The sequence below is a fragment of the Pelophylax lessonae genome, assembly GCF_965119305.1.
Source record: "Pelophylax lessonae genome assembly, chromosome: 13".
In the NCBI taxonomy this organism is placed as follows: domain Eukaryota; kingdom Metazoa; phylum Chordata; class Amphibia; order Anura; family Ranidae; genus Pelophylax; species Pelophylax lessonae.
In genome coordinates, this window is record NC_138780.1 from 166,872,022 (window position 1) to 167,016,200 (window position 144,179).

The 144,179-nt window shown below is 42.9% G+C and overlaps 1 protein-coding gene across 1 annotated transcript; it reads left to right on the forward strand.

Moving 5' to 3' along the window:
* Positions 1 to 63,103: 63,103 nt before the first annotated feature.
* Positions 63,104 to 120,848, forward strand: VRK1 (VRK serine/threonine kinase 1; the record flags this gene model as incomplete). The annotated part of the gene is made up of 12 exons (XM_082242828.1): positions 63,104 to 63,272; positions 72,784 to 72,836; positions 73,982 to 74,051; positions 75,828 to 75,915; positions 76,144 to 76,252; positions 76,828 to 76,920; positions 83,266 to 83,398; positions 88,561 to 88,681; positions 88,972 to 89,030; positions 91,226 to 91,407; positions 117,181 to 117,277; positions 120,720 to 120,848. 12 exons carry the CDS (start codon positions 63,104 to 63,106, stop codon positions 120,797 to 120,799), a joined length of 1,254 nt encoding a protein of 417 aa, XP_082098954.1. The 3' UTR covers positions 120,800 to 120,848.
* Between the last annotated feature and the right edge of the window lie 23,331 nt (positions 120,849 to 144,179).

The following is a 144,179-nucleotide window of genomic DNA, read 5'->3' on the forward strand; positions in this document are numbered from 1 at the left end:
AAAAGTCTAAGGAATTTGGACCCAGTGATTGTTTGGCTATACAAGCGTGATTGACTGCTGCTAACCCCAGCAGTCACTTGGATCTGGTAAGAGTCAGTGTGTACTTTTATCTTGGTGCTTCTCCGGAGGACTCTGGACTGTTGTCTGAGCGCTGCTTCATTTATGATTGACTTGTTCACCATCTGATACCAATAGGATTTTTGACTAGCTGCTTGGTACTGTAAATTCATATAATACATTATATTGTGTTTAATTTTTTCTAGATAGGCCATAGTCTTGAAAGCCCATCTGGCACTATACAATTTAGCGCAATTTTTTGATTGTTATTTTTTTTTTATTGTTTCAACAGTTGTTAAGCAGGCAGTGAGACAAACACAGAGCTCCCTCTAGCGGTTAATCTAAAAATCTCTATATTTAATACAACAAAAATATGGTAAAGCAAGCATTAAAAATATAAATTTTCACATAAAAAAAAAATCTTTAAGGAAAAAATGGCAAAATTAGCTCAGCTATCTACCCACTAAAAATATATTATAAGTGATCCAGGCACTGGGTCAATAAACACAAAAATACCAAAAATTACATTTTCAACAAATCATTTTAATAAATCATTCACTCAGTCAAGTAAGTAAGTTAGTAAGGTATGTAAAACCAACTTTGACTTTGAATAGTAAATTGTAATCTCAAAATACTAAAAATGTAAACATATTGCATGTATAATATTTTTTTTTTTTTTACCGTTGTCAGTTATTTTTTCCTGTCTCACAATTAATCAGTGACTGTATGATTTTGGATTTCTATCACTTTCTGTCTTTGTAATAATGGTTACCAGCACAGTGACTTCTCTCTCTTATGATTAAAGCAATATTAAACGCAAAACCAAAAATTAATATATTGCAGATTACCAATACATTGGATGTGGCTGCATTCATTTTCTTCTCTTTGGCCTTTTCCTTCTGTTTTAAACTGGTGATCTGGCCAGTAACACACCCCCTGTATTAGAGCGCCCTCGCTCTGGATGAAGGAACTCTGGATGAAGTAGCACAGGGGGCACCTTTGGACAGCAGCATTGTCAGTCTGGGGGAAGGTGAGTGTTAAATGTATTAGCAGATTTAGATACACTAACAAATTGTACCCAAACTCCAGCTCATACTTTAAAATCAATTGATGCAAACTGTTTTTTTTCTTTTGTGATAAAGGCTTTACTTAAATAAGTAAAAGCTGATCTTCATAAGCACCTCTGTCAGTGGTAAATGGTTTGCCTCAACCTTCTAACTGCAGGAGAGCTTGTTCTGTTGAAAAACAACACATACTGGCTGGATCACTAGGTGAAAATAGAAGAAATAAAGTCTAAAAAAGAAAACGAATGCAACCATCACATCTAAGAATTGGTAAGCTGCAATATAATAAATGTTTGCTTTTTGGTCTAATACTGCTTAAACCACTTTACGACTGCCCGCCGCAATTATACTGTGGCAGGCAGCCGCTCCTGTGCGAACCGCCCCCGCTCGTCAACGGGGAAGCCGATGCACGGGGCAGGCGGCTCGATTGCTGCCTGACACCCACGATCGTTCATCGCTGAGAGAGAAGAACGGTCAGCTGTTGTAAACACAGCTGACCGTTCTTCTCCCTGGAATGATCACAGAGCCCCTGTGATCCTTCTATATAGGAACACAGGTCTCTGTGATCTTTTCACAAGCCACGCCCCCCACAGTTAGAAACACGCCCCTAGGCTCACATTTAACCCCTTTATCACCCACAGTGTTAACCTCTTCCCTGACAGTGTCATTATTACAGTAACAGTGCCTATTTTTAGCACTAATTGCTGTAGTAATGTCACTGGTACCCCCAAAAGTGTCAAAAATGTCAGTCAGGGGTTCGATCTGTCCGCCCCAATGTCGCAGTCCCGCAAAAAATCGCAGATCACCGCCATTACTAGTAAAGAAAAAAAAAAACAATAAAAAATGACATAAATCTTTCCTGTAGTTAGTAGACGCAATAACTTTTGTAAAAACCAACCAAAATACGCTTATTGCGATTTTTTTTTACCAAAAATATGTAGCAGAAAACAAATTGGCCTAAAATGTTAAAACATTTTGAAATTTAAATTTTTTTTTTTGGGAATGTTATATAGCAGGATGTGAAAAATATTGTTTTTTTTTTTTTTTTCCTGAATTGTCGCTCTCTTTTTGTTTAAAGCACAAAAAATAAAAATCGCAGAGGTGATCAAATACCACCAAAAGAAAGCTCTATTTGTGGGAAAAAAAGGACATCGACTTTATTTAGGTACAGTGCGGCACGACTGCGCAATTGTCCGTTAAAATAACGCAGCGCCGAATCGCAAAATATGGCCTGGTCATTAAGGGGGCAAATCCTTCCGGTCCAGAAGTGGTTAGAAAGATATTTTTTATTTTTCTGAAAAATCACATACTTGCATACCCTAAAGATAAATAATTAACTGCCCACTTCCAAGGTATATTCAATATTAAATGATAAAATATAGTATGAAATTAAATAAAAACCTTGAAATGGTATTAAATAAGCATAACACTCCTTTCTCTATAAAGCAAACATTAATGTGCATAGGGGAAATAACCTATTTAAAAAATCATCTTTAACTGATCAGGCTGCAGAAAACAATCTAATTAGTTGGTGTGGGTAATTGCTCTTTGAACACTTTCATTAATGTTTCCTGCTTTATTAAATGAGTCTGGATACATACCTGAACATGGCTGTCCTTTTTCTATATATTCCTTTAATCTCCATTTTCTGCATCCTCCATGTTTTTTCTTTGGCTGTAATTGGCCAGATTTAATAGTAGAGCCTAGAGTTATTCACTAATGGACACCAATGGGCACAGCGATATCCTTTGCAATAAATCCAATATAGCTGGCTACATACCTCAAATAAAGCCCAGCATTTAAACTCCCACAATGCACGGACAAGGGGTCTACTTCCTCAGTGAATGTCCAATAAGAAACAAAGGTGCAGACTTGTATGAATCCTGTGAAATCTCCCTTAGTTATAGCTGACAAGTGACACATAAAAACAAGCATCACTTACGCATTTCAGTCTGAAAGGGCCCTAATCACAGTTCGATATTCTTTGCAAGCCCTTACTTGATAGAGTCCAGATCAGGAAAATCATTCAAACAACATCCGAGTTGGATATGTCCATCTCCACATGGTTACTAGATTATAAGAAATCGGACTGATGGGACATTTAATGTAGCTTCTAAGGATACTGAAAATATAATTGTATAAATAAAAGGCAAATTCAACACTCACCTGAGATCCAGACTGGATCTTCATGTTAAGTGGTTAGTCTTCAAACAGTGCGTACCTGCATGTGCACCTGTTTATTTCAACAGAATATATCACCATTGGAAAGTTTACTTAAGCAAAACTCCAACTACTCAATATTCCGTATTTTAAAAAAAATAATAAAAAAGTCTCGCTCTCACTTTCTCTCTCTGGAAACAGCTGTGATCCTAAAGTGTAGTGCCAGTTGGCAAAGACAAAGCTGACTGCCAATTGTAGCATATTGAACTCAAACTTCTCTTGAGCAGCAAGAGTTTCAAGAAGAATTAAGTGAAACTTCACAGAATGTTATCAGATTGTAACTTTAAAATAGAATGAGCCAAATGGTTATTAAAATTCATATAAGGGTTTGTGTATGAATTAAATAAAATGTTCAGTTATTTGTAATTAGATTGCAAGCTTTTCTGAAGCCTTTTTTTTTTTCAGCGTTTTAGAAAGAAATTAGATGAAAACCCAATTGCTTAAATCAAAGTTCTAATATGTTAATATAATTTCAACGTTTCTTTTTCACAGTTAGTATCATTTAAAAAGACCATTTTAATCTGTTTAAAGAGGTTATAAAGTCTTAAAAAAAAAAACAGATAAATGGCATAATGTGCTAACATGCACCACATACTAGCACATTATAGCAGATTACCTTTTAACCACTTTCAGAACGGAGGATTTTCCCCCTTAATGACCAGGCCTTATTTTGCGATTCGGCACTGCGTTATTTTAACGGACAATTGCAAGGCTGTACCCAAATAAAATTGATGTCCTTTTTCCCCCACAAATAGAGCTTTCTTTTGGTGGTATTTGATCACCTCTGCGATTTTTATTTTTTACGCTATAAACAAAGAAAGCGACAATTTTGAAATAAAAAAAAAACACAATTTTTCAGATTCTGCTATATAACATTCTCAAAAAAATGTAAAAAATCTAAATTTTTTAACGTTTTAGGCCAATTTGTTTTCTGCTACATATTTTTGGTAAAAAAAATCACAATAAGCGTATTTTGATAGGTTTGCGCAAAAGTTATCGCGTTTACTACCTACGGGAAAGATTTATGTCATTTTTATTGTTTTTTTTTAATAGTAATGGCGGCGATCTGCGATTTTTGCGCAAACCAAAACATTGCAACATTGCGGCGGACAGATTGGACCCCTAACTGACATTTTTTACACTTTTGGGGGGTACCAGTGACATTACTACAGTAATCAGTGCTAAAAATATGCACTGTTACTGTCACTGGCAGGGAAGGGGTTAACCCTGTTGGTGATCAAGGGGTTATATGTAAGCCTAGGGGAGTGATTCTAACTGGGGGGGGGCGTGGCTTGTGAAATGATCAAAGAGACATGCGATCCTATATAGCAGGTTCGCATGGCCTCTGTGATCATTGCAGGCAGAAGGATGGACGGCTGTCTTTACATCAGCCGTCCGTCCTTCTCTGTCAGCGGGGAGATATCAAAAGTGTCAGGCGGCAATCGGAGCCGCCTGACGCACGCGCCAGCTTCCCCGGCTGATGAGCGCGCTTGCCCCCCAGCTCCTCCCAGACAAGTGATGTACTGATACTTAGACTCTGCCTGGGAGAGCCACTCTGCCGACGTATATATTAAGTATACGGTCGGCAGGTGGTTAAACAAAGCCCTCCAGCAGCATGCTATCACTGCTGCCAGGGCCATCTTCACCCGGTCTTCGTTCCGGGTCCAGGCGCTCAGGCCGTTTGAATGGCAGCATAGACAAAAGAGGATTGTGCACTACCGTGGGGGTGGTACCACGAGTGTGTATGACATGATAATCTGTGCCACGTCCCATCATTAAAGTTAGATAGAAACTAGAGTAACATGGACTTTCTAGGCACCAATAGTAAAGAATCACATTTTAATAATTATACAGAGAACAAAAAAAAGCACATAGCATCACAAATAAAAAAAACATATAAGATCAAAAACCAACAAAAACCACCATGTAACCCAACCGCATGTGTCTATCCCAGGAAAACCTAGAAGAATTAGGGTCCCCCAGTGGTTAGCACTGCGGATAAGGCTGAACAGGGAATAGGATGTAGGTTCTAGCCCAACATGTTTCGCGATGTGTCACTTCCTCAGGAGATCGTTTGAATGGCAGAGCTGTGATGAAGTCACTCCCTTGAATGTGCATAGGAGTCCCAATCGCAGCACTCGCTCTGAACTGACTGCATGCTCAGTGTGCCCTGAATACAGAGTACAGTGTAAATGTGCTGGTGACGTCACTGGCTGCTCAAATTGTGAATTTCTCCTAAATGCTGCAAGTTTAATAGATATTCACTGTACCTATGGGTAAACTTTACTATAAGCTTGCCTGTAGGTACAAGTTAAAAAGCATACCTTACTACTTTACTACCATTGTAATTCTGCAGCTTTCATCACATTAATACTTGGTGATCCTTCCATGAAGTTGTGCTCCTGCATTGTCACCCTGTCACATGGGCTGTCAATGGAGACTAGAAGTGGTTGTTTAAACACATATTTCACAGACATGGACCACTGTTGCCAACATCAGAAAACCCATTTTAGAGGATAAGTTCACCCTTCATAACGTTACATCCATATTCAGGGTGTAACATGTTACAAACAGACCAGCCCCCCGCTATTACAAATTAAGAAATAAACTTGGCCATGCAGGGATCCGCCCACGTCACTAATTCGCAGGGCTCTGATAATGGAAAACTACAAGGTCCGGCCTTCATGGCTGTCGGCTTGTAGTTTTCAATGAACTACCATGGCGCTGTGAGTGTTGTGGTAGTTCATTGAGTCTTCCTCTCAGAATGTATTTATTTTCTGATGTAGCACCCTCCTAGGTAGGTGCTAGGCAGATGAAAATATAGTTGCTCTGTCAGGGGAGCCCGATTAATAGTTAAGCCTGTTGCATGTGTCCAGGGTGTGATTCATCAAGGCTGAGGGAGTGTCCATACTGTATCCAATAGGGGAGCCTGTTGGACAGTGGAGAAAAGCCAGCCAGTGACACAAAGGCTTTTTAACTATTTCAGTGGGTTGGCACAAACAGTGGTGCATCCTGGGATATGTTATAAAAGACAAGGGCACATGTGACAGGGGGGTCTTTGGGCAGGAAGCCAGGACCCAGAAGGAGGGTGACGGCTGTCTACTCTTCTGCAGCTGTGAGGGTGGTCATAGGCAGACGGCCTAGAGAACCAGTGGTGTGGCTGAACCCAGAGGTCCAGTGGAAGCTGACTGTGCAGGTGAAGGCAGAGAAACTCTGGAAAAACAGTGTCCCTGAGTAGAGGGGAGCTTGCCAAAGGGTCTGCCCAGGAAGGGGACCACTCCAGTGGCTAGAGTCAGCGGACGGTTGTCAGCACACAGGCAGTGAGAGTAAAGGGGGTGCCAAGTTCTTTATCCTGAAGAGAATATTCAAGCGGGAACAGGTAACCTTCTCTTCACATCAGTGGCAGGGTGAAGCAGCGGCCTTGCCGCATTCTGCAGTCAGTGTCCTCAGAATTGTGTATAGTTACCATTTGGAGTATCCTACTCATTCCTTCTCCTATCCAAGTTCTAAATAAAACACAAAAACCCATTATCCCCTGGACTGATTATTGACTGAGCCAAGAACTTTTAATGCCATTTATTTACTGTCAGTTGCTAATGGTAACCCAGGGGAACCCAGAAAGTGTATTACTCAGCAGGTCTCAAGGGGGCAGTGCTACATCAATATGAGGTACGAGCAAGACGTTAAAGTGACAGATCTGCAGGAGACCTGCATGGCATTAGAGATCTGCTGATTGCTGGTGCAATGCTCTACTGCTTCCCAAAACAAAAAATAATAAATGCACATTTATATTACCTGCAACAATATATGCATTTATTTTATTTTTTTTTGTCAAAAGGTGAACTTATCCTTTAAGAACTGGCATGCAGCCATCAATGCAGTGCATATAAACAGGGAGCAGCTGCAAACAAGCTGTAGGAAATCAGCAGTACTGGGATGCAACAAAGAATACAAAAACAAACAAACAAACAAACAAGCATATCTCGTAATAGTTAGGGTCCTTTCACACGGCCGGGACTTTTTTTTTTTTTTTTTTCCACGGAGCGGATTACATTTCTGTCATCCGCTCCGTGTGTCCGCATATCATCCCATCCGTTTGCGGATGATATGCGGACATAATGTAAGTATAAGGCACTGCGGATGTCAGCGGATGACACCGCTGACATCCGATTTTCCTTCCTTTCCGTTTTTTTACACGGATGAAAAAATAGGGTTCTGTTCCATTCGAAAAAACGGAACAGAACTGAAAGGAAGAAAATCGGATGTCAGCAGATGGTATTCCGCTGACATCCGCAGTGCCATTCACTTACATTATGTCCGCAAATCATCCGCAAACAGATGGGATGATTTGCGGACACACGGAGCGGCCGTGTGAAAGGACCCTTAGTCACATTCGACTTTTTCAGTAAATGTGAAGATGTTTTGTAGCTTATCCAAGCCAAGCCCAGCATTTATATCCACACAAGTACCACTGACACCTTGATTCAATCAACATTGAAAGGCAGATGTTATTGTCCAAGCACGTGATGGGAGGTAGGAACTCAGGAACACCTTCCACCCTGTTTGTGGACAGTGACACACATCTACCTTTCCATGGTGGTTGGATTAGTGTGTGCTACCTGTGTGGCTGTAAATGGGGTATGTTCCTGACACTCACTGGACATGAAGAAGTGGTTTAGAGAAATTATGAAATGTCTTAAAATTACAGAACAAGTCCAGTTAAATGTAATTAACTACTGCTATCTATACCTGGAATCCTCCAGAGGTTCCTCAGGGTTCCTTAACCACTTACCACTAAGTGACGTAGATCTACGTCGGCAGACTTTGCGGGGGTATACCGGGATGATGCCTCTAGCTAGAGGCACCATCCCGGTACCGTGGTTAATAGCCGACGGTCAGCTTTCCATCGGTAATGACCGATGCGGCTCGGGAGCCGCTCGATCGTTACCCGGGTGAGCGGGAGGTCACCCGGGTAACGATCGAGTGGGAGGACAGCGGACTTTAGCCCACTGTCAGCTGAAAACGGGTCACAGGAGTGCAGAACGGACTGTACTCTTGTGATCCATAGGAGAAGTATAGCCAAAAAAGCTTTGGCCATACTTCTTCCTTAGGCCTCTTGCACACTGCAGCTTAAAAAAACTGAGTACAGCTTTTTTTTTTTTTTTTTTTACTGAGCTAAAATACAACCCATAATTGTAATATGCCAATACACACAGGTGTATAAAGACGCGCTGTGCATTCTTCAGTAAAAAAAAAAAAAACAAATAGAAAAATCAGCTTTTTTGGTCAATAATCTAAGTCTCATGCGTGCAAATGTGCGCAAATTCCTATTTACATATTATCCCAAACAAGAATGCGAGAATACGTTTTTGCGCATTTGCGCGAAATTGGGAGAGTGCCCGACCAACGTTTGCCAAGAATGGACAAAAGAACCTCCTTGGGACACCAACACAACAGTTAGACGCTAGCAGATCAAACCAGTGCATACTTGCCAACTGTCCCATTTTTGCCAGGACAGTCCCGGCAAATAGGAGCTTGTCCCAGGTTATTTACATTGTCCCAGCAAGCGCCCGTTAATCGGGCTGCCCGTAAATGCCCATTACGGGCAGCCAGTGCCCGTAAAAAAAAACTGGTTGTGGCCCAACATCGTAACTGCGCATGCACCCTTCCGATGTCTGCCATGCTCGGGAAAGCTCGTACAAGCTCAGCCGGGTGGGCGCATGCGCAGTTACGTAATGGCGCCACCTGGCGCCATTTTTAAATCAAAGGCACTTGTTCTCTGCAGCGCCTCGTCAGCACCGGCTGCCACAGCAGTGCAGAGAAGGACCGCTAGAGAGTGAGAGAGTGAAGAGATACATTCACAGACATGAAGGTAGGTAGGATGAAAGCAATAATCTTAAGTGCAAAAATATCTGGTAACATGACATGTGAATAAAGTGTCAAATGAGTTCAGGTGTGACCATACAAAAAATGTAACATGTAAATATGCAAGGTGTAAATAAGTACGATAAAACCTAATTATACCAGATAGTATATGGGAAAATTATTCCAATCCTGCATACTTTGGCCTTAAGTTTGAAATTCCCTTGAATAGACCCTATAATCTGTTGATAAGTAGGCGGAGATTAATTATATGGAGTGGGCGGAGCTTCGGGGAAGTGGGTGTGGTAAGTAAATTGATAGCTGTGCTTCAAAGTGTCCCTGGAAATTTTTTTCAAATGTTGGCAACTGTGCCAGTGTTGCCAACCTCCCGCAGCATTTTTTACTGGCAAGACATAGAAAATGTACTGGCGGAGCACATTTTTTTTACTGACAACCTGAAAAATATTAGAACTCCTATTAAAAACTAAGACAATTGATATGTAAACACAACATGGAATACCCATATCAAGCAATTTGCCTGATTTACATGTAAAAAGTCAGCACAGCATGACAAATTTTCAGCCCTCATATTTACAGACAATTGTAAAAATCACTGATTTTACAAACTGGCAGTAAATTTACTGACGGTTAGCAACTCTGGATCAAACCCTGTCCTGCTCTGCTCACTGTACTCAGATCACTAACAGTACACATAAGCTTTGTTTTCTCAGCCGCGGGTGATGTGACCGCGCAATTCACAATGTTTACCTCTAAGGATGCTTTTAGTATTCAGAAACACACTTATTTTTTTTTTTTTTTCAACTTTATGAAGTTAATATGTTTTTCTTGCAGGTAAATTGCTACACAATAGTTGGGCTAATAGAAGGAAATTTCCTGGTTAATCACAAAGCACTAGATTAAGTTAATACAGCCGTCGAATGGAACAGGTGGCAAAACAATGCTGCATTTTAATTTCATTTATTAGGGAGAACAGTGGCGAGTCGTGTACTTTCATCGGTCCATACACTGAAAACATTCCAACCTGACAGCCGCTTCTTTCCCATGAATACATTTTCAGGTTAACCCACTGACTGCCATTAAAGGAGCAAAGAAGGCAAAATACAAATGTATGTAATAATTATGCAAAGAGGTGAGCTATTCACCGGTGTCTGTCTGTTTGCAAGTAAAAAATACTGGTTTTGGCCCGCAACAGAAACCTTTCTGTGCCTTGACGCTCTTCCCATGGTCAATGCTTCATCTAGCCATTGCACGTGATGAAGTATGATTTCGCAGTGAAAACTTTCGGTCAACACACTGCTATAAACAGGAACAAGTGCTTTTTACAATCAAAAACAAACAATTCTATATGACCTTATTTGATAATGATAATTATCCTGACTGTATTGCAGGTGAAAGTAAACTGGTCATATTAAAGGATTCTGAAATTGTTTTTCCTTTAAAACTGGATCCTGACTTTGATTTGGCTGAATTCAATTTAGGCTGCATTCACACCTGAGCGTCGCATTTGTGAGTGGTTTTTCAAGCGTTAGTATGCACGTTTTTAAAGTATTTTTAATTTTTAGGCTGCATTCACATGTCAGCGTATTGATCGAGGGCAGAATCATCGCGATTCCACCCGCAATCCAGAAATCATTGCAAATCGCGGGACGCATGTGCGTTGCCCGTGATTTGCAATAGCACCCCAAACGCTGTGCGATGTTGCCGCGATTTCCGCCTGCGGAATCGCGGTAACATCGCGCAAAAAAATCGCGGGACGCATTACGCTCCAAAGAAGCGCGATGTTACCACGATTTGGCAGGCGGAAATCGCGACAACATCGCACAGCTTGTGAATGCGGCCTTAATTAGCCAATAGAGAAACATATTATCTGTTTCATTATTTGTTGTTATGCTTTCCAGCTTTTCCATCCACTTTTATTTATTATTTATTTATTAATTAATTTTTGTACTTTTTTGTAAGGGGTTCATTTATTTATTTTGTTAGGTTAGGATTAGAGATAATGGTTAGGGTTAGGAATTAGGGGTTAATATTAGTGTTAGGGGTTATTAGGGTTAGAGGTTAATATTAGGGTTAGGATAAGGCCCTGTTCACACCTGAGCGTATTTCAGCTCGTAAAACGCTTATCTCTGAAGTCTCAAAACGCCCAACAAGCAAAATCCCATTCATTTCAATGGACCCTCTTCACATATGAGTGTTTTGTCTCCAGAAGAAAAACGCCTGATGCTCAAAAAAGTACATGAGCTTTTTTTTGGCTGATTACAAGCGTTTTTGTTAGATGACAATGCCTTCCTCCAAACACCTGCAAAAAACGCCCGAAAAACGCATAAAAAAAGCCTCAAAAAACGTCTGTAAAAAGCCCCAAAAAAACGCCTGTAAAAAGCCCCAAAAAAATGCCTGAAAACAATACGCTCAGGTGTGAATGGAACCTTAGTGGTTAATATTAGGGTTAGAGGATAATATTAGGGTTAGGATTAGTGTTTAATACTAGGGTCAGGTGTTGCGGTTATTTTATTTATTTTTATTATTATTTATTTTATTATTATTATTTTTAGTATTTATTTATAAATATTATTTATCTATGTATTTTAGTATTTATTTATTATTATTTATTTATTAATTCATTTTTGTACTTTTTTGTAAGGGGTTCATTTATTTCTTTTGTTAGGTTAGGATTAGAGATAATGGTAAGGGTTAGGAATTAGGGGTTAATATTAGTGTTAGGGGTAATTAGGGTTAGAGGTTAATATTAGGGTTAGGATAAGGCCTTGTTCACACCTGAGCGTATTTCAGCTCGTAAAACGCTCATCTCTGAAGTCTCAAAACGCCCAACAAGCAAAATCCCATTAATTTCAATGACCGTTGTTCACATCTAAGCGTTTTGTCCCCCGAAGAAAAACGAAGCTCAAAAAAGTACATGAGCTTTTTTTTTGGCTGATTACAAGCGTTTTTGTTAGATGAAAATGCCTTCCTTCAAACACCTGCAAAAAACGCCTGAAAAAAGCAAGAAAAAAAACGCTTTAAAAAAACCAGAAAAAAAAACGCCCGTAAAAACCAGAAAAAAAAAACGCCTGTAAAAAGCCCCAAAAAAATGCCTGAAAACAATACGCTCAGGTGTGAATGGAACCTTAGTGGTTAATATTAGGGTTAGAGGATAATATTAGGGTTAGGATTAGTGTTTAATACTAGCGGCAGGTGTTGCGGTTATTTTATTTATTTTTATTATTATTTATTTTATTATTATTATTTTTAGTATTTATTTATAAATATTATTTATCTATGTATTTTAGTATCTATTTATTATTATTTATTTATTAATTAATTTTTGTACTTTTTTGTAAGGGGTTAATTTATTTATTTTGTTAGGTTAGGATTAGAGATAATGGTTAGGGTTAGGAATTAGGGGTTAATATTAGTGTTAGGGGTAATTAGGGTCAGAGGTTAATATTAGGGTTAAGATAAGGCCCTGTTCACACCTGATCGTATTTCAGCTCGTAAAACGTTCATCTCTGAAGTCTCAAAACGCCCAACAAGCAAAACCCTATTCATTTCAATGGCCGCTGTTCACATCTAAGCGTTTTGTCCCCCGAAGAAAAACGCTTGAAGCTCAAAAAAGTACATGAGCTTTTTTTTGGCTGATTACAAGCGTTTTTGTTAGCTGACAATGCCTGCCTCCAACGCCTGCAAAAAACGCCTGAAAAAAGCCAGAAAAAAACGCCTGTAAAAAGCCAAAAAAAATGCCTGAAAACGATACGCTCAGGTGTGAATGGAGCCTTAGTGGTTAATATAAGTGTCCTTTCACACTACTGCGACTTGTCAGGCGACTTGTCAGCCTGACAAGTCACGGTCCGTCACGGTCCATGCAGTGCTACAGGACCGGTTCTAATAGGAGCGACATAAGTCGCTCCGACTTAGAAAAAGGGTCCTGTACTACTTCGGGGTGACCTCGGAGCGACTTGCATAGGCATTCATTATATGAAGTCCGTGCAAGTCGCGCCGAAGTTGCGGTGCCCGCGACTTCACAGGTCGCCCCCGAAGCCGGAGCAACCTAGTGTGAACCGGCACTTAGGGTTAGAGGATAATATTAGGGTTAGGATTAGTGTTTAATACTAGCGTCAGGGGTTGCTGTTATTTTATTTATTTTTATTATGATTTATTTTATTATTATTAGTAGTAGTATTTATTTATAAATATTATTTATCTATGTATTTTAGTATTTATTTATTATTATTTAATCATTGCATTTGAGCAGAAAAAACTCTTAGGCTCCGTTCACATCTAGGCGTTTTGGGGCGTTTTTGGGGCGTTTTTCTGCTCTAGGATCAGCTCTCAAAACGCCCAACAAGACAAATCCTATTCATTTCAATGGCCCCTGTTCACATCTGAGCGTTTTGAGGCTGTATACAAAACGCCCAACGCTCAAAAAAGTACATGAGCTTCTTTTTGGGCAGATTACAGGCGTTTTCCATTGATCTCTATTCAATCTAAAAACGCCTGCACAAAAATCGCGGTAAAAATCGCGGTAAAATCGCGGTAAAAAACGCCGCAAAAATCGCGGTAAAATCGCGGTAAAAAACGCGCGAAAAACGCTACGCTCAGGTGTGAATGTAGCCTTAGGCCCCGTTCACATAGGGGCGATCCGACTTCGGGTGGCGACCTCCGAGGTCGCGGTGCGAGCAGCACGCCGCGACCTCGGAGCGGCCGCCACGGACTTCATAACATTGAAGTCTATGGCGGTCACCTCCAGGTCGCCCCAAAGAAGCTCCCGACCCTTTTTCTAAGTCGGAGCGACTTGTGTCTCTCCTATTAGAACGGGTCCGCAGCTTCCCTATGGAAGGCGACCTACGGCGACCTGTGAGGCGACCAGGTCGCCTCACAGGTCGCCTTAGTGTGAATGGGGGCTAAGACTCGGTTCACACTTGTGCGATGCGGGAAGGCTGCGAATTCGCAGCTTGTTCCCGCATCGCATTCGCACATCTGGCAGTTCACACTGCCATATGCGATACGCAGGGGTTGTCAATTAAATGTTAATTACACCCCCAGTTTGATCGCATATCGCAGTGCGATCTGACAGTTCGCACAGAATCGGATCGCACAAGTGTGAACCACTGTGCGATCCGATTCTGATGCGGCTGAAAAAAAGGGTCCTGTGCGTGTTTGGTGCGGATACAGTGGGAATTCAGCCATACAAAGTGTATGGCTGAATTCGCATCCGCACATGAGATCGCATGTAATGAAGGAGCACTGCGCTCCGAATTACATGCGATCTCCGCAGCCGCAATAATGTTAACCGGCACTCAAAAACACAAGAAAAAAACACACTAAAAAGCTTAAAAATGCTTGAATCAAGAGTTTCCATGTATTTCTATGCAACAAAAATAACGCTTTAAAAACACACCAATCTGCCCGAATCGAGCTACATATCTAAAGCTCCAGAAGGTTTTTGAGTTTCAGGCGACTTGTAGTGGAGATATGAACCAACATCATTGAGAATAATTGTTTTTTTTTTCTCTTCCAGCGTTTTGGAGCTTCAAGCTACAAAACGCTGAGGTGTGAATAGGGCTCGTTCACACTGTGTGCAGCCACTTGCATTTTTCCACACTGGATAAACAACAGTCACTGCAAGGGCACATAGAAAACAATTGTTGTTTCACAAATACTACATTGCTTTCTATTGCAGCAGCGATATGTTGTGTGGATAATAGATTGAGGAAAAGGACCTCCAAGGTGGTTTTCTCTGAAATACTGCCTGTACCTCGAGCCACACAGGAGAGGCAGAAGGAGATTAGGGAAGTTAACAAGTGGCTGAGGAATTGGTGTAGGAAGGAGGGGTTTGGGTTCCTGGAGAACTGGGCTGACTTCTCAGTCGGCTACCGGCTCTTTAGTAAGGATGGGCTGCACCTTAATGGGGACGGTACAGCTCTTTTGGGGAGAAAGATGGCCACCGAGTTGGAGGGGCTTTTAAACTAGGAGACGGGGGGGAGGGCTCAGAAGTAGAATCAGTCAGGAGGGAGCAGAGGACTGAAGGCAGTTGTAGGGTCAGCAGCGACATTAGGTCAACAACATCAATTGGCGGGTCTGTGCGGGAAAACAGCAGACCAAACAAAAATAAACATAACCGCCAATCACGTTTAACTTCCGTAAAACTAAGAGGGGTATATGCTAATGCCAGGAGCCTAGCTAATAAGATGGATGAGTTGGACATGTTAGTACATGAGGAGGACATAGACCTTGTGGGAATAACAGAAACTTGGTTCGACCCCTCACATGACTGGCTGGCAAATATCCAAGGGTATTCTGTGTACCGGAAGGACAGGGTAGGAAAAAGAGGGGGAGGGGTATGTCTCTATGTCAAGAACAATATAAAGGTGCTAGAAAGGAGTGACATTACGGATGGGATGAGCATGGATTTAGAATCTGTGTGGGTTGAACTCGATAGGGAAGAAGATAAGGGAAAAGTAGTTGTGGGGGTTTGCTATAGGCCACCTAACCAAGGGGAGGAGGTAGAGCTGGAATTTTTAGCACTAATAGGTAAAGCGGCAAAACTGGGATCAGTCATCATATTGGGGGACTTCAATTATCCCGACATTGACTGGGAAGAGGGGACTGCACACTCGCATAAGGCCCGTCTATTCACGGAAACCTTACAGGATAACTACATGTCACAGTTGGTGGATTCCCCTACTAGAGAGAATGCAATCCTGGATCTATTGATCACTAATGACCCAGACATAATCTCGGAGGTAGGAGTCCAGGACAATCTGGGCTCTAGCGATCACAGGATGATCACATTTAGTATAAATAACAATATAAAAAGGCAAGAGGGGAACATAAGAACCCTAAACTTCAGAAGGGCAGACTTTCCAAAATTGTACTCAATGATGGAAAGGGTAAACTGGGACCAAACCCTGGGATCCCTGACCACTGAGGAAAAATGGGAATGCTTTAGGAACATATTAAGCAAAGGCATCTTGCAGTGCATTCCTATGGGGAATAAATTTAGAAGAGACAAAGCCAAACCTGGCTGGCTAAACCGTAGCGTTAAAAAACTTATTAGGGGAAAAAAATTGGCCTTCAAGAAATATAAATCAGAGGGCACAGTATCGGCCTTCCAGCAATACAAGGAGGAAAATAAGAAGTGTAAACACGAAATCAAGATGGCTAAAATCAACTTTGAGAGACAAATAGCGGAGGATAGTAAAAAAAACCCAAAGAAATTCTTTAAATATATCAACAGCAAAAAAACTAGGGCAGAGCATATTGCACACATAATTAACGATGATGGGAGGATGGTTACAGAGGACACTGAAAAAGCAACCGTGCTGAATTCTTTTTTCTCGTCAGTCTTTACGCAGGAAAAGGAGGGGTACACTGACCATGACTGTTTGGTTAGTAGTAATACACAGGACTTGCCACTATGGCTAACAGAGGGGGAAATCAGGGAAAGACTGGATAAACTTAACACAAACAAATCACCAGGCCCGGATGGCGTACATCCGAGAGTGCTCAAGGAACTCAGTATGGTTATATCTAGACCACTGTTCCTAATCTTTGCTGACAGTATTAGGACAGGAGATGTACCAGGGGATTGGAGGAAGGCTAACGTGATTCCGATATTCAAAAAGGGCCAGAGACATATCCCGGGAAATTATAGGCCTGTCAGTTTGACATCAATAGTATGTAAACTTCTGGAGGGGATGATAAGGGACTATATCGTAGAGTATGCTAAAGACAACAACATCATCAGTAGTAACCAACACGGGTTTACAAATGGGCGTTCTTGTCAAACCAATCTCTTAGCATTCTACGAGGAAGTGAGCTGTGAGCTAGATAGGGGCAGACCAGTGGATGTGGTGTACTTGGATTTCGCTAAGGCGTTTGATACAGTTTCCCACAAGCGCTTAATTTATAAAATAAGGTCTGCAGGTATCGACAGCAGGGTTTGCTCTTGGATACGGAACTGGCTAAAAGGCCGTGTCCAAAGGGTGGTAATAAACAGCGCATACTCAGACTGGGCTGAGGTAGTAAGCGGGGTGCCCCAGGGCTCAGTCCTGGGACCAACCTTGTTCACTTTATTCATAAACAGCATTGAGGACGGGATCAGTAGTTCGTTATCAATTTTTGCAGATGACACAAAATTGGCCAGGGCAATAACTGCACAGCATGAAGCAGATATCCTACAGAATGACCTGGACAAAATTACGGAGTGGGCAACGACATGGCAAATGAGGTTTAATGTGGAGAAGTGTAAGGTTTTGCACTTGGGGACCAAAAACATAAAAACACAATACATGTTAGGAGGGGAACCCTTGGGGGACTCAAAAATGGAGAAAGATCTGGGAGTCTTGGTTGATGATAGATTAGGCAACAGCATGCAATGCCAAGCGGCAGCTTCCAAAGCCAACAGAATATTAGCATGCATAAAGAAAGGGATGTATTCCAGAGATAAGACTATAATCCTTCCACTTTATAAAACTCTGGTCCGACCGCATCTGGAGTATTCTGTCCAGTTCTGGTCGCCAGTCCTCAGGAGGGATGTGTTGGAGCTGGAGAGAGTCCAGAGAAGGGCAACTAAACTAATTAGGGGATTGGAGGACCTTACCTATGAAGAGCGGCTGCAATCGCTCGATTTATTTTCCCTGGAGAAGAGACGTCTGAGAGGGGACATGATAGCAATTTATAAATATCTTAATGGGGATCTCAGCTTAGAAAAAAAGCTGTTCATTCGAAGGAATTGCATGAGGACTCGAGGACATACAATGCGATTAGAGGAGAAGCGTTTTAACCTCAGGCAACGTGGGGGGTTCTTTACTGTTAGGGCTACAAGATTGTGGAATTGTCTACCACAAGAGGTGGTTTCTGCGGGTAGTATGGTGACTTTCAAAAGACTCTTAGACTTACATCTCAAGGATCAGGAGATAAAGGGTTATGTTAGATGATTACAGTCACACACACCTACACAGGTTGAACTGGATGGACTATTGTCTTTATTCAACCTCACCTACTATGTAACTATGGATTCTTATATGTAAGCCTGTAGTCTCACTTGTGTTGCACGTATCGTGAACATGCGATTTTGTGTGAGTTCATGAAACATGCAAAAAAAGTGTGTCGCACTTGCAGCTTCATTCAATTTTAATAATACCCCAAACATGGCAAGCAAGATGCCAAAAAAGTGCAGCAAACGCAGCAAAACACGCAGCTATAAAAACATGCAAAGACACTTGGGCTTTTTTGCAGCGTCTTGTGTAGGGCAGCCCAATGAATGGGACAGGCTACCCTCTGCGTTGTTTTTCAATAGTGTGAGAAGGGGGCTAAAGGTTCCAAGGTATGTTTTATAGGTTAACTTTATACTCCAAATGTTTTATTTCTGTCAGGTGCTTGGCTAATTCCTATTTATTCAATGCTGTGAAAGCCATCTGCTCCCTCTAGTGTTCTTTGACTAAAATTACAAGTGTTGTATAAGGTCTTTCATGTCAAAAGGCCATTTCCTTATTATTCCAGAGCCACTACCAGGACATTCAATGCAAATCCCAATCATGTGCAGCATGGAAATTAAAAAAAAAAAAAGAATAATATATGAATATTTTTCTTCATTATTTTCTTTGCTGCACTTCCCGTGATGATGTAGAATTTGGTTGATCCAGAACTTCACACTTGGATTTACTTATTGAAAAGCCTTGGGGTCTTCAAACTACGGCCCTCCAGATATTCAGGAACTACAATTCCCATCATGCCTAGTCATGTCTGTGAATGGCAGAATTGTACAATGACTCATGGGATGTGTAGTTCCGCAACAGCTGGAGGGCCGTAGTTTGAGGATCCTTGCGGGGATCATAGGTGTGCGCAGCCTATTGCATTAGGGTGTGCACCCCAAAGCTCAAATACACATGCATGTGTGTGCCTACATGTATATGTCCCCCGTACATTATTTTGCCTGCTATGGCAGAGCAGGTAAGAGGGAGAGTTTTCCCATCTCCTCACTGGCTAGCAGAGCCATAATGCTAATGTGCACTAGGTGATTAGGGTGTGCCCAGGCACATCCAGCACAACCTGTGCGCACGCCTATGGCGGGGATGATTGTTCCACACTGTCTGTATTTTACCACAGCAACCAAGCACATCCAAAAAGTGCAGGGAGATGTCAAACAGGCTGAGATAAAAGAAGGAAGTTCACTCAAGAACTTAGGGAATAGGTAAGTCCCAGAAACTAGGATCTTGTGATCCTGCATACACAATGCTAAAAGTACACTCCAGCCACAACTAACCACAGCTCTGGCAGCTACAAGCTTCCGATTGTTAGGACTTGTTATCCCATCCCATGTAATCCCATTCAAGGGCCATGTTTGCACAGGTGTTCCATGTATCCCTGTGCACAGTCCCATTCATGTAAATTGGGACACACAGACACAGCCGTTGCTTCTGATCTGACATCCGTGTGGGTGCAGTTGCACAGCCCTGACACTGTCTGCATTCAGGGCCATTGAGCCACAGGGATGTCCAAGTGGGAGCAGTGGCTGTGTCCATACAGCTGCTGCATCCCAACTGACATGAATGGAACTCTGTTGTTCCTTGGATGGTTCCATTGGACGAAACATGCAGGGTGGAGCTTAGCAGTAAGGTCATCATATCCACTCGGAGAGCTTGCCGGCTTCGGCTTTCTATTTGTTTGTGAGTACATACTGTTACTTTTTTAAATAAACAAATTTAGAAAGTAATTCACTATCAGCATGTTCTTGCTCTTTTCATGTGGTTTGAATGATATTACCCAGGGTATGAGGATGTAAGTTTAGAAAGGATCCAAGTATACTCTCTGAAAACTGAGGTGGCTGAGCCTTTCTCAGATTGTCGGTTATCATCCATCCATTCTGGGATTTGTGCCAAAAAAGTGCTGTCAGGCCTCCCCACAGTTGGGGGTCTATGAATATGGTAAGCCGCTGCATGTGCTTTCAGGCCCTGTTCACACCTGAGCGTTTTTCATCTGTGAAGTATCAAAATGCCCAACAAGCAAAATCCCCTTCATTCCAATGGCCCCTGTTCACATAGGAGAGTTTTGTCGCCTGAAGCAAAACACCCGAAGCTCAAAAAAGTACATGAGCTTCTTTTTTGACAGATAACAAGCATTTTTGTTAAGTGCCAATGCCTGCCTCCAAACACCTGCGAAAAACGAATGAAAAAACGCCCAAATGCCTGAAAATGATAAGCTCAGGTGTAAATGGAGCCTCATGGTGGCTGGGGCACTATATTGGTGTGAAGAATACAATTTCACTTCACAGTGGATTTCATGGTTTAGGGACTATTTCTAATATTTATGCACATAATTTGTTGAATGATATGATAAAAGGGGCAAGTAAATGAATTTTTGTTTGTTTGTATCTGTATATACAGTATTTTGTTGTGTTTAACCAGTTGCCGACTACAGTATATTTACTGCGGCAGTTTGGCTCCTACAGGCAAAGCGCCTGAAGGCAGCTAGGGGGCGCGCACGCCGCCAGCGGCGCGCTCCCATCCCCGATCGTCAGCAGGGGAACAGATGCCTGTGTCAGGCGGTTCCGATTGCCGCTTGACACCGGCGATCGTTCCTCGTGAACACAGCCGACTGTCCTTCTCCCTGCAATGATCACAGAGCTCATATGTATCCTTCTATATAGGATAACATGTCTCTGTGGTCATCTCAGAAGCCCAACCCCCATACAGTTAGAATCACTCCCCTAGGGTCACATTTAACCCCTTGATCACCCACACTGTTAACCCATTCCCTGCCAGTGTCATTATTACAGTAACAGTGCATATTTTTAGCACTGATTACTGTAGTAATGTCACTGGTACCCCCAAAAGCGTCAAAAATGTCACTTAGAGGTCCGATCTGTCCGCCGCAATGTCGCAGTCCCGCAAAAAATCGCAGATCGCTGCCATTACTAGTAAAAAAAAAAAAAACCATTAAAAATTACATAAATTTTTTCCGTAGTTAGTAAACGCGATAACTTTTGCGCAAACCAATCAAAATACATTTATTGCGATTTATTTTACCAAAAATATGTAGCAGAAAACAAACTGGCCTAAAATGGTAAAACATTTTGATTTTTAATTTTTTTTTTAAAATGTCATATAGCAGAATGTGGAAAATATTGGGTTTTTTTTTTTCAAAATTGTCGCTATTTTTTTGTTTATAGCGCAAAAAATAAAAATCGCACAGGTGATCAAATACCACCATAAGAAAGCTCTATTTGTGGGAAAAAAAGGACATACATTTTGTTTGGGTACAGCGTCGCACGATCGCGCAATTGTCCGTTAAAATAACGCAGTGCCGAATCGCAAAATAGGGCCTGGTCATTAAGGGGGCAAATCCTTCCAGTCCAGAAGTGGTTAATATCAGAGTGCTGTTGTTGCTGTTTTTATATTTTATAACTATTTGGATTTATGTGAGCACTTCTACTGCAGGATTTCTCATCCATTTACATCAGGGGTCTTCAAACTATGGCCCTCCAGTTGTTCAGGAACTACAATTCCCATCATGCCTAGTAATGTCTGTGAATGTCAGATTTTTACAACGCCTCAAGGGACGTGTAGTTCCGCAACAGCTGGGGGGCCGTAGTTTGAGGATCCCTGATTTACATGAATGGGACTGTCTGCAAGGGGATGCACAGAAGAACTGTGCATCCCAGTGCGGGTAAACACCTCGCTTGCATGGGTGTATGCTGCAGAATGCTCATGTGAACGAGGCCTTATTCTGACATAAATACAGTCTAATCTGAGACTGAATACCATTTCTTCTCTCATTTAGTTCCCAGTCTGCACTTTCATTTAATAAAAAAAAACACTCATATTGCACATCAATCTGGAAAGGCATACAGAAATTGCATGTTTGACAAAAATCACTACTATGCAGAGTGAAATAATCCATAAGGCAGCCTGGAGACTAGAGCTCAGTGGATCTTTAGAGTTAGAGGGCCCAACTACAATTTTCAAGGTCCTACAGTAAACAAGGGGGGTAGTGCAGGTACCTGTCTGACATTTTACATAGGAGGACGTACCTGTAGGCAGTTGGTGTTTGGCAGGTCCCTGCCAATAAAGACAATGCAAATGGTGAAGTTCTCTGTGTCTTCTGCAATCCTTATCAGTGTCAATCAAGAGATGGGGGTGGCAAATCTGCCACCTTCCCTAGGGCCCTATTTGGCATTACTCCATATTTGCTCTTCATTTGTTAAAACACACCGAACTTCATGCACAAATGCATGGAAATTAATTGTATGCACAATTCAATTTGTTTTTCTTTCTATAGAGCAGGGAAGGATTAGTATTCATTGCAGGTTTCTATTGGTGTCTGTTTCCCAGCTAGGTAGAATCACTGTCACTATTTGTCTTTACATCCATTATAGAGACAGAGGGGGGGAGATTTACTAAGGGCCAGTTCATACCACATGCAGTCCAGTGCTTTTTTTTTTTTTGGAAAGTAGGTTATATGGTTTCCAATGGCATAGTTCACACCAATGTGGTCAGTTCTACAAAAAAAAATAGAACATGCTGCATTTTTCCTGCACTGGGACGTGGTAAAACTCTTTAAAAATGCACTGAAACGCAACAAAACACACTAGACCACAGTAGAGGAAAAAAAAGAAAAAAAAGCATCCAGAAACAAATCAAAAACGCACCAGAGTGCATGTAGAAATGCATCCGGAATGGATAAAGAGTGCGTTTTTGTGGTGTGAATCAGCCCTAAAACTGGAGAACTCAGAATCTGGTGCAGCCGTGCATACTAGCCAATCAGCTTCAGCTTGTTCAATTAGGCTTTGACAATAAGCCCCCGTTCACACCAGGCCAATTTGACATGTCAAATCACATGTCAAATTGGAGCCTATTGCCCGCAACGGCACCGCCTGAATTGGTGCGACGCCGCAACGATTCCCAAAAGTAGTTTCTGTACTACTTTTGGTGACTTCGGAGGCGATTTCAATAGACATCTGTGCAGGAACGCACATAGATGTCTGTCCAATCGCCCCCCGAACTCACAATGATGCGTGGGTTTGAAATTGTGCGAGTTCAGCTGAACTTGCACGATTTCAAACCCACCCTCAGTGTGAATGAGGGCTAAAACATGGAAGCTGATTGGTTTCTATGTAGAGCTGCACCAGATTTTGCTCGTTCCAGTTTTTTAAATCTTCCTCAAAAAGTAATAGCATACCCAAAATTTTAGAGGTGTCACCAGAACAAGAAGTGAGAGTAAATCTTCCAGGGTGGACAACTGGTTCAGTACATTTTAATGCTTAGAGGCTCCTTTGAGAGATCTTATATACTTAGACAGAAGTGACTGCTGCCCTATCTCTAATTCTTGGCTGGATCCCAATTTTTCCCCTCTGATCCTTGGAGGGGACCGGTCTGGTTTCTGTGGCATACCATTTTTGGGACTCCACTTTTTGCAGTCACTCTGTGTAAGTGCACTGACATTTGTTAACCTCTAAGGCCCCTTTCACACGAACGATCCAATCAGATCCGCCTGTCAGTTTTTTAGGCGGACCTGATCGGATCCTCCATGCATCCCTATGGGGCAGCGGATGTCAGCGGTGACATGTCCGCTGACACCCGCTGCCCTCCGCATTTGATCCTGTCCGTGAAATCCGGACGGATGGAAACCCTATTTTCCATCTGTCCAGGGGATCGGATCGGATGGGATCGGATGAGAACGGACAGGCGGTCTGTTCTCATCCGATTCCCCCATAGAGAGTAGCGGGGCTCTGACACCTCCGTCTCCACACACAGAGTGGAGATGGAGCTGTCATCCGCCTGCTCAGCGGGGATCGGCGGATCGATGCCCGCTGAGCAGAGAACGGTCCGCACCGGACTGTGTGAAAGGAGCCTTAATCTGACTTCAGTTACACATACAGTATTTGATTTCTTTTGTACTATTATTTTTGTCTATCTGTCTTCTATAGGTAGTCTGAACTTTGCACCTCTTCTCTTGAAGGAACAATATATGCGAAACATGTCGAGCTTCATGTGAATGGATGGTGACAGCCCCCTGGTGATTATTTGTATATTACACAGTATATCACTAATTTTGTATAGTGTGTACCGTTATCATAGTAAGGGGTCACCACCGTAACCAACATAAGGGTGCAGGATGCTGGCATATTTTTAATGTGATTTTAATGAGCTTTTGACTGTGCATTAATAAAGTTTGTTTTACATTTCAATAAATTGGTATTGTGCCTATGAAGTCCGGGGACCGCGGTCCAATGTTTGTTTTCCTTAATTGATCTGATTCTAGAAGGAGGCAGCTTGATATCTTTTAGGTTCACCAGCTTGGGGTTGTTTTTGTCTCCACCCTCCCCTGTCTCATGTTCATTACTTTTAATTATAATCAACTTTTAATACTTGCTTATGTTCCAATTTAAGCTGGTGCCATGACCACCGCTCCAGTTTTCCCATTCCAGGGTGGCTTCTTTCTCTTGCAGTGTCCTATGGAGTCACACGTGCATGCAGGTACTAGAGCTGTGTCTCCCTACACTGTGTGCCTAGGATGACAAGGCACTACCCCCCCCCCCCTCCTTTTTTTAAGCTAACAGACTGGCTTGAGACTGCACAGTCCACTGTTAAATATGTTCTGTGAAGAAGAAGAAGATCAGGGAAGCAGAACTAAGAGAGCAGGAGCCAGCATGACTGAAAGTTGTAAACTGCAATTGTTTGGGTATGAATTTTAACAAATATTTTACTAAATGTTTATTTTACTGTGCTTAGTGAGTTAAGCTAAGAGATCACTGAGGCGTCGATTTACTAAAAATGGACAATACAAAATCTGGTGCAGCTCTGTACAGATACCAATTTAGCTTCCATTGTATTTCAAAGCTTAATTTAACAAAGTGAAGTTAGAAGCTGATTGGCTACCATGCACAGGTGCACCAAATTTTGCACTCTCCGGTTTTAGTAAATCGGAAGTAAAATTTAGTCCGTCGAACGATCTGCTGATTTTTGGATTGTTAGTATAGTGCTTTCGACAGCCGATTACGCATTTTCGGACGACAAAATCTGGATGTGCAGGCTATACATTTTTTATCATATGTCAACACAACATCTAATTTTCATTTAACCAGTACAGTTTTCGTCCGAAAAAAATTGTAAGAGCAAGACTAGGCATGCTCAGAAGCAAAAGAACACATACAAAACAATTCAACACATGACATCACTTCTGAAGTAGATTTCTGTCGTACGGGAAAATTCGTATGAAAGTAACCTCTTCACTTTCCATATGAGACTAGCATGCAACAAAAAACGGAAGACAGATCGTCTGATAATCTGATCGTGTGTACGAGGCGTAATTCTACTTTAGGGTCCTTTCACATGGGCTGTCCGATCAGGTCCACTTGTCAGGTTTTCAGGCGGACCTGATCGGACCCTGCATTGTCCTCTATGACAGTGGTTCTCAAATCCGGTCCTCGGGACCCACTAACAGGCCAGATTTTAAGTATTACCTTGGGGGATGCAGACTAGAATACTGCAATCACTGAGAAGCAAATGAGATCACCTGTGATGTAATTTAGTTATCTTGCAAACCTGGCCTGTTGGTGGGTCCCGAGGACCGGATTTGAGAACCACTGCTCTATGAAGCGGTGGATGTTAGTGGACAGATGTCCGCTGACACCCTCGCCATCCAATCCTGCCCGTAAAAAAACAGACGGATGGTGGTCTTATTTTCCATCCGTTTGGCGGTTCGGATGGAAACAGAAAGGGAGCTTCATTTCCATCCGATTTCCCCGTATAAGAGAGCAGGACTGTGTTAATGTCCACTCTGCACAGTGGAGCAGACACAGACCTGTCATCCGCCTGCCCAGAGGAGATCAGCCAAGTGATCTCCCACTGAGAAAGCGGAATCCGCTACACGGAGACGCCTCAAGAAGAACATTTTGGCTCTCTATAAACTTTAAAGTGTAAATAACAATGCCTGGTTTCTTAAAGTAATACTATAGGCTCATTTTTCTTTTTTTGTTTAAAAATATCAAACATCTTATACTTACCTGCTCTGTGCAATGGTTTTGCACAGAGCAGCCCCAATCCTCCTCTTCTGGTGACCCCCCCAACCGAGTGCCCCTCATAGCAAGCTGCTTGCTCTGGAGGCACTGATACATGCTTGTTCCTGAGCCCCTCTCTGTATATCTGAAAGCCAATGGCTCCTGCTGCTGTATCTGAGCCATTGAGGAGCGAGAAACACTCGGCTCCCATACAAACCACTGGATCGAGATCGGGCTCAGGTCTGTATTTACGTGGGGCTGCAGGGGAGGCTGCACACAGAAGATTTTTTACCTAATTGCATAGAATGCAGTAGGGTAAAAAAACCTTCTGTCTTTACAACCACTTTAAGTGTAAATAGTAGTACACAACTCTTGTTTTTTCTTAACACATTTACAATGTACAGTTATAGTTCATCTATTTATATACTACTATACTTTAACATTTATGTGTCACCGCATTTACTTACTCATTTATTCTATATGCTGTGCAGACCCAGGAAATATTTTGAAAGCAGAAGGGTGAAAATGTATAAAATGCCCCTACTGCTGGCAGCGAGCTTACTCAGTACCGTCTAACAGCCATATAACAGTTCATACGGGACTTAAGTGCAGAATAAAACCACCATAATTGCTGCAACGCGAGAAGAACATACTCATTTAAAAGGAGAGAAGTTTGCAGCTTCAAATGGGGGAAAAGTGGTTTTGTGAAAAGAAATACACTTGGTAGGTGAAGTAATTCAATCTTTATAGCAGTGACTGCTTCCTCAGCTTTCCAAAGTTATCAAACACATCGCTCTACTGGCGCTAATTTGGGGGTTTGCTGATAAATTATACATTAGAAAATAATACTGGCTCTGTAATGATCATTCTTATAAGAGTCTGAAAATGGAAGTAGAAGTAAAGTTTATAGCGGTCAGGCGTATGGTGGGGTGTGATTATTGCTATGGATTTAGAGTATAGGAGTATATAAAACAGAAAATGTGTAATCCCAAATTTCCAGCATTTTACAGTCATAATCTCTTAAAGGAACCTCAAGGAGCCGTGCTGATAGACTTAAACTGTAGGCAAAATGCAGTATCTTTATATGTTTACGCTTATTTAGTCCATGTACTCGGTGAAGATTATTTATCCTGTTTTAGTGTTCTTTGTGTAATCACCAATATTTATTTTTATATGTAATCCTCATCGTGCCATATATACCAGCTGAAATGTTAAATCAGGCTGGCAGAAGCAATGCCTACCTTATCTGCAGAAGTGGGATGATAAAGAGAGTAAGGTTAGAGCCCCAGTGAACTTTTAACTTAAAGCAGTATTAAATCCAAAAACAAATATGTATTTGTAACGGAACTCCGTCCCACACTGTACTTGTGGACTTCCATCCGTATACGACTTCCTCCCAGTCGTGAACATAGATATCAAATCCTAGCCGCCCCCACACAAAGCTAGCTGACAACTTAGCTTGTACAGGTTAAGTAACCTTCTCGGATAAGAACTGTTTATTCAAACACAGGCACAAAGAGATATACACTCTGGGACAATCCCCACTCACCCTTAGCAGCCAATCCACATACACATATACATCCCATAATAGGTTGATCTTAAGGCAGACAGAAATAATAGAACAATGGAATACAGGTACTTAACAATAATAAACTCCACCCCACTTCACTATCTAGCAAGGGTCTATGAAACACTTCAACAATATTCAAGCAACCTGAAAAGTCAAATTGTTTATCTTTATATATTTCTTGAGGTATATTGTTCAGAAATATTATTGTCCCAAGTGAAAGAGGCCCTTCATTCTTTCCACACAAACCACACATATAGAACCCAGAATAATCGGGGTAACACGAAATGCTGAGTCCGGTGTGGTTTTACAGGGAGTCTGATTAGTGCAGACCCTAGTGGGATTCTCGGTCACCCTGTGCCCCTAATAGACACAGGGTGACTTACACATAAGAGGGGCCGGGGAAGCTGGACAAGGAGTTTCCCAACCTCTCTAAAGTAGTCTGGGTCCCACGAGCCCCCCACCCAAAGTGACTCCTGTCGCAGTATTATATTACAGCTTACCAAATCTTACTTGTGGTGGCTGCATTCGTTTTCACTTTTTAAGTTCTCTTTTTCCTTTTATATTCACCTGAAGATTTGGCCTGTAAGTCTGTTATCCTTTCCTTTAACAGACCAAGCTGTCCAGCAAAAGTTGCAGCTAGAGGGTTGGGACCAACCATTTACCAATGACAGGTATGCTTATAATGATCAGCTTTTAACTGCTTGCCATCTGTATCACTTAGATATACAGTGGCAAGGTGGCCCTGCTGTGCCAGATCACGTACTAGGTACGTGATCTGGCACTTTGGGGTAGACCACCCGGCTGTGCTGTGGTTATACACAGCAGATGCCGATCAGCGGATGCCAGCAAATGGATCTCCATCAGCATCTGCCAATCATCCAGAAGACACACAGGACAGAGCTCTGTCTATGCAAACAAGGCAAAGCTCTGTCCTGTCAGCGGGGAAGTAATGGATTTTCTTTTCCCGCAAAGCAGGGAATAAAATCCATTACTTCCCTTAGTAAAAGCACCTAAGACAGTAGACGAAAACAATGGCTAGGCACACATTTAACCCTTTGATTGCCATAGATGTTTAACCCCTTCACAGCCAGTGTCATTAGTACATTGACAGTGCATATTTTTGGCACTGATCACTGTATTAGTGTCACCGGTTCACAAAAAGTGTCAATTAGTGTCAGATTGATCACCGCAATATTGCAGTCCCGCTATAAGTCGCTGTTTTCTGCTATTACTAGTAAAAAAAAATAAAAATCAATAAATAAAATTTCCAGTATATTTACAAGTAATGGCGAACCTTGGTACCCCAGATGTTTTGGAACTACATTTCCCATGATGCTCAAGCACTCTGCAGTGTAGTTGAGCACCATGGGAAATGTAGTTCCAAAAAATCTGGGGTGCCAAGGTTCGCCATCACTGATATATACCATAGTTTGTAGACGCTATAACTTTTTGCGCAAACCAATCAATATATTGGGATTTTGTTTACTAAAAATATGTAGCAGAATACATATTGGCCTAAATTTATGAAGAAATTCGATTTTTCCAATTTTTTTATTGGATATGTTTTATAGCAGTAAGTAAAAAAATGTTTTTTTGTGTGTATGTGTGTTATGAGAATCCCATGGGACAGAGTAACAAAGCAGGATCACAACTAATGGACAGGGATGGAGCGTTGTTCCCAAACTTTCATGAAAGGTTCAGCAGGTATTATTTTAATAAAAGCTGCAGACATAAAAATATTCAGAATTGCTTTTACAATTGCATTAAAGTAGTAAAAAACCTTACCTTTGTTAAAAAAAATGAAAAAAAAAAAAAACTATTTGAATGGCTTTGCTATAACCAATAACTCCAAAAATTTCAACTTGTCCTAATGTAAAAAATTTTTTTATTCATCTATTTTAGTGATTTATCAAAAAGAGAATACAGAGACCAAGCGGCTTATTCCACACAGGGGCATGTCACCTGGTTTACAAGAAACACTAACCAAAAAATAACAGTACAAACAATAAATTACAACAAAGTGCGTGTGACTTGTGAAAGGACAATATCAGGAGTGAGAGAAAAATTACCCCAATCAAAGTCAGGTTCTCAGGGAACCGCAAAGAACAAAAAAGAAAAAAACAAGAGAAGGAAAAAAAGACACCCCATCTTGCTATCCCAGGTAAATGTTGAATTTACCTGATTTTATCTGATATTTGTAACACTCTGTCTTTAGGGCAGAGCTTTCACTCATTTCCGTTCTGGGAGTAAGCTCACAACCCCTCCTCTATGTCTGATGGTGTCCCATAATACATTGTGATTGCATTTCCTTTCATCTCCAGCCTCTCTGTGACCACCTGTGTATGTTGGTGCACAAAGTGGCTGCAAACATCCCTGTAGTCCCAGGAAAGGATGAAGTCACTTAATATGTACAGCCTGGAGGAAAGGTAGACATGAAACCTTTAACCACTTGCCGACTGCTCACTGAGCTGGTACTGCGGCAAAGTGGCTCGTTATCGTCCAGCGACGTAGACCTACTTCACTGGACAACGCCCCCTCTCGGCGGCGTGCGCGTGCCGCCGGAGGCTCGCTCCCGCTGTATTCAGACACAGCGGGAGTCGGGCCAGGGGAGGAGAGGCGGTGATCACCGCCGCTCTTCCCCAATCCTCTGGGATCGAGTATGGAAATCCGCCCGCTTGTGTAAACAAAGCAGGCGCATCTCCTAAGTGACAGACAGTGACAGATTACAGGGTTCAGCATAGCTTAACCTGCGATCTGTGTCTGTGTCACACAGTCCCCTCCCCCCACACACGTCAGTAAGCATGAGACATACATTTAACCCCTTGATCACCAATAAAGTTAAACCCTTCCCTGCCAGTGTCATTATTACAGTAACAGTGCATATGTATAGCACTGATTACTGCAGTAATGTCACTGGTACCCCCAAAAGTGTAAAAAATGTCAGTTAGGGGTCCGATCTGTCCGCCGCAATGTCACAGTCCCGCAGATCGCCGCCATTACTAGTAAAAAAAAATATACAATAAAAATGACAAATCTTTCCCGTAGTTAGTAAACGCGATAACTTTTGCCCAAACCAATCAAAATATGCTTATTATGATTTTCTTTACCAGAAATATGTAGCAGAAAACGAATTGGTCTAAAATTTTAAAACATTTTGATTTTTACATTTTTTTTTGGGAATGTTATGTATCAGAATGTAAAAAATATTGTTTTTTTTTTTTTTCAAAATTGTCGCTCTTTTTTTCAAAAATTAAAAATCACACAGGTGATCAAATACCACCAAAATAATGCTCTATTTGTGGGGAAAAAAAGGATATAAATTTAATTTGGGTATATCGTCGCACGACCGCGCAATTGTCCGTTAAAGTAACGCAGTGCCGAATCGCAAAATATAGCCTGGTCAGGAATGGGGTAAAATCTTCCGGTCTTAAAGCGGTCACACAGCAAAAACTGCAAATGTACAATTGGCCATTTTGGTGAATGGTTTACCAATTTATGCCTGTATACAGTGCATCTGGAAAGTATTTGCAGCGCTTCATTTTTTCCACATTTTGTTATGTTACAGCCTTATTCCAAAATGGATTAAATTCATTGTTTTCCTCAAAATTCTACAAACAATACCCCATAATGACAACGTTGTTTGGAATCTTTGCAAATGTATTAAAAAAAAAAAATGAAAAAAATCCACATGTACATAAGCAGTCACAGCCTTTGCCATGACACTCAAAATTGAGCTCAGGTGCATCCTCTTTCCACTGATCATCCTTGAGATGTTTCTACAACTTGATTGGAGTCCACCTGTGGTAAATTCAGTTGATTGGACATGATGTGGAAAGGCACACACCTGTCTATATAAGGTCCCACAGTTAACAGTATTTGTCAGAGCACAAACCAAGCCATGAAGTCCAAGGAATTTTCTGTAGATCTCCGAGACAGGATTGTATTGAGGCACAGATCTGGGGAAGGGTACAGAAACATTTCTGGGACATTGAAGGCCCCAATGAGCACAGTGGCTTCTATCTGTAAATGGAAGAAGTTTGGAACCACCAGGACTCTTCCTAAAGCGGGCCGTCTGGCCAAAGTGAGCAACCGGGAGAGTGACCAAGAACCTGAAGGTCACTCTGACAGAGCTCCAGTGTTTCTCTGTGGAGAGAGGAGAACCTTCCAGAAGAACAACCATCTCTGCAGCACTCCACCAATCAGGCCTGTATGGTAGAGTGGCCAGATGGAAGCCACTCCTCAGTAAAGGCACATAATAGCCCTTCTGGAGTTTGCCAGACCATGAGAAACAAAATTCTCTGGTCTGATGAAACAAAGATTGAACTTATTGGCCTGAATGTCAAGTGTCATGTCTGGATGAAAGCAGGCACTGCTCATCACCTGGCCAATACCATCCCTACAGTGAAGCATGGTGGTGGCAGCATCATGCTGTGGGGATGTTTTTTAGCGGCAGCAACTGGCAGACTAGTCAGGATCCAGGGAAAGATGAATGCAGCAATGTACAGAGACATCCTTGATTAAAACCTGCTCCAGAGCGCTCTGCACCGCAGATTGGGACGAAGGTTTCTCTTCCAACAGGACAACGACCCTAAGCACACAGCCAAGGTAACAAAGAAGTGGCTACAGGAAAGCTCTGTGAATGTCATTGAGTTGCCCAGCCAGAGACCAGACTTGAACCTGATTGAACATTTCTGAAGAGATCTGAAAATGGTTGTGCACCAACGCTCCCCATCCAACCTGATGGAGCTTGAGAGGTCCTGCAAAGAAGAATGGGAGAAACTTCCCATAAATAGGTGTGCCAAGCTTGTAGCAATATACTCAAAAATAATTGAAGCTGTAATTGGTGCCAAAGGTGCTTGAACACAGTATTGAGCAAAGGCTGGGAATAGTTATGTACATGTGATTTTTTTTTTGTTTTCATCTTTTATTTTTATTAAAAAAATACGATTTCAAACAAACTTCTATCACGTCATTATGGGGTATTGTTTGTAGAATTTTGATGAAAATAATAATGAATTTAATCCATTTTAGAATAAGGCTGTAACATAACAAAATGTGGAAAAAGTGAAGCGCTGTGAATACTTTCCGGATGCACTGAAGTGTGTGCACCAGGTATGTTCATAATAAATGTTGAGTATATACGTTTTTAAATAAAAAATATTGTATTGTATTCAGAGAGCACTATGTTTCTCTCTTTATTTTGAGTGTTTTACTAACATTCACCATAGGATAATGGAAGATGGAGACGAGAAGCATCAGTCAGCTGGACTTTGCAACTGTGGCATAGGGGACCCCACTTAAAGGGGCAAGCACATGAGACCTACTTGTAAGGTGTTGGTAATGGGATATATGCTCGAGGAGGATTATAAACACAGAGGAAGAAAAATGGTTGACACATTTGGAAGTATATATAGTATCACAAATATGCATGTTTGCAAGAATGTATGGATATTTAGGACTTTTGTTTTAAGGCTTAAATTATTTTTTTCACATTGAGTTGTTTTAATTATGAGATTTATTATGGTATCATCTTATTATATGGTATAATATATTATAAGGTATAAGTATAATATGTGTACTGGACAGCACCTATACATAGATATTTTTGCACACACTGTGATAATTTCCTTGAGAGTTTGCAAGCAAACTATAGAGAAAAGCCACTAAAGAAGCATCTCAGGGTGAAAAAATAAAAAAGGATCAATTGCTGGAGAAAGTGATGCGACCGCCCCACCATAGGTGTGCGCACAGGGTGTGCCAGGTGTGCCTGGGCACACTCTAATCACCTAGTGCACATTAGCATTATTGATCTGTGTAGCAGCAGAGAGATGGGAAAGATCTCCCTTTTACCAAGTCTGCCATTAACCTCCCTGGCGGTATGATTATGTCAGGAATTATATACCAAAAGCGGTACAATTTTTTTCATGGAAATTTGGCGTTATGTATTATAGGCCTACAATTCTTAGTAATTACTGACTTAAACCTGACCAAAATAAGACTCCAGTAGACATCCCAGATGTGATAAATTTGAAACACAAACGCATGAATTATAATCTAATCAATAATATAATTTTCATTATTTCATTATTATAAAATAAAATTATATTATTGATTAGATTATAATTCATGCGTTATATATATATATATATATGTGTGTATATATATATATATGTATATAAATATATATATATGTGTGTATATATATATATATACATATATATATATATGTGTGTATATATATATATATAGACATATATATATATATATATATATATATATATATATATATACATACACATATACATATATATATATATATATATATATATATATATATATATATATATATATATAATATAAATGTGTTATGTGTTTGTGTTTTGTGCAATGTTTGAATTTCCCTCCCAGTTCCGCTCCCATGCAGCATTGCTGCTGCAGGGAACGGAACTAGGAAGTCATCACACCGACGGACGAGCGGCAGGGATCTCGGCTGGCGGTCACAGCAATGAGAGATCATCGCTGGATCGCCAGGAGAAGGTAAGAGACAGCGCTGCGCACTCTGCACATCTACCCCGAGCGTGACTCGGGGATACCGATCCTAATCTAAAAAATCCACCCCGAGTCACGCTCGGGGATACCGCCAGGGAGGTTAAATAAATGCTTACACAATTCTCATTCACTGTGCTTTCAGGGATATCAATATGCTAGGGCCATATATATATATATATATATATATATATATACACACACAAACACACGCATGTGTGTTTGAGCTATGGGTTGCACACCCTAATGCAATAGGCTGCGCACACCTTTGCGCCCCACCTCCTCTAATCAGAGAACATCTTGCGTTCCTTGAAAAAATAGAAGCTTTCTGTGAATGGTGGCGGTGCTGAGCAACCAACCCCTTGTGGTAGTATGCAGTGGGGCAGCTGCACAGCACAGGACCCAGAGGATCACTGTTGTAGCGCTGAATACTTCAGTGACTGTCAGCTTCCACAGCGGCCAAGCAGGACCAATAATAGCCAGGCACTGGGGTTCTGAAGATGCTGGCTAGCCCAGTACAAGAAGAAAAGAAAAAGGCTGCAACCTATAGGCACTGTTAATGAAAGAAATGCTCAATGAAGTTACAAGGGATAATGGGAAAATTCAACTCAAATTATGGCAAACCAAATCTGCAACACAGTGGCAAAATATCTTGGAATGCATTAGCAGTTCACTAAATGATTCTTCTTTGAGCAAACAAAGACGCCGACGCTTGAAAAAAGTGGATGGGTAATTACAGCTTTATGCAACCAGCACACGTAGAAAAAGTTAAAACATAAAGGCCTGTTTTCTACAAAATATCTACGGAAAACCAGTCCTGCTAATGAATTCACCTCTGTCTACAGTGATCCATTACTTAGTAATGTAAATAAACAGGTGTAACTTTGTGATCTCTCTATGTAAATGTTTCCTATTAGGGAAAAAGAACCTCGGCCGCATTTATCACAGCGCCGTTTTAGGGCTATGCTAATGGGCGCAAGAACATTTGAAACTTCCATCATGTGGCTTAATCACCAGCTGGAGATCAAAAGCCACCATGCGATTTTATATGCTATGGGCTGCTTCCAAAATACCCCGACATGGAATGAGATCAATGTCAAAATTGGTACATACAGCAAAGCGCTTGCAATAAAAAGCTTTTTATGTGTCTTGTTCAAAGCATTTAAGTGCCTTTTAGATCACTGATTGAACCGTACTCACTATAAAGTGGAACCTTATAATACCAAAATACATTTCCAAAACAGAATTCCATTAGAGGAGAAAGGGGTTTTTTGCTGCAACAGGGGAGATAATAATTCTTTCACCGTGTAATGGGATAAATGAAATGTTTGGTGATAAACAGAAAATGTTTGTATTGTTGGAGAGGAACACTCCATATAGTTTATGAGATTCTGTGTGTGTTTACAAATTATACACAGAATAATATGTGGACAAGAGCTCATTAGAAAGCGATAAGTCTATTGAAGACACTAAGATGACACACAATCAAGTGTGCACGGCTTTAAAATGTAGCCGATCTTGCTGTTCTGTACTTATTTATTTTCTCCTCAATCTGTATACTGTAATGACAGACTGTATTTATGGCTGGAGAATGCACTGAGATTGAGTTCCAGCCTTGGCTGAGGTTTGCCTTTTATGAATTTCCATTATAATACAATACTAAAGAGAAGATTTAGCTAGCCAGGAACTTTTTGCAGTAGTGTTGCTATAGAAAATGTGCAATTAAAACTCTTTTAATTGCTTTGTATATCAAACATGGCCATGTTGCATTCTGTATTATAACTGTATGAAAACTACAAACCTTTCTGTGAAAAAAAAAACAAAAAAAAAAACGTACTTCTTGGGTTTCCCCAACTCTCTAGCATTGTGGGCCACATCAGCATTATGGTTGCCATCAGGGGGTCGGTTGCATCTGTAAGACTAGATGTCCAGAGAACCCCCCCGTACATCAAATGTCAAGAGCAGCCCCACCATCAGAAGTCAATTGTCCCTCAACCTCCCTTAAACCACAATGCAACCCCTTACCTTGTGCTGCTGCTGGGAAGAAATTGGGAAGTATAAAGTGCAAGAGTCTGGAGGAGGGCTGGAGTCTGTTAAATGCTGAGACCAGGGGAGGTGGAGAGGAAGGGGTTCTGCAGCTGCACAGAGAGGCGCTTGATATGTAGGAGGAGTTCTGTGACTGCTGAGATGGGGAAGAGTGGTAGATACGAGCCTCTCCGTAGCTGCATGGAGAAGTGCAGGATCTGGTGGAGAAGTGCGGTCCTCCTCTCGGCTGCTGACTGCTAAAACAAGGTGAGGGCAACAATGAAAGGGTTGCCACAGCTGCAGGACAGGTGGGAGGGCCACATTAAATGGTCTAGAGGGCTGAATTCGGCCCCCGAGCCTTGTATTTGACACATGTGCTCTAGCAGCTGACTATGCATGAAACGTTAAGGCTCTGCCTGTCAGAAGGGTATGGTATGTCTCTGCCTGTCAGAAGGGTATGGTATGTCTCTGCCTGTCAGAAGGGTATGGTAGGTCTCTGCCTGTCAGAAGGGTATGGTAGGTCTCTGCCTGTCAGAAGGGTATTGTATGTCTCTGCCTCTCAGAAGGGTATGGTAGGTCTCTGCCTGTCAGATGGGTATTGTATGTCTCTGCCTGTCAGAAGGGTATGGTATGTCTCTGCCTGTCAGAAGGGTATGGTATGTCTCTGCCTGTCAGAAGGGTATTGTATGTCTCTGCCTGTCAGAATGGTATGGTATGTCTCTGCCTGTCAGAAGGGTATTGTATGTCTCTGCCTCTCAGAAGGGTATGGTAGGTGTCTGCCTGTCAGAAGGGTATTGTATGTCTCTGCCTCTCAGAAGGGTATGATAGGTCTCTGCCTGTCAGAAGGGTATTGTATGTCTCTGCCTCTCAGAAGGGTATGGTATGTCTCTGCCTGTCAGAAGGGTATTGTATGTCTCTGCCTGTCAGAAGAATATTGTATGTCTCTGCCTGTCAGAAGGGTATGGTATGTCTCTGCCTGTCAGAAGGGTATGGTATGTCTCTGCCTGTCAGAAGGTTATGGTATGTCTCTGCCTGTCAGAAGAGTATTGTATGTCTCTGCCTGTCAGAAGGGTATGGTATGTCTCTGCCTCTCAGAAGGGTATGGTAGGTGTCTGCCTGTCAGAAGGGTATTGTATGTCTCTGCCTCTCAGAAGGGTATGATAGGTCTCTGCCTGTCAGAAGGGTATTGTATGTCTCTGCCTCTCAGAAGGGTATGGTATGTCTCTGCCTGTCAGAAGGGTATTGTATGTCTCTGCCTGTCAGAAGAATATTGTATGTCTCTGCCTGTCAGAAGGGTAAGGTATGTCTCTGCCTGTCAGAAGGGTATGGTAGGTCTCTGCCTGTCAGAAGGGTATTGTATGTCTCTGCCTCGCAGAAGGGTATGGTATGTCTCTGCCTGTCAGAAGGGTATTGTATGTCTCTGCCTCTCAGAAGGGTATGGTAGGTCTCTGCCTGTCAGAAGGGTATTGTATGTCTCTGCCTCTCAGAAGGGTATGGTAGGTCTCTGCCTGTCAGAAGGGTATGGTAGGTCTCTGCCTGTCAGAAGGGTATTGTATGTCTCTGCCTCTCAGAAGGGTATGGTAGGTCTCTGCCTGTCAGAAGGGTATGGTATGTCTCTGCCTGTCAGAAGGGTATTGTATGTCTCTGCCTGTCAGAAGGGTATGGTATGTCTCTGCCTGTCAGAAGGGTATGGTATGTCTCTGCCTCTCAGAAGGGTATGGTAGGTCTCTGCCTGTCAGAAGGGTATTGTATGTCTCTGCCTGTCAGAAGGGTATTGTATGTCTCTGCCTGTCAGAAGGGTATGGTAGGTCTCTGCCTGTCAGAAGGGTATGGTATGTAGCTGTAACTGGGACTGCTGCAGGTATGGGCAGTATATTTTTCCTATGACAGCCTCTACAATAAAGGTGGAATGGGGGCTGCCACAACATATTAAACCACTTGCCTAGTGGGCACTTTCACCCCCTCCCTGCCCAGGCCAATTTTCAGCTTTCAGCGCTGTCACACTTTGAATGACAATTGCGCGGTCATGCAATGCTGTACCTATATTACATTTTTATTATTTTTTTCGCACAAATAGAGCTTTCATTTGGTGATCTTTAATCACCGCTGTTTTTTTTTTTTTCCCATTGGGGTTTTTTATTTTCGGTTATACATTTTTGCAACCAGGTAATTTTTCTTCTTCACTGATGTGCACTAATAAGCAGCACTGATGAGAAGGCACCAATGGGCACTAATAACTTTAGGCAGCACTGATTGGCAGCTCTAATGGACACTGTTGGTGATGATCAGTGCTCTGATTATCTGTGTAGATGTCACTTTCCACACTTGCAGGTTACTGGCTCTCTCTTCTCCTAACGCTGTGACAGCGCAAGGAAAGGAATGCTGATAACTGGCAAGGGTGTTTACATCATGATCAGCTGTGATTGGACACAGCTGATCACGTGGTTAAGAGCTGTTGTGACTTGCTCTTTACCCAAATCTGTGACCAGTTGTGTCTGAAGGACACAAGGATCACAGCTTGCGCGGTTCTGGGAGGTCATCAATAGAAGCCCTCCCAGAACTGGAAGAACACGCTGTAGCCGTGATTCAGCTATACCGCAGTCGGCAAGTGGTTAAAGTAGAAATTCCATCTTTTATATCATTTCAAAAAGTTTGTTTGGGCCAAACTGCCGCAAACAAACTATTTCTATTACATAATGATGCAGCCGCTGTGGGCTCTGTAACATACTGTTGCAACATTAGCTACATACAGTAAGCGGTGCTGAAAGAAGTACGGGCGACTTCCTGTCTGATGCAGGAATTAGAGAGTTGCTGCTTCTCCACCATTCAGGAGAAGCCTTTATTAATGAATACAAGGCTTCTTCTCATTGGCCAAGGTGGAAATGGTGACATCATCCATTCACCTCAGCCAATGAGAATAAGCCTTGTATTGATTGATAAAAATACCATGCTCCTCCTGAGTGGCAGAGAAGCGCTGACTCTCTTTACTTCAATCAGTAGACAGGAAGTCACCCGTTCTACTACCGTAACGGTATATTACAGAGCACACAGCGGCTTCTTCATTATGTAACAGAAATAGTTTATTTGGACCAGTTTTGGAAAGTTTGACTTTTATTTTAAAGTGGTTGTAAACCCACTCTTCTAACTTTTACCTATAGGTAAGCCTATAATACGGCTTACTTGTAGGTACTGTAAATATCTCCTAAACCTGCACCGTTTAGGAGATATTTACATTTCATGCAGCAGATGATGCCGCCCGTGCCGTTTCTTCAGAGCCCTGTGCTGTGACTGGCGTCTCCCGCACACATGCACGGGAGAGATGTCACGCGGCTCCCGGTCAGTAGCATAGCCAGAGTCCGCAGACAAAGAAGGAAGATGGCTGAAGATGGATGCGACCTCCAGCGGGGACGACGAGGACTTCGTTTGGAGGTAAAGCCCCGTACACACGTACCGATCGTCGGCGAACGATCGGCCGTCTTTTGTCCCCGGGCTGTCGGTGTCTGTTGAAAAGTGCAAAGACAGCACAAGAATTTTGTCTGCCGACTACAGCCGACTGCAGAAGTGATGTCATGTAATGGTTAACTTTCCCTGTGTTTTTTCTTTTCTGAGCATGCCCAGTCTTGCAAATCTGCAGTCTGTCGGCCGAATTCTGTACTGACTGGCGAACAATCGGCCGCTCTGGTGTCGGCATACAAAAATTTTAATGCTTGCATGACAGATTCTTGTCGGCAGAATGTGCGCTGACGGCTGTCGGAGGCATCATACTAACAAGCGTACAATCGGCAGATCGGTCGTCGGCCGACGCTTGTCTGCCGACGATCGGTACGTGTGTACGGGCCTTAAGTGTTCCATAATGTGCTAGCACATTATGCACTTACTTTGCAGGGAAGAAAAAAAAAAAGGAAGGGTTTACTTCCTATTTAAAGTGTAATTCAACTTTTCTTGTCCGCTGCTGGCTGACACACGGGAGCCGTATCACCTGACTGGACCAGAGTAGACTGGAAATAGGCAAGTATATACAGTACATATTTTTTTTTTTTACACAGGTTAGCCAGCATAGGTGTTAGGAGGTGAGAGGAAAAGTTTTTTTTTTTACCAAAACGATGTACTATGATGGCCTTCCCAAAAAATCTAATCAGTTTGTGAAAAACCTTAGAATACATACTTGTTGGTAGATCTAAGGGAGATTGTACAGAGAATGTGTGTGGTGAGTTTTAGCCCCAGTTCACACTGGTGCAACTTGTTATGTGATTTGACAGTTCCAATTTGCATGACAATTCGCACCCTTTTACCGGCAATGGAAGTGTTCAACTCGGTGCGACTCCAATTTTGCGGTGCCGCCCAGATTTAAAAAAAAAGATTCCTGCACTATTTTTTGCGATTTCAGGAGTGACTTGCATAGACATCTGTGTATGAATTCGCAAAGATGCACACGAACAGATGTCTATGCAAGTCGCACCTGAAATTACACTGACATATGGCTTTGAAATCGAGCTACTTCAAGTGAAGTAGCACGATTTAAAAGTTGCATTCAGTGTGAACGGGGGTTTAGATTAATAACCTGACACAGGTATGAATTTATAAAGCAGAATTAAATTCATCTCTCCTAGCTGGTGCTGACATCTTCGCTTGTTTTTTCCTCAGTTGTTCTGACTGGCTAGGCTGGAATGATGTAACTCCCATGCATGCATGCAGTAGTTCTTTCATACTGGCATGAAGGTGTGCCAAGAATGCAGCTCAGTGTTCATTCTAAAGAAGACTGTTAACAGGCAGGTAAGTTTGTTTTACTGCAGAAGAGATATAGCATGTCTGTAAAGAGCCTGCCTGGTCACATTTTTAAAATTGTTCTGTTTCCTGTCTCTTTAACCACTTGCCTACCAGCCGCCGTAGTTATACAGGTCAGCTCTGTTATGCGAACTGTTGTACATCGCTTAGTGTAGCAGTTAGTGTGGGCGCGCACACGCCGATCAGCTAGAAGGGGAGCCAAGCAGCGGGCCCGGCAGCCGTGATGTCTGCCTGGAACCCTTGATCGCTCCCCATTGAGACAGAACGGCGGTCTGCCAATGTAAACACAGCAGACCGCTGTTCTGACAGCCCCAGCTCTGTTCCTGTGTGCTGTGTGAAGGGGGGCGTGTCTCTTAGCTCCAATTAGTTCTCAGAGCTCTCGTCACTAAGCTCTGTAGACTTTAATTTCAGCTCTTCCCTCCCTTTGTCTTCTGAACTCTCAGACAAGCCTTTAAATTCAGCACTTTGAACAGATTTTATAGAAGAGAAAACTGCAGATAACCTGGTATGACCTATGTAGGAGGACTTGTTTAATCTCTGTGTATCACCTGAGGCCGGTCACTGCGCTGAGCATAAGTTAGTGTTTAAAACCACTTTAGTCCCCATTCGCATCATCGCGATTTGATAGGTCAAAATGCCTGTCAAATTGCAGCCTATCCCTGGCAATGGGAGAGTCCCAATTAGTGCGAAGCTAACTTTGCGGCGTCGCACCGATTTCCAAAAGTAGTTCCTGCACTACTTTTGGTGACTTCGGGAGTGATTTCAATAGACATCTGTGCGTGAAGCTGCACAGATGTCTTTGAAGTCACCCCCCGAAGTTGGAATAAAATGCGGCTTTAAAATCGTGCGAGATGAACGTGCGCGATTTCAAAGCCGCGTTCAGTGTGAACGAGGGCTTAAAGCATTGGCTCAATCAAAAACTGGCTGTGCAAATAAGTTGAAAATGCAGACAGCATGTGCATCTCAGTTTACCTTTTCAGAAAATTGCTAACAGACAGGTAAGAATCCTTTACTGTAGCAGAAATATGGCTCAATACACAAAGCTAACACACCAAGACATCCTTGTATATTAAAAAAAAAAAAGTTACTTATAATTGAGTCCACTGAATTTGAAAATAATACACTTTAGGTTGGTTTTACAGCTTTGTGAACTGAGCCTACTGCATGTCTCTTCTGCAATAAAAACCCCACTGTACTTGTTTGCAAATTTTACATTTCTAGATAAAGTTCCACTTTAAGCCCTAGTTCACACCAGTGTGATCTGTCACATGATTTGACAGATCAAAATCACATGACAAGTAGCACCCCATTTCCGCCAATGGAACCGTTCACATTGTTGCGACTCTAGTTGCAGAGACTTTGAAAAAGATTCCTGCACTACGTTTTGCGATTTCACTGCCACTTGCATTGACTTCTGTTAAATTAAGTCGCAAGCCGCAAATAAATGGCAGATCAGAATTGCACTGATTGGTGGCTTTGAAATCACGCTGAAAAGGCTAACCAGGGCTAAGGACCCATAGATACGAATTGTGGTACTTTTGTAATGTTTCAGTAGTGTTATGTGTGGCTGATGTTGTCTGTAGGCTTTTAGGTAATGATGCACACAAATCACAGGTCACCACACAACCCATCCCATTGCAGGTCTGTGGGCTCTTCTGCATAATAGGATGCACTGTACTGGAACTTACATCCCATTTCCATTAATTAAAGTGGAATTCACGTCTAGAACTACGTATGCTTAAAACTGCTCCATCCCCCCTGCTAACACCTATACTAACTACCCTGTAGAAGGAAGATGCATACAGTTACCTATCCTCAGGGCGTCCATGTCCAGTCACACAATCTCCCCCAGCAATAGACTTCAGCGGAGAGGAGAGAGCGCCAACAATGGATGGAATACCTGGGTGGTGATGTCTCCCATAGGCTTACTATGGGGCATCTGTTGTGGATTGTCCCTCCCCTCTCCTGAAGCTGCTGGTAATGGAGAGAGAAGAGCCATAATGTGCCCGGACCGGAGTGCCCTGAGAATAGATAAATATAAGCATCTTCCTTTTACCGGGTAGTTAGTATAAGTGTTAGAGGGGATGGGGGATGGGAGCAGCTTTAAGCTTTATTAGTTTTAGCCTTGAATTTCCCTTTAAGAATGCATTTACCATTGAAGTAAATGAAGGCTGTAGAAAACCTGCAACTATGTGGAACTCATTGGAGGATGACTCTGTAAAAGATCCTTCTATTAATTATGTGTGAGGGTCCTAATGGGTAACATTCTAATCAGACCCTTGATCACCCCAGGCTCGATTACACACATTGTAATCAAATTTAGAATGTAAATTTGGAATTAGGCTTACCCTAACTGGCTGGAAACGTGGGCTCCCAATGTAAAATAAAATCCACACTACGTGGCAAAGACTTCTGGCTTTGCTGCCTTAATGAAGTTACATAAATAAAATAGCTTTTAATTAGCATCACGCTTATGTGAAATGTACAACACAGCAGGTGTTCAAACATATAGAGCAGACCTGCTAAAAGCCCACCACTTGATCAACCACAAATGCTTCCCAAGACACTGGTTAAAGAACACTGCTCTACACATTTTTTACTATTTAAAACATAGCAGCGACTTATTTTCAATGTCACTGAAATAAAGACCATGAGATTTTCCATCCATCATGGCCAACTTCGGTTTCTTCACCTAGGAAACATGTCAAACACAAGGCCCACGGGCCGAATCCGGTCCTTCAGGCTATTTCATGTGGCTCTCGCACCTCTCCTGCATCTGCGGCACCCCCTCATCTACACCCTCACCTTATCTCTGCAGTCAGCAGAAGAGAGGAGGACAGAATTCCTTAGCTAGATCCTGCACTTCTCGATGCAGCTGCGGAGAGGCTCGTCTCTGCTAATCCCCATCTCAGCAGTTGGCAGTAGAGAGAACAGAAATCCTCCTACAGATCTTGTGGCTCTCTATTGCAGCTGCAGCATCCCTCTTGTCCTTGCCTCCCCTGGTCTCACCATTCAGCAGCCTCCAGGTAGCTGACTCCAGCCCTGCTCCAGACCCTGCACTTTCCATTTCCCAGAGCTGCCTCCAGCTTCTTCCAGTAGCAGCACAAGGTAAGGGGGAGCATTGTGATGTAAGGGAGGGGGACTTCTGATGGTGGGGTGGAGGGGCTCTTGACATCTAGTGTTGCGGATACAACTGGCCCTTTCATAATGCTGATGCAGCCTGCAATGAAATTGAGCTTAATACTCATGACCTAGGAGTTTTAGGTGTTCCCACGACTCCTTTTAAAGTCTTAAAAATATAAAATGCAAAGGAATCCATCAGGAAAAGTGGGAATCAGTCTTAATGGTCACAGCAAGGCTGGGAACTCAAAGGTGACCTGCAGAGAATCAGTTTTTATCCACTAAGGGTCAAAGTGACAAGTTTCCTTGACAAACCCCCTGCTGATTCTCACTCTGTGGTCCCCCATTCATCTGTCGGAGCTTTCAGAAACACCCAGTACTTCCATAGTATGGAAGAGTGTGTAACCTTCTGACCTTGCTCCAAAATTCAAGTGCTTGGGCCTGATCTGGCAACCTCCAGGCCTGGACTTTATCATGTGAGGAGGGAAGGTAGTTTAGTCTGTGTAAGCTCTAGAACAGACTGATTTCGAGCTAACATAGAAAGTGGAAAAATAGTACTGGACCTGAAAGGTTGTTTAAAGTGGGGTACACACAATAAGAAAATTGTGCGAATGATCGTCCGATTCTCCTCGTTGTTTCACAGCAAATCGGAACCGATGAACGAAAATTCGTACGCACATTCTCGTAGGACAAAGGCTTTTTTTTTTTGTTGCTTATTGTTTCTGATCATGCGCAGTCTTTCTTTTCTGATTTTTCTTGTACAAAAATCATACAAAAAACGGTACAGATTAAACGAAAATCGTTTGTTTTTTTCCCGTACAAGAAAAATTTTGTTGAAAATGTTCGCCCGATTTTCTTATAGTGTGTACGAGCCTTTATTGGTATTGCTATCTCAACCACTTGAGCTCCAGAAGAATTGACCTCCTTCATGACCTGGCCATTTTTTTGCTATTCGGGACTGTGCTACTTTATTGGCAATTGCGTGGTTTTGCAACGCTGTTCCCAAACAAAAATTATAAAAAAAAATTCACACACATATGGCTTTCTTTTGGTTGTATTTGATCACCATTGCGTTTTTTATATTTTTTTGTGCGATATAAGACCCCGTTCACACTGGGGCGACCTGTCAGGCAACCTGGTCGCCTGACAGGTCGCCGTAGGTCACCTGCCATAGAGAAGCTGTGGACCCGTTCTAATAGGAGCGACACAAGTCGCTCCAACTTAGAAAAAGGGTCCGGAGCTTCTTTGAGGCGACCTGGAGCGACCTGCATTGACTTCAATGTTTATGAAGTCCGTGCCGGCCGCTCCGAGGTCACGGTGCGAGCTGCGCACCGTGACCTGTGAGGTCGCCCCGGCAAGTCGGATCGCCCCAGTGTGAACGGGGTCTAAATGAAAAAGACCAACAATCTTAAGAAAAACAAACAAACAACATTTTCTACTTTCTGTTATAAAACATATCCAATACAAAAAATATGGTGATCAGTGCTTGTGCTTATACTATACAGCAGCCTTTCTCAACCTTTTCAACACAGAGGAACCCTTGAAATACATTTCTGGTCTTGGGGAACCCCTGCTAAAAATTAAATATCTACAATTCATAATAAATTAGTGTGACAGTCAGTGGGAAGAATGCTCCTTATTCTTGTCATCATTGGGAAGAATTACCTTCTTACAGATAGCTAAAAGGAACAATGGTGTCATTGGAATCTTATTTGAGAGGCAGAAATTTCCCATTGCTCAAGGAACCCCGAGCAACCTCAGGAGGAACCCTGGTTGAGAAACTCTGCTATACACTGTCACTGTACTAATGAGACTGGCTGGGAAGGGGTTAACATCTAAGGCAATGAAGGGGTTACGTGTGTACCTAACAATGTGTAAGGCAGTGTTGCCAACCGCCCGTAGATTTACGGACAGCCCGTAAAAACAGGGCACTTTTCTCCTGCCCGTAAATGCCCGTAGCAGGAGAAAAGTGGCAGTAAATCTACGGCGGCGGCGGCAAGGTCAGAATGCGCAGCGCACAGTTCCGGAGATCCCCGAGTTCTTCTCTCTCTCAGATCGTCGGACGAGTGCCACGGACCGCCTGCGCCCACCCCTGCCGTCATTTGAGTTTTCCCGCCGCCGCCGGCCGCCAGGCACCACCGCCCCACGGGAGTGACAGTGACACAGTGTGGACTCGACGTGGAGACAGTGGACTACTAGAAGATGCAGCTGGACGGATCGGATGGTGGAGTGGACAGAGCAGCAGAGGCAGCCGCAGAGCACACAGAGAGAAGAGCACAGGACTAGTGAGTGGGGCTCCGAGCCTCCGACACTCAGCTAGCAGGCAGCACAGACTGGAATTAGGGGGCAGAGGAAATCAGTGTCCTGCTCCTGTGCCCCCTTCACCTCTCCACAGCACAGCCAGTGTCACAGCTTCACTCTGCAGTAATGTCACTGATATGGCTATGGAGAGGTGAAAGGGACTTAGGAGGAGGATACTGATGTGGGGAGCTAATATGAAGGGGGACAGAGGAAGAAACTACTGTGAGGGGGTGAGGAGGGCACTTCCATGTACACGCAGGCTCTGACCATCTCCTGTATTATGTCCACAGTCTCTGACCACCCCCCTGTACCATGTGCACAGTCTCTGACCACCTCCTGTACCATGTCTGCCGCAGTCTCTGACCACCTCCTGTACCATGTCCGCCGCAGTCTCTGACCACCTCCTGTACCATGTTCGCCACAGTCTGACCACCTCCTGTACCATGTCCGCCACAGTCTGACCACCTCCTGTACCATGTCCACCGCAGTCTGACCACCTCCTGTACCATGTCCGCTGCAGTCTGACCACCTCCTGTACCATGTCCGCCACAGTCTCTGACCACCTCCTGTACCATGTCCGCCGCAGTCTGACCACCTCCTGTACCATGTCCGCCACAGTCTGACCACCTCCTGTACCATGTCCGCCGCAGTCTGACCACCTCCTGTACCATGTCCGCCGCAGTCGGACCACCTCCTGTACCATGTCCGCCGCAGTCTGACCACCTCCTGTACCATGTCCGCCCCAGTCTGACCACCTCCTGTACCATGTCCGCCGCAGTCTGACCACCTCCTGTACCATGTCTGCCGCAGTCTGACCACCTCCTGTACCATGTCCGCCACAGTCTGACCACCTCCTGTACCATGTCCGCCACAGTCTCTGACCACCTCCTGTACCATGTCCGCCGCAGTCTGACCACCTCCTGTACCATGTCCGCCACAGTCTGACCACCTCTTGTACCATGTCTGCCACAGTCTGACCACCTCCTGTACCATGTCCACCGCAGTCTGACCACCTCCTGTACCATGTCCGCCGCAGTCTGACCACCTCCTGTACCATGTCAGCCGCAGTCTGACCACCTCCTGTACCATTTCCGCCACAGTCTCTGACCACCTCCTGTACCATGTCCCCTGCAGTCTCTGACTACCTCCTGTACCATGTCCGCCGCAGTCTCTGAACACCTTATGTACCATGTCCGCCGTAGTCTCTGACCACTTCCTGTAACATTGTCCGCCGCAGTCTCTGACCACCTCCTGTACCATGTCCGCCGCAGTCTCTGACCACCTCCTGTACCATGTCCGCCGCAGTCTCTGACCACCTCCTGTACCATGTCCGCCGCAGTCTCTGACCACCTCCTGTACCATGTCCGCAGTCTCTGACCACCTCCTGTACCAGTGGAAGGGGGAACTCTGTGGACCCTGATGTAAAAGGGAGCTCTGATGTAAAGGGCAATGCTGCAGACCCTGATGTAAGTGGGAACTCTGATGTAAAGGAGAATGCAGTGGACTCTGATATAAGGTGGTTTCTGGTCACCAGAGTTCCCCCTTAAATCAAGATCTTCAGCATTCCTCTTTACGTCAGTTACACTGTAAGGCAAATCCTGCGCACACTGATATATGGGGGAACTCTGTGCTGGCTGGGTTATATTAATCTGACCTTTATGTAAATGGAGAAATATGGTTTATGACTTTTGTTTAACTTAAACACATTGCTAATAGCACTATCTACATGTTTATAGTTTAATTAGGCATATTTGCACGGTTTAGCACTGAAAACGGCTATTTTATGTACATTTTTGCAGTGCCAGTAAAAAATTGGTGCCGTCCGTAAATTTTGGCGTTCTTCCAGTAAATTTCAATCCGGGGGTTGGCAGCACTGGTGTAAGGTTTGCTGCTTCTTACCAAATATCTTACTTTCTTATCCCTGCTTTGCAGGTATGAGAAACAGAGAGATTGTTCCCTCTGTTCAGAGCCCTGTGTTGTTAGGCTGGGATCTGCTGACAGACGGGCAGGGAAGCGCGCGCATAAAACCCAGAAACACACAGCAACACACGGGTACGTCCTAGTGCCTGCATGAGCCATCCTGTGGCAGTATATGTACTGCGGCGGGTCGGCAAGTGGTTAAAGTATTGATGTTGATGTAAATAATTTGGTTCCCGGGCAGGTGCCTTCTATACCCCAGAGGATCTCCACGGTCTCCTTAGCAGTGGTGAGGTGCTTATTTATATTTTTTTTACATTACACTACAAGCTAAGAAGTCCAGATACAACTTTATTTTAAAAAAGGTCAGGGGGCAATCTTAAGAGTATCCAATGCATTTTGGGGGTCTTTTGATCCAGTGTTGGGCCTGTCTGCAGCAGTGCTGCTCTCTCTTCCTGTATTCACAGGACACAAAGGCATCAGCGGGAGTCATTGGCTTCTGCTGCTGTCAATCTAATCCTGTGGGGGGGGGGGGGCTGGGGACAAAGCCAGGATGTGCTGTGGTAAGGAGGGGGACCACTCTGTGCAATAGAGGAGGTAAGGGGTACTCTGTGCAATACCCTTGCACACGGCAGGTAATTATAATGTTTATTATTTTAATTAAAAAACAAACAGCATTTACAACCGCTTTTTCTGTGAGGCCCCGTTCACATAGGGGCGATCCGACTTAGAGGGGCGACCTCCGAGGTCGCGGTGCGAGCAGCGCGCCGCGACCTCGGAGCGGCCGCCACGGACTTCATAACATTGAAGTCTATGGCGGTCGCCTCCGGGTCGCCCCAAAGAAGCTCCGGACCCTTTTTCTAAGTCGGAGCGACTTGTGTCGCTCCTATTAGAACGGGTCCGCAGCTTCCCTATGGAAGGCGACCTGCGGCGACCTGTGAGGCGACCAGGTCCCTCACAGGTCGCCTTAGTGTGAACGGGGGCTAAATGTAATGTTTTTATTGCAATGCAGTTTAAGTAGCTGGACTTGACAGCCTTTTTGCAGTTCCTGTATAGTACAGCTCAGACTTAGAAAGGAAATGCAAGAGCGGGTGCCAGTCAGTTGTGTTGAAATAGGATGCTTATAGAAGGAGAGACATGAGTAATAGCGAGATGAGCTAATCAGTCTGCTGCTTCTTGTTTTACTGTCCAATCACAGGCATAGATGGAGGTATCTGTTAGATTTTTTTTCATTCAGCCGACAGACTGATGGGGTGTGTAGGGTAAGGTGACCAGATTTTCAAAATTAAATCCGGAGACGTATTTTTTGTTTTGCTTGGCAAATGGCACAGGACTGCATAATACACAGAGCACTGGGCACAGGACTGCATAATACACAGAGCACTGGGCACAGGACTGCATGATAAACAGAGCACTGGACACAGGACTACATAATACACAGAGTACTGCGCACAGGACTGCATAATACACAGAGCACTGGGCACAGGACTACATATTATACAGGGTGCTGGGCACATGACTACATAATACACAGAGCACTGGGCACAGGGCTGCATGATAAACAGAGTGCTGGACACAGGCCTACATAATACACAGAGCTCTGGGCACAGGACTACATATTATACAGAGTGCTGGGCACATGACTACATAATACACAGAGCACTGGGCACAGGGCTGCATGATAAACAGAGCGCTGGACACAGGACTACATAATACAAAGAGCGCTGGACACAGGACTACATAATACACAGAGCTCTGGGCACAGGACTACATATTATACAGAGTGCTGGGCACATGACTACATAATACACAGAGCGCTGGGCACAGGACTACATAAGGTACAGAGTGCTGGGCACAGGACTACATAAGATACAGAGTGCTGGGCACATGACTACATAATACACAGAGCGCTGGGCACAGGACTACATAAGATACAGAGTGATGGGCACATGACTACATAATACACAGAGCGCTGGGCACAGGACTACATAATACACAGAGCACTGGGCACAGGACTGCATAATACACAGAGCTCTGGGCACAGGTTTGCATAATACACAGAGCACTCAGCACAGGACTACATAATACACAAAGTGCCGAGCACAGGACTACATAATACGCAGAGCGCTGGGCACCGGACTACATATTACACAGAGCGCTGGGCACAGGACTACACAATACACAGAGTGCTGAGCACAGGACTACATAATATACAGAGCGCTGGGCAGGCTTCAGAGGTTTGCTATGCACAGATATGAACATTGCCTTTTTTTATCCAGAAATCTTTTTTTTTTTTTGGATCTCAGGCTTTCCATCATAGAGGAGAGATATGGGGACTTATAGACCCCAGATCTCTCCATAAAGAGGACCTGTCCTACCCTATTCCTAGTACAAAAGATATTTACATTCCATGTAATAGGAATAAAAGTGATCTAATTTATTTTTAATTTTTAAAGGGAAAGTGTAAAAATAAAATAAACAATTAAAAAAAACAGGTCCCTCGTCTGTGATCCTGGCTCTTCCCTCCTGTTAAGTGCCCACCTAGCAAGCAGCTTGCTATGGGGGCACCCAAGTCGAGTCACAGCTTCCTGTGTACAATCAGACACGGGGCCCCAACCCGATCCCCCTCTCTCCCCTGATTGTCTAGCTGACTTTAATTGACAAAAGCAGCAGTCAATGGCGCCCCTACTGTGTCTTAGCCAATCAGGAGGGAGAATCGCAGACACTTGTGGACATCGCTTGACAGAGAGGGACCTCAGGTAAGTGTTAGGGGGGCTGAGAGGGGCTGCTGCACACAGAATTCTTTGTATCTTAATAGAATGCATTACGATAAAAAAACCTTCCGCCTTTACAACTCCTTTAAGTTTTTAATATAAATGCTTTGTTTATGGCTCGTGTTAAACGTGGTTGTTTTTTTTTACAGCTTGAGGGCTCATTCACACTATGAATCACACAGGAACGCGCTGTGTGTTCTTGTGCGATTCACATGTGATCTGAGTGCAGTACGATTTCAGCCCATTAATTTCCAATGGGCTGAAATCACACCACACCAAAAGTAGGGCATGCACTACTTTTGGAAATGCACTACAACTGGATTGCATGGTGCTTCTGTACCATGCGATCTGTTTGGTGAAAACCCACTGCAGTTGCAACCTGCATTTGGGGTGTGTAAAACTTGTATTGACGCCCGCTGCAGATTGCAAGGGCAGTGCGTTTGGAATGCAGTGTGGGAAAAATGCAGGGAAAGCGGGTTTCCCGCACCAGGTACCAATATGAACAGGCCTTGAGAGAGTTCCCTGTTCCACTATCCCAGGCTGCATAGAAATGCATCACAGTTTTAGGCTCCATTCACACTTGTGTGACTTGTCTAGCAACTTTGATGTCCATTCCCTATTTTTTCCAACGGTAACCATTCATACGGTATCTTGCAAAAGTGAGTACACCCCTCACAATTTTGTAAATATGTTATTATATCTTTTCAGGTGACAACACTGAAGAAATGACACTTTGCTACAATGTGAAGTAGTGAGTGTACAGCTTGTATAACAGTGTAAATTTGCTGTCCCCTCAAAATAACTCAACACACAGCCATTAATGTCTAAACTGCTGGCAACAAAAGTGAGTACACCCCTAAGTGAATATGTCCAAATTGGGCCCAATTAGCCATTTTCCCTCCCCGGTGTCATGTGACTTGTTAGTGTTACAAGGTGTCAGGTGTGAATGGGGAGCAGGTTTGTTAAATTTGGTGTTATCGCTCTCACTCTCTCATACTGGTCACTGGAAATTCAACATGGCACCTCATGGCAAAGAACTCTCTGAGGATCTGAAAAAAAGAATTGTTGCTCTACATAAAGATGGCCTAGGCTATAAGAAGATTGCCAACACCCTGAAACTGAGCTGCAGCACAGTGGCCAAGACCATACAGAGGTTTAACAGGACAGGTTCTACTCAGAACAGGCTTCGCCATGGGGGTCAGCCTGTCAGTACTCAGACCATACGCCGCACACTGCATCAAATTGGTCTGCATGGCTGTCATCCCAGAAGGAAGTCTCTTCTAAAGATGATGCACAACAAATCCCACAAACAGTTTGCTGAAGACAAGTGGACTAAGGACATGGATTACTGGAGCCATGTCCCGTGGTCTGATGAGACCAAGATAAACCTATTTGGTTCAGATGGTGTTAAGTGTGTGTGGCAGCAACCAGGTGAGGAGTACAAAGACACGTGTGTCTTGCCTACAGTCAAGCATAGTGGTGGGAGTGTCATGGTCTGGGGCTGCATGAGTGCTGCCAGCACTGGGGAGCTACAGTTGAGGGGACATGAATGGCAACATGTACTTTGACATACTGAAGCAGAGTATGATCCCCTTCCTTCGGAGACTGGGCTGCAGGGCAGTATTCCAACATGATAATGACCCCAAACACACCTTCTAACATCCACCAGCTCCGTGATTTCATCATGGAGGAGTGGAAGAGAACTCCAGTGGCAACCTGTGAAGCTCTGGTGAACTCCATGCCCAAGAGGGTTAAGGCAGTGCTGGCAAAAAATGGTGGCCACACAAAATATGGACATCTTGGGCCCAATTTGGACATTTTCACTTAGGGGTGTACTCACTTTTGTTGCCAGCGGTTTAGACATTAATGGCTGTGTGTTGAGTTATTTGGAGGGGACAGCAAATTTACACTGTTATACAAGCTGTACACTCACTACTTTACATTGTAGCAAAGTGTCATTTCTTCAGTGTTGTCACATGAAAAGATATAATAAAACATTTACAAAAATGTGAGGGGTGTACTCACTTTTGTGTATATGAGTGACTTAACGTTGCAGCAACTTCAAAGTAGTTCATGCACTTTTTTGTTTGGACTTTCATGCAACTTGAGAACCATAAACTTTAATGTTAACCCTCAGAAGTTGCATAAAATTCGTAACTGAATGTTATACAATGCAACTTGTGTGCAACAGTTGTCAATTATAACTGGTTAAAGCCAAAGTCGTATCCAAGTTGCACCCATCCAAAGTTGCACTCCAAAGTCAGGTGCAACTTTGGAGTCATACAAGTGTGAATGCAGCCTTAGGGTCTTTCACACTAGAATGCGGAGTGGGAAAGCCACTTTTGTGTGCGGCTTCTTGATCCAAATTCCAGTTGCACTGCCCTTGCAATCTGCTGTGGGTGTCAGTGCAAAGTTAAAAAAACACCCCAAACGCAGATTGCAAAATGTATTGGGGGGGGGGGGTGACGTCATGTTTACTGCACCAGGTGACATTAACCAGGGCCAGGACACGGGGTGGGCAGGAGGGACGGCTGCCCTGGGCACTGTGATATCATGTGAGGTGGGGGGAGGGACCGCAAGGAGATTGAGGGGGAGGGGATTTGTGTTTGGAGGAGGAATTCGGAAGGCAGCAGGTGAAAATAATTGTTCTAGTCGGGGAAATTTGAAGGGATGCACTAAGAGTGGTAATTCGGGGTTGTGTTGCAAGGGTGGTTGGAAAAGAGGATTTGTGCTAGGAGGGGGATTCTAGAGGGTTTGTGCTAGAAGAGGTGATATGATAGAGGGGGAGAGGGGATTTGTGCTAGGTTTTTTTCTCCAGGGGCGTATGTGCTAGTAGGAATGATTAGGGGAGTTTGTGCTAAGGGGGGGGGGGGGGATTTTATGCTACGAGGGAAATTTGGAGTGGGGAGGGAGAATATGTACTCGGAGAGAAAATTTGAGGGGTGGATGATTTGTGCTAGGAGGGGGGATTTTTTTTTTAGGGGGGGCATTTGTCCTGGGGGGGGGGGGGTTTGGGGAATGGAGGGGGCAAAGATACTGGAAGGGAGGTCGATTTTTACTGGGAGAGGGAATTTATGTTTAGGGGGTAATCATGCAGATTAGTGCCCATATTTTTGGTGTGAGATTTTTCCTGACACATTCACCCATACATTTTGGGGGGAGAGAGCAGTTTGGAATGTTTGCTAGACATGTGCACTGCCAAAAAATATGTTTTGTTTCATTCGTTTTTTTTTTTTTTTTCATTTATCGGATCATTCGTTATGATCAGTTTCATTACTTCGGATAATTCGTACCTTCGGGTGCATTCATATTCGTTTAGATGCGCCATTCGTTACTTCGGATAATTCATAACTTTGGATGCATTCATATTTGTTCAGATGCGGCATTAGTTACTTTGGATAAATCTAAACTTCGAATGCATTCATATTCATTCTATTCGTTTAGATGCGGCATTAGTTACTTTGGATAATTCGAAACTTTGGATGCATCCGTTCTATTCGTTTAGATGCGGCATTCGTTATTTCAGATAATTCGTAACTTTGGGTGCGTTTGTATTCGTTCTGTTCCATTCATTTAGATGCGGCATTCATTACTTTGGATTATTCGTAACTTTGGATGCATTCGTATCTGTTACATTCGTATAGGTGCAACATTTGTTACTTCGGATAATTCATAACTTGGGATGCATTCGTATTTGTTCCATTCCATTTGTTTAGATGCACCATTCGTTACTTTGGATAATTCGGAATTTTGGATGCATTCATATTCATTCTGTTCCATTCATTTAGATGCGGCATTCGTAACTTTGGATAATTCATAACTTCGGATGCATTTGTATTCGTTTAGATGCAGCATTCATTACTTCGACTCATTCATAACTTCAGATGCATTGGTATTCGTTTAAATGCGGCATTCATTACTTCGGATGCATTCGGATTTGTTCTGTTACATTGGATAATTCGTAACTTTGGATGCATTCATATTTGTTTTGTTACATTCGTTTAGACACGGCATTCATTGCTTTGGATAATTTGTAACTTCTGATGCATTCTTATTTGTTCCGTTCCATTTGTTTAGATGCAGCATTTCTTACTTAGGATCATTCCTAACCTCGAAAGCATTTGTATTTGTTCTGTTACATTCGTTACTTTGGATAATTCGTAACTTTGGATGCATTCGTATTTGATCTGCTACATTAGTTTAGATGTGGCATTCATTGCTTCGGATCATTTGTAACTTCTGATGCATTCGTATTTGTTCCGTTCTGTTTGTTTAGATGCGGCATTTGTTACTTTGGATTATTCGTATTTGTTCGGTTACATTCGTTTAGATTTGGCATTCATTGCTTCGAATAATTTGTAACTTCTGATGCATTCGTATTTGTTCCATTCTGTTTGTTTAGATGCAGCATTTGTTACTTTGGATCATTCTTAACTTCGGATGCATTCTTATTTGTTCTGTTACATTTGTTTAGATGTGGCATTCATTGCTTCGGATAATTTGTAACTTCTGATGCATTTGTTCCGTTCCATTTGTTTAGATGCGGCATTCATTACTTCGGATAATTTGTAACTTCGGATGCATTTGTAATTATCTCTCACTCTCTGTGTCACAAGAAAATCACAAATCCAACAAAACGGTGCCACCAGCCCACCACACCACGTATGGACACCCTGTCTATGCAGTCTGACACATAAAAACACACAAGGGCATAAAGCCCCGTACACACGATAAGAAATTCGGAAGGGAAAATTCATCCGACGACCGATCTGCCGATTTTCGGATTGTTAGTATGATGCTTTCAACAGCCGACTCTGACTTTTTGGCTGACAAAATCCTGATGTGCAGGCTATAAAATGTTTGTCCTCCGTCAACACACGTCTGATTTTCGTCTCATTAGTACAGATTTCGACGGGGAAAAATCTTATGAGCAAGTCTGGGCATGCTCAGAGATGAAAGAACACAAAGAAAGCAATCCAACAAATGACATCACTTCTGAAGTAGAATTCTGTCGTACGGGAAAATTCGTATGAAAATAACCTCCTCACTTTCCACATTAGACTAGCATGCCACGAAAAACGGACGACAGATCGTTCGATAATCTGATCGTGTGTACGGGGCTTTAGGCTCATTGGCCAGAGATAACCGTTTTGTTGGATTTGTGATTTTCTTGTGACACAGAGAGTGAGAGATAATTACAAATGCACCGAAAATCGAATGAATCCAAATATATCCAAAAGAAATACAAATCTGGATGCATTCATCAATCATTTCTTTATATTCAGCGATAACAAATAGTCAGAAAGAATAAAAATACGAACGTAATTGATTCGTCAAACTTGCAGATTGAATCGTTTTTCTTTCTGACAATTTTCGTACGCATTCGTCAAAAGAGTCTTTTGATTATTCGGATGCTCACAAGCGAACAAATTTTGTCCGAAAACGAATCTGTAACTAAAGGAATTGCACTTGTCCAATGTTCGCCCTGGGCTCTAGGTGACCTCGTCCTGTCACTGACACCAACCCTAGTGATGTCACAGGACAGAATACATTACATGACATCATTTCCCAACCTGTATTCTGTCATATGAGAATTTTTGTAAGTTGGGTAACCTCTACATTTTTGATGTGCGAATAACATGCAAAAAAAATAATAATAGACGATTCTCTCATGGTGTGTGCCAGGCTTTAGGAAACAGTGAAGCTGAATCATGCCAAGACCCAGCCTGTCATAAAGTCTATTATAGGTCTGTGTGTCCTCCTGTGGTGATAATAATAATGTCTCTCTCAGTATTCTTCTCCCTCTCTGTCCCTCTCTCACCGAATGACTAATATTCTCCTCATCCACCCAGCGCTGGGTGTGCCCCGTCCTCTCCTCCTCTGTCACTCATTCCGCCCGTCACACACAGGCGGGAAAACTCTACTCAGACTCTGCCGCCCGTCACGTGACGTCCAGCAACGTCCGCACGCCGGGCTGCGTCACGGGGGCGCGCGCTGTGTCAGAATCTGCGCTGTCTCTGAATTGAGTTTCCCGCGTCTGGCCGGGAAGGAGGAGGAGAGCCGCTGTGAGGTACGGGGGAGCCCGGATGGAGGATGGAGCTGGGGGGAGGGTGTGCCCGGAGGAGGCTGGCAGTGGTGATGTGAAGATGGTGTGACCGGCAGCATCCGGGGACCGGTCCGGTGCTGGACAGCTGCTGAGGATGTGGGATGACTGTTGGGGGTGGGGGATCAGCATCCCTGTGTAATTTATCATGGAGGAATCCTTTATAATAAGATGTGTGCGACTCCGAGAACTCCCCTCTGACTATATCTGAGGCTGAGGGCAGTACGTTGTAGATGTCAGTGTATGGGGTTTATTGACATCACATATCCCCTTCATTACTGGGGGCACACCCCCTTCATTACTGGGGGCACACCCCCTTCATTACTGGGGGCACACCCCCTTCATTACTGGGGGCACACCCCCTTCATTACTGGGGGTACCACCTTCATTACTGGGGGCACACCCCCTTCATTACTGGGGGCACACCCCCTTCATTACTGGGGGCACACCCCCTTCATTACTGGGGGCACCCCCTTCATTACTGGGGGCACACCCCCTTCATTACTGGGGGCACACCCCCTTCATTACTGGTCACCCCCCTTCATTACTGGGGGTACCACCTTCATTACTGGGGGCACACCCCCTTCATTACTGGTCACCCCCCTTCATTACTGGGGGCACCACCTTCATTACTGGGGGCACACCCCCTTCATTACTGGTCACCCCCCTTCATTACTGGGGGCACCCCCTTCATTACTGGTCACCCCCCTTCATTACTGGTCACCCCCCTTCATTACTGGGGGCACCACCTTCATTACTGGGCTGCCAATATTTATCTTTCAGCGATGTCATAATTTGACAACTGCGTGGCTACAATGTACCCATATGGCATCTTTATCATTTATTATTCCTTCACACAAATAGAGCTTTTCCTTGGTGGTATTTAACCACCGCTGGGTTATTTTTTGCTAAAAAAAACAAAAAGACCAAAAATTTTGAAGAGAAGTTTTTCTTAGTTTTTGTCAGAACATTTTGTAAATAATTTGTTCTGCTGCTGGGGCTGCACTGATGGGCGCTGCTGGGGCTGCACTGATGGGCGCTGCTGGGGCTGCACTGCTGGGGCTGCACTGATGAGGCTGAACTGATGGGGGCTGCGCAGATGAGGCTGCACTTCTGGGGCTGCACTGATGGGCACTAATGAGGCTGCTCTGACAGGGCTGCATGCTGCTGGGGCTTCACTGCTGGGGCTGCACTGCTGGGGCTGCGCTGATGAGGCTGCACTGCTGGGGCTGCGCTGATGAGGCTGCACTGCTGGGGCTGCGCTGATGAGGCTGCACTGCTGGGGCTGCGCTGATGGGAGCTGGCGGGGCTGCACTGCTGGGGCTGCGCTGATGGGAGCTGCTGGGGCTGCGCTGATGGGCACAGAGTGGCATCACTGATGGGCACCGTTGGGGCTGCATTGTAATCAGGGCACTGATTACCTTTAGGTGTATTCCTTGTGAAGCATTGTCGCTTATTGGCTCTCCTCACCTCACACTCAGTGTGTGAAAGGAAAAGCCGATAAATGGCACTTCCTTGTTTACATGTGATCAGCTATGATTTAGATTAGGGATGCACCGAAATGAAAATTCTAGGCCGAAACCGTAATGCAGGATGCCCTTGGCCGAAAACCGAAAATGACTTTTTCCCCCCAAATATTTTAAAATAGAAGAGGGGCATACACCAAAAACAGGCAGCGACGTACACCTGTCGCTGCCACCCTGTCGCAGTATATGTACTGTGACGGGTTGGCAAGAGGTTAAAGCGGTAGTATCCCGCTTTTTTCACTTTTACCTACAGGTAAGCCTATAATAAGGCTTACCTGTAGGTACAAATAATATCTCCTAAACCGGCACGGTTTAGGAGATATTTACAGTGCATGCAGCCGCTCGCGCACTCTGAAGGTTCGGGGGGACCTTCAATTAAGTTGCCGGGAGCTTGCCGGAAAAATCACTCCCACGCGCATGCGCGGGAGTGACGTCATCGCGGCTCCGGCCAATCAGCGCGCCGGAGCCGCCGAACCCGGAAGAGACGACGAGGGATCATGGCAGCGCCCGCATCGATGTCCGGGGGTCCGTGTCGGGGCTTCGTTTTAAGGTAAGTTACACATAATGGGCTAGTATGCGATGCATACTAGCTCATTATGCCTTTGTCTTGCAGGTTTTTATTTTTTTTTTTTTATAGGGTTTACAACCGCTTTAATGTAATTACCAATGGTATTAGTATTATGCAGCATGAGGGGGTTAATGTATTGCCACTGCTGGTCACTGATGCATTAGTGACCGACCAGTGGCAGTTAATTAACCCCTTTGTGCTGCATTAGTGCAACCAGTATAAGGCCCCTTTCACACACGCTGTCAGTTTGTCAGTTTTTCATCCATCCGTTGACGGATGAAAAACGGACATCAATGCATCTCTATGTAAAAACGGATGAAAGACGGATAACAACTGACGAAAAATGGATGACAACTGACGTAGTGTGAAAGGGGCCTCAGTGTTAATTACCACTGGTTGCACTGATACTGGTTGCACTAATGCAGCACAAAGGGGTTAATTAACTGCCACTGGTCGGTCACTAATGCATCAGTGACCAGCAGTGGCAATATATTAACCCCCTCATGCTGCATAATACTAATACTATTGGTAAGCTCGCCTCAGCTCCCCCCCCCCCACTGCCTCAGCCTCCCCCCTCAGCAGAACACATTCTCTCCCCCCCCCCCCCCCCCCTCAGCATCCCTCCCCATCCCAAGGATGCAGATGCAATCTCCTTACTCTCACTCTGCTCCTCCGGTGTCTTTCCAGTTTCAAAAGAAGCGCCTCTGGCCGGCGGCCCGCCTCCCTGTGATGTCACTACTACTAAGATCTGTGCAGAGGCGTAACTAGAACCTTCAGGGCCCTGGTGCAAGAAACCTTGGAGGGCCCCCCTAATCCCTCCTTTCACTTTGTTGGTCCCGGGGCCCTTTTCTCTGCTCTCATGGCCCTCCCTAATGATTCTGAGGCCCCTTACTGCTGTTGAATGGTCCTTTATTATGGTCCTGCAGCAGGACCCTTTCATGTGTTCTGCAGTGGTCCTCCTTCCTACCATCTTGGGCCCACCCCACAGTAGTAGATATGTCACCAGCACACCAGGGACCAACACACCATATAAGGATCCAACGCAGTGTAAGAACTACCAGGATTTCAAAGGTCACACTTGTAACTGGGCCCTGGCGTTCTGCAACTGTGAGAGTCCCCAGTCTCCTCTTGATGTCATGCCCCTCCTATTGACAGTACTGGTCTGGCATCTCTGTCCCCATGGCAGCGGTGGCAGTCTATTAGCACCCAGTGCTGGTTACAGTATATGTCTGATGGGTGCTTGTGGGCTAGGATTGGCACTATTGGTTTTAGACAGCTGAGCCCTCTGCCAGTCACCTAGCAGCGGTAATGCTGCATAGCTTTCTGCAGCCTTCGCTGCATGCTGATCATAGTGTGATCCAGGTGATGCTCCCAGTAAGATCTAATAAACACAGAATTTATAAGAATCAAGAGTGCAATCACATATATATCAACAATATGTTCAGCAGCCAGGTGGGCACCATGCCAGTAAAGTGGAGGCTCTGGTCAATAAAACCACTATCAAATTTAATATTAGATCTGCCTGAGACCATCACCTGGATTGCATCCCAATCAGCATGTCAGAGAAGGCTATGCAGTTCTACCACTAGTCAGCGACCTGCAGGAGGCTCAGCGGTCTACAACTTATTGTACTGGCCCTCCTGCGCATTTGCCCATTAGCCCCATAATAGAACCAACACTGGGTCCTAATGTGCTGCTGCTGCTATGAAGACCGAGATCAGCGCTGTCCGGAGCTGGCTGGACAGCAACCCTGGTTGTTAGGCCACTGTTGTCCAGTGTCCACACAGTAGGAGGAATCCCCCATCCACCTGGAATGTTTTTTTTTTTTTTTTCCTTCAGCGTAAAGATCAAACAAATAAAAAAAGCAGTCAATGTATGGGTTGCATAAGTGCTCAATGGAACTTGGAAGAACAGAGGGGGGGGGGGGGGGCAGATAGGGGAGACAAGGGAGGGAGATAGGGACAGTAAAGTTATGCGTAATGAAAAGTGTAAATGCAGTGCTCACTCATTCAAGGGCCGAGGGCGAGGCGGAGGCTGGATGGCTCAGGTATCATTCATGAGGCTTGGAATGTGTAGCTGCTTGCTGTTCTTCATATTTCCCACCCACATCCCTCTCTCTGTCCTGCACAGACATTCGCCGAGATAGGAGAGTGGGCGGCCCCGGGCAGACACAGAAAAACTGGGGTGGGAGGGGGAGGAGGAGGAGCTGTATGCCTTTCTCCTCTCCTCTCCTGTCCGTGTCTGGGAGGGGTGAGTACTGCTCGCTGCTGGGCTGTGTGAGAGACGAGGTGTCAAAGATGCTCCGCTCGGCTGCAGCCACCGGCCCCCTAATTGAACAGACTGATTCTCCTATCCTACAGACGGGAGAATCGGTCTGTTTTCTCGAACTGTCACTGACATAATGGGAGCCTGGCAACACTGCAACCTCTGCACCCCTGGAAGTTCCTGTGTATGAATGAACTGACACACCGGGAGTGCGGGCGAGCGGCCGCTAATAGCTACAACTATGTGAGCTCTTCACTTCCTTGTCAGAGGAGATACCCGCATGACAGGGAAGTGAAGCGCTCACATAGTTATAGCTATTAGCGGCCGCTTGCCCGCCCTCCCGCCCGGTGTGTCAGTTCATTCATACACAGATCGTGGTAGGGACATCATTGAGAGGCGGGCGGACGGCCAGAGGCGGGACTTTTTAAACCTGCGCTGTGCCCTCCTCCTTCCTCACGGCGGCCATTCATTTCGGCATTTTTAACCCATTTTTGGACGAAAATTTCGGTGCATCCCTAGTGGTTAATTTAATTACCAATGGTATTTGTATTATGCAGCATGAGGGGGTTAATGTATTGCCACTGCTGGTCACTGATGAATTAGTGACCGACCAGTGGCAGTTAATTAACCCCTTTGTGCTGCATTAGTGCAACCAGTATCAGTGTTAATTAACACTGTTTTTTTTTTTTGGTTATTTAACACAAAATCACATAATACTATGTGACTGAGCACAGCCGAGCCGCCCAGCCGCAGTATTATTACAAAGGACGGTCGGCAAGTGGTTAAAAAAACTAAACAGTAAAGTTAGCCCTTTTTTTTTGTTTTTGTATAATGTAAAAAGATGTTACACCGAGAATCGTGATCTTTATTTTAAGCAAAAAAAAAACGTATCCTCATTTTATCCAGAATCGTGCAGCTTTATCTACGATGTAATTTTCTGTGTATTGATTGCTATACAGTATGTAGTCAGTGCAGGTAGTCCCAAACTTTTTATGTGTGTGATAATGACTTTGTGTGTGTTTTTATGCTATTCATGAAACAATGTTGCCTGTGTGTAGCTTCTGAGTGTTTACACACCTGTTCTGAAATGAAAAAAATAGATTTGCGGCATTGAATTTCAGATACTTTTCTCTGCACTGATTGCAATATTTGATGCACCTATAACATGCAGTATACAGTATACTCTGTGCAGTATACAGTATATTAGAGCAACTCTGTATCAAAAGTTGCAGTGATTTTATTGTGATATAAATCCACTGTGTTTTTTATATAAATATCACAGGGAAACAATCATAGATGTATGGGGATAGAAAACACTGACATTGTGTTAAAGGGTAAGAAAATATTTAATCCCCTTTTCTTTCTTGCTAGACCTAGAAAATGCCTCCAAAGAAAACAGCAGGATCAGGGTCAGGCGCCAAAAAAGCTCCAGCTAAACGGAAATTGGCAGAAGAGTTCCCAGCTGGGGAGGTACTCACCGATTCAGCAAAAAAGCAGTGGAAATTGGGACTACCCATTGGACAGGGTGGTTTTGGACGCCTTTATCTTGGTAATTTATTATTTCTTTATTTTTTCATTTGTCCAATTTTTTTTAGAGGTTTCTAAACCTAGAACTGGAAGCACACAAGATGATTTGGCAATGTTAATGAAGTTAGGTTTTGACATTTCTATGTTGGGGGGATTTTTCCATTGCTTATTATGCTGGTGACTACAAAGTCAGTGAGGGAAATACCCCCAATAGGGACATAGCGAACAAACAACTGACTGTTGTAACCCAGCCTTTTTCAACCAGGGTGTGTTCAGGTTTCTCCAGGGATGCTTTGGCAAAATGCCAAGAAATTGCCCAAAAATTGTATACAAGCCAACAGCTTGTCAAGCCTGCCTGGACAAGGCCCCAGGTTTTCATTATACATTATTACAACTTTCCAGCTACCATTGTCCTAACAACCAATCACCTCATTTGGTTCATAAGGAGTTGGAGCCAGTTCACACCATAAAAATGTAGTCCGGATGCATTCCGGATGCTTTTCTGCATGCACTTTTTTGACGCGTTCCAGTGCATTTTCCCCCTTCTTTTCATCACCTTAAATGTGTGTTGCAGTGCTTTTTTGGTGCATTTTTACCACGTTCCAGCACAGTTCAGTGAAGACAAAAAAGAAACACTTTAGAAATACTTTTTTTTTTTTTCTAGAACACACTGGAACTGACCGCACTGGTGTGAACTATGCCATTTGAAAACCTTATAACCTGGTATGATGGAGTACGCCGTGGTGTGCGGCCTCTTCCCTTTCCCCCACTTTTCTGGCCCCTCCCCTTTCCCTTTTTTTTCTTTTAATTTTACATTAAGCACCCTCCAATATCATCCTGATTACATGAAGGTTTTCAATAACGAGTGTTCGCTTTGTATCCCTGTTTGGACTCCTCTATAATACTTGACCGTTCTACAGCCCCTGCGTGGGCGATTTATATGCTTTTATGTTGTGTTATAAAACCAATAAATACATTGAAACAGAAAACCATATAACCTAATATCCATATGTTTTTGATGCAGAATAAAAAATCTTGACTGCATGTGGTGTTAACTGGCCCTAAGACTGGCGCCCACACAGCATCCTTGTTTGCCTTCCTCCCCTGCCCCTCTCCATCACAGCATCCTTGTTTGCCCCCCTCCCCTGCCCCTCTCCATCACAGCATCCTTGTTTGCCCCCCCCTCCCCTGCCCCTCTCCATCACAGCATCCTTGTTTGCCCCCCTCCCCTGCCCCTCTCCATCACAGCATCCTTGTTTGCCCCCCTCCCCTGCCCCTCTCCATCACAGCATCCTTGTTTGCCCCCCTCCCCTGCCCCTCTCCATCACAGCATCCTTGTTTGCCCCCCTCCCCTGCCCCTCTCCATCACAGCATCCTTGTTTGCCCCCCTCCCCTGCCCCTCTCCATCACAGCATCCTTGTTTGCCCCCCTCCCCTGCCCCTCTCCATCACAGCATCCTTGTTTGCCCCCCTCCCCTGCCCCTCTCCATCACAGCATCCTTGTTTGCCCTCCTCCCCTGCCCCTCTCCATCACAGCATCCTTGTTTGCCCTCCTCCCCTGCCCCTCTCCATCACAGCATCCTTGTTTGCCCTCCTCCCCTGCCCCTCTCCATCACAGCATCCTTGTTTGCCCTCCTCCCCTGCCCCTCTCCATCACAGCATCCTTGTTTGCCCTCCTCCCCTGCCCCTCTCCATCACAGCATCCTTGTTTGCCCCCTCCCCTGCCCCTCTCCATCACAGCATCCTTGTTTGCCCCCTCCCCTGCCCCTCTCCATTGCCACTGGGGTCACAATAGCTGAGTGAGGTAGAAGAGAAACACTGGATACTAGTCAGTACCAGTGTGCAAAGGTTTATCTGCTTTGAAAGAATAAATCCCCTCTTACATTGGATGTCTTTTATGTGTAAAAAAAACGAAAATAATAGTTTAACAAAATGCAACAGTTACGTAAAAGTATTTTCATTTTCTACATATTAGAATGGGGTGTCTGGAAATTATGGAAGGTGCCTTGACTGAAAGGGTTGAAAAACAATGTTCTAACCTACACCCCCCCTCCCCATGCCAATTATTTTATTTTTTTTGAGGCAAAAAAAATTACCTCCTGACCAGAATGGGTTTGGCTGTAAAAACAGAAGGTTCCCAGTCATGAAGGTGTTAAAATGAAAAAGATTAGGACCAAGTCAGATCTCACGTCTTTTACAGCTACTACATCTTAGCAAATACAGTGATTTCCAATTTGAACACACAGGGTCTCTTGTGACCTATATATTTGTGACATTGGGGACCTGTAACCCTTCCGCGGCTTCTGTCATATGGATCGCTACCCAAAGTTCGTTTTTTTTTTCCCTAAGACGTAAGATTCATGGAGCATCACTTCAGAAGTTGCTTACACAGCTAGCCTGAGAAGTTACAAGACTTCAAGCACAACTTTAGTAAGCTGGGGAGATGGGGGCAGCGATTTGTGCCTGGTAGGCTGGTTGTCTGTTTCAGTAGCAGGTAACCTAATGTGTGCTTATCTTTTATCCGATTTTAAAAAATTACAGGGCTGATGCTGGCCATTCCCTGAACACTTTTAGTTTAAAATGTTTCCCTGTGGCAGTTTCAACATGCTTTCTCAGGCAAAAATGACTGTGAATGGAACAAGGCTGCTGTTAAGAGGATGCCCTAATCTGTTTGGACCACTTTGCAAGTAAAAGCTGAAATTTAAAGTTGAACTCCAGTTAGTTTTATAAGGGACAAGTACTCAGTGCCCGGGACATCAACGTTCTGTTATATATTTACTATAAGGTGCCTACTAGAATTGACTGCTATACAATCCACTTGTTTCAATGTACTCAGGCCTTGGTCGCCTGCATATAAGAAACGCACTGAACCTTATGTTATTCTAGAGTGTTTTGTTCAATACCTTTGACACATTGTTCTTAGTTTTGCTTTATTTGTTACTGATCAGGATTTGTTTGACTATTTCCTTGTTTTGGATATCTCAGTATGTTGTTCTATGCACTTTTTTAAATTTCAATTTCCATAAAAACAGATAAAACATTTAGACCCCGTTCACACTGGGGCGATCCGACTTGCCGGGGCGAACTCACAGGTCGCGGCGCGCAGCTCGCACCGCGAACTCGCAGCGGCCGGCACGGACTTCATAACATTGAAGTCAATGCAGGTCGCTCCAGGTCGCCCCAAAGAAGCTCCGGACCCTTTTTCTAAGTCGGAGCGACTTGTGTCGCTCCTATTAGAACGGGTCCACAGCTTCTCTATGGCAGACGACCAGGTCGCCTGACAGGTCGCCCCAGTGTGAACGGGGTCAAAAGGGACAAGTAAACAAAGCTCTGTATTTTATTGATAACTTCAAGCCTGGGCCAATGTAAATTTGTGTACACCATACTTTGCCAATGCCCCTAGAAGTTGGAAATTAAAATAGTTGTAAACCTCAGACATGATATATAAACAAAGCATTTCCCTCTATAGTGTGTACTTGTCTCAATTAAGAGCACTAAGTGTCGTTTCTGTATTTTTATGCTACTAGCCACTTCTGACAGGTTTTCCTGACACCAAGAGAAAAAAGGTGACCGGGAGGAAACTCTAGGTGGTTGACAGCTTCCGCACTTTTCTGTGTGCTGTGTGACGGGAGGGATGTGTTCCTTCCCTCCAATCAGCTCTTGGAGCTCTACAGTGTGTAGCGTCAGCTCTCCACCCCCTTTTTCTAAACTCTGACAAGTTTTATAAATTCTGCACTTTGAACAGATGTGGAGAAGAGAAGACTAAATGGGTACAACTGATGTAGAAGGATTTGTTTCATCTGTGTATCCCTTGAGGCCAGTCACTTTGCTGGGTATATGTAAGGGTTTACAACCACTTTTTTTAAGTAGACGCCGCTACTCCAGTGATTACCGTTTGACCTCGGGTCCTGTGCTAGGCAGCTGGCCTGATGCATTCTAAACACAGAAGGCTGGCTGCCCAGCATTGGTACCATTTAAAGAATGCTTTGCATTTTGTGAATGAATGCAAAGCTTTCTGTGACTGGAGGAGTTGGTGAGATCGGGTGGGGACATCACCTAAATTTGGTTTTGTATCAGAGTATCCGCCTTCTGCAGCTGCTGTACAGTTGAGCTCCACGATTCTGGTTAAAATCAGAATCGCAATTTCTCTTTTGTTCATTGACACACAGCTCTCCATTATTCAGAACCACATGGTTATATTGCCCCCTACAGGAGTAGGACACTAGGCAGAAAGACTTGGCTATGCCTATGTGCAATTCTAGATGGTATACTCCCCCCCCCCCCCCCCCCCTCTGCTATAGGCCTTCAGTTTTTTTTTTTCTGTCTAGTCTGGAGTAAAGACCTAGTTCCCTGCCGGGATCTCTGGTACTGGCAGTTTTTTTTCCTTTTCAAATGGCTTTTTTGTGTCCTGTTTTTTCTTTTTTTCTCCTGCAAGATCTACAATCAACTGCCTGGGCGACGGGCTTCATAATCTAGATCTAGTGGTCACCCCAGTCTGGCCGGTGAGTGCGCACAGACCACAGCACCCCACTATGTTGTTTGCGACATAACCCCCCCTGGACAGGGGCTGGCCTAAAAAATGCCTTGTGAGGTCGCATACGACCGGGTCTTGGCCTGAGTGACAGTGTTTCTCCTGGCTGACAGCCCCCAGTTTCGATGGCAAGGTGGTTGTGTCTCGAGCGGTGCCCTCCTGGTGTGGTAAATAGCTATTCCCCCTCTACCCCTGGATGGGTTTGGCGTGGACATGGGCCCCACCCTGGAACAGTTGGACCTGTGGGCTTCCCTTCACACAAAACAATGGGGGTTCCCTCCTTGAATGTCGTCATGGAGGAGTGGAAGAGGACTCCAGTGGCAACCTGTGAAGCTCTGGTGAACTCCATGCCCAAAAAAGTTAATAGTGCTGGAAAATGATGGCCAGACAAAATATTGACACTTTGGGCCCAATTTGGACATTTGTACTTTGGGGGTGTACTCACTTTTGTTTCCAGTGGTTAAGGCTCCATTCACACCTGGGTGTTTTTGAGCGCTTTTCAGCTCCAAAAACGCTCAAAAAAAACGTTAAAACCCCATTCATTTAAATGGCCCCTGTTCACATTGAGCGTTTTGCAAAACGCCTGTAGCTGAAAAAAGTACACGAGCTTCTGATTGCCAGCGTTTTGGATAGATGTCAATGCCTGCCTCCAAAAAACGCCTGGAAAAAAACGCCTGAAAATCGCGGTAAAAAAAACGTGCGAAAACGCTACGCTCAAGTGTGAATGCAGCCTTAGACATACTTAGACATTGACTGTGTGTTGTTATTTTGAGGGGACAGCAAATTTACACTGCTATACAAGCTGTACACTCACTACTTTACATTGTAGCAAAGTGTCATTTCTTCAGTGTTGTCACATGAAAAGATATAAAAAGATATTTACAAAAATGTGATGGGTGTACTCACTTTTGTGAGATACTGTAAATTTAAATAATGTTTGGAGTTCTAAGTAATTTTCTAGAAAAGAAATGCTGATTGTAACTTGTAAGCAACAAGTGTCAGAAAAAGGCCTGGTCTGTAAGTGGTTAAACTGCCCTCATTTACAGACAAAGTTCATCTCTTTGATCTAAAACATGGGTGTCCAACCTTTTGGCCTCTCTGGGCCACATTGAGTGTAGAAAAATGTTCTCGGGCCGCATATAAAATATATACTATAGTTAAGGCATGTAATAAAATGCTGCTGCGCCCCCGCACTAATTTAACACAACTAGAGGATGATCAAATTAAATGGAATCAGTATACAGAGGTTTACTTCTTCTGAGAGACAATAAAGGAGCACTCTAACCACCATGACCATTTTCAGTGATTTAAAGTGGTCATGGTGGTAGTCAGAAACACTGCACATGCTCGCCTCCCCCCCCCCCCCCCTCCCCTCAGCCTCTGCCTACCGTTATTTGGAAGCTGCTGTGGCCGTGCCCCCATCCCGACTTCCTTCCTCCCCAGCAGGTTGGACATGCCTGATCTAAAAGAACCAAATGATTAGGGATGTAACGATATCAAAATCTCACGGTACGATACAATTTCGATATTGACCTCACGGTACGATATTTATTGCGATATTGTGGAAAAGCTCATGGTATTGTTAAATAGCTCATGATAGTGTTTGTGATGATAATAGCAAAAAAATACCGACATTTATTCTGCTTTTGCCAGTCAACAGGCAATTTATTGTTGTATTTATGGATCCATGACAACATAAAACACTGATTTTTTTCCTCGGGACTGTGTTTACTCCTCTTGCTTTTTGACGGACACCTGTCCTTTTAATATTGTAACCCAACCACGACGATATCGCGATACGACCACGACGATATCGAGACGACCACGACGATACGATATCGCGATATCTTCGATATCGTTACATCCCTACAAATGATACAATGTTACTTTTTATCTCAACACTGAGTAATGTTGTGATAAACTTTGCCTGCTGCCTTTTTTTTTTCTTCTTTTTTTTTTTTTTTTTGATCGCTCTGAGCAGAGAACAGCTCTGCACCTGTTACATGAATCGTGGAAATGCCAGGTTAGAATTGTGAGGGGGGGTTGAATCGAGATCGAGCGATTTTATTTTAACGATTAATCATGCAGCTCTACTGTATAGCAGAGCTTTATCTAGGAGGGGGAGAAGCAGAAAAATCAGTTGTGTTGCAGTGTGGTAGGAAGGCGCATGATAGGGGAGGAGAGTGAAGCGAGATGATGATGTGATCATCTGTGTGTTGCCTTTTCTTTACTGTCCAGTCATAGGATTGGGGGTACGGACAAGACCTAGTTGTATGATTTGACTCCAGTAGTGGAGAATTGGAACAGTGTCGTGCTATATGGTAGAACTGTGTAACCCTCAGTAATCCAATACCAGAATTGCAGGTGCTGCTCAAGGCTCCGACAGGTCCTCTTCTGTAATCTACTGCTGGGAGTGCAGGCAAGGACAGAGCTCGTCACCGCTCCAAATATCAATACAAAGGAAAAAAAGTCCTGTAAGCCGCACATCACTACAAGACCCTGTGTATAGAGTGTGAAACAGCCTCAGCCCGGGCTCCAACCAGGCCCCACCCCTGGGGATTAAAGATTTTATATTTTCATTTGTGTAGGTAGCTGTTTGCCTGGAGTTCAGCTATAAGCCCTCGTTCACATTGGAGGCGGGTTTGAATAAGAAGTGCAGGAACTACTTTTGGAAATCGGTGCGGCGCTGCAAAGTCGGCGTTGCACCGATTCGGACGGTGCCGTTGCTGGCAAAAAGCTGCAATTCGGCATGGGATTTGACATGTCAAATTCCCCTGGTGGCCTAAACCGGGCGTATAGCATGCAGTTTTGTGTTTGTTTATGCTTAATGTGTTGACACTTTTTTTCTTGGCACAATAGCATTAGTTTCTTTGAGCCTGAAAATGCTTGCTCATGCTAAAAAACTAAAAATGTGATTTTTTTTTTTTTTTTTTTTTGCTGGAATGCATTTCTATAAATTTCTTGATATGCTGTAGTTACCCTGCTGTGGATGGGTATATTTACCCCTGGAAGCTGCACCCGTATCTAAAAGACCTTAGGCTTCCAGACTCTGATGAAGCAGACACCTGGATATTAATGTCAAAGTGGGTTTCCTTTATCGTATCAAGGGAAAAACAAAAAAAAAACTTGATTTCCAGTAAAAAACTAACTCCCAGCAGATACAGTCACAAACGAATGCAGCTCTGTAAATATTGATACATCGTTAAATGTAATGTTTAAAAAAAAAAAAAAAAAGCACCTGAATTTGATCTCTTGGAGTCTCTACTGCAAGGAGCCCAGACAGTTTATGTACTGACAAGAAGCATGTGGACAGGAAGAGAAAATGGTAAAAGAGGAATTAAATCAAGACTGGGCTGCTCCTCTCCCTGTCCAGTCATAGGCTGGGATGAGTCCAAAATGACCTGGGCTCAATGAAGTGGGTTTAATGATGCTGGGCATCAGTCTGAGGACATCTAGTGGAAGAAAAAAAATGTGGGGAAAATTTCTTGATTAACCGCTTGCCGACCGCCGCAAGTAAATTTACTGCGGCGGTCAGCCCCTCACAGGCAAAGTGACGTTAATTAACGTCACTAGCCTGGGAGGGTCTGGGGAGTGAGCGCGCGCCGCCGGAGGCGCGCTCCCGCGCGGTCACGGACCCCCCCGCGTGTGACCAGCGGACCCGATGTCCGCTGGTCACTCGGCGATCGTCGGGGGAGAGGGAGAAAGTCAGGCAGCTTGTGTAAACAAGCTGCCTGTCATTCTCCTCGGTGTAAATACACTGATCACACGGTTCTACTATGTAGAACCGTTGATCAGTGTCCTTACACCTCAAGTCACAGCCAATCACAGTTAGAATCACGCCCCTAGGGACACACACAGCCCCTCCCTTTCAAATAAAGTTAACCCCTTCACTACCAGTGTATTTTTACAGTAACAGTGCATATTTATAGCACGGATTACTGTAGAAATGTCACTGGTAACCCCAAAAATGTCAGTCAAGTTAAAAAAAAAAACAACAAAAATGACAATCTTTCCCTTTGTTAGTAAACGCGATAACTTTTGCGCAAACCAATCAAAATACGCTTTTTTTTTTTTTTTTTTTTTTTTTTTTTACCAAACATATGTAGCATAAAACAAATTGGCCGAAAATGTTAAAAAATTTTGATTTTTACATTTTTTTTTGGGGGGGAATTTCATATAAAAAAAATGTGAAAAATATTGTTATTTTTGCAAAATTTACGTTCTTTTTTTGTTTATAGCGCAAAAAGTAAAAAGCGCACAGGTGATCAAATACCACCAAAAGAAAGCTCTGTTTGTGGGAAAAAAAGGACGTCCAATTTGTTTAGGTACAGCGTCGCACGACCGCGCAATTGTCCGTTAAAGTCACGCAGTGCCGAATCGCAAAATACCCCCTGGTCGTTTAGCAGCCAAATCCTCCGGGGCTTAAGTGGTTAATGGTGAATATCGCAGCTAAGGCTGGTTTGAATCATTTTCTAACGGGCCATTTTTCTTGCCATTTTTGAATGGTTTTCTGCTTGAACACTGAAGAGTAAGGAGGTTACAATGCACAAGCGGTCACCCAGAAAAGAAGAAACCCAACATCTCTGAATGAAAACAAGCCAATAAGCACAAGTCCAAAGTGTGGCGCTACAATTTAACTGCTATCTTGTGTAACATAGGCTGAAAGTGGTGAAAACCCCTTTGTGCTGCTCTTAGTGTGACCATACCTGGGCTGACTCTCTGATAAGAGTGTGCTGCAGATAACTGGACTGAGTAGAAGAAACAAATCACTGTTACCGATCATTGTCTAGGTAAATGCATTGTATTTCTGCCTTCATGGGCAGATGTTGTTTTCATCTTACCCTTGTGTCCTCTTTTGTGACAAAGGTGTGGATTCTCCACATGTGTACATCCAAAGGTGTTAAATGTGAAATTTGACATATAATAACTATAGAAACATAATTATTGTGTATACTCGATTTTATTGTACACCATTTTTTTTTTTTTTTTTTTTTCTAAACTAGCTAATGAAAATTCTAAGACCGTTGGACCAGATGCTCCATATGTCATAAAAGTGGTAAGATATTTTAGTAAAATGTTTTTTTTTTTTTTTCTTGATGTCCTTCGTGTCAGTGACCGGGGGCCTCTCAGTTGCAATCCCCTCTACTCAGAAGCAAAGTTCCTGGAGGGGAGACACACCTGGGCTTTCCCCTTGCTAGGGGTTCCTAACTTTGGGGACACACTCTCCCATATTTTCTTTCGGCTCCTTCTCCAAGGTGGGAGAAGTTACCACATCTGTGTTTATAATTTCTATTGTATTGAGAATTTAGCCTAATGTAACGCCCCACTGTCACTGGAGCAGTGAGACTCCATAGGGGGAAGATGCATACCTGGAAGCCATACTTCATGTCCACAGAAGTGGGAGGATGCCAACCCACCCAACTCCACATTTAAATGAAAAATCTTCTTTTTGTAAACTTTTCATGTTTATGATTAACTCTTTTTTTACATAGCTATCAAAAGGAAAGATTATGAAATTTTTAAAAGATAAGTTCACCTTTTGGCAACAGGTTAAACATGTTCCTCCTGTTTTTAGGGTAGAGCTTGTAACATGTTTTCACTCCTGCAGCCTCTCCCTGATCCCATTTCTAATTGTGACAGTGGGCCAGGGATCTCCCTGTTCCCGCTGTCACAATAGAAAAGCATGTGGCCGTGCGGGGCTCCGCCCACACGGCCATGTTATTCATTCACAGAGTTTTGTGAATGAACTAAAAGTACTGACAGCCTTCATAGCGGATGGCTTGTAGTTCTCAATGAACCTACCAAGGCTGTTGGTAAACACTCCAGGTAGCTCATTGATCCTTCCTGACAGACGGTCTGCAGGAACCTGAAATTGCACCTGTGATCTGATCATGGGTGCAATGCTTTACAGGCTCCTAATAAAAAAAAAAAAAAAATGCATTTTTTTATTTATTTATTTTTTTTTTTACTACAAAAATGTGCTATTTTTATTTTTAGAAAGGTGAACTTTATCCTTTTTAAGTTTTTTAAGTGCCTATAACTTGATTATTGGGTCACTTCTACTTTTTTTTTTTTCTCAACTGGATCTTCTAGCTAGGAGATCCTGCTAAGCTGTAATTTAGTAGAAAAGGGGATGAACTAGATGAAAAAAATATAGACCCTTGTTTTGGACACAAATTTAAATAAATTTTTAAATTGTAGGAACCAAGCGATAATGGGCCCCTCTTCTCAGAGTTGAAATTCTACATGCGTGCTGCGAAGCCAGAAATGAGTAAGTCTATCTCATTTGTTACATAAACCAGATGAATTAGTTCTATTTATAGCGCAGTTTTTGAGGGGTATGTTGTAAACTTGGACGTTCTAGGGTCTGCCCTGGACTTGAAGCTCTATGCGTGACGTGTTATTGAATTTGCGTGCACACCTAACCTGCGGACTCTGTTACCGTACACAAAACATGCCTTTGCAGATGCCAACTTGTCCGTTATTTTAAAGAATTGGCTGCACTTTCCAGAGCTTAAGTTGGACTGTAAACTCTGTTAGCCAGTTGCATTCCTTAAATTTGCTCCTCTAACTTGATGTCCTATTAGTGACCATAAGTGTGCGCAGCCTATTGCATTAGGGTGTGCACCCAAATGTTTTAAAAGATTAATTGGTGTCAGTAGAGCAGTGGAGTTCTCAGTAGGGCAGAGGTTGGTGTCAGTAGGGCAGTGCACAGTGTCAGTATTTTATATTGTTGTTGTTTCATTCTTTATTATTTTTTACAGCTTTTTTTTAGGGCTTTGGTGAAATATCAGCAGGGGGAATCTGTGACGCACAGGGAGATTAGGGTGAGCCCAGGCACACCCCCTGCGCACGCCTATGTTAGTGACATACACAGTACCAGAGACTATCCTTTTTCAAATTTGTAATGGAAAAAGACAGCCAAAGACTTAGAACGACTTTCACGTTATGGATTATTAGCGATTGCTTTCCAGTTTTAAAGGAACATTTAAAACCTTCCCCTGTGTTTCAGGTGACTGTTGGAGACTTTCCAAATGTAACAAATGACTGTTGGCATTCGGTCACACCAAATCAAACTTTGAAATTTGTGCGACTCCACTTTAAATCGCACAATTTTAAAGCCGAATGTCAGTGTGACTTCGCTGACATCTCTGCGACTTCATGCACAGATGTCTATGCAAGTCGTACCTGAAATTGGCAAAAATAGTGCAGGAATTTCTTTTTTTTTTTTCTCAAATCGGTGCAGCAGCACTAAGTCAGAGCCGCACTGATTTGAACATTTCCATTGCCAACAATAGGGTGCGACTTATGCAATTTGGAACTGTCAAATCGCATGACAAGTCGCACCAGTGTGACCGGAGGCTTAAAACCTGCTGCCATGTTTTGGGGTGCATATACTCTGTTTACATCCCTCCGCTCCCACTGTCATGTATTTTTCCTTGTTTTGTTTATGCTGTTTAATGCCCTTTTTAGTGCCTTGTTTCATGCACTTCAGTGGGCGATAAAAACATAGATAAATGCATATAATATTGGTCATGCCTCATTTTTTGCAACGCACATGTAAAGAGCCTCATTGGAATCAATGCATTTTCATAACATATGCGTTTCTATGTGCTGCAAAAAGCAAATAAATGCACACAGATGTGTACCAGACTTTATAATGTTGCCATGTTTGTTAGAAAATATCTACATGTTTCAAAAGGTTGCTAATCCATTAAACACTATATATTGCAAAGTGCACAGGGAAGCTTTTCTTGGGTGGCTGAAGCACACATTCCCCCCCCCCCCCCCCCCCCCCATTGAGCACCAATTGACAATACTGTTCACATGACCGCCACGGGCAGCACTATTTTCTCTCGGATTGACAACTGGGCGCAGATTCCATGTATCTTCCGTGCAATCCGTACCTCGCAACATGGCAACCTCATACCTGCACTGCATGTCTAGTAATCTATGGGAGTAGTTCTGTTGTGAGGGTAGTGAGTAAAGATACTGGTGTAACTTTTTTCTAATGTTGTTTTTTTTTTTTTTTTTTTTTTTTTTGAAGTTCAGCAATGGATCAACTCTCAAAAACTGGACTACCTTGGTGTGCCCAAATACTGGGGCTCTGGGCTGCATGAGAAAAGTGGAAACAGGTAATAAGGAGTATCTATCTATTAGCAAAGCCCTCTTTGTTTAAATGATTGCTGTTCAGATTTACAGATAATTAGCATATTTTAAGAAGTTTTTATTTTCTTGGTAGTTTTGAAAGCAAAGTGAATATTTGAAGTCTCTGCTTTTATGTCTTTATTGTATAGAATGCTTTTTGTTTTTTAATATAAGAGGCATTTAGAAAATAACTCATTTCTGCTTCTTACTTCCAGCTACAGGTTCATGGTGATGGATCGATTCGGGAAAGATTTACAGAAGATTTTTGAAGACAGTGGGAAACCGTTCCCTCACAAGACTGTATTGCAGCTGGGGTTAAGACTGGTAGGTACTGCATTTGTTTCATTATTGTTGCGATTGTTGAGACGCTTTTTCAGAGATGCCCAAACAACCTTCACCTTTTTTATTGAATGACCTGAATCCCTTTTAATTCATACATAGAATCAAGGTTTTAGATCTATTTCATACTCTCCTGACATCCCTGCCAGGTATTTTATTTTCCAATAGTATCCAACCATCCATCATAAATGGATACCTGCAGAAAGAAAAGTACCTGCAGATAGCAGTATCCACACTTGGGCTCTATAGTCTCAAGATTACCATGTGACATTTTAGTTTGCTGAATTCTTTTGGAAACCATGATTTGGCTTTTTACAAGTTAACTGTTGGGGTTCTAAAAAAAAATTGCAGGTATGGGAAATTGTATAGAGATGGATGAGCACTAATAGAATTAATTTGTTTCTAAATTGATTGTGAATTTGTCCAGCCTTACTATATTTATACCTATAGTAGTGTACCTTACTAATTTTATTTCTTGCCTGTGTCTTTTAGACTAATATAATTTTGCACTTACAGTTGCTTAGACGAATCAAGTTTATTTTAAATTTCATGTTTTGTAGATTGACGTTCTGGAGTATATACATGAACATGAATATGTACATGGAGATATCAAAGCTTCCAATCTTCTCCTTCATCACAAACATCCGAATCAGGTATGTAAAGAAAACTGTACAAGTGTAGGGCTGCAACTAACAATTATTTTCAGAATCGATTAGTTGGCCAATTATTGTTTAGAATTAATCGGATAAAAACCTCAAAAAAAAAAGGTTAGTGTATAATTTAGTTCAGTATTCAGTACAGTATATGCATTGGTAATTATAAATATCCAGCTATATAGTTGGATATTTAATCCACTCTGAAACAGATATATGTATTATTAGAGGTTTAAATGTGGTACGTATCGGACACGGAGATCAACATTTTTAACATTTGAAAAGACCTAGAACGCTATTTTGCTAATTTTCAGGCCGGGTTGTTACTGTATATAATATTAATGAGACTCCCTTGTAATAGGCAGGTAGCTTGATAACAAGCTCCCTGCGCCTGTTATCACTTATGCTGGCCATACACAAACTTTTTCTTTTGAAAATATTTAAGTGCATCCGAATTTCTAACCATTAGTGGGGTCCATTCGGTGTTCGTTGTCATCACAGTGACGGGAAAATTCAAAAGAGCAGAATAGAAAACCTCTCTAGCAAACAAATCTTCAAATAGTGTATGTGGTTTTTCCTCAGTAGTTATATTCATTTTAAAATTAAATGTTAAAAGCAAGTGGAATTTTCAAACACTTGTCCATTCAACGAATATACAAATAATTTTTGTACAAATAAATATTCAAGCAAATATTCTTGTCCAAAAATCAATACTTGTATGGGCAGCATAAGACAATTGGTAGCAGCAGCATGCTTTTTTTTTTTTTTTTTTAATCTGTCACGATGGGGTTAAACAAAAGAAAAATAGCCCTTTATAGTACAAAAACAGCAGATAATCACTACTAGAATATAATTAGAATTTCTACTGTAAAACAGTGAAAGTATTATATCTTGTATCATGTGTATGTATATAATAAATATGCCCATAAGTCGGATATGCAGGGTATTTTAACTAAGAGTCAGACCTGAAGCTATATGAAGAGTGGAGGGGGGGGAAAATAACATTTTTATATTAAAGTAGTACTAGAAGCTGAGACTTTTTTTTTTTTTTTTTCATGGATATAATAATTTTAAATATAATGCACAATACTTGTATTGAGTGCCTCTGGTAAGTATCCAATAACTTCTAGGTGGAGGATCACAATGTTTCTTGCACTATAGCACAGCACTAAAGGAAAGAAGTGAAATCACACGAATTGACGCCACATTTATGGACACTTATTATTGCTTGTCATTGTTGCTTTGAATAATTTGGGGGATCATCCCTCACCATTTACAGCTTGTTGTACGGCACTGAGCACGTTATTGTGTATATATCATTGATTTATGTTCAGAGTTTATTTAGCTTTTTAGCAATTCTTTGGTGTACTCTGGCACACGTGCATGACACATTTTATTGTTTATTAATTAATTATTTATCATTGCACAGATCTGGACCTGGTATGTCTTAGGACCAACAGTAGGGTCCTGCACTAGCACCTATTTGGCATTATTTCTTATTGGTATTTATTCTTTTTGGCACTTTTTTGAGTATGCAGGCACAAAATTTTCTTTGACCGTTACTTATGTTTATTGTGGATAAAGTGAACCGTATACAGTCACCCTAACACGGGAATTGGAACCACCTGGTCCCATAAATTATTGCATGAAGCGTTTTATATCATAATAATATTGTAAAAGAAAGTTCATTCTGTATATTCTATCCGCACTTTATACCAATAAGTAGCAGCGCTTCACCACTACGCACAATACTTGTAAACTTAAAGTGGAGTTCCACCCTAATTTTAATACTTACCTCCATCTTCTCGCTCCGGGTCACCTGAAAAAGAAATGGATAATCGCATATTTTTTTTTTTTTTTAACTTGCATCGTAGCGAAGAAAAAATACTTACCTTACTTCCTTCTTCCTCCTTCTTCGGCCGCGGCCCGTCATCACTTCCTGGCTCTGCAATGATTCCTGGGAGCTGAACGTCATAGCTCCCAGGAATCATTGCGCCTGCACCGGCCCCGTTGTCAGTTCCGGGTCGCGCGCGTCATCCCCTTCTAAACAGCTTCTGGGCATGCCCAGAAGCTGTAGAGGGATGACGCGCGCGACCCGGAAGTGACGTCGGGGCCGGCGCAGAGCATCGTGGGACCGAAGAAGGCGGAAGAAGACGCCGAAGGGGATCTCGCTGGCTTCAAGCGGCCCACATCTGAGATGGCAGCGCCGGACAAGACGTTTTCAAGGTAAGTATTTGTCCTAACAGGTAAGTGCAACCCGGGACAGATCAGAGGCTAGCCATTGTGGAATGTACTAGCCCTGACTGTCCCGGGGGTATTTAAAAAAAAAAAAAATCCAGGGTGGAACTCCGCTTTAAACTTTAAATTTAATTGCCTTATATCACCTCTAGTTTATCAGCCGCCAGCTTCAGTTCAGATGCTGATCTTCCCTGCACAGATCCAAGTGTTTGTAAAAGTTGGATTATTATTATTTTTTTTTAACAAACTTATCATACCTGCTCTGTGTAGTGGTTTTGCATAGAGCAGCACTGATTCTCCTCTTCTGCCCCCCACGGCACTTCTGGCTCCTCCTGCCTTCAAAGTGTCCCTTTAGGAAGCAGCAAAGTATAGTACTGTACAGAGTGTCCCTATAGCAAGGTAAAAAAAAAACTCTGCCTTTTAGAATCACTTGGTTCCTTCTCCTGCCCAGGACTACATTTCCCATGAGGCATTGCTCCTCACATATTCACAAGTTCTATGCCATCTCTAGTGACATGTATGGACGGTGTACTGAGCTTTATGTGCGTTGTACTGTATTTTCTGAGATATAAACAAATAATGCATTCTGTATGCAGGGCAACTAATCGATTAGGAAAATAGTATTTTCATAATCGATTAGTTGATCGATTTGTTGTTTCAGCCCTAGTTAAGTGTGATTTTTCTATAGTAGCATGGTATGTCACTTTCTCTTCTAATGTTTTGTAAATTTAAATAAGTTGTAGCTTATACATGAAACTAGAAGACTCTTCTCTTGCATCCATCATTCTTGTTCTAACAGGCAAGTCTGTCATTGTTCCTGTAGTTGTGCCTCCTCAATAAAACGGCAGTGGTTTGACCCCCATGGTGATTCCACCATGGCTCAGGTTGTGAACTACAGCTGCAGTGCCAATGTTGCCTTTGCTCTTAGGCCCCGTTCACATCTAGTGATTCTGGATCATGGGCGGAATCGCTGCAATTCTGCCTATTATTCAAAATCTCACTGCATTGCTGGCAAAACGCAGCATGCATGTTTGTGTAACATTTGTTTTAAATGGCGGCAAACTACATTGTGTGACCCTTGCCACCCAAAGGAAGCTCCTGTTCTTCTTTTTTTTTTTTTTTTTTTTGGGCAACAACCTTTACGTGATGTGTTTGCCACGATTTAGGTGCCGATTTTGCTCACAATCCCAAATGGCTAGATGTGGACGGGGCCTTGGAGGTTAATTTGACAGTAAGAAACCTCCCTTGTTCAAAGTTTTTATGGAGAATTCTCTTGGCAGTGTCATGTGGCCAACACTACCACTTGAATCTTTTTAACCATACCACCTCATAGGCTGCAGGAGAAGATCATTCAAATTTGTTTTATATACACGTAATTTTTTGTTCGCATGACTGAGCTTTTAATTCATGCACTGTTGACTTATCTAACGAACTGTGTTTATTCTGATGCCTTGACTTCAGCTTTCAGCTACAGTAACATAAAAAAATGAAGTGTTTCTAGCATTATCACAAGTGTGTGATGATACTGCCATTAATGCCGGAGTGTTTACCCATGTGATATTACCACCCTATTGACAAAGCTTTTCCACTGAGGGCAAAAGACACACTTAGCTGTTAACATCACTCGGGGTTGTCACCTGCTACCAGCGTGTGGAAATAGTTTCACCCAGGTTCAGCTTTGCATCTGTCACTTTACAGGAGTGCTGGGTTCACTGAAATAAAAGCGTTTTGTGTGTGGGGTGTTTTTTTTTTTTTTTAAACACAAATAAAAGCACAGGTCCCTGATGATGAAGGGCATGAGGCCAGGTATCAGCACAGCAGGGGTCTACATACTAATGGCTCTTCAGCTGCAAGGAGAACAGCCTTTATATCCAGTGTGTTGAGCTGCCAGAAATCAAGAATTGCTTTTCAGAAAGTTCTTAGTTCTGTCGTATTGCATTCACCATTTAAACCAAGTTAAACTCCCGTTTGTTTTTTTTTTTTTTTTGAACAAAAAAATAAAGTAAAGTAACGTGCATTTATTTTATGTATCTTTTATGGAGTCTGTAAAGCATTGCACCAGTGATCAGTAAATTGCTGGCCCCATGCAGGTCTCCAGCAGATTTGCCAGTGTATCTGCTTGCCAGTACATCCCATATGGGCAAGCAGATACAACCTGAAAGAAAGCGAGAATTAACTACCACAGCAGAATTAACTACCACAGCGCTCCACACCGCTGTGGTACTTCATTGAAATTTACAAGCCGGCAGCTGCACAGGCTGTCGGACCTTGTAGTATTTCCATTCACAGAACACTGTGAATGGATGACCCAACCAGGCGGAGCCCCACATGGCCGCGTTTGTTGCGGAGTGTGACGGGGGGAGAGATCCCCGCTAGCTGTCAGATCAAGGGAAGCTGGGGTCGGTGCAACTGCAGGTGAGGGTAGACAACCATTGAACCTGGTAGAGGGCTCCACGTCAAGCGCCGCTGGGTGCTTCCTTCACCGCCAAGTAGTTACAGGATACGCCGTCTGGCCACGCCCTGACGAGTTTCGTCCCTTCCGACTTAGTCAATGGGGGGCCCCAGTGACGAAGTTGGAAGTGACGAAACGCTTCGGGCGTGGCCAGACGGCATACCCTGTAACTACTTTGGCGGTGAAGGAAGCACCCAGCGGTGCTTGGCTTGGCGTGGAGCCCTCTACCAGGTCCAACGATTGTCTACCCTCACCTGCATTTGATGTGCGTTGTATTGTTATACTACAAGTGAGTGCAATTCATCTGTGAATTGTTCATTTAATAAATGGTTTAAGCGTTATTGCACTAGTGGAGGTTTTATTTATCTCCCACATGTACCGGAGTCTTGGTGGCTGTTTTCTGGATAGAGAAAGCTGATTCAGTTCTGAGTGCTCTTTATACAATGCGAGTTTAGCTTGTTCATGAGAGTGAATAAGCATAGAGGTCCGGTGAGTGTCCATTTCTACTATATCCCTGGCACTTTGGTGGATTGTGGGGTGATCCTCTCCTTTTACACCTACCTAGACCCTGGATTTGGAATGCACATCCTGATTATCACTTGCAGCTGATGGGACTGTGGGATTTTATTCTAATTTTAATTATTTTAATTATGTTTATGTCCGCATTTTTTCATTCGAGCTGTGGTTGTGGTAATTAATGACTACCACTCTTTTTTTGCGCTACTGTATTTTGCATTTTGAAGGTTTATCCCTCTGATTCAAAATTCCCTTTGGATGGATGGATGGATGTAAGTAATTTATGGGTTTTGAGTAATCTTAAGCCCTAAAATGAATTCTTAAACTTGTGTTTAAACTTGTGCAGAAAATGCACAAAAAAACGGCTCTGGCAGCAAAAGGGTTAAAGAAATGACAATTTTTTACGTTAGCAAGTTTGATATTTAAAAATAAACTTTTTCCTTTTTGAAGGACTATGGTGATTACAGTAAATGTTTTTCAACACTTTTTTACATTTTTCTAGAGAAACCTTAACAAAAATTGTTCTATAGTATAGGACCTCTTTAAAGGCTTATCACACAGCCGCCAGGAAGGTTGTGTAGTATGCCAGAACGTACAGAACCTGTGTAAAATCATTCCCAGAACCCAGCTGCCATGTACACAGGCCCAAAGAAAGCAATTTAACAGGATGCAAATTTACATGGGCATATATGCTGGTACTTGCGTAAAGCTGCACACACAAGTACAAACCTGGCAAGTACCATTGTATTCCTGTGTTTCTATGGGCAGCAGCTGAGGCTCCTGGAGATGATCTTGCACAGACCCTGTATGCACTTGCACATTTTGCAGCCGTGCACATGAGCCTTAAAGTAGTAGGATAAATATTGTAGTCATATTCACCTCCTGTAATATATGGTACATGGGCAAATCTTAATTAACTTAATAATTTCATATAAGACCTGGGGTTTTTAATGCTTCTATCATCAAATTAGACATAAAAAAAAAAAAAAACGGCAATCCGAATCGTCCAAAAAAAAGAAAAAACATACATATCAAAGCACTAATTGCCTGTAACACCTGTGGGTATTTATTTAGGTGTGCTGGATTCCTCTCTCTGGTGTTAAATGTCACATAATAAAAACCATGCCTGATTTTTGTAGGTGTTCTTGGTGGATTATGGCCTGGCCTATAGATACAGCCCAGATGGTGTTCACAAGGAGTATAAAGAGGATCCAAGGAAGTGTCACAATGGCACAATAGAATTTACAAGTATTGATGCTCACAAAGGAGTCAGTAAGTATGTTTTATGTACCCTTGATCTCTGGTGTAACTGTAATGATAAACTGCAAACCAAAGCCAAAATTTAGGGGTGCTGCTCTTGGCTCCTTGTCTGTCCTGGTCCAGTGACTCACTAAAGGGTGCAGGCTGGGGTTGAGCTTTTCTTGGCTTAATGTGTAGACATACAGGAAGGGAAGAGCCCAAGTGCCGCACATCCAGCAAAGCCCAACAGTGTCTCCTCTCCTCCAGGGCTAAGGCCTCTGGGCTGGGCAAAATACATTCAGGCATGGTCTGGACGGAGTTTGGCTTGAGGCTACTTTTACTATAGACACTGTTGGACTTTCTGCTGGATGTGCAGCACTTGGGATTTTTTTTCTTCCTATATGTAAAACCATTATGAAAAATGTTTTCACAGGTATTGCTGACCTCGTCATGAAAATGCATGCACCAGGAGTACTGCACTGCTCATCTGCATTTATATTCAATATGAATTCAACCATTTGAAGACAAGGAGACCATTGTAAACACTCCTGACAATATTTTAGTTTGTCCCAACCCATGTAACTTTTGCTGGACAGCTTTCTGGGTGTGTAAATGCAGAGAAAAATGTGAAAGCCTTGCGAAATAAAAATTATTTTATATATTATAGTCGTTATATTTACATATTCCCTTCGTTCAGTTGTAAATATACAATTTTTATTCACTATAGTGTTTTTCTTAACCTTTTAAAGCGACTGTCCCCAAAATAAGAAGTTAAAATTAACAGTCCTGTAGGTAACGACTTTCATCTTCGCTCTCTTGAAGAGCTACATTGGCCATATACTCTCCTCCCCTGCTGTGTGCTGGGAGGTCCGCCTGCTGGCCAATATGTCAGCTGTAGTGGTAGGCAGATAGAACCACTGTGCATAGCAGAGGGTACAGGCATTTTATACACTTGGAGGTGTGTTGGATGCTAAAGATTCTTTGGCTGGTGTAGCTCTTCAACAGAATGAAATGGGGCATCACTGCCCCCTAGACTAGTAATTGTTTGTTTTTTGCATCGGTTACTTTAAAAAATGCTGTCCTGGCAACTGCTGAGCCCCCATGCCAAGGTTCATCACAATTCTTTTCATGTTTATTGGACAGCTTGGTCTACATGTATATGTAGAGAAAAATATATAAAGGTACTGATTATCTGTAAAAACCCAATACAGTTATCATAATTAACTATTTTATTCAGTAGTTGTTCTATATACATATATTTTTGTGCTACTGTCATTCTCCATCTCTCATTTAGCTAGCCAGACCTATGGATTCATCTGTGCCAAACTATGGCTTGTTTTTCTTTGTATAATTAGATGCACATATATTTTCTGATATATGCCTGTAATGCAGAAGTGTATAGCCATGTATATGTAACGTACAGATAAATACAGTCTCAGCTAAACTCGCTCAGCTCCCACCTAGAACAAGGCAATACCCACGTTTTTTTTATTAGCATTGAATGGTACGTACAAAAATGTAAAGGAGGCTACAAATATTGAGCAAGTGTGACTTTTTCCCTTTATAACTTCAGAAGCCTGGGTAAGTAGTTCTTAACAAACATCATATTGAAGTGTTTGGCTCAGCTGTTCATTTACTGTACTAAGGGGGTGCTGTTATTGCCGAAGTAATTTGTATTTCTGTCCAAACAACTTGCTAGGCCTCCTACATACAGTATGCAAATTTCCCTGGCATCGTTCATGAATGTGACATCCCTAAAATTCTTAGAAATGAGTCTCCAGACAGATGAAGAAAATAGTTTTATTTTTCACGGCATTAATTGACTGAAGAAAAACAGTCTAAACAGCTCACGTGATTAGTAATTTTCTGTAAATGTACTTCTATCCTGCGGTATACAGAAAAGTCTAGAATGACTAAAGCTGGATACACACTATACAACTTGTTTGATTTCCATTAGATTTACCTTCAACTACGTAGTTCAAGGGCCTGCCTGATATGAACGTGTTTAGGTTTCAACTTATATGGTTTTGGTAAATCTAAAGGAAAAAATCTAAAGGAAATTGTATAGTGTGTATTCAGCTTTATGCAGCAACCTACTTTTATTTATTTTTAACAAGGGACACAGGTCGTGTTTCACCTTTTTGGAATACAGTAAATCCCCGCTCTATCGCGGTTCCGTTTTTGCGGTCCTGGTATATTGCGTTTTTTTCTGTAATGTTATTTTACTATATAAATCATTAAAAATTTAATATTTTTGTGTTTTCCATAGCTCTTGCTATGTTTCTCAGTATCTTTTATGTGTTTAAATGAGTTTCTATTGTTTTAAAAGTGTGTTTAAAGACCTCAAGATGCTTTTACACGTACAGTGACAGTAAAAAAAACATGCCTACAGTGTATTTTAATAGGGTTTTTCTATTTTGCGGATTTTCACTTTTCGCGGGTGGGTCCGGAACGTAACCCCCGCGATGGAAGGGGGTTTACTGTATACTGCCACCTACAGAATGATTGGACTAAACAAAAAAAAATAAAAAATTCTAGGCCAGCCCAGGATAGCTTCTCTTACTACCACCATGCCCCAGCTTTTAGCTAGTGTCTTAGGAGAAAGGGCATTTTTAATTAAATTTTCTCCTTAGTCCAAGATTTTTTTATACATCATTGCAAGAGCTGGTCTCTTGTTGGAATGAGCTTGAGTTTAGTCTGAACATGGAAGGAAGCTGTCAGTGCCAGCTCAGTCAGCTGGGGCTAGGACATTCCCCGCCCGCAGTTTGCAAGTACGCAGTGGGGCAAGGATGTTTGTGATATCACTGACCTAATATTGCCATGTGTGACTATATTCCTTCAAGTGTAAATCCTATCTTGTCTGCTCGGAGGAAGTGAGAAAGGCGGTGATTCTAATTCCTGCAAACTGGCCCAAAAGCACCTGGTACACTGACATACTGACTTCTAGCAGATGACCCCTGGGCTCTTCCCAACAGGCCAGATCTGCTATAATGGCAGAGCTGCTTAAACCCCAAGTGTTAAAAGGACAGAGGGGCTTCTGAGTTTGAGACTTCTACCTTGCCAGACCCTTCCAAGAATATTATTGCACCTGGAAATCTTTTTGTCTGTCTGGTGTGTACATTGGCAAATTACTTTGTACCTTCCTGCAATCAGTTCTTGACCAAAAATTGACCTTAAGTACTCCTAAAGGTCAAGTCTTGGCCTTCTCCATTTTCTTAAAGACCTTTTGGCCTTGCTCTCCCTTATAAGAACCCTGTATCTCGCATTATCCTTGCAGCTTCCTTGGGAACTTACATTGGTTTGCTTTGCTCTGCGTAAACCACCCCTATCAGGGATATCCCCCTAGAAGGATCTCTCTTGCAAAGTTTTTTTTTTTTTTTTTTTTTCCTGTATAGAGACTTTCCTCATATTTCACAATGACAAGGTTGTTTTGCGCCCAAGGGCATCCTTTGTTCCTAAAGTGGTCTCTGCATTCCACCTCAAAGGGGATGTTGTCTTCACATCCTTATGCCCTGCTCCTAAGCATCTAAAGGAAATCTCTCTACGTTGCCTAGACTTAGAGCCCTTAGAGTATGCATCAAGTCTACTGCTTTAGTAAGATGGATGGATTCTCTCTGTCCTGTTCTCTGGACCTGGCAAGTGACACCCTGCTTCAAAGTCCACCATTGTGCAATAAATCGAATTGCAAGAGATTATATTGTCAAAGAAATCTCCTCATTCCATCAGATCAATGGGAGTTTCATATGCATTACCACTAGAGATGCTCTGAAATTTCAGCGGCCGAAAATGGTGTTATTGGCACTTTGCCGATAGGAGAAAAGGGTGCCAGTAATGGCACCAAAGACGTGCACGCTATTTTGCCACTATTTTTATCACTTAACACTGTGTGTTTACTGTGTTTATGGTGACTTGAAAACCATATCAAAAAAATAACCTGGGTGCGTTTATTGATGCGTCATTGCTGCGTTTTCAATGCATTTTAATGGAGAGGTGTCATTTTTTTTTTAATTGCCTAAAAATGCAGCACGCAAGATTTTTTTTTTTTTTTTTTTTTACCAGCGCCAGAAGTGCAACGGACCAGTGTGAAGACCTGTGTAGAATTTAAAGGGATGCGATTTTCTTGCGATAAAGGTGCCATTAATGGCCTGACAAAAAACTCATATTCATTTGAATTCATCATATTAAGTTGATTAAAATACAATTATGTATATAAAAAAATATATATTTTTTACAAACTGTCATTTTCGGTCAAGTGCATGCTGCATTTTTGGTTTCAGCACCAAAATTTCCATTCAGTGCACCTCCTAATTAACCACACCAAGTCTTTGTATCTTTGTTGTGTAAGGCTGCTATCTGATCATTCCTACTTTTTTTAAAGTTTTACCAGGGGACTGTGTCATTTTCTGCTGATTGAGATGTTGGCTACAAATTTCCCCCAGTGGCTCTTTGAAGTTAGGCCTTCTGAACCTTGCTGGGCCTGTTGGCACAGTTCTATTTGCCTCATTGTTACCCACCCTTCTTATTCATTGCTTGAGGATGGCCCATGGTGTAAGAATATTTTACCTGTGTACTGTACGATTAGGATAGAGACATTTTGACCTGTCTGTTTATTCCTTTACCTTGGAGTGCAATACAGAACACCCTCTCTTCCATTTCTTGGTTTACACTCAATTGCTTACTACAAAATTACGGACTCACGGAGTAGGGTAGGGCTTTAGGAGAAGTGCCCGGGAGGCGTGTCCTCCAAAGCTTTGTCGGTGTCCAATCAACTGAAGGTACATGGTAACTCATGGTGTATGAATATTGTAACTGTGTCCTGTACTGTACTCAAAGATATGGAATTCACTGGTACCTCAAAATTCCCCTTTTTAATGCATGAACAATGGTGCATTGGAATGGCTCTACAACACCTTTATTACATCACCAGGAGACCCACCCACACAGAATCAATGTAGTGCATTGAATAAAAAAAAAAAAAACTGCAGGTCCATTTTGTGTGCATTATTGTGTAATACCGCCCTTTCAAAATAAATGGGCTGCATTAATGCATGATGCATTGCATTACCTAATGTATGTTAAGTCATTGAATAGTGTCAAGGGGCCCTAATTGGTCTCCTGCTGTTATCTAAGCATCTATAAAAACATTCTAGTTCCCTTTTGAGAGCCATGTTAAATATTTCAAAATATTTCAACAGATCCTTCAAGAAGAGGCGACTTAGAAATTTTGGGTTATTGTATGATTCAGTGGCTCTGTGGAAAGCTGCCTTGGGAAGACAACTTAATGAACCCAAGTTATGTTACCAACTCAAAGATAAGGTACGTCTGTCTATAATGTTTACTGCAAGTTTAAAATCTGCTTAATACTCAACTCTGATGAAAATGTTGTTACCCTTCCAGTTGGGTTTCCTGCACTACGAGAATTAGATGCTTGTTTTTGTCCAGGGTACCAGTAAAAAGTTTTACTCCCTTCATCTCTCGCTCGCACTGGCAGTGCTCCTCTTTTCTCTCTACACTTAATGTTTTCAGTGAACAGTTACAATATCTAAATATCCATTTAAACGTGCAAACGCAAATCTCCACTTTTTATTTTCTTTTTGGTATTTCAGGTATTGTGATGAAATCCCAACGCTTATGGAAACCTGCTTCCCTGGGAAAAAGAAGCCAGGTAGGAACATAATTACCGTATGGAATCTTCAGTTAACTAATCTTGTGTTAAATGGGAAGGGGCTGTGTGATCGAAGGCTCCTACTTGGTGTAGTGATCCCACTACTGTGCAATGGAGGAGATATGCAGGGATAGCTGGGTGCATTTCTTTGCTTCACACTAACTGCTGAGTGAAGCACTTCCTTACCCCCCCCCCCCCTCCAAGAAACTTTTAGAAAGCTTACATATGGGCAAACATCAGACTGGTCTGACAGGCAAAGCATCAACACTTCTTCCTAATGTCAAAGCTTGCCAGCCTCTTACACATTGTTATTGGCCAGTGAGGTGAAGCCCATCATGTGGTGATGAGCCAGTACGAATGGGAGGAGGCTGGACTTGACTGCAAGCGTTCACATCAGCTTGGGCTTGTCTGGAAGGTTTGTTTTCTTTTTTTTTTTTTTTCCCCCAAGCTGCTGCCGGGTATGTGCAGTCACCTCTATTGGCCCACAGTTTATAGAAGCAAAAGGTTTTTACTTTGTTTCTAAAAAAACGGGACCAAAGGAATTACACAACGTGTTTTAGAGCATGCGCCAAGCTCTCAATGGGCATGCGCGCTCTTTTTTTAAAGTGCTCTGTTTGTTTGTTTTTTGCCTTTTCCCTGTGCTATGGAGCCAGCCCTTTGTTGCAGACTTATACTCCGGCTATATTGGCACACTCTCCCCCTTGTCTTTTTTATTTTTATGATGGACTTGAATATCCTCTATTAAAGTATGTCATGCACATAGATGTATTGCTTTTATCCCCCTACTTGCATGTATTATTGTTTTGGCTTCTCATACACTGGTCATACCGACCCTACTATAGCAGCCCAGAGCGCCAGCTTCCCCTTTTCTTTTCCAAGGTTTGGTCTAGGTCAGTGCTAGGGTTAGTGCTTTGAGTCAAAATCAGGGTCATTCTCTTCTGGACAGGATTTTTTTCTTTTTTTTTTTTTTAATTTGTGTCAGTGTGTTTTAGGTAGGATAAAAAACACAAAAATGCATACTATTATTTCTGGGCTGTACTATGGGTACAAACAACAGCTAACATACATATATGTGGTATTTCTACAATTGACAGGAGCATTTATTTTTTGTTTTTTTGGTTGTAAGTTCTGGTAATAGCGGGAAATATACAGCTACATTTAAAAATATATATATATATATTTTGGGCCATTTTTCTTTTATTAATAAGAATTAAAAAATCAGGAGGTATCCATTACCATTTACCATCCAATGAAGGCTCAATACAAGGTATAATCCACCTGGATGTACAAAGTAGTTGTGAGAATATGTATTTCTCTTACGTCCTCTGACAGTCATCGCCGCTCTTAATTCATTACCCAATCGTAATGAATTAAAAGTGGCGACGACTGTCAGAGGACTCGGAGAAAAGAATTTTACGGTAAGATTTTACAAAAATTCGATTTTTTTTTTTACTAACGCATGTCAAAGTTGCAAAATTGGGCTTAGGCATTAGGATTTGTTTACCCGGTGGCATGAAGGGGTTAAAAGCACAGATACAATGGACGCCCAGCAAGAGCACAATGGTGGCAAGCGGCATCCAGTGTGTCCCCATGCCAAATCCAGCAAACAAACTATACAATAGTTCCTTCCTCTGGGGGTCGCCTTTGAAAATCGTGTGCTGTGGAGCACCAGTGTGCGTGCCCTCCCGTGCTGGGCTGTGTGGGTCCATAGACACACAGTGCCAGTAATTCACAGCTCCTCTCCCTCTCACAGGAATTAGACTGACAGCAGCAGGAGCCTATGGCTCTCGCTGCCCTCAAGGTGTTTTGTGAGAACTGGAAACGAAAGGAGAGGTGAAGGAGCGGTGACAGGACTCAGGTAAGTGTTTAGTGATGGGTGGTGCTAGAACATGTAGTAGGGTTTTTTATTTCTTTTATGCAGAGAATGCAATAAGGTAAAAACCTACTGAGTTTAGAACCATTTTAGGCAACCTTTTTGTCAGGTGATTTCTGGTTTGATAGTGGTGATCAGCTTAAAGGCAAAGTGTTTCCTAGCTGTTTGACTGTTATGGTCACAGTAAGAATAGAGCATATTTTAAATGTACAGATTCCCTGCACCCCGCAAGGGTAGACACTAGATGCCTGGATATAAAAGCACAAATGCCGCAATTCAAATGAAAGTGTACTATTTACTGTACTCTTCTTGCTTTCAATAGGTGAAATCGCAAAGTACATGACCGAAATTACTCAACTGAGCTATGAAGCGAAACCTCCGTATCAGAAATTAAGAAACATTCTTTTGCAAGGTCTGAAGGCGTTGGGTAGCAAGGATGATGGGAAGCTGGACTTCCCTGGTAGTACCACCCAGAATGGACATGTCCCTGTAAAGGATCGAAAGGTATGTCTATGAACACTGTACAGCTTATTTAGGATGGTCATAATTGGCGTAGTTATACAGATATTTGCCAACCAGTATTTACTGTATTTATCGGCGTATAACACGCACAGGCATAGAACACACACCTTAATTTTAAGAGGGAAGTTTCCGTTCAATTTAAATTTTAAATAAAGAACTTTGAAGCAAAATAAGGATCAGTGCTCATCAATGCAGCCTGGTCAATGCCCATCTGCAGCCTCACCATTGCAGCCTGATCTGTGCCTGCCTGCGGCCTCCCCATTGCAGCCTGATCTGTGCCTGCCTGCAACCTCCCCATTGCAGCCTGATCTGTGCCTGCCTGCAACCTCCCCATTGCAGCCTGATCTGTGCCTGCCTGCAACCTCCCCATTGCAGCCTGATCTGTGCCTGCCTGCAACCTCCCCATTGCAGCCTGATATGTGCCTGCCTGCAGCCTCCCCATTGCAGCCTGATCTGTGCCCGCCTGCAGCCTCCCCATTGCAGCCTGATCTGACTGTCTGAATCATTGGACCGATCGTTTTCAGGGTTGTCCAGTGCGCATTCAATCGGACAATGCCATGGCTTATGTCAATCACCAAGGGGGCACAAGAATTGTCCTCGTGGCTCTGGAGGTAGCCGGAATTCTAAAGTGGGCAGAACGGTTCGTTCCAGCCCTTCCTTCCATACACATTCCCAGGGTGGAAAATTGGCAGGCGGGTTACCTAAGTCGGCAGGCATTGGACCAAGGGGAGTGGTCCCTTCATCCGGAGGTGTTTCATCAGCTCTGTCTCAGGTGGGATACTCCCGAGGTTGATCTGTTGGTGTCTCGGCTCAACAGAAAGGTGCAGAGGTTTGTGGCTCGGTCGAGGGATCCTCTGGTGGATGCCACAGACACGCTGGTGGCCCTGTGGGGCCAGTATTGTCTGATTTTACGCTTTCCCTCCTCTCAAGCTTCTGCCCAGACTTCACGCAGGATTGAGGCAGAAGGGATTCTGGTCATGTTTGTGGCTTTGGACTGGCCTCGTCGGGCTTGGTACACCGATCTGGCGCGGCTGTTCGTCAACGTTCCTTGGAGGTTTCCTCTCAGGGAGGGTCTGCTGTCCCAAGGACCGATCTTCCATCTTGCTTTACGGTCGCTGGCTTTGACGGCTTGGTTGTTGGAACGCCAGGTGCTGAAGGATAGAGGTTTATCTAAATCAGGGATTCCTACTCTGTTGAAAGCTTGGAAATCTACTTCTAGGAATATCTACCATCGTACGTAGAAAACGTCTATTGTGTGGTGTGAGTTGCTTGGAGTTCATCCTCGTTGCTCCTTGGTGGCTCAGGTCTTCACCTTCCCTCAACAGGGGGTTGAACAGAAGTTGGCCTTGAGTACCATCAAGGGCCAGGTGTCGGCTTTGGTGGTCTTCTTCCAACGACCTTTGGCCACACACTCCCTGGTGCGTACCTTTCTTCAGGGTGTCCGACATTTGGTCCCTCCAGTGCGGGCTGCGTTGCCGCCTTGGGATCTCAGTTTGGTGCTTTAAGCTCTACAGAAGCCTCCCTTTAAAAATATTCGGGTGATTTCCCCTGTTTACGCTGACCCAGAAGGTGGCCTTTTTGGTGGCTATCACCACTGCGTGCATGGTGTCGGAACTGGTGACCTTATCCTGTTCTCCCCATCTGTTGATTCACAGGAATAAGGTGGTTCTTGGCCCCTGTCTGTCTTTCCTTCCAACGGTTGTTTCTGATTTTCATTTGAATGAAGACGTGTTGCCTTCCCTGTGTCCCAGGCCTAAACATCCGAAGGGAATTGCCTTGTATGCTTTGGAGGTTGTCCGGGCAATTAGGGTGCACCTGGCAGCTAGAGACTTTTAGGAAGTCAGACTCTCCATTTGTGCTCACGGTTGGACCTCAAAGGGTTGTCCGCTTCCTCTGCGACAATTTCCAGATGGATCAAACAGACTGTGGTTCAGGCATATCCCATCAGGGGTCAGGTTCCTTCTTCCCCTATTGAGGCGCACACTACTAGGGCTCTTAGTGCCTCCTGGGCCTTCCATCATCAGGGCTCCATGACGCAGGTTTGCAAGGCTTCGGTGCATGCTTTTAAAAAGTTTTATAAAGTGGATGTTTTGGCATCTGTGGTTGATTCCTTTGGCCACAAGGTTTTGCAGGTTGCTGTTTAAGAGGACCTGATCCGCTTTGAGAGGGTGTATTGTTTTTTCCAGGTGGGCTCCAGTTGTTTGGTTGAGCTCCTGTTGCTTGTTTGGCTAATTTTAAGCCTTGGGAATTCTTTTTTTTTTTTTTTTTTTGGGTTATTCCCACGTTTTTTTTACATAGACATGTCAATATTGCTGGCATGGGGATAGTTACAGTAAATAAAAATAGAAGAGAAGGCTAAACTCCTTTATGACTGCGTAACACATATATGCGACATCCAGAAGGTGGGCTTTAAACCTGGGCGCCGCATCTGTGTTCTTGAGTGCGCTTGATAGCGAGCTCCCAGCACTGAGACCAGATTGTTGACAGCTCTGGGTCTCTACTAATGATCAGGAGCTGGGCGAACTGGATCCCAATCACAGGATTGTTTAAATAGCCGCTGATTGGCTATTACAGGGATTATTCAATCTGTAGCCCGCCCCTGTGTTTTTCTGTGAAGAGAAAAAAACACACTTTCCCTCTAGGGAGGCGGCCGTGTCTGCAAAAAAAATTAACTAGTTCAGGGTTTGATCTAGTGTAGTTGGGTGTTGATGTAGGTGCCAGTGTATGTTAGTGGCCGTTTAAATTTCAGTTAATGGCACTAGAACTGCTCATTTGCGCTTTGACTTTGACCCCTTTCACGCATGCGGACTGTTCATTTCATCAGTTCAGTCACTTTTTTTTTTTTTTTTTTTTTTTTCAAAGAAAAAAAATGTATGGCATTTACATGAGTGTTTTTTACATCCATCTTTTACCTCGTTTCTTGCCTGCCAGCTGGATTCCTTAACCACTAGAGTCCCGGAGCCATTCTTTTAATGCAAAAACAGACTGTTTGTCCATTTTTTACATCTGTTTTTTTTTTCTGGTCTGTTCTATTTTTCTTCTGTTAAAAAAGGCTTTGATTTGATTGCATAGTAAGGCTCTTGCCTAACTCCTCCTGTCCCTTGTGTTTTTTGTTGGCCAGTTAAGTTGACCAACTCTTTTGGTTGTTACTATAAACTGTGAGCTTCCCTAGTTTGATAGAGGCCCTGGGTCCTTTTTTTTTTTTTTTTTTTTTTTTTTTTTTTTTTTTTTTTAAAAAAACTTCCAATATAACTATTCTATTGAAATTATCAAGATCTGATGTACAAAGTAGCTTTAAGACCCGGTTCACACTACTGCGTGTGCCGGGTTCGCATGTCATGTCGGAGCGCACTGCTCCGACATGACATGCGATCAGCTGTGCGGTGCGAGTTTAGCCATACAGTTTGTATGACTAAATTCGCACCGCACCCGCAGCAAAGACGCACAGGAGGCATTTTTGCTGCCGCATCAGGATCGGATCGCACAGCGGTTCACACTTGTGCGATCCGATCCTGTGCGAACTGCACGATCGCACTGCGATATGCGATCAAACTGGGGGTGTCGTTAAGATTACATTGACACCCCCAGCGGATCGCATATGGCAGTGTGAACTGCCGGGGGTGCGTGTGCGATGCGGGAACAGGCTGCGAATTCGCAGCCTTCCCGCATCGCAATAGTGTGAACCGAGCCTTACTAAGCAAATTTTGCTACATTGTTTATCACCTACAACAACAAACTACAGTTGACTGGAGGTCACGCAGATTCTTTCTTTTTCCAAGTATGTCAAAATATGAAACATTTCCAAGTGACATTGATATTAATGGCCTGGAAATTACAAGACTTCTGTTTTTTAGATTGTAGTAGGTTTTCCTTACGAGAACATTGACAAGGTCATGTTATGATTCCATTCCATTTACATTGTATGTTGTTCAGTGTATATGGGGGGGTCACGGATGAAAACTTGCTTCTGTAATTTCCAATGCATTTGCATGTAGATTCTTGAAACAATGCAGACATTCCCATCTCTGTGTGCCATGACTGGATATGTGCCAGTATCAGCAGCATGTGATTTAGTTGTGACTGAGGTTCCTTCATGCATTGCCATCTCTGGCCTCTCAGAATTCCTGAAGTCTTTTAAGTGTGCTCAGCTGATCATTATTCAAATAGAAATTTTTGTTACTGAGGGTGGTGGTTCCTGTTTGTCTTTAAGCACTCCGACCGCCGCACGACTATCTACGTCGGCGGTCAACCCCTCACAGGCAAAGTGACGTAGGGCTACGTCACTAGCTTGTGAGGGTCTAGGGAGCGCGCGCCGCCGAGGCGCGCTCCCGCGTGGTCACGGACCCCCCGCGCGTGTGACCGGCGGACCCGATGTCCGCCGGCCACTCTGCGATCGGCGGGGGAGAGGGAGAAAGTCAGGCAGCTTGTGTAAACAAGCTGCCTGTCATTCTCCCCTCTGTATGAGAGATGATCATATGGATCTACTATGTAGATCCGTTGATCACTCTGCATACAGCTGAAGCCACAGCCAATCACAGTTAGAATCACGCCCCTAGGGACACACACAGCCCCTCCCTCTCAAATAAAGTTAACCCCTTCACTACCAGTGTATTTTTACAGTAACAGTGCATATATATAGCACTGATTACTGTAGAAATGTCACTGGTAACCCCAAAAGTGTCAAAAATGTCAGTCAAGGGTCCGATCTGTCCGCCGCAATGTCGCAGTACTGCAAAAAAATCGCAGATCGCCGCCATTACGCGTTAAAAAAAAACAACAAAAATGACAAAAATCTTTCCCTTAGTAAACGCAATAACTTTTGCGCAAACCAATCAAAATACGCTTTTTGCGATTTTTTTTTTTTTTTTTTTTTTTTTTTTTTTTTTTTACCAAACATAGGTAGCATAAAACAAATTGGCCGAAAATGTTAAAAAATTTTGATTTTTACATTTTTTGGGGGGGGGAATTTCATATAAAAAAAAAAAAGGGAAAAATATTGCTATTTTTGCAAAATTTACGCTCTTTTTTTGTTTATAGCGCGTGATCAAAAAATCGCACAGGTGATCAAATACCGCCAAAAGAAAGCTCTGTTTGTGGGAAAAAAAGGACGCCAAATTCGTTTAGGTACAGCGTCGCACGACCGCGCAATTGTCCGTTAAAGTCACGCAGTGCCGAATCGCAAAATACCCCCTGGTCGTTTAGCAGCCAAATCCTCCGGGGCTTAAGTGGTTAAAGAGTAACTCCGCTTGTTTAGAGAGAAGAAAAAAAAACATTCCCTTCTGAGTGATCAATGTACATTGCAAGGAGTTTGTTGCAGTTCCTTTTGTCTAGAAGAAATAGCTATTTGTGTCTGTGCAGAGTGAATGGAAGTGATTTTATAATTATCAATCAGCTGCTACACTTGCAGGGTTTTGAGTGGCAGGATCTGCATCCCTTTTTAGATGTACTTTCCCTTTTGGAGTATTTCACAAAAAAATTACATTTCTCTTTCGTTCACTGATGGGCACAGCTCCATGTCTTCTAGACCATTGGGGCTTATGCTGCTCTCTCTTCAGGATTTAACCTTTATGGTTACACCCCTGAGGCGGTCCCAGAGGGTATACCATCACTTCCTGCTATAGGACTTCAGTTTTTTTCTGCCTAGTCAGGTGTAAGGACCTGGCTCTCTGCTGGGATCTGCATTTATGGCATTCTTTCCTTTTGTTTTTCTTTATTATTTTTGTTCCTGTGTGGACTACAATTAACAGCCGGACTGGGGTAACGCACTGGATATCCTTACGGTCTTCCTAGTCTGGCCTGCGAGTGCCACCCAACTATTAGCTCCGCGCTAGGTTGACTGCAACATAGCCCCTCTGGACAGGGGCTGGCCGGCGAGTGAAACACCTCTTGAGGTCGCATAGCCCTGGTCACAACAGCAGTCACGATCAGTCGCAGCTTACCTGAGGCCGCAGCACCCACATTCCAAGATGGTGCGGCGAGCTGCTGAGAGTAGTGCCCGCCTGGTGCCGTGGGGTGGTGAGTAGTGTCCATCCTCCTTTTGGAATTGTTGGGGTGGTGGCGAGCTCTCCCTAGGGATGGTAGGCCCCCCTCCTGTGTCCTCCCTCCCCCTCACGTTTTTTTCCCCCATCTCCACAGCAGGGTTCCCCCTGCTTAGGTTCCCCCCACCTGTTTCCCCTCCCCCACGCCCCCTTAGCCCCTTTTTGGGGGCACTGGTGTGTTTGGCTACAAGATCGAGTTTCGGTTCTTGCCTCTGGCAAGGTTCTTTCCTTCCAACTCTCACGATCCGCTACAGGGCCTCTACGGGGCTGTGCAGCTCCTGTTAGCACAAGGAGTCATTGTGCCGGTTCCAGAATTGGAACATTTTCAAGGTTTTTATTCAAATCTGTTTACAGTTCTCAGGAATGAAGGCAAGGTTCATCCGATGTTTGATCTCAAGGCTCTGAACCACTTTGTGCGCAATCAGAAATTTACGGTAGTAGCTTTTCTTCCTCAAGGGGATCTTCTGGCTTCTATCGCTCTCGAGGACTCTTACCCTCTTATTCCAATTTGTCGGGCATCAGCATTTTCTTTGTTTTGCCGTGGGCAAGGTGCACTATCAATTCATGGCTTTACCTTTTGGTCTTGCCTCGGGTGTGCACAAAGGTTTTAGCCCCAGTTCTGGCCTTGCTGCGGCAGAAAGGGATCGCGGTAATGGGTTACCTGGAAGATCTGCTTCTGCGTGTAGTCTTCCTCGGCTCTAGCAGCTGACCTGGACATTACTGTGCGAACCCTACAGTAGTTCGGATGGACGCTAAATTTTCAGAAATCTGCGTTGACTCCATCCACCAAGCTGGATTACCTGGGTCTGACGCTAAACTCTGCACGGGTGTTTCTTCCTCAGGCCAAACTTCTGAAGCTACAGGATGCGGTTCAACTCTTGTTGTCCAACCATCGGTCGTTGCTCAGAACTTGCATGCAAGTGCTGGGACTGATGGTTTCCACCATTGAGGTTCCGTTTGCTCAGTTCCATACCAGACTTCTGCGAAGGGAGATTCTGTCTAAATGGGAGATTCTGTCTAAATGGAACAAGGATCCGCTGTCACTGGACAATCTGATCCTGTTGAGTCTGGGTTTGAGGGAGTCTGTTATGGTGGCTCCGCTCCCCGGCGCTTTGTGTGGAGAAAATCCTTTCTTCCCCTGTATTGGACTGTAATCACCCTGAGTGCCAGTCTCTCCGGGTGGGGAGGTGTCTTGGGCATGTACTTGGCCCAAGGTGTTTGGACTCGAGAGGAGTCCAGTCTGCCGATCAACATCCTGGAGATTTGGGCGATCCGACTTTGTCTAAGTGGACAGATCATCTGCAGGGACGCAAGAAGAGGATACAATCGAACAATGCTATGGCTGTGGCATATGTCAATCATAAATGGGGCACAAGGAGTGCCCTGGCAGCCTGGAAAGTCGCCGGTATCTTGAGGTGGGCAGAATTATATGTTCCAGCCCTCTCTGCTGTGCACATTCCGGGGGTAGAGAATTGGCAAGCGGACTATCTCAGCCGGCAGCCGTTGCATCTGGGAGAATGGTCTCTTCACCCGGAAGTCTTTCATCAACTGTGACTTCGGTGGGGGTCTCCCAATGTGGACCTGTTGGCCTCTTGTCTCAAAAGGAAGGTTAAGAGGTTCGTGTAAAGGTCTCGGGATCCTCTGGCAGATGCCCCGGTGGCCCCTTGGGGGGGAATATCGTCGGATTAAGCCTTTCCTCCAGTACAACTTCTGTCGAGACTGCTACCCAGAATGGAGGTAGAAGGGATTCCATTAATTCTGGTGGCACCAGACTGGCCTTGCTGATCTTGGTACGCAGGTCTGGTAAGGCTGGTAGCAGGGGTCCCTTGGAAACTTCCTCTCAGGAAGATCTGTCTCGGGGACCAATCTTGCTTTACAGTCACTGGCTTTAACGGCTTGGCTATTGAAAGCCAGGTGCTAAAGGACTGGTGTAAGGCATAGCACAGGAAACAAAAGGACTGATTTGTTTGCACAGAGCACTGAAGCATCTGATTTATGGTTTGTAATTCAATGCACTTTACCAAGTGATATTGCTTACACACTTATGCACTTTAGATTATGATTAATATTTTACTGCTTATTAATATTTTACTGCTGCTAAGTGGTGTGTGTGTGTGTGTGTGTGTGTGTATATGTATGTATGTATGTATGTATGTATGTGTGTATATATATATATATATATATATATATATATATATATATATATATATATATATATATATATATATATATATATATATATATAATATAGTACAGACCAAAAGTCACACCTTCTCATTCAAAGAGTTTTTTCTTTATTTTCATGACTATGAAAATTGTAGTCGCACTTCAAGAGGTAGTCACCTGAAATGGTCTTCCAACAGTCTTGAAGGAGTTCCCAGAGATGCTTAGCACTTGTTGGCCCTTTTTGCCTTCACTCTGCGGTCCAGCTCACCCCAAACCATGTAGATTGGGTTCAGGTCCGGTGACTGTGGAGGCCAAGTCATCTGGCGCAGCACCCTCATCACTCTCCTTCTTGGTCAAATAGCCCTTACACAGCCTGGAGGTGTGTTTGGGATCATTGTCCTGTTGAAAAATAAATGATGGTCCAACTAAACGCAAACCGGATGGAATAGCATGCCGCTGCAAGATGCTGTGGTAGCCATGCTGGTTCAGTATGCCTTCAATTTTGAATAAATCCCCAGCAGTGTCACCAGCAAAGCACCCCCACACCATCACACCTCCTCCTCCATGCTTCACGGTGGGAACCAGGCATGCAGAGTCCATCCGTTTACCTTTTCTGCGTCGCACAAAGACACGGTGGTTGGAACCAAAGATCTAAAATTTGGACTCATCAGACCAAAGCACAGATTTCCACTGGTCTAATCTCCATTCCTTGTGTTCTTCAGCCCAAACAAGTCTCTTCTGCTTGTTGCCTTTCTTTAGCAGTGGTTTCCTAACAGATATTCTACCATGAAGGCCTGATTCACACAGTCTCCTCTTAACAGTTGTTCTAGAGATGTGTCTGCTGCTAGAACGCCGTGTGCCATTGACCTGGTCTCTAATCTGAGCTGCTGTTAACCTGCGATTTCTGAGGCTGGTGACTCGGGTGAACTTATCCTCTGCAGCAGAGGTGACTCTCGGTCTTCCTTTCCTGGGGCGGTTCGCATGTGAGCCAGTTTCTTTGTAGCGCTTTATGGTTTTTGTGACTGCACTTGGGGACACTTTCAAAGTTTTCCCAATTTTTCGGACTGACTGACCTTCATTTCTTAAAGTAATGATGGCCACTCGTTTTCCTGTACTTAGCTGCTTTTTTCTTGCCATAATACAAATTCTAACAGTCTATTCAGTAGGACTATCAGCTGTGTATCCACCTGACTTCTGCACAACACAACTGATGGTCCCAACCCCATTTATAAGGCAAGAAATCACACTTATTAAACCTGACAGGGCACACCTGTGAAGTGAAAACCATTTCAGGTGACTACCTCTTGAAGTGTGACTCTACAATTTTCATAGTCATGAAAAAAAAGGAAAATCTTTGAATGAGAAGGTGTCCAAACTTTTGGTCTGTACTGTATATATTTTTTTTTTGCACTTTATATATTGCACATTATTTATTGATATTTGTATGCACTTGGTATAATCATATTATAAAATATTGTAGCAGGGTGATCTATACACAATAGGATTATTGCACTGTTGGTTTTGGTCATATTAGCACCTTTATACCCTTTGATCTAGTACTTCTCACATCAGGACTGTACTAGCACATTCAGGACATATTTGCAACATTTGCACACTTTTTGCTTATTTTGCACATCATTTGTTAGTAACACTGTATCTGTATTCATTTATGATTAGGGTTGAGCGAACACCTAGATGTCCGTGTTCGACGGGTTCGGCCGAACTTTAAAAAAAAGTCCGGGTCCGTGTCCCGGACTTTTACCGAACTTTTCCCGGACACCGAACCCCATTGAAGTCAATGGGGACCCGAACTTTAAGGCACTAAAATGGCTCTAAAACACCAAAGGAAAGGGCTAGAGTGCTGCAAATGGCAGCAAAACGTAATTAAGAGCATGGCAAGTGCTCTGCAAACAAATGTGGATAGGGAAATAACTTAAAACAACAAAAAAAACCAGAAAAATAAAACAATGTTCTTCTTCATCTCTGAAGGACGAGGCCCATATGGAGTAGGAGGGAGGTTGAGGTGGTGGTGGATGTGGCGGTGACTAGACATATGCCGGTTTTCGGTAATTCGATATATCGCGGTATTGCATAGCCACGGTATTGTTATTGTGGCATTTTTAAAATACCGAGTTTCTCTGTCAAGTCTGCCTGACTTGTGAATTGATACATTTCAGTGAGCTGGATGACTCATTCACTCACTCAGCTAACACCTTTCAGCATTAAGTCTCCTAACTATAAACAAAAATGATTACATTTGTATCTTTTCCTTCCCTCTGCCAGGGAGAAAGGAAGTTTAACCTCTTAAAGACTGGATCTTTTTCTGACACTTGCAGCTTGCAAGTTAAAATCAGTTTTTTTTTTGCTAGAAAAGTACTTAGAACCCCCAAACATTTTATATATTTTTTTAGCAGAGACCCTACAGAATAAAATGGCGATTGTTGTAATATTTTATGTCACACTGTATTTGCGCAGCAGTCTTTCAAACGCAATGATTAGACTTTAATGAATAAAAAAAAAAAAAAAAAACGTAACAGTAAAGTTATCCCAATTTTTTTTTTTTTTTGTTACACAGAGAATCGTGAGAGAATCGTGATCTTTATTCCAAGCTAAAAAATCGTGATTCTCATTTTGGCCAGAATCGTGCAGCTCTAATAAATATATATATACACACACACACGCCTAGCAGCCCACATTACATTATTATATAGCCATCAAGCAGTGTCTGGCCTACCTGGTGATGACTGGTCCTGGCGCTCTGATCCGATGGCCTGGTCTTTAAAGGGGCAAATCCTTGCGATCCAGAAGTGGTTAAACCTGCAGGAGGACCGGTGTTTTTATCTATTAATGACTTTACTATTGCTTTAGGCCTGGTTCACATGTATGCGGGTTGGTGGTTCACATGTATGCGGGTTGGCGGTTCACATGTATGCGGGTTGGCGGCCCACATTTGCACAGGCATAGCAGCCCATTGATTTGAACGGGCTGCTATGCCCTCATTTTCCGCAGAAAAAAGGTGCATGCAGCATTTTTTTTAAATTCAGTGGCCTTGAAATCCATCCTGCTTTTGCACCATGCGACTAACCTGCAGTTCCTGCTCTGGCAAGCTTTCTGCATTTTTTGTATACGTGGGCACGGCATTTAAAAATAAACAGTTTGCGTGTGCAGCAACGGCAGGTAAGTCGCATGGTGCAAAAGAAGGATGGATTTCATGGCCACTGCATTTTTTTAAATTCTGCATGCACCTTTTTTCAGCTGAAAACGCAGGCATAGCAGCTCAAGCCCATTCACATCAATGGGCTGCTATGCCTGTGCAAATGTGGGCCCCCAACCCGCATACATGTGAACCAGGCCTAAAGCAATAGTAAAGTCATTAATAGATAAAAACACCGGTCCTCCTGCAGGTTTAACCAATTAATGACTTTACTATTGCTTTAGGCCTGGTTCACATGTATGCGGGTTGGGGGCCCACATTTGCACAGGCATAGCAGCCCATTGATGTGAATGGGCTTGAGCTGCTATGCCTGCGTTTTCAGCTGAAAAAAGGTGCATGCAGAATTTAAAAAAATGCAGTGGCCATGAAATCCATCCTTCTTTTGCACCATGCGACTTACCTGCCGTTGCTGCACACGCAAACTGTTTATTTTTAAATGCCGTGCCCACGTATACAAAAAATGCAGAAAGCTTGCCAGAGCAGGAACTGCAGGTTAGTCGCATGGTGCAAAAGCAGGATGGATTTCAAGGCCACTGAATTTTAAAAAAATGCTGCATGCACCTTTTTTCTGCGGAAAATGAGGGCATAGCAGCCCATTCAAATCAATGGGCTGCTATGCCTGTGCAAATGTGAACCACCAACCCGCATACATGTGAACCAGGCCTAAAGCAATAGTAAAGTAATTTATAAACAACACCTCCTTCAGGTTTAACCACTTCTTGACCACAAGGATTTGCCCTCTTAATGACCAGGCCATCGGATCGGAGCCGAGCGCCAGAACCAGTTATCACCAGTTAGGCCAGACACTGCTTGATGACCTATTTTAGGCCTGGTTCACAGAGTCTGTACTGACTGACTATATAATAATGTGCATAAGTGAACCAAAGCCCCTAAATTCAGCAATGAAATTGAAGTGAGGTGGAAATTTAATAATTTAAATTTAATAATAGAATACCGTGATAATACCGTATACCGTGGCAAAACCTTAATCAATTAATCGCAGCATGAAAATCTGATACCGTCACAAGCCTAGCGGTGACATAGGCGTGCGCACAGGGTGTGCTGGGTGTGCCTGGGCACACCCTAATCACCTAGGGCACATAGCATTGCCAGTGAGGAGATGGGAAAGATCTCCCTGGGACCTGCTCTGCTCTATTTCTCCTTGCCTACAGGTACATGGCCCCGATACATTACTCTCCCTGCTGGCAAACACATGCATGTGTATTTCAACTTTGGGGTGCACACCTTAATGCAATAGGCTGCGCACACCTATGGGCGGTGTAGGTGGAAGCGGCGGTGGAGGAGGACCAGGGCCGGATTAACAGCATCATGGGCTTGGTGCTGAGGATTTTGAAGGGCCTTAAGGGCCGTGCCTTGCCATGCACCCAGAGGAGGAAGGGTGCAGCCATGCATGCCTAATTCAACATGGGATGCTGTCTCTGAAGCCCATAAACACATCCATGCATCGCCAACTGTCCCTCCTTGTCCGGCCTTCACGCTGTGTGGGGAGGTTCTGAGGGTGCTGCCTGGGGAAGCGAGCATAGAAGCCAGACTTCTGTGTTTACAAGTGACAGAAGAGCGGTAACAGTGAATATGGCCAACCCGGGGCCTATATAAAAGGTAGGGGCCTGGAGCTGCAGCTCCAATAGCCCCTACATTAATCTGGCCCTGAGGAGGAGGACGAGGTAGCCAACACTGCTTCTTTTCAAAAATTTTAAATGAGGGTACACCCCAAAAGAGTGAGAAAGAGCAAAAATGGAACAATGGGTGGGTAAGGTCGGTATCCATTGCTATTCTGCATAAGGTACGGAAAAGTCCCGTGGGATCCATGCCTGGTTCATTTTAATGAACGTGAGCTTGTCCACATTGTCTCTGGACAGGCGGCTGCGCTTGTCTGTTATAACGCCCCCAGCCGTGCTAAATACCCGTTCAGATAATACACTGGCTGCAGGGCACGCCAGCACCTCCAAGGCGTAAAGGGCAAGCTCAAGCCATGTGCCCAATTTGGAGACCCAGAAGTTGAAGGGGGCAGACCCGTCATTCACTACATGTAGGCGTGTGCACACATACTGCTCCACCATGTTGGTAAAATGCTGCCTCCTGCTAAGACGTTCCATCTGAGCTGCTGGTGCTGCTGTTTGTTGTGGCGTGCTGACAAAGCTTTTCCACATTTCGGCCATGCTAACCCTGCCTTCTGAGGTGCTGGCGGTGCCCTGGTTGCGTTGGCGACCTCCTCCTCCTCCTCCTCTGCCTTGTGCTTCCACTGTGGCCCCGCTGTCAGATGGGAATGCCAGCAGCATGGCGTCTACCAGCGTGCGCTTGTACTCGCGCATCTTGCGATCGCGCTCCAGTGAGTGAATTAAGGACGGTACGTTGTCCTTGTAACGGGGATCCAGCAGCGTGGCCACCCAGTAATCAGCACAAGTTAGAATGTGGGCAACTCGGCGGTCGTTGTGGAGACACTGCAGCATGTAATCGCTCATGTGTGCCAGGCTGCCCAGAGGCAACGAAAGGCTGTCCTCTGTGGGAGGTGTATCGTCCGTGTCCTCTGTATCCCCCCAGCCACGCACCAGTGATGGCCATGAGCTGGCCTGGGTGCCACCCTGCTGTGAACATGGTTCCATCTCCTCCTCCAGCTCCTCCTCCTCCTCATCCTCCTCATCCTCCAGAACTGTGCCCCTGCTGGACAATTGCGTCCCTGGCGTTTGCGTGTGCAGGAACCCACCCTCGGAGCCCCTTGCGAATGACTGCCCTGAAAGCCTTGGAAATGTTACCTCTTCATCCTCCTCCTCCTCCTCATCCTGTGCCACATCCTCTTCCATCATCGCCCGAATTGTTTTTTCAAGGAGGCATGGAAGTGGGATAGTTAAGCTGAGAACGGCGTCATTGCCACTGGCCATGTTGGTGGAGTACTCAAAACAGCGCAACAAGGCACACAGGTCTCGCATGGAGGCCCAGTTAAATTAAATAGCGGAATAGAAAATATGATCCAAAAAAAGTGTATGTATATCACACGTACACAACCACACTAGGCCCCAATTACTATTGTTTGTACCCCTAAAAGGCTAGATGAGGAGTAGGGGGAGTATGGAACAGGCAGCACCCTCAAACCTTCAGAAGTATGAGATGAACCCCAACAACTTGGAAAGGTGGATCTCTCTCACACGTACCAACACAGACTATCCCCCAATTTAACTGATCCCCAAAGGTTTTTGATTAAATAGCGGAATAGAAAATATGATCCCAAAAAAGTGTATGTATATCACACGTACACAACCACACTAGGCCCCAATTACTATTGTTTGTACCCCTAAAAGGCTAGGAGTAGGGGGAGTATGGAACAGGCAGCACCCTCAAACCTTCAGAAGTATGAGATGAACCCCAACAACTTGGAAAGGTGGATCTCTCTCACACGTACCAACACAGACTATCCCCCAATTTAACTGATCCCCAAAGGTTTTTGATTAAATAGCGGAATAGAAAATATGATCCAAAAAAAGTGTATGTATATCACACGTACACAACCACACTAGGCCCCAATTACTATTGTTTGTACCCCTAAAAGGCTAGATGAGGAGTAGGGGGAGTATGGAACAGGCAGCACCCTCAAACCTTCAGAAGTATGAGATGAACCCCAACAACTTGGAAAGGTGGATCTCTCTCACACGTACCGACACAGACTATCCCCCAATTTAACTGATCCCCAAAGGTTTTTGATTAAATAGCGGAATAGAAAATATGATCCAAAAAAAGTGTATGTATATCACACGTACACAACCACACTAGGCCCCAATTACTATTGTTTGTACCCCTAAAAGGCTAGATGAGGAGTAGGGGGGGTATGGAACAGGCAGCACCCTCAAACCTTCAGAAGTATGAGATGAACCCCAACAACTTGGAAAGGTGGATCTCTCTCACACGTACCAACACAGACTATCCCCCAATTTAACTGATCCCCAAAGGTTTTTGATTAAATAGCGGAATAGAAAATATGATCCCAAAAAAGTGTATGTATATCACACGTACACAACCACACTAGGCCCCAATTACTATTGTTTGTACCCCTAAAAGGCTAGGAGTAGGGGGAGTATGGAACAGGCAGCACCCTCAAACCTTCAGAAGTATGAGATGAACCTCAACAACTTGGAAAGGTGGATCTCTCTCACACGTACCAACACAGACTATCCCCCAATTTAACTGATCCCCAAAGGTTTTTGATTAAATAGCGGAATAGAAAATATGATCCCAAAAAAGTGTATGTATATCACACGTACACAACCACACTAGGCCCCAATTACTATTGTTTGTACCCCTAAAAGGCTAGGAGTAGGGGGAGTATGGAACAGGCAGCACCCTCAAACCTTCAGAAGTATGAGATGAACCCCAACAACTTGGAAAGGTGGATCTCTCTCACACGTACCGACACAGACTATCCCCAATTTAACTGATCCCCAAAGGTTTTTGATTAAATAGCGGAATAGAAAATATGATCCCAAAAAAGTGTATGTATATCACACATACACAACCACACTGGGCCCCAATTACTATTGTTTGTACCCCTAAAAGGCTAGATGAGGAGTAGGGGGAGTATGGAACAGGCAGCACCCTCAAACCTTCAGAAGTATGAGATGAACCCCAACAACTTGGAAAGGTGGATCTCTCTCACACGTACCAACACAGACTATCCCCCAATTTAACTGATCCCCAAAGGTTTTTGATTAAATAGCGGAATAGAAAATGTGATCCAAAAAAAGTGTATGTATATCACACGTACACAACCACACTAGGCCCCAATTACTATTGTTTGTACCCCTAAAAGGCTAGATGAGGAGTAGGGGGAGTATGGAACAGGCAGCACCCTCAAACCTTCAGAAGTATGAGATGAACCCCAACAACTTGGAAAGGTGGATCTCTCTCACACGTACCGACACAGACTATCCCCCAATTTAACTGATCCCCAAAGGTTTTTGATTAAATAGCGGAATAGAAAATATGATCCAAAAAAAGTGTATGTATATCACACGTACACAACCACACTAGGCCCCAATTACTATTGTTTGTACCCCTAAAAGGCTAGATGAGGAGTAGGGGGGGTATGGAACAGGCAGCACCCTCAAACCTTCAGAAGTATGAGATGAACCCCAACAACTTGGAAAGGTGGATCTCTCTCACACGTACCAACACAGACTATCCCCCAATTTAACTGATCCCCAAAGGTTTTTGATTAAATAGCGGAATAGAAAATATGATCCCAAAAAAGTGTATGTATATCACACGTACACAACCACACTAGGCCCCAATTACTATTGTTTGTACCCCTAAAAGGCTAGGAGTAGGGGGAGTATGGAACAGGCAGCACCCTCAAACCTTCAGAAGTATGAGATGAACCCCAACAACTTGGAAAGGTGGATCTCTCTCACACGTACCAACACAGACTATCCCCCAATTTAACTGATCCCCAAAGGTTTTTGATTAAATAGCGGAATAGAAAATATGATCCAAAAAAAGTGTATGTATATCACACGTACACAACCACACTAGGCCCCAATTACTATTGTTTGTACCCCTAAAAGGCTAGATGAGGAGTAGGGGGAGTATGGAACAGGCAGCACCCTCAAACCTTCAGAAGTATGAGATGAACCCCAACAACTTGGAAAGGTGGATCTCTCTCACACGTACCGACACAGACTATCCCCCAATTTAACTGATCCCCAAAGGTTTTTGATTAAATAGCGGAATAGAAAATATGATCCAAAAAAAGTGTATGTATATCACACGTACACAACCACACTAGGCCCCAATTACTATTGTTTGTACCCCTAAAAGGCTAGATGAGGAGTAGGGGGGGTATGGAACAGGCAGCACCCTCAAACCTTCAGAAGTATGAGATGAACCCCAACAACTTGGAAAGGTGGATCTCTCTCACACGTACCAACACAGACTATCCCCCAATTTAACTGATCCCCAAAGGTTTTTGATTAAATAGCGGAATAGAAAATATGATCCCAAAAAAGTGTATGTATATCACACGTACACAACCACACTAGGCCCCAATTACTATTGTTTGTACCCCTAAAAGGCTAGGAGTAGGGGGAGTATGGAACAGGCAGCACCCTCAAACCTTCAGAAGTATGAGATGAACCTCAACAACTTGGAAAGGTGGATCTCTCTCACACGTACCAACACAGACTATCCCCCAATTTAACTGATCCCCAAAGGTTTTTGATTAAATAGCGGAATAGAAAATATGATCCCAAAAAAGTGTATGTATATCACACGTACACAACCACACTAGGCCCCAATTACTATTGTTTGTACCCCTAAAAGGCTAGGAGTAGGGGGGAGTATGGAACAGGCAGCACCCTCAAACCTTCAGAAGTATGAGATGAACCCCAACAACTTGGAAAGGTGGATCTCTCTCACACGTACCAACACAGACTATCCCCCAATTTAACTGATCCCCAAAGGTTTTTGATTAAATAGCGGAATAGAAAATATGATCCCAAAAAAGTGTATGTATATCACACGTACACAACCACACTAGGCCCCAATTACTATTGTTTGTACCCCTAAAAGGCTAGATGAGGAGTAGGGGGAGTATGGAACAGGCAGCACCCTCAAACCTTCAGTATGAGATTGTGTTCACTGTACCCCACAAAGATTGAGTTCACTGCACCCCACAATGATTGTGTTCACTGCACCCCACAAAGATTGTGTTCACTGCACCTCACAAAGATTGTGTTCACTGTACCCCCCCAAAGATTGTGTTCACTGCACCCCACAAAGATTCTGTTCACTGTACCCCACAAAGATTGTGTTCACTGCACCCCAAAAAGATTGTGTTCACTGCACCCCAAAAAGGATGTTGTTCACTGCACCCCAAAAAGGATGTTGTTCACTCCACCCCAAAAAGATTGTGTTCACTGCACCCCACAAAGATTGTGTTCACTGCACCCCAAAAAGATTGTGTTCACTGCACCCCAAAAATGATTGTGTTCACTGCACCCCAAAAATGATTTTGTTCACTGCACCCCAAAAAGGATTTTGTTCACTGCACCCCAAAAAGATTGTGTTCACTGCACCCCAAAAAGATTGTGTTCACTGCACCCCACAAAGGATTTTGTTCACTGCACCCCAAAAAGATTGTGTTCACTGCACCCCAAAAAGGATGTTGTTCACTGCACCCCAAAAAGGATTTTGTTCACTGCACCCCAAAAAGATTGTGTTCACTGCACCCCACAAAGGATTTTGTTCACTGCACCCCACAAAGATTGTGTTCACTGCACACCAAAAAGGATTGTGTTCACTGCACCCCAAAAAGATTTTGTTCACTGCACCCCAAAAAGATTGTGTTCACTGCAGCCCAAAAAGATTGTGTTCACTGCAGCCCAAAAAGATTGTGTTCACTGCAGCCCAAAAAGATTGTGTTCACTGCAGCCCAAAAAGATTGTGTTCACTGCAGCTCACACACAGAAAAATGGATGTGGATCACTGACACCTGCCTATCTCCAATCCCACACCACACAGCAATATCGATTGTAGTTTGTAGAACACAGTTTCCCTAAAATTCAGCAGACTCTGTCCCTAACAGGATTGAGAAGAGATCGTAGATCAGGATTGAGTGCAGACCCCACCCCCCACACAGCAATATCGATTGTAGTTTGTAGAAGACACTGACCCTATATAATTCAGCAGACTCTATCCCTAAAATGCCTACAACTCGCCCTGCCTAAACACTCCGACCTGTCCCTCAATTCTATCCGGACACAAATGGTTTTTTCCTGCCTATCTTTCCCTAATCAGCAGCCAGCACGTTGATGTGTGCTCTGTCCCTGAATCTAAGCAGCATAATGACGCCGCTGCGGCTGCCTCGAACTTATAAAGACTTGGTCACATGCTTCAGACGGCCAATCACAGCTACTGAGACATTTGCAGGCATGGCTGGGATGGCTTAAGGCACACCAGTTAAACGATTGTTGATTGGCTGTTGAAAGCCCGCCATGAAAAGAGCGCCAAAGCATGCAAAACCCGGAAATAAAACGACCGAACACGGATTTTTACCCGAACATACAGTAAAGTGTCCGTGTCCGTGTTCGGGTACAAAAAATCCAATTATTCGGTACGAACACGAATAATACAGTCCGTGTTCGCTCAACACTATTTATGATCCTTCTATGTGCAGTGATTCACACATTTTGATATACCTGCTGCGAGTATTATATTGTACACTAGTGTGCGATTCCACACTTAGTCGCGATGATACTTTCACCTTTTTGAAAACAATTGGCCAGTGGGCTGGGCATTGGGCAGTAATCGTGATGCATTGCGGAATCAAAACTAATCGTTGCCTTGGTAATCTTAATCGAATCATGAGACGAGTGAAGATGCGCAGCCCTAAAATATATATATATATAATTATACACCACACACACTATTCGAGGTTGAATCGGGTACATATCAGAGTCCAAGATCAACATTTTTATTTAAAGAAAGAACATTAAAAAAAAAAAAAAGATTTTAGCTCTATGCTATCTCTATTCTAGAGTGGATTAGTTTGTTCCCAACTGTTTAGCTGGTTATTTCTATTTACTACTGCATATAGATATTCAAGAATTTACTTTTTTTAAACTTTATATATTAACCAAATTATACACCAAACTTTTTTTTTTTTTTTTGGGAGGTTTTTATCTGATTATTGAAATCAAAATAATCGTTGCAGCCCTACAAATCATCTATGGCCAGCTTTATATACTCTTGGCTGCTGGGCAGCAATCGGGTCTTTCACCCTATTGAGAACGCTTTCCTGGCTATTTCCTAAATTATACAGTCACTTTTGCATATGTGGCACTATTACTTGTGATATCCTTTCTGCAGTCCACGCCCCCACCATCCCTCATTGTACTATGTTAGTTACGAATGCATATACCATCTTTATATGAAATTTTTATCACATGGCTAAAACTTTTTTTTTTATTTTAAGTAGTCATTGCTTTTAAGAGGATTTGCATGAGGTTTTAGAATTTCTCAGTTTTACTGCATCAGTTATCTTACGATTGTCTTGAAAATGTAATGAATAACGCAGAAATGAACCTTTCATTTTAAGCATTCTATAAAATCTTTTTGAAAAAGCCTAAAAACATTATAATTTTCCAGGTTTCCATTCTGCCTGTGCATAACGGCAGCATAAGCAGTCAGGTAATGAGATCTGCTGTCTGTATTTCTGGTCCGAATGAAAAGTGTCTGTGTGTATTCCTGCCTAATGCATCACAAATCTGCTGACATGCTAACCTTGAAGTCCTAGCTGGCGATAATCAGGCCTTTGCAGCGGCAGAGAAGATGTACCTAATGCACTCCATCAATGCAGTTTGCATATGGGAGTTCCCACGGGGGAGCTGTTCTGTGCCAGCTGAGGGTTACCTGCCCATTGCCGTTATTGTATGTAATTATCAAACCAATCTGTTCAGCCCAGCAGGGTTTAGATGGTAATCTGAAAGCGGTGCTCCTTCAATGAGAAATGGATTGCACTATCCACCCCCTCACCTTTTATCCCCATCAGCATTGTAGCCATACAGCTGCATTCTTAGCATCAAAGCTCCAGACCGTAGGGAAGTACAATTGTAATTTCATATAATTGTCCGACAAGAGCATTGTCAAGGAAGAGCAGAACTGTAAATATACCTGGGGGGTATGAACTCTGAATTATGTGCATGCTAATTATTGATTGCGTCTGCAATTAATGTACACTAGAGCTCTCACTAAAAATATATAAAAAATAAAAAAAGACCATATCTTTTTGTATTTCTTTAGTAAATGCCTATTATGCTGCTGTGTACATCAAATAATGGGGTGAAGGTTAGGAACACCAAACAAAACGTACAGAAATGGGACACAGAATAGGAAAAGGGTCCTGCCTTAATGAGCTTTCAGGCAAATTGATGTGAAAACAATGGACATAATAGAAGATGAATGGGGTAAAGAACACAGTGGATAGGCAATTTCAAAGAGGTGGGTTTGAGGGAGAATTTTGGATTTTATACCTACTTATTGTCTAGAGATTTGGTGGAAAGAAACCTTGCTTTTGTACATGGGATAGGGTAATGAGCAAGGATATTAGTAGGTAAATCTCAGTTGTAGTATTTTGGGATTTAGTCAGAAATATACTGTATGTTTAATCATGAGTGTTATGAAGGCAACATTTTAGTATATGGCATGCGAAATTAACAGATTTCTTTCTTGTTCTTTGAGTGATACTAAACACACACTGTTTATTTTACATTGTTCCCTCTATTTCTGTGTGTGGATTATAGCACTGTAATTATTTTAATAAAAAATAAATTAAAAAAATCTAAGTACCTTTTTCCTAAGCTGTCACATGACCCAGATCTTTCTCAGCCTGTCTGTAGGGAAACATAAGCAGGAGGAGCTTGTAGACCTCTGCTGCTGGTCACATGTTTAAAAAAAATTGGAATACAGAATAAAAATGAAATATCTATATTATCTTATGCCATGTGGCAAGTGAGATGCATCTCATACTACTACTAAAGTATCTGCTTAGGCCTAGTAAGTATTGTAGATGAACAAGATAACACCAGAAGTGCAGAAAACAAGTAGTCTCATGAAAAATGCAAAAGATTAACTTAGGAAAAACCCAGCCGAGAGGGTTGAGAGACCATTCTTCCCAGCTATGGGTATCAGTTAACCACTGTCAGTCAAGGGTCCGATCTGTCCGCCGCAATGTCGCAGTCCCGCAAAAAAAATTGCAGATCGCCGCCATTACTCGTTAAAAAAAAAAAACACCAAAAATGACAGAAATCTTTCCCTTAGTAAACGCAATAACTTTTGCGCAAACCAATCAAAATACGCTTATTGTGATTTTTTTTTTTTTAACAAACATAGGTAGCAGAAAATAAATTAGCCAAAAATGTAAAAAAATTTTGATTTTTATATTTTTGGGGGGGAATTTCATATAAAAAAAATGTGAAAAATATTGTGTTTTTCAAAATTTACTCTCTTTTTTTTTTTTTTTTTTTGTTTATAGCGCAAAAAGTAAAAATCGGACAGGTGATCAAATACCACCAAAAGAAAGCTCTGTTTGTGGGGAAAAAAAGGACGTTTCTTTTGGGTACGACGTTGCACGACCGCGCAATTGTCAGTTAAAGTCGCACAATGCCGAATCGCAAAAAGTGGCCTGGATGTAACACAGCAAAATCCTCCGGTGGTAAAGTGGTTAAACAAAACCATAACTTGCAGTGGTGCCTTTCAGGCAAAGCTTTCCAACGGTTATCTATCATGTGCATTCACATTTGCTGGTGAGGCATATCGCAGAGAGCATTTCACAATCCCGAGAGGGGGTACCTGCATTTGAGCTTATTGGTAAACATAGCAACAATTTAGTGACTCCGGTAAAAGTGCCGCACCCTTCAGAACCACCAAATCAAAGGTATGCGCCTGTTCATAAAGGAAGAACAAGAAAACGGTCTCAGGTTTCAGTGTTCTTAGTCCATGGCTCAAAGAGAGGGCTCATTGGCATCCAGCCAGTCTGCAGCTTCCCTGGCTAAGTTGAAGTGCGCCTGACCTCTGTAATCTGCAGCCGTGCAGGGTATAACATTGCATATGGCAAATTAAGGCATTGGAGACGTTGCTTGACATCCTTGGAATTTGGTCCACTTCTTTTGCACCTCAGCCGGGAAATTGGGATAAAATGAGACTCTGGTGCCATTTTAATTTTATAGTGTACTTCTCCCTTGCTAGCCTTAAGATTTTCTCTTTCCTGGTAGTGTAGTATTCGCGTCAGGACTAGCCTAGGTGCGTTGCCTGGGAGAGCCCTAGCCCTAGCTGCATCTGTTGCAAAAAGCCTCGTGGGGAATTAGTCTCTTCTTGCACCCCGCCAACAGTAACTTTGGTATTCTCCTGGCACTCAACCTTCTGGTCAGGGGAAATTAGTCTCTTCCTGCACCCTGCCAACAGTAACTTTGGTATTCTCCTGGCACTCAACCTTCTGGTCCTTGATCTTCACCTATTAGTAGTTGTAGGGGATTGTGTGTACTTGAGGCCTTGCTCCTTACCCTGTGATTGCGCATTGTGCATCTGCTTTGCAGTCACAATATATCTGATACCAGACACAGGAGAAAAGGAGTCGTTCACTAAGGGGTCGAGAACTACCTACCTGTGCTGCTGATGCCTGCGACCTGGAGTCATGTCTTTTGCTGTTAGTCTATCCTGTCTTTAAAGTCCCCTTGTGTGGCTAGGTCCTGCCCTCTAGTTTTTTCACTACTGCCATGTAGGATTTTAGGACCTAATTTATTTGATAACTCTGATTGCAGAAGCCGTAAATGCGCTCCTTCCCCTGCAGATTCCGTGTTTGATTTACCTGCAACCTTGGCAGCTTCTAAACCCACTGCAAAAGCTGTCTGATTCTGCATTGCTTAAATCCCTGTCAGATGAGCTTAGTTGCAGGCTACTGCTGTAATCCCAAGTTAAAAAAAATCCATTTTAGTTCTATTTAATGCAATGCACAACTTTTTCAAACTAGAGGATCAGCCTATTCTACCCGTGTTCTTCCAGCTTGGGGTCATATAGGCTCCTAAGACTTGTACAACTGTTATTGAAAGCATCCTGATAGGCTGTTAACTTCCCCAAAGTATTTGCTAGCCTTTTATCTATTATGGATTTTATTGAGAAGTGGGCCATCCCCTATGTGGGTCCAGCTGTCTTACCTTAACAGGGCAACAACTATTCTGGTATAGGATACACCTGCTTTAAAGGACCCTACTGATAAGTGGTTGGAGGTGCTTTCCAGAACTGTTCTCTTGTGGGTCCTGCCTTGTACCCCATTCCTTCTGTGACTATACTTTGCCAGGTCATTCTTCACTGGGTTAAATCCCTTAAGAAAACTAACACACTTGTGGAATGCATGGAGCAGATGCCTGTGGTGTTTAGTTTCAGCTGTGATGGTTTACTGGAAGCCTAGTGTCTTGTTTCTCGCATGAGTCTCCTAGCGGTGCATATGTGCAGGGCACTTTAGCTAAAGTGCTGGACTGTGGAACGGACTGGTAAAAAGTTTTTGATCTGCAAGCCCTTCAAGGGACAGCGTCTTTTCATACTTGCACTAGATTTTCTCACCAAGGATGTTACTTCCAGAGGGCGAAGCCCAAGGAGCAGACTGAAAAGCAGTTTCCCTCTCTGACACTCTAGATATTTCCCTTTTAGCAATCTCCCTCTCTGACACTCTAGATATTTCCCTTGTTGTTTCTTTGCTCCTTTGGTTTCATCCTTGAGACTGCCCTAAGCTTGGGCAACTTTCTTGATGCCTAAAAAAATATCTTGGAGCTTATAGCGATTTGGCTCTTCATTCAGCATTGTTGGAGGATGGAGGGGCATCCATTCTGGATTCAGCTGGGCACAGAGCTGTGGTGGTGTACATCAACCGTCAGGTAGGAACCAGATGTTTTGCTGCTGCAGGAGATGTACACCAGTTCCTTCCCTGGGCTATACATTTCAGCCTCATTAGCCATGTACATTACAGTCTTGGACAATTGGAAGGCAGGTTTCTTCAGTCTACTGCATTCGGTCCCAGGAAAATAGTCTATACACCGGGGTTGTTTAGTGTTTGGCACCATTCACGGTCATGTTTCAGCTCTTTTCATTATGTTTCTGAAAACGTTGTCCCCTCGCTCATTTACACTATTGTGTAGGGCAGGGTTTCTCAACTCCGGTCCTCGGGGCACACCAACAGGCCAGATTTTAAGTATTACTTGGGGAGATGCAGACTAAAATACTGCAATCACTGAGCAGCAAATTGCATCACCTGTGATGTATTTCAGTTTTCTTGCAAACCTGGCCTGTTAGTGTGCCCTGAGGACCGGAGTTGAGAAACACTGGTGTAGGGGGTCTCAAGTTTATAGTGCTGCTTTTCCTCAAAACTTAGGCATTCTAGTATAAAAATGGGTTATACTGGACTGGCCTACAGTTTTTCTACCAGTGTTTAATCCTCACTTCCTCTGTTCCTCCAGTGGACTCTAAGAAAAGTATTTTATAGTGAGTATAAAAATCCTCTTATTCAGCTCCTGTGTCTGATTGAGTGGCTGGCCTAGTAGACACCTCCTAGCTTTTTATGTTATACATTTTAGTTTTTTTCAATTCCATATATGTTAAAATGTATTTCAATAAGGATCCTAAACAAAGTTAGACTCCTTTTCCTATAGTGCTTTGTCTTTCTTCTGTCTTTTGATCCTCCAACCCCCATGTTTGATGTGAATGCCATATCATTATAAGACTTCAGTTCTGTTTATAGCAGCTTTGTGTAGCTTACTAGATAAGCCTTTCCTGTTTTTGCAGAGAAAGTTAGCCAAGGCGTCTGAAGAGGAGGAGGAAGAAGAGGAGGAGGAGGAGGAGGAGAAGTCACCAGTAGAGGTGAAGAAGAAACAGCCCAGAGGTAATTTCTATGGCAATGATCAATCTTTTATACAATGCAGGAGAGGATAGGTTTCAGACGACGTTGATTATTTCCATAGCCATTGTACTGCTAATTCTTGGTGTGGTGGGATAGTTTCATATAGTTGTTTTTATGTATACATATACATTATTGGGGTAGCCAGCATAGTAAAGCGTTAACAGGAGTAAAGTAAACATGTGATGTGCCCAAGCAACGCATGGATATTTACTTAAATGTCCAAATAAATGTTTTAACACCTCCACTGTCACCTATGGTAGCAAAGAGAGATTCCTCCTTGTAGGAATCAAGATGGTTGTGTCAGAGCTTACACAGGGCCAATCAATCACTCCCCTGCTTGGGCAAAGCACAGGTTTACTTTGATTTAAAAAAAAAAAAAAAAAGGGGGGGGGTGTCAGGTGCCTCAGAGTAAAGCAGCTACAATACAAAGTAAAAAGTCCAACATGGTCTGTCATTAGGGCAGGCTGATCCAGGAGTTGAGGCAGACTCTAAAGCACATAGGAAATGAGAGCTGAGTCCGTGGCGTTGGCAGAGTGATATCCCGGAGGATCAGGATGCAACGCGTTTCAGAGTACGCTCCGTGCCGCAATGGGGCATGCATGCTGCTTTCTCAAGCATAGTAAAGTTCACGGAATCTCTGAATTTATACATACTAGCTGGTCTAAATATTATTGTCTTATTTTACAACATGGAACAATGTATGTAATTAAAGTATTACTAATTCATAAAAGGTATATACTAAATAGATATATACTAAAAATCGTAAAAAAAAAAAATGAAGGACATTTACATACACAGTATCTCACAAAAGTGAGTACAACACATTTTAGTAAATATTTTATTATCTCTTTATGTGACAACACTGAAGAAATTACACTTTGCTACAATGTAAAGTAGTGAGTATACAGCTTGTATAACAGTGTAAATTTGCTTTCCCCTCAAAATAACTCAACACACAGCCATTAATGCCTAAACCACTGGCAACAAAAGTGAGTACACCCCTAAGTGAAAATGTCCATTTGGGCCCAAAGTGTCAATATTTTGTGTCAAGTGTCAACTATTTTCCAGCAATGCCTTAACCATCTTGGGCATGGAGTTCACCAGAGCTTCACAGGTTGCCACTGGAGTCCTCTTCCACGCCTCGAGCTGGTGGATGTTAGAGACCTTGCGCTTCTCCACCTTCCATTTGAGGATGCCCCACAGATGCTCAATAGGGTTTAGGTCTGGAGACCTGCTTGGCCAGTCCCATCACCTTTTACCCTCAGCTTCGTTAGCAAGGCAGTGGTCGTCTTGGAGGTGTGTTTGGGGTCGTTATCATGTTGGAATACTGCCCTGCGGCCTAGTCTCCGAAGGGGAGGGGCTCATGCTCTGCTTCAGTATGTCACAGTACATGTTGGCATTCATGGTTCCCTCAATGAACTGTAGCTCCCCAGTGCCGGCAGCACTCATGCAGCCCCAGACCATGACACTCCCACCACCATGCTTGACTGTAGGCAAGACACGCTTATCTTTGTACAGTAAACCCCCGCTCCATTGCGGTTCCGTTTTTGCGGTCCCGGTATATTGCGTTTTTTTTGTAATGTTGTTTTACTATATAAATCATTAATAATGAAATATTTTTGTGTTTTCCATAGCTCTTGCTATGTCTCTCAGTATCTTTTATGTGTTTAAATGAGTTTCTATTGTTTTAAAAGTGTGTTTAAAGACCTTTAATGCTTTTACACGTACAGTGACGGTAAAAAAAAAAACATGCCTACAATGCATTTTAATAGGGTTTTTCTATTTCGCGGATTTTCACTTTTCGCGGCTGGGTCTGGAACGTAACCCCCGCAATGGAGGGGGGTTTACTGTACTCCTGACCTGGTTGCTGCCACACACGCGTGAGACCATCTGAACCAAATAAGTTTATCTTGGTCTCATCAGACCACAATACATGGTTCCAGTGATCCATGTCCTTAGTCTGCTTGTCTTCAGCAAACTTTTTTTATGGGCTTTCTTGTGCATCATCTTTAGAAGAGGCTTCCTTCTGGGACGACAGCCATGCAGACCAATTTGATACAGTGTGCAGCGTATGGTCTTAGCACTAACAGGCTGACCCCCCCACCCCTTCAACCTCTGCAGCAATGCTGGCAGCACTTATACATCTATTTCCTAAAAACAACCTCTGGATATGACGCCGAGGATGTGTCTTAACTTTTTTAGTCGACCATGGCGAGGCCTGTACTGAGTGAAACCTGTCCTGTTAAACCGCTGTATGATCTTGGCCATCGTGCTGCAGCTCAGTTTCAGGGTCTTGGCACTCTTCTTATAGCCTAGGCCATCTTTATGTAGAGCAATAATTCTTTTTTTGAGATTCTCAGAGAGTTCTTTGCCATGAGGCGCCATGTTAAACTTCCAGTGACCAGTATGAGAGAGTGAGAAATTGAACACAGCTGCTACCCATTCATACCTGAGACCTGGTAACCCTAACGAGTCACATGACACCGGGAGGGGAAAATGGCTAATTGGGCCCAATTTGGACATTTTCACTTAGGGGTGTACTCACTTTTGTTGCCAGCAGTTTAGGCCTTAATGGCTGTGTTGTGTTTTGAGGGGACAGCAAATTTACACTGTTATACAAGCTGTACACTCACTACTTTACATTGTAGCAAAGTGTCATTTCTTCAGTGTTGTCACATGAAAATATATATTTACAAAAATGTGAGGGGTGTACTCACTGTTGTGAGATACTGTGTGTGTGTATTTATATATATATATATATATTCATATTCTGCACTAATAAACACTGTGGAATATCCAGTCATGTTGTATGATGTACCCTGTAAAGCCGCAATGTCCTAAAAATTAACATATCACCACATCAACAAAGACAAATTGTTAGAATGTTTAAATACGGTGTGTTTAAGCCAAAGGTTTAAAGTATAAAAATCTCATACCTGCGCAATCGCTGTGGAAGTTTCAAATCACTATAGTAGTTGGTGATAAACTGCAGTGATGGTAGTGATCTTCTGGGCCCTGTGCCAAGCGGTTCCTCTTGTGCATTGTAATCGCAGGGGGTCGTGCACTCATCACTGCCGCCATTCTCGGAACTTCTTGTATTTTGTTCAGTGAATACAAGGAGTTCTCTGATTGAAGATCGCGATATCATCACCCTGCCTGTCTTCCTAGTCCGCACCTAAACATTTTACCAAACTGCACAGTGTGTTTTAACCTACATGGAGGGACTCTCAATAGTCTGTATAGACTATTTTCCCAAGAGGATGAACTCTGCCATTAAAGTTGCACTTCAGTAGGGAAGAACAATATATTATCTGTAAAGGTATAGTTGAACAGCTTTTCTTACATTAGTTGCTCATCTAGGCTTCTGGAATGCTTATTTTTAAATCTTGGCCCTAAATTATCTTATGAAATGTATTTTGAACAGGTCGCCCTGCAAAGTCTGTTGTAATTCCGTCGGAACCACCTGCAAGGGGGCGCGGACGTGGACGCAGCCAAAAGAAATAGTATTGTGTTTTTTACATGTTTTTTATGTTTGTATGGAGAAAGTATTGATGGATTATTAGCTTTTCAGAATAAACATTTTAATATTTTGTGTTTTTCTTCTTTTTTTTTTTTTTTTTTTTTGTGTTAATGAGGTAATCAAAATATTCATTGACATGTTTCATTTTGGGTGGAGGTTGATGGGCTGCAACCTTTGACTAAATATATTCTTATAAACCCGTGAGTGTTGGTTTGTCTGATCTCTTCCCTGCACAGAGGCTGCTTACTAAAATTCTCTATTTAAAGTATAAAGCCAAAAAGTTGCTTTTGGTCATTGTTTCTCTAGGGAGATTTCCCTTTACCTCCTGTCTTGGCAGGTACAGAAAGTTAGAAGAAATATCTTCAAAGTCAGTGGAAATCTCCTCTTACAATAGTCATCAGAACAAGTGTCCTCATCAGAAAATTTCCCCTTTATTGCTATTCTGATGCTAGCGGTAACCTTTTTGCATTTCCCATCACTTTCCTCCCTGGTGACAGTGGTCAGCAAGACCAATTCAAATGACCTCACAGACACAGCAGCCCCATGCGACCATCTGCATGTCCATTCGCTACATTTGGGACCTTGGCTACCTTGGAGATTGTATATGCTATGTTGATGTGTGTTGTATCACACCAGCTTTGTGAGTACTTTGTACATCTTTTAATATTTTAAATAAATGGTTTTATGGTAATGCACTAGGTCGGTGCGCCCCTCTTCTTTTTTTTTTTTTCTTTTTTGTCTTTTCTACCAGTTGGTTCTGGATACCCTTGATCCTGAAGGGGGCAGCAAGACCGATAGCTTTTTCAACATCTGAGTTTGTAGTGCACCTCTTTTTACTCCATCAAGATTTTACTCGAGCGCAGGAGATTTGGTCCTACCAACAGGGATTTCCACACTTTCAAAAATGTTTACGCTTCTCCCTAAAAAGTAAAACTGGATTAATCCTAAAAGTCATTCAGTCTCCTGTTGACAAAAACTAAGTTTGTTTTACTTACATTCCTTCACGCTGGTCGGCAGACGGGTCAGGCTAACCTTTTTTTCTAAATTGTTTGCTAAAATGGTCATCAGCTGTTGTCTTGGGCCGACTATAGATGGATCGAAAAATGTCCAGTTCAGCAGGAACCAACCAAATTTGAATCAGTTTATAGGCAGGCTGGGTTATACTGAAGGTAATCCATCGATCGACTTCAGTACAACCAGCCTCTTTGTGTGATTACTGCCGGAAGCTATAGCTGCCTGCAGTGATTGTATTCTGATGGTGGGGAAACCTTCAACTGTCAGAATACAATAGCGCTACATGAGGGATTCCCCCATCAATACTGACTGTTGATGGGCAAATCAAGTAATTTTCTTTTGGGTTGAAGGAAAAGAAAATTGTATAATGTATGGCTTGCTCACACACACACTGATTACTTGATCGACTTAGCTTCACAACAAAGGCAAGATGTGGATACATGTAGGGCTGCAGAGAATTATAAATACTGCTTTTTGGTATGAAATTTATGGTATCGAATCGTACCTTCAATTAGGTAACTAGATCTATCATGTTTGAATCTCTTGTGAAGGGAAACTGTTTTATGTCTATTATATATTTAAGTCTTTATAGCTGTATTAAACCAAAATTGAATATATTTTAGCTTACCAATCATTATATGTGGTGGCTACATCAATTTTCTTTTATTTGGCCTTTTCCCTCTGTTTTCACCTGGAGATCTGTCCAGTAACACCACCTGTATTAGTGAGACACCACTCTGGATGAATGAGTACAGGTGGCACAGCAGACAGCAGCATTTTCAGTGTATGTGTTGGGGGGAGTGGTACATGTATTAGTTTTAGATACACTAATTGAAGCCAAGCTCCAGCTCACACCTAATAAGCCAGAATAAAAAAAAGCTGTTCATTTTAACCACCCCTCTAGTGTTAAATGGTTTTTCTCATCCATGTAAACTGATGCATTCTGCTGGAGAGCTTAAGCTTTTGAAAAACATATTTGCTTACTGGCTCGCCAGATGAAATAAAGATAAGAGAGCCTAAAGAAAAATAATGCACCCATCACATCTAATAATTAAGTTGCACTATATTTGTTTTTGGGTTTAATACTGCTTTAAACTAGTGGTTAAAGACAGGATACTCACTGCATGCTATAGACTAGGAAAATATTATGTGCGGCAGCTATAAAGTGCTGCCAGTAAACACTTTTTACAAACCAGTAGTCCAATCACCAGTATTGACTGATGGGGTCTGAGACCAGAGTACAAGAAGTACCAAAGGGGGAGATTTACTAAAACTGGAGCATGCAAAATCTGGTGCAGATGTTCATGGTAACCAGTTAGCTTCAGCTTGTTTAATTAACCACTTGCCTACCGAACACGTTTACCCCCTTCCTGCCCAGACCAATATTTGGCTTTCAGCACTGTCGCACTTTGCATGACAATTGCACAGTCATGCAACACTGTATCCAAACAAAATTTTCATCATTTTTTTCACACAAATAGAGCTTTCTTTTGGTGGTATTTAATCACCACTGGGCTAAACAAACACAAAAAAAGAAAATAAACAAAAAAAAGAGTTTTCATAGTTGGTTATAAAATTTTGCCATCAGGTAATTTTTCTCCTTCACTGATGGGCACTGATAAAGCAGCACTGAGGTGGAACTATTGGGAACAATGTCCCGGTTACCGAAGCAGACGGTGTGAGGAGAGAGACCGATAGCCAGCTTGTGTTTATATCCTGTGATCAGCTGTCATTGGCCCTTTACCCCGATCTGTGATCAGCCAAGTCCGAAGGACTCTGCAATCATAGAGCGTATCCTAGGGGGCGCGCAGACAGTGTGATCACGGAAGGACGCCCTCTTGGCATTGGAAGCCCGCGCTGTAGCCGTCTTTAGGCTATAGCCTGAACAACAAGCAGTTAGGCTTTGACAAGAATCCAGGCAGCTGGTGCGTTTCTATGTAGAGCTGAACCAGATTTTGCACTCAGTTTTAGTAAATAATCCCCAAAGGGCCACAGTTTGGTCAAACAAATGGCCACCTATACCTGGCCTTCACAGCAAGGAGCACATGGAAGGGCAACGTATGCCTGTGGCTTTTGTTTGCCACAGGTTGGTGACCAGGGCTCTTTATTGATAGTTTTTTTTTTTATTATTATTATTATTGATTTGCAATACAGGCCCCTCAGTATGCAGAGGATGTTGGACTTTCAAAAAGAGAGCCCAGCCCTCTTCGCACATTTATTGATAGCTGGATATAACTATTTTAGATGTTTCCAGCACTTCTTGGAGGGAGGCGTGTCATCTCCCTGACTCCTTTAGGTTTATTTTTAGAAATATAAGGGGAAAAAAAAAGCTTCCAAACAAAGTTTGCAACTTTGCCACCTGCTGGCCGCAAGTAAAAAGGAAATTCATATTCAGTATATTTATGTCATTAAAACAATCATTACAGGACATTTAAACATACAAAGACACTACATTTTACTGTAGCTTGTGCATTACTATACCTTCTGTAGAGTCTATCCCACAAAATGAAAATGCACAGAGGCATGCAGTGTAATTTTTGGGAGCCGGGAAGGAGTGCCCATTAGTGCATTTCCTTGTAGACATCCCTGTATTCCTGTGCCCATTCTTGGCACATTGCAGGAGAGCTGCCTTTAGACTGCATTTACAGCTCTTGATGACTCCAGTTGTGTGTAAATATTAGAAAACAGCAGGGTAATACATTCCAAGAATCACTTGAGTAGTGCTGCAAAGACGAGTGTCCTTACTGGTATTGTAGTCATACTCCCAAGATCCCCTGCTGTTTCTAATCAGTGCGCACAGCCGTGAAAAAACTGGACTGACATTTACAGGCACAGCAGGGAGATACTTGACTAGGGAATGTTAAAGATTCTACTACCTGCGTTTCAAAGTGGCCACTGTATATGATAAATCTTCACAGGGGGACTAGTCTGCGCTTCCTCTGATCGCTTAATGAGGATATCGATAATGAAGCAGAGTCCCCATACTCCCACACAACCTCTCATACGATGTACGTTTAGGAAACTGAAATGTATGCTTCTTATGTTCCTGCTTAGGACTAATTGGAAATCCCTTAACAAGTCTTCCATTCTTCTAGCAAAAGCGATACCATTTTTTGAGTGCATAAGCATTAGCCTTAACTGTAACATCTGCAGTCTTTTTAAACGTTCTCACTCTATCCACCTCTGTCTCATAATAAATATATATATATATATATATACTACAGCTCTATCTGCTTATTATGAAAATGTCACCTAGTAATTATGCACAAGGATCCGGCATCATTACTGGTTTCTCTCCATGAGAGTGAATCTGTGTACTTGGAATTAAATCCAAAAACTGTGTAATTGTTTTTTTTTTTTTTTTTTTTTTTTTTTTTTTTTTTTTCAGCAGTTTTGCAAGGATGATGCCTTCATTTATCTGCCATACATCGTAAACCCTAAAGAAAGAGTAGTATGTGACAATGTCAGGTTGTCTGCAGTATTTGAGATTCTGTAAACTACCAGGCATTGCACAAGCAGCTTAGATCACGTCTTCCCTGTTCTAATGTTTGGTTGATCAATTAATACTTCTTCACATATATTAGGCCCTACAGCGCAACACCCAAAGCCCATAACAATTCAAAATAAATTGTTGGTGTCTATATGATCATCTAGCACAGGGTTTTTTAATATATGTAAATACTTCTTAACAGTATTTGTCTGCTTTAGGCACTAAAAGTGGAACTGCAGTTTAAAAAAACAAATCTACACACACACACACACATGGTATAGAAAAGAACCCCTCCCCCCCTTACATTAAACAAATGTTGTTACTTTGCAGCCTAAAATGAAGACCGACACAGTGTTTTTGTCTGGCTGTATTTGCTGTGCAACTTATAACATCCAAGTGAAAGATATAACACAAACATTCAGAAAAAAATCCAAGTGAAAGATAGAACACACATTCAGAAAAAAAATTCAAAAACAGAAATACCCAAGTTGGTAAAAGGATCACCCTCCTCATAAAAAAAAAATGACTTTTAAACTCAATCAAGTGTAGCTAATGACCTTCTCAATGGCACACAAAGCCATTTGACTTTCAACTCTGATCAGCTGTGGTCATTTTGATTAGCTCAGCATGAAACAAGCTTTACTGGAGCACTTCAGTCCCTGATAGTGCAACTGGCGCAAACAATCAACTAGAGCTGCACGATTAATCGTATGAAAATCGCGATCTCGATTCATCCCCCCCCCCCCCCCCCGATGATCTAAACCTGAAATATGCTCGATTCTTTGCCTAGCAGAGAGAACAGCTGTGGAAAAAAAAAAGCCTCCTGGCAAACGCCTATCAGCAAAGTCTCCCAGTAACTATAAACAATAATTATTACTTTGTATCTTTTCCTTCCCTCTGCCAGAGAGAAAGGAAGTTTAACCTCTTAAAGACTGGACCTTTTTCTGACACTTGTTGCTTGCAAGTTAAAATCATTTTTTTTTGCTAGAAAAGTACTTAGAACCCCCAAACATTTTATATATTTTTTTAGCAGAGACCCTACAGAATAAAATGGCGATTGTTGTAATATTTTATGTCGCACTGTATTTGCGCAGCAGTCTTTCAAACGCAATTAATAGACTTTAATGAATAAAAAAAAAAAACGTAAAACGGGCAGAAATCAGGGGATGCAAAAAAATGTCAGGCTTTATCAATGCCTAAAAGCCCAGTAAAGTCTATTATTAAGAAGTGGAAGGTATTTGGTACAATATAGACCCTCCCTGGATCAGGATGTCGCTCCAAACTGGATGAAAGAGCCAGGAGGAAACTGGTCAGCGAGGCCACCAAGAGGCCTACAGCATCTCTGAATCAGTTGCAGGAATTCATGATGACAAAGAGTGGTCGTTGTGTGCATGTGACAACAATTATACAATTTCTCCACAAATGTGGCTTGTATGGGAGGGTCACAAGAAAAAAAAAAATGCCACTTAAAGGCCACGTGCAGTCATGAACGCACTTTGAAGATTCTGAGGCCACATGGAAAAAGGTGTTATGGTCCGATGAGACTAAAAGTGAATTATGTGGCCTAAACAAATATCCAATATAGCTCACCGTCCAAATAACACCATTCATACTGTAAAGCATGGAGGTTGTAATATCCTGTTATGGGGGTGTTTCTCTGCAGCAGGGACTGGAGCACTTGTAAGGATAGATGTAAAAATGGATGGGGCAAATGGGAGGAAATTCTGCTGCTCTCTACCAGAAAGTTGTCAATGGGAAGGAGGTTTCCTTCCAACATGACAATGACCCAAAGCACACAGCTAAAATGACCACACAGTGGTTGAAGGAGAAAATTGTGAATGTCCTCACATGGCTTAGTCAGAGCCCAGACCTAAACTCCTTTGAATATCTGTTGAATGACTTGGAGACGGCAGTTCACCATCAAATTTACCTGCACTTAAAGCGGAGCTCCACCCAACAGGGGAAGTTTGGCTTTAAAAGAGAAGTATGGGGTTTGGGAATTCCCAGTTATACTAACCTAGGTGGATGCAGCATCGGTCCCCCGGCGCCTCTGCACTGAGAACTGAGCGATCAAACACCACCAATTGCTCGGTTCTGACAGCTCTCTGCTCTGCCCCCTCCTCGCTCACTGGAGCGCTGAGCTGTGGAGGGGCAGGGAGCGGCCGGCTCAAGCTGTCAGCCGCTCAGCGAATCCTGACTCTGGTTATGACGACGCAGTGCCTGGACCGACTTCTGTGATGTCAGCAGAGAGCGGACTTCAGACCGTTCTCTGCTGAAAATGGGTCACAGGAGTGCAGAACGAACTGCAATCCTGTGATCCATAGGAGATGTACAGCCGAACGAGCTTTGACTGTACATCTCCTTTAAGGACTTGTTCCCCGCTCCTCCTAAACAATTGGCACTTTTGGGGAGCAGGTACTCAATTTTGAAAGGGACCCGCTTCCCACTTTATAGTGCACGATTAACGCAGTATATTTCTCTGAGTACTGCATGTTTAATGCAGTATATTTCGGTGCGTTACGTGTCATTTAACACAGTATATTTCAGTGTGTTAGTGCATGTTTAACACGGTATATTTCTGTGCGTTACTTGACTTTTAACGCAGAATATTTCAGTGCGTTACGTGCCATTTAACACAGTATATTTTAGTGCGTTAGTGCACGTTTAACGCAGTATATTTCAGTGCGTTAGTGCATGTTTAACGCAGAATATATCAGTGCATTACTGCACGTTTAATGCAGTACATTTTAGTGCGTTAGTGCATGTTTAACACAGTATATTTCAGTGCGTTACATGCCGTTTAATGCAGTACATTTCAGTGCTGTAGTGCACATTTAACGCAGTATATTTCAGCGCATTACTGCACATTTAATGCAGTATATTTGTGTGTTACTGCACGTTTAATGCAATATATTTCTGTGCATTACTGCACAATTCACGGAGTATATTGCAGTGCGTCAGTGCAATTTTACTGCAGTATATTGTGGTGTGTCAGTGGAGTGTGTCTGTGTACTAAGTACTCGGGTTAAAGTGCACCAAACACCACTTTCCATTGATCAAAGTGCATCTACGCACAAATTTCCACATCTTTATTACATTTTGTTGATGAGCACCTCCCTCCCCCCCCCCCCCTTATCATGTCTGGTAGCCCAACAAGGAGAGGCAGATGTTCCGAATGTGTCCAAAGGTAAAGGTGGATGTGGTCAATCCTCAGGCAGGGCATCATTTCCTCTGTTTTGTGATGTTGCCAGTGCTATCCAGCAACAGCATGCAGAGGAGGTGATGGACTGGCTTACTAAATCATCCTCATCCTTCGTCACCCAAGCAACGACTAGCATGCAGTCCATTGCAGCTGCCAGAGTGGCTTGTTCTGCCTCCTTGTCCATAGCTATTCCTGCTATAGCCCCAGCATCAGGCATGGAGGAGTCAGCTGAGTTATTTGAACACAGCGTCAGCCACTTGTTCCTTGATGATGCACAGCCATTACTTGATTCAGATGTTGGTTTTGAGATTGAGGAAGGTAGGAACTTAAGCCTACAGAGAGGGGAGAGCACTGGTACACAAATTTGCAGGTATGTTCCCCCAGCATATTGCCAAGTTGTCTCCAGTGATAAGGAGGATGATGATGATGATGATGATGAGGTCACTGACACAAATTGGGTACCGGATAGAGCAGAGGAGGAAAGTGAAGGTGAGGCACAACCCCAACAAGGCCCCCATCATGGAAGAGTAGAGAGCAGCCACCCTATTCCATCACATTGTGGAGCTGTTATCTCCCAGCCTACTTCCCACAACTCAGCTGTCTGGGCCTTTTTAGCTCAAGTGCAGCCGATCACACTGTTGCAATTTTCAACCTTCGTCTCAAGCACAACAAGCGTGGCAAAAACACCAGCCATTTGGGTACCATATGCTTGACAAGTCATTTAACCTCCCACCACTCAGCCCATTGGCAAGAGCCCCTGAAAGCCACACAAAAAGGGCACAACTCTGTTACTCCTCCTAACTCACCCCAGTCTACCCCCGCTATACCTCATGACTTCTCAGCAGCCTCCACTGACAGGGATGATGGTATAGTGCAGGGTGTCCCATGTCCTTGCAGCAAATCTGCCATAAGCACACCACCAGCTGTAGACTATTGCCAGCAAATTTCTCTGCTACAGCGAACATAAAAAAATTGTAACTGCCACCCTCTTGCCCAGCGTCTAAATGCAAGCTTGTAAAAGCTGCTGGCTTTACAACTTCTGCCTTTCCATCTGGTGGAGAGTACCTCTATAGGGTTATGGTGGGAAGACACCACCGACACCCAAGGACCAATTTTTCCGCACCTGTTTGACAGGGGCATATCATTTCAATCTTTGACAGCAAGGCCAATTCTTGCTTTCATCAAGAGTACACCTCTATAGGGTTACGATGTGAAGACACCACTGACAACCAAACACCGATTTTTTCCGCACCTGTTTGACAGGTGCATATCATTTCAAATTTTGACAGCAAGACCAATTCTTGATTTAATCAAGAGTACCTCTATAGGGTTTTGGTGTGAAGACACCTCTGACCCCAAAGACCACACCAGAAATTATCCAAAATATCTCTTGTTCCCAGTGCACTACATTGTGGGCTCATCATACAGAGGAAGCCCAATAGAAGGGCCTAATGTGTATAGGTGGGAGGAGCTGAACCCGTGACATCATACCAATGTTATTCTAAAATCAGCAGTGAGCTGAGTCTTTTTTGTAAGTGTGTTTATCCCCTGTTTTAAGTGAATAAAAGGTTATACAGAGAGCACTATGGTCCTTCCCCTTTTTTGTTCCATGGCATGTTCTATGGAGGATGAGTAAAACTATATCATCTTGTAGCAGACCATAGTTTGGAGACCTCTGCAGTACAATGTTCTCTTTCCCACAGGAGCACCAGTATTTTACTTATCTTTAGTTCCAATAACCCTTTGAAATGCTTGCATGTTTATTGGTGAATCCTATTAAAGCCTAGTTTATATAAACCAACGTATGTTGTGTTTACTGACCTTTTAATTCTGAATCGTTGTCCTGAACAGCTTGAATTGGATAGCCCTAACTAGCAATTGCACAATGAGATTTTTTTTACATACTGTCTTATTCACTTATCTCACATTCCTTTGGGGATATGACCAGACTGACTGCCATTTAGCTTTAGCTAATGCCGCTTAGCACTAGTTCTAGAGATGTTTTTGTAATTAGCTATCCAACTTGGCACTTAAATTTTAATAGCCAATTGAAACAACATGTTAGCCAAGTTCTCTCTCTAATTCCATTAACGTGGTTTGTAGACATGACCGTTAAAAAAAAACAAAGAAAAACCAAGCTTATGTTGAGGGTTTTGCTTTTAAATCCATGCCCCACTGGTCTCTCGTGAGTATAAAACAGCCATTTCCCAACTTGTGTGATTTTTATTTTGGATCATTCTTGTTTGGGCTGTCATGAAGAATCAGCCTTGCGGCTAAATAATTTGGCTATGGGCTGATGTGCTTTCATAATGCAAGTAAAGGACACTGCAAATGACTGGCATGTTTAGTCATGCTGCTGTTTGATAGATTTTAAAGGCCCCTAAATCGAATTACATTTTTTTTTTTACCCCTTCCACTCTGATGGATCAAAATTATTACCAAAAGCATCTGAGGCACCTTCTGGTCCTGTAGTGATCTTGCTGGGTTGAGCTTGTTATACATAGGGACGTACATGCAAGCACATTATAGAGGTGTGCCAGAAACCACGGGCTTCCAGTTACACGGTGGCCCAATCAGAACTGCAGTGCTGTTTCCCGTACTCACTTATCATACATCACTGTCAATATGTATGTAAATATTGCTCAGTGTTCAGAGAGTACAGATGCTTAACCTTTGGGTCATGACCCAAGTCATGTAACAGTAGGCTCTTCAAAAATATGTTGCCAATTTCAAATTTTTTGGCAGGGCTACATTTCTTTCTCCCCTTTTAAAAATCTTCTTCATGTTTGTTTTAAAGTAGACCTTTCCTATATAAATGGCGTTGCTGGGATGCATTAAAGCCTTTCATACCCCAACATTTCACATTCCTGAAATGTGGGTGTTGTACCATGCACTTGAATTAGAAAGTATCCTCTTCTATTTGTATTTCTTCCTTTGTGTGAAATCACAGGTGTTCCTGCCAGACCCTCTGCTTTCCTATTAAAAACTGACCACACTAAGCAGGAGAACACACTGTGGTCAGTTCTCTAACTATGCTGGGAACTCAGCCTGCTCTCCTCCAATGATTAGACTTGTCCTGGCCCGCCCCTGCTGCACAGCCATTCACTAGGAAGCTCAGTGTGCTGCTGCTTCTCCCCCCCCCCCCCCAGCACTTATGCAGCTGAGAACAGAGGGAATGTGATCACCTATGAAAAAAGAGGGAATTTATAATGTTTTTTGTTTTTAAAAATCTATACAAAAATGTTTTGCCTTTCATTCTGATTTTAAATGGAATGTGTTGTTTTTACAAGGTGATCGTTTACAATCACTTGCCACTCGGTGATATTTACTGTGGCCAAGTGGAAGCTGCAGGCTCAGCAACGTATTAAATGCGAACAGCTTGCTTCTAGGTTTGGGGCGTGCATGCACGTGCCCCCTGCTAACCCACAGCACGATTTTGTCAGCAGGTCCTGGGCAATGATTTATGGCTGAGAACTGCTAATTGGCTGTGTCCAGTCCTGTGTGACTCTGTACAAAGAGCATCATTCTGGCTGTTTCTTCTCTCTGCAAAGCAGAGAGAAAAACAGCAAGACCTGTTAGTAAAAGAAGCACACATTACACTTGTTAGACACACAGGTAAGCCCTTGATTGTCCCTAGATGTTAACCCTTCCCAGCCAGTGTTATTATTACAGGGACAGTGTACAGTATTATCACTGTATTAGTGTCCCTATTGATGTCGGTGTCAGTTAGTGTACCTCCCAGAGAGGGTCTGTTAGTGTCAGATTTCCTGTCACACAATAACAGTCCCACTGTTATAAGTCGCTGATCATTGCCATTACTAGTATAATGTCATAGCTGCATGAATTACAGTATACAGTATATACCACCGTTTGTAGATGCTATACATTTCACACAAACCAATTAATATATACTTATTGGGATTTTTTATTTTATTTTTTTTACCAAAGACATGTAACAGAATACATTTTGGCCTAATTTTATGAAAAAAATACTTTTTTAGTGGATATGCTTTATAATAGAATAGAGAAGATATCGATTTTTTTTTTTTTTCAAAATTTTCAGTCCTTTGTCGTTTCAGAGATCAAGTGGTTAAAATGTATTCAAACCCAAACAAATAGGGGTATATTTAATGAAAAATTTGCAGAGCTATTGGTCCTGTGAAGCCACATGTACAATTAGTCTGTGAGAATGTGGGCAAAATGAAGTCATTATGCTATTTTCTCTCTAGGTCGAATAGTTTTCATTCATAAGAATAGAGTGAATCAGAAAAATACTTATTTTACAAAATTTATATTTACTATGATTTTCAGTTCCCTCTAGTGGTTAGAATGTGGTATTTTCCTGATTCACGTTATTCTTATGAATGAAAAACATACAACCTGGAGAGAAAATAGCCTAATAACATTTGTACCCTCCACTTATTTGCATGGTACGATTGTGCACTCAGTTTCACAAGATGAAATGCTCTGCAATTGTTTAGTAAATTCACCCTTTAATGTGGCAGTAGTAATATAAAAAAAGGGAGTTTTGCTGCAAAACTCACCTTCAGTTTGGCACTCTCCCCTGCAGAAAGTCCTCTCCTCCACGCGATGTCCTCGACAGCCAGTATTATTCAACTCACTTCCTGTGAACCCAGGGTATCATCGACACACCCCTTGGGACTGCATCATCACTCTATCCTGAGCTCACAATATTACGGTACTGAATTGCACTCACACATCATTGCATTAGTGGCGATCAGTGCAGTAGTAAGGACTGCCTACAGCCGACACCAGTAAAGAAGAGGAATGACCTTTGATACCATGTAGCCAGCTAAAAGACCCTTTGAGAAAAAAAAAAAAAAAAAGGTATGTATACTCGTCAACTGGGAATTGTGCTTTAAACTCAATGTACTGATGCACATGTTTCGGCAATGTCAAAACAGTTTAATCTTTTTATCTTATGGTTCCTACTTTTAGTAAAACCACACTTGGTGATCTTACCAGAAAAGTGTATTCACAGGCATTCCCCTTCCTATGGTGACAGCTTAGTCCTGCTGAGGGGTTTTCACTCTTCCCTGTGCAGATGTGCCAGTGTTACCCAAACCTCCGCTGCTCCACTCAGGCCAGGATAACGAAGTGACACTCTATACATTTGTGTAAATCAGGGACACTACACATTCAGATATGGAGCTCCATCTTCATTTTATAATGTTACTGTAGCTGAAGCCACTTGGTTACTAAATTGCAGTGTAGCACTGTCCCCGTAGGGCTTGCTGTATGATGACTTGTTGGACCTCCTCTGATTACCAGCACACAGTCACTTAGGGAACAGTTCACACATCCCTCCTTACTCCCGATGGCTCCTCACACAATTAACAGTCCAGGGGTATTGGTTTTTAGTGTTTATTTTGGAACTTGAATGCGAGAAGGGAATAGTGGGATACTCCAGCTGTAACTATTCACAATGGATAAGGACAACTCTCACTTGGCCTCACCAGGTCACTTGTGGAAGCAGCTGCATCCATACTGCCACATGTATGAAAAGGGTTAAGTCTCCTTGCTCTTTTCTCACCAGCAATAGACTTGAGAGTCTACATTATTTTTGGGATACTCACTAGCATCCCCTTTACTGACACCCTTCCACTGACTCTACTAGCTGCAGGGGTGCCCCCCCTCAGGTCAGGCCCCTTGACACAGATCTGTACTCACTGTACTGCAGATTCAGATCCTCCAGTGTCTCCCCTTTCAGTCAGCTTCATCGGACCTCTGGGTTCAGTTCCTCACAAGCACTCTCCAGGCCCTTAGGTCGACTACCTGAGGCCGCATGGCACCTCTACAGAGGAGAAAGTAGCCGCCCCCTCCCTCTGGGACCCTGCTATCCAGGCAAAAGTCCTCAAGTACATGTGCTCCTGGCTCTTTCATACAGTATCCCAGCATGCAACAAAGCACTTTCCTCTGCCAAATCACCAGGGCTGTATCAAACACCTGTGCACTCATTTGTCAGGTTCCTCCCACTGTCCAACATGCCTCCCTAATGGACCAGTGTGAAACACTCTGCAGACAGAACGAGTTGCACCCGAGCACAATGAGCAGACCTCACTAACAGATCCTGCTCTCTGGTAGGCAGAGAACAATATAGATTTACCTGCAGCCCCTCTGGTAAGCAGACAGGATTCAAAACTATACTTTCTCTCTAGCACCTACCTAGTAGAATGCTACAGCAGCTTGATGCTGCATCCATGGGGCTCCTCTGGATAAAAACTAGAGCAAAAGAAAAGACAACTAACATCTGCTGCACAGCTGGAGGAATAAAATCACAAAAGTATTTACCAATTCTTTCCTCATATCCTTCCAACAGGGCAGTTCATGGTTTGCGGTGCTCCACACAGGTAGTTAATTGCACTGCTGATGTGCTAATTACTCCACCTCTGTGTCCCCTGCAAAATACGCATTGGTGGTGGGAGGTACTATAGTGGGCCATTTTCATCAAGCTGCAATAGTATTCAATGTGTGCTTATGTGTCCATTCAGACAAAGTGGCAGATCTTTTTAAAGCCTAACCTCTGACCCACTTATGCTCACCTCGGTTGGAGGTGCTAAGAGTACTAGGCAACACAACTGTTCCTTTAAGAGAATATTACAAGAAAGTTCCCCCATGGGAGTGGGGATTTTAATGGTAGGCATGACACCAAATGGAAAGAGTAAAAAAATATACAATTTTTATTTAGATCATATTTAAAATAACAGTAACAACTGTATCATAGATAAAAAAAAAAAAAAACAACAAGCATTTTTTTGAAAAAAGTGTACATCTTATTGTTGCAATATATAAGTAAGGCAAATAGGGGCCAAATCACCCAGATCCCCCGACGCGTTTCAGGTTATAGTCCTTTCATCAGGGGTATCTGATAGGGAGATCAGGCACAAATTCGTTTGCTCCTGTTGATAAAGAGTATAATGTAACTTCAATAAACATCATGGACGATCGTCAATTATATTACAAATGCCATCAAATGATCAGGTACCTACCAGTCTGGGTTGGAGAGGGATGTGGGAATGGATATATAAACATGCCCTTCCAGATGATAGGCAATAAACACAGATAGGAAGAAAACAATGGAAGCAGTAAAAGTAAACAAAATTATGTCCCCGTGTTGTTCCACAAAGATCCCCAACTTTAGCAAAGCTGATATACTAAGGATGCTGAAAAAGGAAGCGAGAAAGTCCTTAAGTATCCCAAAGATGTTATAGTGCAAATATATGGTGACCAGAGTATATATATTACCTTGTTGTATTCACAGTTGCTCGAATGAGAGAAAGAGGTGAATTCAGTATGACAGTAATGTATATTTTTTCACTCTTTCTATTTAGGTGTCATGTCTCATGTCTACCATTAAAATCCCCACTCCCATTAGGGAAATTTCTTGTTCTATTATACAGCGACAGGGCATTTCTTTTAGCACTGATCAATGTATTGGTGTCACTGGTCCCCAAAAAGTGGCACTTAGTGTCAGATTTGTCCGCTGCAATGTTGCAGTCCCGCTAAAAATCGCTGATAGCCACCATTACTAGTAAAAACAATAAAAAAAATAAAAAGTCCATAAACCTATCCCATAGTTTTTAGACGATATAACATTTATGCAAATCAATCAATATACGCTTATTGGGATTTTTATCAAAGATATGTAGCAGATAACATATTTGCCTAAATTGATGAAGAAACTAGATTTTTTTATTGGGTATATTTTATAGCAGACAGTAAAAAATATTGTTTTTTTTTTTTTTCAGAAATGTGGATCTTTTTTTGTTTATAGCGCAAAAAATAAAAATCTCAGAGGTGATCAAATATGACCAAAAGAAAGCTCTATTTGTGGGCAAAAAAGGAACATCTGTTTTATTTGGGTACATTATCGCACGACCACGACGCAATTGTCAGTTAAAGCTATGCAGTGCCGTATCGCAAAAAATGGCCTGGTCAGGAAGGGGGTAAAACCTTCCGGAGCTGAAGTGGTTAATTAGCCATTTAAGTTGGGAACACACTATAAGAAAATCGGGCGAACGATTGTCCGATTTTCCTCGTTTCACAACAAATCGGTACCGATGAAAGAGTTTTTGTACCAAAATTCTCGTATGACAAAGGCTTTTTTGTTGTTTATTGTTTCTGATCATCGTACGAAAACAGTACACATTAAACGCAAATCGTTAGTTTTTTCCCATACGAGAAAAATTTTGGAGTTTGTCCCTAAGAGAATTTTCGTAAAAAAAAATTCTGAATCGTCTGTAGAAAGTTCTGTACACACTATATGAAAATCGTACAAAAATTCTTTGGATGAAAATGTTGGCCTGATTTTCTTATAGTGTGTACGAGCATTTAGTCTGCTAGAACACTGTGTATCAGAAACAGTACTCAGCGCTCCCGCAATGGCTGCATGGCATTCCTCAGGGTGGTTTTCCTGAAGGTGACAACAGTGGTTCATATCTATGTAATGTGTTTAAAACGACCAAATGTAGTCTCAGATGCAGATGTGAAAGACTGGCAATATGGGAGCACAACAGAGATACAGAAAAGAGCATTGTCAATGTCACCTATAACAGAAGTGCCAATTTTTTCCATGGCTGAGCTCATTTCCTCAATTGTTAGTTGAGCCAGGCAGGTGCCAAATGTTATGATTTTTGTATGTTTCCTGTGTCTTCCCACTGCTCCAACATGACTTCCGATCCGACTTTGCCCTGTGACTTAATGTTGGACTTCAATGCAAATTCAATGAATGGGATCCAACTTTGAGATGATTGTGACTTGTCCTTTGACCAATCAAAACAATTCCTTCACTTCTGGTATGGGGGAAACCTCAGGGCAAATGTATCAAAGAAAAAAAAATGGCATGACCCCCCCTCCCCCCTTAGAAACATACCAGGCCCTTTGAGTCTGGTATGGATCCTGAAAAGGAACCCCACAACAATTGGATCGCAATGGGCAATGGGGCTCAGATAAGTATGGGGGGGGGGGGGAGGGCTGCTACACACAGAAGGTAAGAAACCTTGTGCCTTTGCAACTACTTTAAGCTGAACTTCACATTCCTTATGTAGATAGGACATCAATTACTTATACTGGAATAATATCTAAATAACAGCTTTCCGTCTATCCATACATCCATTATTATCATTATTATTATTATCAATAATAATAATAATAATAACAATAGACAGGATTATATAGCACCAACAGTTTGCACAGAACTTTAGATCATTCCTATCCTTCTTTCTTCCTTCTCTCTATCCTTCCTTCCTCCTCTTCTTCTTTCTTCCCTTCCTCCTTTCTTCCTTTCCTTTCTTCCCTCCTTCCTTCCATTCATTCATTAATTCTTCCTTCCTTCCTTCCCTCCCTGCTACCTTTCTTTCATCCATCCCTTCTTCCATCCATCCATTCGTCCATCTATCCTTCCATCCATCCATCTCTCCACCTCCCATAATTCCTTCCCTCCCTTCTCTCCTTCCATCCATCTGAAATATGCTATCCACATAACACTATGCCATGGGGACAGATGCAGTCCTTCAAATGCCCTTCTGTTCCTGATCGTGTCACCACTGATGTATACATACTGTATTCTGCCTTTATGGGTAGCCATGTAAGAATAATCTTGTTTTCAGTTTTAATTTGCTCTCAACCTCAATTGTGCTGCTTTGTGTTAGCGGGAAGAAGGCCTTTTAAAGTGAAAACAAGCGACTGGACGGATTCCTCCATACGGCATTAGAGTGGCACAGAGGGTGTGTTGCTATCAGCGCAGTGCCAACATTGGACACGTAACAGTTCAACACATCTTTAATTGAATTTTCATTTTAACACATCGGAGAAGTGTCTTCTTTTGCCAGCTAGTGTCAGCTGTCTTATGAATTCATAAATGTTTCTGTGTAAAAGTACACAAACTGGCACAGAGAGCCATCGCAGGGAATTATTCTGGCCCAGACTATGTATCTGCTCAGACAAAATCCACATTAGAACAGTCTGAAATGTACAATTGTGGGATCACTGGGCGCATGTATAATACGTGGAGTCACTAATATTTGCATCACCTGTAATAAAGGGCAGTTAGAGGATATAGGCAAAAAAAAAATTGCATCTTGCAAAATAATATATATTCAATTTATACATTATTTTAGATATTTAATAAAACACAAAAACATAACAAATAACTGGTGAAATAAAAAGATCTGTGGAACAAACTTTTACCCATTTATTAATAATAACCTAACCTCACTGGTAGGGATGAGTGGAATGATTTCAGCAAAATGTATTTTGCAGTAAAATTACCAATTTCACTGAAGCAGGAACTTTTAATTTCGCATACTGACCCACAGAGTAAATTTTGTTTAAAAAACAAACAAAAAAAATCCACTGTTTTCCTTTTTTGCAAAGCTTTTTTTTAGGTATTTTTGAGTGGCTTAGTTTTTCATTTAGTGTCCTTTGCCTTTTTTTTCCTCTTAGTGTATTTGACAATTTGTGTACTAATGCTTTAATTTTTTTTTTTATGTTTTTTAAAAAAAAAAAAAACTAAAATAATCAGTCTAATAAGAGGCTGTTCTGGGCATAAGGGATAAGTGAAAAGGAGCTTCTGTAACCTTCAGAAGCCATTGTATATTTGGAAGCTGGCACTCAGTAGCAGAACTGGCTACTCAGCTCTGCCAGCATAGAGAGCTGAAGGGTGAGGGTGTCGCAAAATACATTTTCATTGGTATTTTAAGGCATTCCAAACAAAATCACATACCATAATATTCAGGAATACAGAACTATAAATGATACAAAAAAAAAAAAAAATGTTGTGAGACTTCAGTTATGCTTTAGAAATAAAGCTGCATCAATTTCATTAGACTCTAAGCATTGTCACAATCTGCCTTTAGGACCTTGATATCTCATTTGTCTTAGCTTCCAAGGGCAGAATTATCTCACACTATGCTAAATTGCCCAGGCAATTACTAAAAGGTGAAATCTGATTGGCTGCTTTGGGGCATTACAGTAAGCAATTTATTAATTTGAAGATAAGGCCTGTGCTTTATGGTGAAAGCATTCTAGATACCCTTAAAATGCAGCATTTGATGCACCAACGCTCGAGTCCTAAACCAGGAGACTTAGTTTAATTTAAGAGTTGGCACAATCTGCCTCTAGAACCTTAAGATCTCATTTGTCAAAGCTTCCTAATACAGAATTATCTTAAACCTGCTACGTTAATTTGCTTACAGCAACATCTAAAAGGTGAAATCTCATTGTTTGCTTTTGGACATCACATTAAGCTATGTAATTATTTAGATACTTTGGAAAATAAGGACTGACCTTCATTACGGTTGGAACACTCTAGATGCCCTATAAATGCTGCATTCAGTGCAGCAATGCTCACCAGGCTGAGCCCTAAACCAAGACTTAAAGAGGAACATTACTACCCCCAGCATGTTTGCTTTTTACCCTCTTCCTTGTCTTTAATTTACATACTCACTTGCCCAGCATATCCACCATTGTCCTGCTGCGATCTGCAGTTCAGTTATCACAACCCGAGTCCTGCACCACTATCTTGATCCTTCCCAGTGACCATGAGCCAGCTGCCTCTTCATGGTTCAAGCAGCCGGCCCCTGATGATGTGTGTCAGCTCTGCCCAAAGCTGCTTATTGTCCCTACCCCTGCTGCCTCCTGGGATATGTGATGGGGATATCCAGGGAGATTGTGGAAGAAGGGACATCATGACAATTGGATTGGGGGGAATAAAATAAAACAAAAAACTCTATGGTAACATTTTGGAGGGAGGGAGCAGTGCAGGGACCTAAAGTCACTCAGGGAAGTGAAGGTCTGCTTTAAGTTGATCTCCAGTTTTACTTTCACTTTAACTAGTTTGTTTGGGCCAAGGTGGTCCAAGCAATATATTTCCAAAACAAATAGGTTCCCCTGCTGGACACACTGTATAAACTGTATGTGGCCTTAGCTACTTACAGTATGTAGCTCTGTGCTTTGGTTGTTGGACAAAAACTTCTCATTTCACGCCTGGCACAAAATTGAGTCGGACTGAGCGCTGTTCAGCTATTGATAGGCAGCTTTGTATTCCTGTGAATGAAGACAAAGCTTCCTCTGATTGACTGAGGCGGAGATTGTGACGTCATCTCCTGCATCTTTACCTCAGCTAATCAGAGGAAGCTTTGTATTCATTCATAGAGGTGGAGATTATAACCTCATCCCCCTGCATCTTGGTCCCAGCCAATCAGAGGAAGCATTGTTTTCATTCATAGAATACAAAGCTTCCCGTGACTGGCTAAGCAGTGCTCAACCCGACTCCATTTTGTTCCGGGTGTGATACACTATGGGAAGTTTACATTCAACAGCCATTTTATACCTTATCTAGCTGAGACCCCATACAGTTTATACAGCATGCACAGCAGGCAAACCTGTTAGTGTAAAGATCAAAAGATAGGCACAAGTCGTCTACTTTAGTAAAAAATACAATTACTTTATTTCACCAAATAAAACGCGTTTTGTGGCTTTGAATTGCCACTTTCTCAGTTCAAGCCGATACAATTGTGGTCTAGTACCAGCTGGTAGTAGGATCCACTTAGGGAATAGTCCTTAATGGTCACTGGGTGGAATGTAGAGCTTGTGGCAGTGATGTCATCTAGATCAGGCTTTTTCAGCCAGGGAGGTGCCTTAAGGTTTCTTCAGGGGTGGCTTAGCAGAATGCCTAAAAATTGCCCAAAATTGTATACAAGCCAGCGTGTGGATGAAGGCTGCCTTTTTAGTTACACTAATCACATGTTTTCATTGTGCATCATTACAACCTTCTCTAGCTGCCAGCATCCTAATGACCAATGGCATCATCAGTTGTGCATAGCATCATTGTTTGACCCTCCCCTGCCCCTCTCCATCAGCAATGGGGGTCACATTAGCTGAGTGATGGAGAAAAACTGAGGAAGAGGAGAAACATTGGAATACTAGTCAGTACTAGTTTGTAAAAGTGTATTTGCTTTGGAAGAATAAATCACCTCTAACCTTGGGTGCCCTACTTGGACTTAAGGATGTTGCTGCATTATGTAATACTATTAGAATAGCTTTTACATTTTAGAATGGGGTGCCTCGAGACTGTCCATAAGTCCATAAGGGTGCCTTGAGATTGTGCATAAAAGGGTGCCTTGAATGAGAAAAGGTTGAGTAGCACTGATCTAGATGGATCACATGTAGCCGTGATCTATGTAGCTGTAACGATAAAAGTAAAGCAAGTAAAAATAGAGAAATCCCTTGATTTTACCATCCATGATGGATGAATCTGCAGTGCTGACTTTTGTATTCTGACACCCTGCACCTGCCGCACTCAGAATACCCAAACAGTGCCTGCAATTGATTGGATTGGATGCAGGAGCTGTTCGGCCAAGAATCTTGCACCCGGCCCCTTTTCTTCAGTTAGCTTTTGTCAAGCCGTGGTGGTTCTGACAGGAGCATCCATAGAACAAATTTCAGTCGATTCAGCAGGAATTCGATTTGTGTGTGGCCAGCTTTATCTTGATTTAATATTTGGGCAAGCAATCGTTTGTGGCTGAGTAATATTGATATTTGCTGGAACATGTGTGTTCTCTGAGGAGTTAACAGCTCTGAGAAAAGCTTTGTGAATCTCCTGCCAAGATGCATCCAGCACGTGTCCTTAAGAATAGCTTCTGTCAGCCAGAGACCCATTCGACCTACGTAAACGCCTACCACAATTCTGTGTATCCTGTCCTCCTGTTCTTTGCTGCTACTTAGGTTAAGTGGAAGAAGAGTGGAGTAATAAGACACCAGTCATAATTAACAGATATAATGGACGCTTCTTGGGAAACTGCTATATCTGATGTTTTTGTGCGCCGAGCGGTCTTTATGAAGCACAGCAAAGTCAAATTAGCGGTGTAGTCCTTAGCAATCCCTTGTTTGCTTTCCTTTTCAAAATCACCCCAGATAAATGAGGGCTTATCAGAGGCTGCAGGTAACTGATACCCTTTTCTTTTCTTTAGGCACTATTGTTAGGTTAGGCAGCTGTTTAGACAGCAGAAGAAGACCCCATAGATTTAAAGTGTACGTTGAAGCATGAGAAAAAAAAATACATGCACATTTCCCCATGCTTTATTCCTTTAGGCTAGGTTCACACGAATGCGGTGCAGGAAATGCCGTGATACGTGTGCGTTTCCTGCACCGCATTTAAATTGCAATGCCCTTGCGATCCGCTTTGTATCCAGGCCAATTATGACACTTTGCTCCTACATAAAAACCTTTTTAGCTAGGAAATTATTTAGAATTTTTGTTTTCATTATTTATTTTATACAAAACTTGCTTTTTACACTTTTTTTAAAATATTTTTTGGATTAACTTTTTTTGCTATCACGAGTTATGAATAACATCCCTTGTGACAGCATGGGCTGTGACAGGTCCTCTTTATTGAGAAATCTGGGGTCTATTAGACCCCAAATCTCTCCTCTGGCCTCCAATGCAGCCAATCAGACAAAGATTGGTCTGATTGGTTGCTTTCCTGGCCATTAACAGTCAGGTAAACACAGATGCGGAACGGAAGTGACAACATAGTTGTCGCTACCGGTTTCCGGTGTCAAAGAGAGAGGAACATCGCTAGCTCCTCTCTCTCTCTGTTCCGCGCAGCCGATGCCGCCAATCACATCTCTCCCGGGTTCTGGGATCGGACGGTAGAGCCCGGGAGAGGTGATGGGATCCTCTTCCGCCACCCACAGAAGTAAATGAGTAGCTATTTAGCCACTCAGATCACTTCTGCTACTATCGGGATTGCCGGCTGAAAAATATAATACCGGGATGATGCCTGTAGGTGCAGACATCATTCCAGTATACCCACCGCAAACCAAGGACGTCCATGGGTGTCCTATGGGTGGCAAGTAATTATAGACACCCCAAACACAGTGTGTTTTCCGGCACCAGATCCGATGCTACAAAATGACCATGCAATTCAGTTGTAGTGCAGAACCAACATTGAAGCATGCACGTCTTTAGTGGGGTACGGTGTAATTTGAGCCCATTGAAAATAAATCGTATGTGAATTGAACAGGAGAGTGGTGCGATTCCTGTTCCATTCACATGCGCTTCATAGTGTGAACCGAGCCTGAAAGATGATACTAGAACAGAAAAAAATCTGTTGATCAGTCAGAAATGAACTCAGCTTCTACGCTCTATTGTGGGCTGACAACACACAGCATTTTTGTTGGACTGAGTGGTGTCAGCCATGTCTGGTGTCTTTTGCTACTTTTGCTAAACTAGTCAACCATCCCCATGCTCTGATCTCTACAACATAAAAGTAAATCATTCTGTAGTCCACATTAACAACTGGGAGGGCTAAACAGCCTCTTTGAGATAACACCAATGTGGTGGATCATTTTTTTGGAGGGCGGTAGGGTAGCTATTGCCAGGCATTCAGGAGGCAATCCTTTTTTTGTCCTGGGATGAGGGGGGGGGGGGGTTTGTATTAACCACTTCTAGTCCAGTCATGACCCTGGTATTGAAATTTGCAGGCGGTGATGGCTTTTCCTTTAGAAGTTATCTGAGCAGCTCTGCAGTCACCTTCCTTTAGAGTGAGGAAGGGGCCTCCCTCCCACTGCCGCCCACTGCCGTTTCCGGCCTCCTTGGTGCAATCAGGGATTATAGGGGAAAACTTTTGCCACAC